The 144,179-nt window shown below is 38.3% G+C and overlaps 1 protein-coding gene across 12 annotated transcripts; it reads right to left on the bottom strand.

Moving 5' to 3' along the window:
* Window positions 1-48,425: 48,425 nt before the first annotated feature.
* Window positions 48,426-141,012, bottom strand: LOC149200408 (nudix hydrolase 16, mitochondrial-like). 12 transcript variants are annotated; one of them, XM_089402713.1, is made up of 6 exons: window positions 140,280-140,992; window positions 140,029-140,137; window positions 108,574-108,693; window positions 49,566-49,712; window positions 49,096-49,185; window positions 48,543-48,985 (listed from the first exon to the last, which is right to left on the bottom strand). In XM_089402713.1, exons 1-6 carry the CDS (start codon window positions 140,351-140,353, stop codon window positions 48,905-48,907), a joined length of 621 nt encoding a protein of 206 aa, XP_089258839.1. In that variant the 5' UTR covers window positions 140,354-140,992; the 3' UTR covers window positions 48,543-48,904. The 12 variants fall into 12 exon arrangements, with proteins under 12 accessions (XP_089258850.1, XP_089258849.1, XP_089258845.1 ...); XM_089402716.1 differs by having other exon boundaries at window positions 48,543-48,971; window positions 140,280-140,990; XM_089402715.1 differs by having other exon boundaries at window positions 108,610-108,693; window positions 140,280-140,983.
* Window positions 141,013-144,179: the final 3,167 nt, after the last annotated feature.

Raw genomic sequence — 144,179 nt, 5'->3', positions numbered from 1 at the left:
ATCGAAGAGTGCTAAGGTGGCCTAGAGAGTGCCAATGCATGCTGAGGAGTGTTAGGGAGTACTACGAAAACACAAGGGAGCACTAGGTCAAAATGCATGGAATTGAATGAATATGAGGGTGTGTCAGATATGAGTGCTAGTTGTCATGCCAAGGAGGGAGTGACAAGGTATGCTAAGCACAAGTAAGGCATGCCAAGGAATATCAGGGCATGTCAAGAAGTGCTAGAGTGTGCTAGATAGTTCCGGGGTGTGCTAACATGTGCTAAAAAGTGCCAAGGCATGCCAGGTGCTAAGACATGCTAGGATGTGTAGGGTGCCAGAGTATGTCAATATGCGTCAAGGAGTTTCAAGGCAACAAAAGGAATAACCAAGCTAAAATGTAAGGAAATGAACACATAAGAGGGTTAATAAGTCAAGACTTTATCTTTTTCAAAAGGGGCATGCTAGGCACACTAATAATATGTTCCAATACATTCCAAGTGCGAATGTGTGCCAAGTGCTAATTTTGTCAATGAAATGTTATGCCAACGTGTTCCAAGGCATGCTAAGCACACTAATAAATGTTCCAATACATTCCAAGTGTGAATGTGTGCCAAGTGCTAATGTTTGTCAATGAAATGTTATGCCAAGGTGTTCCAAGGCATGCCAAGGACTACAGGGCATTCCAACATGTGAATGGGTGTGCTACTCATGGCAAGATGTTCTAGGTACAAAGATGTTCCAAGACATGCGAGGTGCCAAGGAATGTTAGTGTATTGTTCCAAAGCATGTTAAGGTGTGCCATGAGTGTTGAAGAGTGCTAGGTCTCTCTCATTAATAGAATTGATAGAGATTGATTATGTATTAAATACTATAGTTCCTACACACACTAGTGGAACTTTATTTAAAGGAAATTTGCTAGATAATAAACCTAATAGAGATGAATCATGTGTTGACTCATAAGAAAACTATATTCCTATGACTTGACGGAAATGATACACACTAATTACTTCTTAACAAATTGATTGACAATAACCACTATGACCTTCGACACATGAAAAATACTCCACAAAAATGGTCTTGAATTGTTATCTTTAGACAAAAAATATAGTAACAAGTACATAGCGTCATAAAAAAACTCATTGGAATGATCAATGATGACGAACATTTTTTAACCGTCACCAAAAGTAACCAAAAATATCATTGGTGAGGGTCAATAAAAGATTGTCACTAGAAGTGTCACCAAAGAGAGAATTAGTGATGGGCTTTAACGACCCTCACCAAAAGTGTCACCAAAGAGAGAATTAGTGATGGGCCTTTAATGACCCTCACCAAAAGTGTCACCAAAGAGAGAATTAGTGACGAGTCTTTAACGACCCTCACCAAAAGTGTCATTGAAAATGGCTTTGGTGACAAACCTTAAAGGACCATCACTATATACACTTACAACAACGCTTTTTTAAATACCGTCACCATATACGACATTGGTGACGGACCTTAAAGGTTCGTCACAAGCATGACCCTTACCAATGACATTTTTTCTTGCAGTGATACCATGGTATTAGCCCACAATATTGAGCAGAGTAATGACTATTTGATCCCGCCCAAGAATACCACGGGTCCTAAGTGGTTTTGGTCTGAGGTATTGAGAAAGGCCTAAAACTATATAAGGAGGAGAAGATCATAAGGCCAATGTGTGCAAGTGAAAAGGGTTTCTAAGGAATACTTCTATCTGAAGTATATTTTATGTTGCAGGGGCTATGTTGGTGATTTGATCTGAAATATTTTGTGCACCTTGAATTCAATGTTGGATCAGGATCATGAGACCTGAAATGACTTATCATTGAATGATCTGATATTGGTTGGGCTAGATCTAATTGTGTACACCTGTTTTATTCTTTGAATGTCATGATCTGGGTTTGTCTGAAGTCCGGAATAGCAACGAAGTTATGAGTTAATATTTGCATATATGTATGTTGGTTTCACTTGGTGAAGTTGTGTATACATATTGGTTCATCTCTTCCATGTATTGTATGCAAAAGAAAAGTATGTTGTTCAAAGATGACAGATCTATTTGATCAATACTGTTGTTTTATTGTTGTCTGTCAATGAAGTCTTCTTAGATCTAAATGTAAAATTGAATGCATAAGGAGTTTGATATCTGATTGATTGATTGTATAAGTGAGAAGGGTGATCTTTGCTACTGCCTATGTAAGGCTCTGTAAATTGACAGTAGATGTTCAGTATATTGTTGGTTGGTACAAACTTGATTCAAAAGTTTTATGTTTCAGTAGTTTTGAAGGTATACGCAGGTTTGATTAAAGGAAGTAGCGTATACACGTAGGTTGGGTTCAGTAAAGTAGCATATACATTCTGATGCATGATTTTTGAGGTTGCAGCTAGTTCTGAATGATGATGCAGGTTTCTGGGTTCAGCACAGTGTTCTGGTGATAGTGATCTGATTGTTCAAATTAACTGATTGTTGGTTGATGCAGTTTGAGTTTCAAAGTTTCTGATGGGTCCAGTATGAAAATTTGATGAAACGAGGCCTTCATGTGTATTATTGTGTACCGGGAGCATCCAGTCTAAAAATTTATGAAATGTGGTCCTTGGAGGAAGAGAGAAGGTTGTAGCCTTCTGTAGGCCAGCGCCTATGTACTAGTAAACACATTGGCTAGTACAAGAGCTAGGGGGTTCTAGTTCCCTTCCAGTAGAAAATGGAAAATGAGAGAAGGTTGTAGCCTTCTGCAGGTTGGTGCCTGCATACTGGTATGAGTCTGCACTAGTACAAGATTATAAATAGATTTTCTTATTATTAAAAGAAGACAGAGATGACAGCAGCAGGTGGTTTTCACCCACATTGGGTTTCCACCTTAAATCTTGGTGTTCATGTGTGTTGCTTATGTGTGATGGTTTATTATGTTTTTACTGCACTTTTTAATAAGTTACTAATGCATTGGTTATTGATCAACACATGATAAATTAACTAAATCACAAGTTCTCTTGGTATATGATGGTTTCACTAATCACAGTAGCATGTACATGCTAGTTCACTTCACAAAAGTAGCGTATATAAATCTGTTTGGGAAATGAAAAAAAATTATCTGATAATGCTGATTCACCCCCCCTCTTAGTATTATTTCCAACAATTGGGATCAGAGTAGGTCCTTCAGAAGAAGCTTGATTACTTGAAGGAAGATTGTTCAAGATGAATAATCACGAAGGCATGGGATCCATCAGACCACCAATCTTCAATGGGAGCAACTTAGTATATTGGAAAATAAGAACCAGAGCCTATCTACAATTGCTTGGAGCCGATGTTTGGGAAATTGTGGAAGGAGGATATCAATTTCCAGTAGCAATTCCTACGGACTCTACAGGTAAGAAGTTATATGAAACCAATGCCAAAGCTATCAATACGTTATTGGGAAGTCTGTCAGAATCAGAATTTGTCAAAGTCATGTAGCTCAAGACAACCAAAGAGATATGGGACAAAATCATTCAGAGCTATGAAGGAGACTCTCAGGTAAAACGTGTTAAGCTTCAAACTCTCAGAATTCAATATGAAACTCTTAAGATGCATAGTGATGAGAGTGTTGCTAGTTACTTTTTACATATAGATGAGATTGTTAATTGTATGAATAATCTAGGTGAAGAGATAAAGGAAGCTACTTTAGTTGAGAAAATTTTGAGATCTTTGTCTTCTAAATTTGAGTCAAAAGTGTCTACCATAGAAGAAAAATAGGATCTTCAAACTATTACTGTGACTCAACTCCATGGAATCCTAACTGCCTTTGAAATGAGAAAAGGAGGTCCATTAGATATGAGAGAAGCCGCTTTTAAAGCGTCAGGAAAGGGAAAAGAAAAGGAAGAGCACAATGAATCAGAACACATTTCAGAAGAAGAAGATGAGGTAAATTTGTCAAGAAGCTTCAACGAGGTTCCGAAGGTTCAGAGGTAAGCTACCTTTAAAATGCTTTGCTTGTGGTAGAGTCGGCCAGTATGCTGCCAAATGTCCTCATAAAGATAAATATGAAAAAGGAAAGGAATATGCAAAAGGAAATAGGAAACAGGTTGTGAATAGAAGGAGTTACTATTCGCATGAAGATAGTGATGGCTTATCCAATAGTGATGAAGATGAAACTGACCAAGATTATAGACTACTCATGGCTTATGACAATGATGATTTTTTGGATGCTTTAGAAGAGGAAGACTTTCTTGAAGAAATTACTAAACTCAATCTGTTTAGAAGAAAAGAATATGATCATCGATATGTTGACACACCAACTCACTGAAAGAGAAAAACACAATGAAAATCTAAAATGTGAAATTGTGGGTCTAAGAAAAGAACTTGAGAAGACAAAATCTCTTAATCTTAGATTTTCTAAAGGATCTGAAAATTTAAATGAAATCATCAAAGTTCAGTGTTCTCCTCTGATAAAGACAGGTCTTGGATATACTGAAGAATCATCTCAATCATAGAAGCCGTCAGCCTCCACCAGAAGCTATCTTGATGCAGCAAAGACCAATGAACAATATGTCAATCATCAACAAAGGCCTAAAATTACTCATCAGGTAAATCATACCCAATTTACTCCAAGGATGAATATCAGTAGAAGCTTCAACCAACATGTAAACAATGCCAAAAGATTATATGATCATAGAAACTTCTTTAATGAACAATGTTTTTCATGTCTTAACTTTGGGCATAAGGTTGCTCAATGTGTTGCTTACAAAAACATCATGAATAGAGAAGCACGAAATCAAACGAGTGTAATAGGAATCAAGAAAAGTTCCTATAATAACTTTTCTCCTCTTGAAAATGAAGTAGAATGTTCGATTTGTAACAACTTTGGTCATGAAGAATTTGAATTCAGGAGCAAATTTCGGCCATCGCTTCAAAAAGAGAAAACATCATTAAATCCCAATATATGGAGAAAGAAGGAATCTCAATCAGAAAGATGCGGCATAGCTCTATATGCATAAGGACAAGAAAATCAGTGGTACAGCGGCAACACTTGCTCCAAACACATGACAGGCGATAAAGAGAAACTTCATTCATATAATTCTCTAGAAATTGAAAGAATGATACTTGGGAGTTAGTTCATAGACCTCATGATAAAAATGTTATAGGAACAAAATGGATATTTAAGAACAAGCTAAATGAAAATGGAGAAGTTATTAGAAACAAGGCCAGACTTGTTTGTAAAGGGTATGCTCAACAACAAGGTATATATTTTGAAGAAACTTTTGCACCTGTTGCCAAACTTGAAGCCATAAGGATGTTTCTTGCTCTTTCTTTTTTTCAAAAATTCAAAGTATATCAAATGGATGTAAAATCAGCCTTCCTTAATGGAGATTTAGAAGAAGAAGTTTATATTGAACAACCAGAAGGATTCATTCTTAGAAATGATGCAAAACTCATATGCAAGCTTAAAAAAGCTCTCTATGGTCTGAAACAAGTTCCAAGGGCTTGGTATTACCGCCTTGACAAATATCTACAAAAAAAAGGTTTCACAAAAGGTTTTGTAGATAGCAATTTATACACAAAGGTTGAAAATGATAAATTGCTAATTATTGTTGTTTATGTTGATGATATCATCTTTGGTAGAAATGAAGAATCCATGAGTCAAAATTTTTCTTCAGTAATGCAGCAAGAATTTGAAATGTCCTTACTTGGTGAACTTACTTATTTTCTTGGTCTACAAGTACAACAAAAAAAACATGATATCTTTCTTTCCCAAACCAAATATCTCAAGCAGATCTTGAAGAAGTACAAAATGGAAGATTCTAAACCAGTATGTACTCCAATGGTAATAGGATGCAGTCTCAGTTCTAATGATGAATCACCAGCAGTAAACCAACCAACTTACAGATCTATGATTGGAAGTTTTCTTTATCTAACAAGTACCAGACCTGATATCATGCATGCAGTAGGAATTGTTGGAAGGTTCCAAGCAAATCCAAAGGAATCACATCTCCAAGCAGTTAAAAGAATTTTGAAATATCTTCAAGGAACTCAGGAATTTGGACTATAGTATCCTAAAGATACAGACCTTACTCTTCATGCATATATAGATGCAGATTAGGTAGGAAATGTTGATGATCGAAAGAGCACTAGTGGAGGTGCATTCTATATGGGTTCTTAGTTAGTGTCATGGTTCAACAAGAAACAAAGTTCGATTGCCTTATCTATAGCTGAAGAAGAATATGTGGCTGTTGCATCTTGCTGCACACAACTACTTTGGATGATGCAAACATTGCAAGACATTCAGATCACATGTACTCCACCCATCTCCATTTTATGTGATAATACAAGTGCCATCAGTATTTCAAAAAATCTTGTCATGCACTCTAAGACCAAGCACATACCCATTAAGTACCATTTTCTACGAGAACAAGTGCTTGAACAAAAGGTTAAATTGTAGCATGTTCCATCCAAAGAACAAGTTGCTGATATGTTCACTGAACCGCTTCCCATAGAAACATTTAAATATCTTAGACAAAAGTTGGGAGTAGTTGCTACATCATCCTGCCGTTAAATCCAATTTTCAGAGGAAGGTTATTATATGCGGGTTTCATGAAGTGTAGTCACGTACACACGGGTTTCTGTGGCTGAAAGAGCGTATATGTTTTTCCGACAGAAAAACAATGGGTAAGACTCTAATATGGGTGCTCTGTTTGATATTGATGATTACAGTTTGATGATATTCTTTGCTCATTGATTTTTATCTGACTGACAAAGATGACTTGATGAATGACTTGTTGACAATGCACAGGTAGCACAGGTTCAGGGGGGGCATTAGCCTTCACACACATTCAGCATTGTTGGCATCATGGTTGTTTAGTTCATCTACAGCTTCAGATACTTATATCATTTGTTGCATAAGTCATGTAAATATCTAGGGTGTGATATGACTTCTTCTGTCATGGTCTATAGTTCAATGAGTCCTATTGGACATATGATATAATTTGTATCCCAACTTTGCATGGGATGGATGATGTAATAATTGTTGTATTTTTGTCATGTATAAACAATTGGTATCATGGGTGGATGAGTCAAATTTGGTGTATCCCCACTTGGTTGGGTGATTGACGTATGTATGAGTCATTGGTTATAGGGAGGTCATACTCACTTAGTTGAGTTATAGAGTCATGTTATTCTTTTGAAACATATCTCTACAGAATATGCATGTACTTAGGGGGAGAATAACTTGGTCCGCCCTTTTCCCATAATGTCAAAGGGGGAGAGTATTTTGGTGTTGCTTGTTATCTCTAACAGCTTCTATAGCTTGCAGTAATCAACACCAGCATGGTTTCCATCAAGTCCAAAGGGGGAAATTGTTGGCACTATGATACAAGTGTTGTCCTTGATGGCAACTCACTCACAAGTTAGTTCAGTTTTGATGAAAGGCAACCCAAAGGGTAACAGATCCATTCAGATGTAACAAGGCATTGGTACATAAGAACAGGAAGATGGAACTAAAGTCCACTAATCAGAATGAAGAAGTTGAAGGTAAAGGATGGCGAAAAGCAGTTTAAGATGTATATGCAATTCCACTTAGTCAAAACAGTGTATACACGTAGGTCCACAGAATAAAAAGTGTGTATATGTATACACGCACTCCCGCAAGAGGAAAAGCGCATGCAGGTTGGAAAATCAAGGAATTTCAAGAGTAGAGAATACCAAGGGTCAATACCATGGTATTAGCCCACAATATTGAGTGGAGTAATGAATATTTGATCCCGCCCAAGAATACCATGGGTCCTAAGTGGTTTTGGTCTGAGGTATTGAGAAAGGCCTAAAACTATATAAGGAGGAGAAGATCATAAGGCCAATGTGTGCAAGTGAAAAGGGTTTCTAAGGAATACTTCTATCTGAAGTATATTTTATGTCACAGGGTCTATGTTGGTGATTTGATCTGAAATATTTTGTGCACCTTGAATTCAATGTTGGATCAGGATCATGAGACCTGAAATGACTTATCATTGAATGATATGATATTGGTTGGGCTAGATATAATTGTGTGCACCTATTTTATTCTTTGAATGTCTGATTTGGGTTTGTCTGAAGTTCGGAATAACAATGAAGTTATGAGTTAATATTTCCAGATCTGTACACTGGTTCAATTTGGTGAAGTTGTGTATACACGTCAGTTCGTCTCTTCCAAGTAGCATATACAAAATAAAATTATGTTGTTCAAAGATGACTGATCTATTTGATCATTACTGTTGTTTTACTATTGTCTTTCAATGAAATCTTCTTAGATCTGAATGTAAAATTGAATGCATAAGGAGTTTGATATCTGATTGATTAATTGTATAAGTGAGAAGGGCGATCTTTGCTACTGCATGTGTAAGACTTTTGAAATTGATAGTAGATGTTCAGTATATTGCTGGTTGGTACAGACTTGATTCAGAAGTTTTATGTTTCACTAGTTTTGAAGGTTTATGCAGGTTTGATTAAAGGAAGTAGTGTATACATGCATGTTGGGTTCAGTATAGTAGCGTATACATTTCGATGCATGATTTTTGAGGTTGCAGCTGGTTCTGAATGATGATGCAAGTTTCTGGGTTCAACACAGTATTCTGGTGACAGTGATCTGATTGTTCAGATTAACTGATTGTTGGTTGATGCAGTTTGAGTTTCAAAGTTTCTGATGGGTCTAGTATGAAAATTTGATGAAACGAGGCCTTCATGTGTATTTTTGTGTACCAGGAGCATCCAGTCTGAAAATTTATGAAACGTGGTCCTTGGAGGAAGAGAGAAGGTCGTAGCCTTCTGTAGGCTGGTGCCTACATACTAGTAAACACATTGGCTAGTACAAGAGCTAGGGTTTGTAGCTCCCTTCCAGTAGAAGCTGGAAAATGAGAGAAGGTTGTAGCCTTCTGCAGGTGGGTGCCTGCATACTGGTATGAGTCTGCACTAGTACAAGATTGTAAACAGATTTTCTTATTATTAAAAGAAGACAGAGACGACAGCAGTAGGTGGTTTTCACCCACATTGGGTTTCCACCTTAAATCTTGGTGTTCATGTGTGTTGCTTATGTGTGATGGTTTATTTTGTTTTTACTGCACTGTTTAATAAGTTACTGATGCACTGGTTATAGATCAACACATGATAAATTAACTAAATCACAAGTTCTCTAGGTATACGTTGGTTTCACTAATCACAGTAGCGTGTACACGCTAGTTCACTTCACAGAAGTAACGTATATAAATCTATTTAGGAAATGAAAAATTATTGATCTGATAATACTAATTCACCCTCCCTCTCAATATTATTTCCAACAATCTACTGCAGGTTATGGCTTCACTCTTGGTTTTGGACCTATTACATGGGCTTGCAAGAAACAAAGTGCCATTTCTCTTTCTTCAGCAGAACTAGAGTATCGTGGCGCCATAGAAGCTAGTAAGGAATCCATGTGGCTTCGTCAGAGCTTGTTAGAGTTTGGCTTTCAGCAGCAACATCCGACTACACTTTGGTGTGATAATCAAAGTGCCATTCAACTATGCAAAGATTCAGTCCAACATCAGTGCAACAAACACATTGAACTACATATTCACTTCATCAGAAAGCTCATTCATGACCATGTTCTTGAAGTGCAATATTGTTCAACCAATGATCAAGTTGTAGACATCTTTACAAAGCCTCTCGTAGAGGTGAAGTTTACTAAACTTCGACTTATGGTTGGAGTTCAGGAAGTTGTGACTAAGGGGGGATAGGTTCTAATGCCTCCTTCTTTCTCCTTCCTACAAGCTCCTCTCGATTGTACCCTGTACCTACCCAATCCTTTGGCTCCCGATCTGCAACTCCTGCCTCTATTAATGCTCCAAGTCCATCTGACCAATGAATCTTGGCTATCCAATATGCTCACTAGTTGATCGTTCATCCATAAACGCATCAACACATTGAGACTCCTGTCGAGTTGTTCACAACTCCACTTGTGAACAACTCTCAACCGTCCATTGTTTCTCCTCAACTACTGAGGTACTTCAACCCACTATGGTCTTCCTGTGTTCCATCGATGAAGACAAACATAGGGCAAGAAGGGCTGCCACCTATCACTGCAAGGTGTCCATCTCCCACAATGAACACAGGCTAGGATGATTTCCCATCTTCTATTGTAGAATTCCTTCTCCACACACAAGTCTCGGGCTTCACAAACTTCTCCTAGTTGATCAAACCCTTAAGCTCATCAACTTCCTCTCTTGCAACCACCTTTGTCCATCAAGGTGTTGCTCACCGGGCTCCAACTTGGAAACTATCACATTGTCCTCCAGCAGACCATAAGTGCCCAATCACATCCACACTTGGTCTTCTCTCATGCTTCCCTCCAACAATCCATGAGAGACCAATTCCATGTTGTAGCATCTTCACCTAGTTAGGCCATCCCCACACCTAGGATACCTTTACACACAGATGCCTACATAATTCACCAATCTGCCCTTTGCTTCTGTAATAGTGGAGCTATTACACAAATCTAGGCACCAATCATGTCCTCACCTAGGAAATCTATCCAACTTTCATACAAGGTTCCATCCGCAACTCTCCTTGTTGTTGTCCTCTTGTCTTCCAATCTGATGTGTCTGCTATCACCTTGGCTGCTTGGTAGGCTTCCCAACAATCCATGTGGGCTCCTCCAACCAACTCCTAAGGTTTCCTCAAGCTTCCAACTAATCCAAGCATTGGTAAAACTATTTGACCCAACATCCCTCCAAAAACACAGTTGTACTGATGTTTGCACATGTTGTTTGCAACTGTCCTAGTTAGGGCACATACTGCAACCCTAAATCCACTTGGCAGTCCCCAAACAAGTTGTTAAAGGGTTGCATCATACCTTAAGAAGGCTCCTCCTTTGCCACACTGCCTCCTTAGGGCATAGTCCTTTTCAACCCTTATGTAGCTCCTGGCTGTGTGCTATGGCATGCGGCCTAGCACAACAACCCTCTTGTAGCACCAACCCCTCCAAACAATGCCCAAACACCCTCCACCAACAACATCCTTGTCTCTCATGAACTCAGTCTCACAACAACCCTACTCTGCCCTCAAAAAATCAACCTGGATAGCCCAAATACATTCCACACCAGCCTCCTTACTCTGCCTTCCCTACAGACTTCGAACCCTCTCCTCCACGTTGTCTAGGCCTGTTCTTTTACTGCAGCTAGGGCTAGATAGTCGCCTCTCTCCACTGAGTCCTTATGTTGAGAAGATGTTGCACAATGAATGAGTCTAAAGTGACTCTGTCACCTCTATTTTATACACAAAAGAAAGGGCTCCACGAATTAGTGAAGAGACACATCTATTGGCCAAGTTTTACTTCAAGCCTACATGACTTGAAAACCAACAATTACTTGTCAACTTCAAAAATTCAATTCTCCACTTCTACAACTCAGAATTCAATGATTCTTGAAGTGTTGGATTCTCCTTTCTGCCCTCTATTGTCTCATGCCATCACATCTAGAAATGTGCTTCCAAAATTTCCCCAAAAACGATTAGGTGCAAAACCCCAGGCTTGGGTTCTAAGCCCACAAGCCTACTTGTGGCACTTTGACCTCCAACCCTTGAACATTAGGCTTGGAGTACCTCCCAATCTACACAAAAATCAACAGCGAGCGACTTTAACTATGATCATGCAACTGTGGAGAAGAAATATCCAAACCCTCGATCGCTCCCTTTACTTTTTCCTTTGAGTGACTATGATGCCCTAGTCGCTCCCTTAGCCTCTTTATGCATGCAACTATGGTCAGATCTACCTAGATCTGATCTCAGACCCCAGTCGCACCCTTCAGGAAGTCATGCAAGTGAATGTGCCTTCCCAGTTTCACTTTGAAACGTGGCGAGCGAGTGGATGCAGTCAAATCTTTCCATAGTTGTGCATGCAACCGGAAAATAGAAACCCTAGACATGTGTGAGCCTCAGACCAGATACTTCGAATCTTGAGTGAACTTCTTTTGACGAACTTGAGCGAGCCAAACTAACATACGAGTAGAGAACAAGAATCTTGATGATGGTGTTCAAATTAGCTTGAGGTATCTTCTATTTATAGGCTTTCATGAGGGTCCACTTGATATTGATGCCAACCTGTCCAATTGTACATGTGTATAGGGTTGACCTAGTCCAATGTACATGGGTGGGTTCAAAAGATTCCAAAACCAAATTTTTCTTGTCCAAATGAGGTGATCTTTAAGTCGATTTTGGTCCTCTCGAAAATAGGAATTCAATGCAATCATCATCTCTATCATCTGAGTTGTCTAAGATGTAATTTGACCTTGGTTTCATAAATTAACACTCCATCTCAATTAGGAAGAATTCCACCTACCAATATTTTTCTGTTGATCATCACATCATTCTATCATGATGTCTTCATGTCATGACCATCTCTTCTCAACTCTACCTACTGAAACATTCTCTAATCTAAAAGAAGAAGAATCGGGGAGCATTAGAATCCACCCATACTAAGGAAAAGGATATCCAAACATACAGGGGAGCATATCTTCAACCTTTGAATCATATCGGGGAGCTCATTCTCAACCTAGAACCATAAAGGGGAGAAAAAATCAACCCAATCCTATTGCCTACTGATATTCCCATCAATAACCCTCAAGAGTCTTGAGGTAGAACACTTGCATCATAATCAACTTGGGTTGTACAACCCAAGTACACTCTCAACCCGTTAGCCAAACAAGGAGCAGTATTCCCAACACACTTAACTTGTGGGTATGATACCAACTGAGGTATAATCTGCATAGACCAAATAGGGGAATAGCATCTCCAACCCTATGAAGATAGGGGAGTAGCATATCCAACCTTATGGGTAATAGATAGGGTGATACCCTATTGTCCATAAATCCCTCAACTCCAAGAGCCCTCTAGCTCAATTCCTCACCCTAGGAGCTCAAACAAGGTGGTAAGAGTTGGATCAGTGTCCTTGATCAGCGATGCCCCTTATCTGGAGGGGTCACATCAATCAGTCTAAGATGATCTCTGAAGACCAAGAAATTTCCTTTCGGTAAAGCCTTGGTGAGAATATTTGTCATCACTCATTTTTTGATATATGATGGAGTCGAACGGGTCCTCTTTGCACCATGTCTCAAATATAATGATATTGAATCTCTATGTGCTTGGAATTTTCATGAAACAAGGGATTCTCTGCCAGATGGATCCCACTCTTTTTGTCGCAATATATCACTATAGTTTCTAGAACCTACTCAAATAGCTCTCCAAAGAGCTTCCTTAACCAAACTACTTCGCATCTATCCATGCTAGCAGCAATATACCATGCCCTGGCAGTACTTAATGCTATGGAATTCTATTTCCGGCTCATCCAAGATATCACAGCATATCCAAGACTGAAAAAAAATCCATACGTACTTTTTATGTCCATAAAATTTCTTGCCCGTCTGCATCGATGTATCCATGAAGTCGAACATCTTTGGTTAAATATCTCAGACCAAGTGTGATTGACCGATGCAAATATCTCAAAATGTGTTTGGCAGTGGTCCAATGTGCTTGGAGGGGCTCGGTCATGAATTGACTCAATGTATTCACTGCGTAGCATATGTCTGGATGGGTGTTAACTAAGAACATCAGAGCCCCAATCAACTATTTATACTAGGATGGATTCACCAAATTAGGTCCTGCAGCTTCTCTACATAACTTCTTGAAGTTTATTTTCATCAGAGTAGCCATGGATTTGCATTCTATCATTCCAAATCTTTCCATTGGCTTTACAACATATTTTCCTTGAGAAAGGAAAATTTACCGGGCCTTTGCCATACCTCAAGGCCTAGAAAGTAGTGCATGAGTCCAAGGTCCTTCATCTCGAATTAAGAGGCTAGCTCCCTCTTACACTCGATCATCATAGACTCACTACCTGTCAAGAATAGATCGTCAACATATAAAAACAAAATCAATGGCATAACTTGGACTACCTTGAAGTAGAGGTTGGATCAACATTGCTTCTTGTGAATCCCAGCTTCATCAAATAAATATCAATGCGAGCATACCAAAATTGGGGAGATTGTTTCAAACCATACAATACCTTCTTCAACTTGAAAACATGTGTTCTTTAATCTTCCACTTCAAATCCCTATAGATGTTCAACATACACTTCTTCTTGTAATATTCCATGAAGGAATGTGGTCTTTACGTCCATCTAATGAAGGGTCCATCCTTGACTTGCAACAAGGGCCACTATCGAACGTATAGTTCTATATCAAGCCACAAGTGCAAATATGTCAACATAATGTTCTCCCTCTTTCTGTAAGAATCCTCGACCCACGAACCTTGCCTTGTATTTCTCAATGTTACCATCAACACCATGTTTGATCTTGAATAGCCACTTTGAACTTGTTAACACCCAGGTTGTTCCCTATGACTCCCTAGGGAATATGGCCGGGGTAACCACTAACCAATCTTTGGATCACAGCTTCTAGCCAAACTGTGATCAGAGAGGGCTCTCTCTTTATGATTTGTCTCTGTTATGATGGTGTTTTAGGCTAGCTATTGTGCTCAGGTTTTGGTTTATGTTTTTGGTTGAAGGATTTCTTTTAGGTCTTATGATATAGTATTTAGATAGTATAATACCATTGGGCAATGGAGTCTGGAGTTGTGAAATGATCTGATACGTTGTATTGGTGGTGTCCAAACTGCAGGGCCTATTGTGTATTTTAGACAGACAAAATTGGATCAAATGGTGATGTATGTCAACCAACAGAAAGCAATTAAGAATTTTCTATTAAGTTGCTGGGATGAAGGTGAGCACAGTGCACAGGAGCAAAACTTGAATCCCTGTGACAAAGGCCACTATGAAAGATGTATTCTGAAAGTGCAGCAATTAAGAATTACACTTATCTAGATTACAGCTGAAGAAAACATTCATAAACAACACAGATTGAACTCAGGGTACTCAGCGAATAAATCCTGAAAGCTATTCTTTTTCCTTGTTGCTTAGTATTGAAATTAGATAACGTATATGGATTTTAACAAAACGACTGATTAACAGAGAGAGATACGGATACTTATTGTATGGTGAAATACACAGGAATCCAGCAGTTATCAACAGACACCAGAACGCATCCAACACCTCAGAAATCCGAGAAATTCCATTGCTTTCTCTATTAACTTCTGAAAAGATTACAGCATAAGAACTTCTTCAGGAGAAATCAACAACAACCCTCATCTCTAGTGCGAGGGCTCTATAAATATAAAACATCTTTACAAAATATCAAGGCGTTGAGTCATCTGAGAAATAACTCTTTCACCAACTTTGTCATTACAGCGGAGTAAAAGTTAATGCTTCCTTTAATACAACATAAATGCTCTTGCATTTGTCAGAAGATATTTTAACTTTGGGAATCCAACGAGTCGGTTGGAGTGATCCGCATCAATGCTGAAGAAGGCATTGTGGAGCTGTTCCGCTGTCTTTTCTCGGCTTGGACACCTGTAGATTTTCCTTTTGCTGTGCTGGCTATGGGCCTTGCTGAGTTGGCTCAGCTTTCGTCTTAAATGCCTGCTGACCGAAATAAACTGTCCTGTGCATGACAGTTCAGTTTTTCTGTAACCGAAATTTAGTGGATGGCCTGCTGTTCATAAAATCATTTGAATTGCCTTGACCCACCAGTCCTGTGGAGGCAATTGATGCCTGAGAATGGCCTCCATTGTTTCCTCTGCCTCTGTATATTTGAAAAAATTTGGGGCCACATCAAACAAGTGATTAATTTCATTCATTATAAAAAATAGATTTTCTATCTTACTATAGAAATCCTGCCCTGTAATAGGTCCTGTGTCTTCTGAAGTGCTGGCCTTCTCATTGATCTGTGCTGAGGCAAAAACATTTACTCTTTTAGCATACTGTTCATGGGTGAATAATTTCCCTCCGCTGTTCAGTAAGCTAGGGAGTCCTCTGTTCTGCAATACCTGAAATCTCTCCATGAACATGTTTACCTCAGTGTGCATATCCTGAGTTCTTCTGTCCAGTGTTTGCACCAAATTTCTCAAAGTAAGCACCCTCTTGATCATTTGAATAGTCTCAGTTCTGTTTGTGATTCCAATGGTAGCTAACTGAGAGCTTGTCCTATTATTGAGTACATTGATCATTCTGGTGGCCACTTCAGGCATATTGCTCAATGCAGCTCTTGCTCTATGGACCTCCTTTTGTGCTTTTGGGATGAGATCTAATTGCTCATGGATTGTCTCAATGTATTGCCATTGATTTGTAATAGATTGGCCAATATTGGCCCATATCATTGCTCTGACTTCAGATACAATCTTATCCAATCTGAGCTCTTTTTCCAGCTCTTTGATTCTGTCACTAAGGGCCTTGATCTCCCTGCCCTTTTCTGCCACTTCTCTTTTTGTCTTATCATGCCTTTCATTGACCTTGGCCAGCTTTTCTCTGGTTTCATGCAGCTCTGTCATCTGAGCTTCCAAGACTTGTATTTCATTCTTTAATTTCTGCATGTCTAGGCTATGTGCCTGTTCTGTACTTGTAGGTGCTGCTGAAGTGGATGTAGCTGTTTGTTCAGTTTGTTGAGGTGGAGGCACAGTGGTAGGAGTAGTGTTCTCAAGATTGATGACCGGGGGAGGCTGAGAGGTCTGGCCCTCTTCCCTTTGCTTTAGTGCTGCTTGCAGTGCCGCTTGTGCGGCCTCAGACTCTCCTAATTTTTCTTGTGTCTGCAGGAGCTGCTTATATATAGATATTAGCAGATCTGTGGCATCCTTTTCCATCCTTTGTTGGGCTACCTCATCTGTTTGGGGGTGAATGGTAGCTGGGAGTTTGACTTTCTTCCTTAATGCAGCCATGTCAGCATCCCTTAGTTTCAAGATCTCCTGTATCCCTTTGATGTCATTGGGGTTATGCCCAATTTCCACGATGATGTCCTCTAGGGATCTTATCCTGTTGTCTTTGGCCTGAGATGAAGCCCTCTCCAATTCTAGTTGGGAGGCTGTAGCATTGAGGCTGCTTGTTAATTTGTAATTCTCCAACGTTTTGTCTGCCAAGGAGGCATACACCATTTCACCAGTTTGCTTGTGCAGCTCAATTTTATCCATTGGGTGGATGTCCTTGGCCAGGACCTCTAGATTAGTCCTGAGATAATATGCAGTAGATTGTGGCTGGAGTGCGGTGGGTATGAAGTGACTCATAGTCAACTTGCCTTCGTCCACATCAAAGGCAGCCATTAATCTTTGTTCGTTGGAGGGAGCCATTTTCAACAAATGGTTATATAATTTGACTTTCATGGGTTCACTCCTTCTTTTGATGTCTATAAACTGTTGTTTGATGCCTACCTCTCCTTCCCTCTGCTGGCTGGAGGAAGTGACCTCCCCTCCCATGGTTCTGTCTTGTTCTTGGTGGAAGGAACTGACCGAGGCTTCCCTGCTGGGTGGGCCCATACCCATTGCTTGTCTAATTGCTGCATCATCCTCTGAGAAGTCATTTAACCTCTGTCTCTTCTCCTCTTGGTTGATGGATGAAGTCATGGGTGTTTCTCTGTCCCTTTTTCTACTTAGGTCCTCCTTCTGTGGAGTTTGAAGGACCGAGGCATCAGTAATGTTTTCAGGCCTTGAGTGTTCTACATTTTGGGCCTGCTGCTCAGTGGTAATTGGGGTATCTACCACTCTTTCTTGGTGTAAGGGCTGCTGTGTTTCAGGTTGCCCTTCTCCTTGCTGTTGTTGCTGTTTTTGTTGTTGCTGCTGCTGCTGCTCTGCCTGTTCTTTCTCTCGCTGCTCTGGCTCTATCTCCATCACCTTTTCTTTTCCCTTCTCTGATATATTTCCAGCAACTCTTGTAGCTTGCTGTTGGGCGGTTGAAGAGGATGCTGCTGCTCCAATTTGTATGCTTGGTAGTGAGCTGACCTGTGAATAAAACTCAAGATCAGCCATTTTCTTTATGTTTCTTTGAGCTCTTTGATTAAGCTCTTCTTGAGTAACAGCTTCTTCTAAAGTCCCTCTCCTCCATTTACTTTGATTGGCATGTTTTTCTATGTGAGGAAGGCTGCAATGATCATAAGCAGACAACTTGTATTTAAGCCTCCTCATGGTAATGAAGTTGTTAGGGTCATAAGGTTTCCATAGGAAGCTGTATTTGAGACCAAGGCCCCCAAGTATTCTATCTGCTTCCTTCGACCCTTCCTCCCTTTCGTTATAGAGGAAATGGCCAAGTTGACTTTTGACCTTTAGCTGTGCCTTCTTACCTTTGCCTGAAAAGTGGAACATATCCACAAAGCCAAACTGCCTGAAGTATTCTAAGGCAAGTAGTCTCATAGGCACAAATCTGGGTAGTCTAAATGGGGGCAACTCACACCCATATATTCTGATAACGGTGTGGTGTTGGTAGAAGTACCAATCCCCAATGCTGTATGCTTTTGATAAATGCAGGAGTCTTTGCATCTCATCTGTCAATCTGGGAGGAGGTGAGCCCAACAGTAGAGTCATGGCTGGATGAATGAAGTGATCAATGAACTCACAGTAGGTGTATGGAGAATAGAAATTGAGGTGGAAAGCAGATGTCCAGTACACCACCGATCTCAAATTTCCCTGTGCATCTTCTCTTTTTATTGGGAAGGAGAACTTCTCATGCTGGAAGTATAGAAGCAAATGATATATGTAAGAAGTGTATTTAAATACCCTATCTCTTGATAGGTTCATCAACTGCTCATGCATCTTGTCTGAGATGTATGTGGCATAGTCATAGCAGACTGGTTTTCTTCCTGGAGAAAACATGAGCATTATGTGCATAACCGTTTCATCCACATACTCCACTGAATCATATCCCAGGATGGGACTGATCATGTCAACAAGGTCCAGGCCCAATTGGTTGAGGTAGACATAGTTGATGGGAGGGATTTGTACAGTGTCAGCTTTGATGAATAACTGGTTAAGCTTTGTAATCTGGGCCTCTGTCATTTTGGCTCCCTCCATTATCAAATCAGCTAGTGATAGAGGGACCAACTTCTTATCTGTTTTGAACTGCAGCATCTCCCTGATGGCTTCAGGGGTAATAAGAAACAAAATTGCGCCTGAAGAATCAAGCACTGCCCTCTGGGATGCATCATAATACTCAGCACATAAGTGGATGAGTTCTGGGAATTGGTTGACCTGTGGTAGCTTGAAGATTGGGAGAGAGGAATCCCAAATTCCCAAGATGTCTGTCCCATTCTGATGTTGGATTTTGATTTCATTTAGTATTTGGAGATGAAACCTGCTCCTGCTTAGCATTTCTTCTGATATCTTATAGTCTAAGTCAGCTAATGCTTTCCAGCCCAATGCTCTGTGAGGGGCATTCAGAGGAGCTACATTGAGGGCTATAGGAGCCACAGGGGGATCCATGGTTCTTCTTAGGATTCTGTTTTTCGAGGACTGGTGTTACTATGCAAAGTAACACAAACAGCGCTTTTTCTGAGGAAAATGAGAATTTCTGAGGACCAAGAGTGAATGGGAAAGGTTGTAGCGATTTGAAATGCTGCTTTTGAGTTAATAGGTGAGTTGCAGACCTGAGCAGAGTTTGTTTTTAGGCAAATTAGCTTCTTGCAGGTGACTGGTTCACGATTGCGCGAACCAGTAACAAGTTTACGTTCAACTTGCCCAATGTGGCCCTATAAACGTGTAGTGGCAGCTCTGGATTGGTCTGAATGCTATTTCAGTGGTCCTTTAATGGTGAATTTTGAGTTTGGAGGTCTGTTACTAATTATACCCGAAATTCAGTGAAAATGGAGCTTTAGAGTGCAAATGAGAAGTACCTGTAGAATCTGGTCAGTTAGAACTTGCTAGCACTTTGAGGGATGAACGTTCTAGCAGTCCGGAAGTCTTTTCCACGGCTGGTGCAGGTTTGGACGTGAGTTTACATGCAGAACAAATAACAAAGCTTGCGCCCAAAAATAGCAAAAAACACGATTTTTGGCATAAATATATCTTTTGGTGATTTTGGCGCGTTTTCGCGCTGACGTCAGCATGACGTCACCGGTGGGTCAGGGTCGGATGACGTCAGCAGGACGTCATCCGGCCAGGTGGCGGCCTCTGGTTGGTCCACGGGGACAGTGAGATGGCAGGACAAGTGGAGCAGTGGTGAGCGGAGAAATGACGCGACGGCGTACCTGGGGGTGACGTGGGTTGACGGAGCAGTGACGTGGCGGTGAGGTAATACAAGCGGGAATGATAAAACCGGAAACCGAGGCGGTTTCATATCGCACCGCCTACGGTACGGTGGCGGTATGCGTCAGTGGTACCTCCGATGGGCTGTGGAGTGAACGCGTGGCTGCCGCATGACGTAGCCAAAATACGGCCGTCGGGAGATATCGTTCGGGCAGCGGATCGGCTCCGATGCTGTAGTGGCCGTCGGATATGGAGGAGCCAGATCTAACGGTTGTCGGGAGTTTGACGTGACAGGAGGATAGTACAGTTAATGATCGGGCGTCGGAAGGGGTCCGATGTGATAAGGGCCGTCGGATCTGGATTTGCTTGATCGGACGGTCATCGGGAAGGTGAAGCGATAACCAAGTACGGGGAAAGGCAGAGGCCTATTTTAATATTGTCCTGGGGATCTGTGCACTGGCGGAGGCTTTGGAACAGTGGATTTTCATGATTTTTGTTTGAAAATAGACCCGCCCTTTAGACTTAGGATAAGAGAAAAATGTTGGTTTTTTGATGTTTTTAGCCATTTTGAAGCGGATAAGGGTAGAAATTGGGCTTTTAGGGGGTTTTTATGTGCAAATGGGGTTTTAAGGTGAGAAAATGGATTTGTGAAGGGGAAAGGGGTTTTGGGCTTAGGTTTATCAAGATGACCAGGTGTCATTTGATCCCTGACACGGGACTATATGGCTATAATGCCAAGGGGGAGGGATATTTATACAAAATTTGGGGTTTATACACCATGGTGTTAGTAATATTAGGGAAAAGGTGATATAAGGGATCTATATAATAGAGTTAGTGTTAGCATGGATGGTGGAAGTGAATGGGAACAAACACTAAGTTCATTTGAAACTTACTTTGTTTAGGGAGTAGATCAAAATGAAAAGATCTTTAGACAAGAAATGTGGCTTTGGATAAACAAGAATCATTATGAAACCATGATCTTCCTCCCTGAATCTCAGCTCATAGAGGGATGTTAGCAAATGAAAATGAAAGGGGGAAAGAGGGAGGTTAGTTATGGTCCTTGCTGCAACTTGATGAATATGCACACCTTGTCACTTGATAGACTTTGCCTTGGTAATCATAGTCACCATGCCTGCAATGGTGAAGGTAGCCTTTTTCTGCAACCACCACTACCTACCCAACTATTTTGCCTAGCATTTTTTATTTCTTCTTGGAGGGTGCACTTAGACTTGCAGACCCTTACTTGCCTTTTCTTTTCTTTGGCTTTTTCTTTTTGTTTTTGCTATCTACTTCTACCCTTATTTCTTCCAAGGTCCCAGATTAAGCTGTTGGGAGCCTTTCCTTCTCTACCTGAACTAGTTGTCTGCCAAGATTAAGCAGTTTGGACAGACTCCTTTCTCTATTCTATAACTGAAAATTGAAAACATGGCATGATCCAGGTTAAACTGTTGGATCATCCATCAAAATTGAAACAAGGTGATCAACCTTGAAACACTTTACACACCTTTTGTTCTCTAGGAAATATGGGATCTTTGTTACATCAAAGCAGAGCATATTTGGACTTTCCCTTGCCAATCATGAAATATGAAACCTATTGGTATAGGTATCTAACAGAAGTCACCACATATTTCCACTTTGGTCTAGGCACAACATCCCATACATCATTCTTCATAATAGATTTGTATTCTTCATCCATAGCATATTTCCAAAATTTTTCTTTTATGGCTTCTTCGAAAGTGGAAGGTTCGGTTTGAATCATAGTGCTCATGGCTGCAACATATGCCAGGTACCTACATGGTTGTTTCATTTCTCTAAATGATCTTTGAATGGGAACATGTCTCTTAGCATCCTGTAGAGTGTCGCGGAGCCAAAGTGGTCTCTTCCTAGTAGGAGGGTCACTTGGAGGAGGATCTAAGGGATCCATGGGCTCCATGGGATCATCAATAATAACAGTCTCAGACTCAGGTATGGAAGGACCATCTAGTATATCCTTGTCATCATTCCTCTTCTTGGGAGGAGGAGGTGGAGGAAGGTCTCTTGCTTTCCCAAGAGCTATATATTCATTGAATGTTACATCCCAGCTGATTTCAACCTTCCTTTGACTAGAAATATATATTCTATATGCTTTAGCATTTTCACAATAACCAACAAGCGTACCTTTCTTTCTAGTAGCATCAAACTTGTTCCTTTTGTCCTTTGGTACATGAAAATATATGTGGCATCCAAAGATAAGAAGGTGGCTAATGTCGGGCTTGACACCTGTGAATGCTTCTTCGGGGGTCTTATTTTCTAAGGCTTGATGACGCACCCTGTTTTGAACATATACAGCAGCATGTGGAGCTTCGGCCCAAAGGAACTTTGGCAGCTTTTGATTATGGAGCATTGCTCAGGCAGCTTCTACTATAGACCTGTTCTTTCTTTCAGCTAATCCATTTTGTTCGGGAGTATATGGAATGATTGTTTCCTTCTTGATTCCTTCTTTCTGGAAAAAGTCAGTGAACTCTTTTGACATGCATTCTCCACCATTATCAGACTCAAATATTTTGATCTTCTTCCTTGTTAGATTTTGAGCCAATTCTTTGAACTCTTTGAATGTTTCGAAGACTTCATCTTTATGCTTCAAATAGTATATCCATGTTTTTCTTGAAAAGTAATCAATTAAAGTGATGTAGTAGAGATATCCACTAATAGAATGAAAAGGCATCAGACCACATATATCGGAATGAATGAGATGATGTCATATGACACATTCTCACTAGATGGTAATGGTCCCCTAGTCGTCTTCCCATTAGCACATCCTGGACATACTCCATCATGTTGAGCTTGAACATCGGGAATTCCAAAAACCAATTTCTTTAGTTTTGGAAGAGCATCATAATGTATATGAGCCAACCTATAGTGCTATAATTCACTTAGATGATTAGTATTATGAACCAGTGCTAGTAGGGGTCTTCCAGTGACTCTATAGAGTCCTTCAAATCTTGACCCCATTGTGAATGAATCTCTCATGGGAGACCCTGCGGACCAAGTCAGAACTTTTTCCTTTATGAAGGAATCCCTCATCCCTTTATCTTCCAAAGCGGATATGGATGCCAAATTCTTCTTTAATCTTGGCACATACATAACATCATGTAGCTAAACTAATTCCCCATAATTCAAATGAAATTTGACATATCCAAAACCTTTTACAGGATGAGTGGAGTTGTGTCCAAGAATAATTTTCATCTTAGTCTCCCCCTCTACCATATTAGAGAGGACTTCCTTATATCCATAGAAATGATGAGTGGCCCCACTATCAACCAACCAACTATCCCAAGAATCCTGAGGAGAAGAAGAAGTAAGGGCAAAAATAAGAATGTATTCAGAGTTATTTACAGCATTACTTTCATACCTGGGAAATCTTGACTTATTTTGAGGAGCATGATATTCTTCATGGTCACTTGAAGGTACCTCTTCTTCTTCTCTCATATTTTCTATTGCGTTTATTTCTTCGATCATCTTTCCTTCTTTGATTATTGTATTTGTTGTTGTTTCTTCTAGTGTTGTAGTGTAATCCTTTGTTCTTCTCGGGACAATCTCGAGCATAATGACCCTTCTTGTGACAATTATAACATTCAATATGAGATGATGATCTATAATTCCTTCCTTTTGAAATTTGAGAAGGAGGCTTCCTTGGAGCTCCTTTTCCTTTCTTCTTATTTTTGTCATGAGTGATATATGTAGCGAGCTCTCCCTCTTCATGATTTTGAATTCTTCCTCTTGCTACCATTCTTGATTCTTCTTGAGTAAGCTTTCCAACAATTTCATCAAATGACGGAAGGACATTGTTGTTGCTTATCATAGTAATGAAGGTTTCCCAAATGGGAGGGATACCTCTAAGGGTCACAATCACTAATTCCCTGCCAGAAACATTTCCCCAACTCTTTGCAATTGCTCTCTAAGATGAGATATCCTCATGATATATGATTGTACAACTTATCCTTTGTTCATATTGGTGTCTTTGAGTTGATCTTTCAAAGTGATGATCTCATTTAGATTGTTGATTTCATACATGTCATCTATCTTATCATACATTTATTTAGACTTCCTTAAATTCCCAACATATGCAAGTAAATGATCTTATAAACCATCAGCTATAATTTTCTTTGCTTTGGACTCACCTTTCTTGTACCTATTTTTTAGGGAAGCAAAAGCATTCTCTGGAGGCTCAAGCATTCTTCCTTGAATGTACTCCAACAAATCATTTTTGTCAGCTATGATCTCTAACTCGACTTTCCATGCAGCAAATTTTGATGCATCACCCAACTTTTCATGCTCCTTGAAGGTAGAGGAAAAAATCTTGACTTTGACTAGATAAGCTCCTTCAACTTTCCAAGGAAGATGGCTTCAATGATTGTCTCCTTTTGGGCTTGTCCTTCACCTTAGCTCTAATACCATGTTAATTTTTTCAGATTGTTCTATGTTGTTTCAATTACTTCAGCCCAATTCAAATCTTCATCAAGCAATGTTTCCAATCATAAGCATGAACTAAAGATAGAACAATATATATCCAATGATAAAGGAGACAATAGCACAACCATAAGAGACACTAGATTAGTCAAATACCATGGAAAAACCCCACTAGGGGGAAAACCCTTTCAAATATTCTTCTTATTTGATTGTCATAAAATGTTTTAGCGGAGAGTACAATGAACCCAATACATAATCTTTCAACAGATATTAACCCAATACAAATCAAAGACAAACTTCCAGAATTACTGTACAACAGAGAAAAACCTTCCAGCCATCAGACAATTGTAGTCAACTACGATCAACTGTCAAACCCTAGCTCAGAACCCTGGTCGCACTCATCAATATATTCTGTGAGCCACTGTTACCTCATGGTCGCTCTCTAAGGCACTATGAGTGAGTGACTTTAACTATGATCGTGTGACTATGGAGAAAAACATATCCAAACCCTCGATCACTCCCTTAAATTTGTCCTATGAGCGACTATGATTCCCTAGTCACTCCCTTATCCTCTCTGTGAGTGTGACTATAGTCGAATCTGCCCAGATCTGATCTCAGACCCCAGTCGCACCCTTCTGGCAGTCATGCGAGCGACTGTGCCTTCCCAATCACACTCTAAAACATGGTGAGCGACTGTAGTGGAATATGTCCAGAGCTGTGTGTGTGATTGGAAAACAGAAACCCTAGACACGTGTGAGCCTCAAACCATATACTTCGGGCCCTGAGTGAACTTCTTTCGATGAACATGAGCGAGCCAAACAAACAGATGAGTAGAGAAGAAGTTTCTTGATGATGATGTTCAAATGAGCTTGAGGTATCTTCTATTTATAGGCTTTCATGAGGGTCCGCTTGATGTTGAGGTCGATGTGTCTAATTGTGCATGTGTACAGGATCGACCTAGTCCCATGTACATGAGTGAGTTCAAAAATTCAAAAACCAAATTCTGCTTTTCCAAATGAGGTGATCTTTAGGTCGATTTTGGTCCTCTCAAAAACAGGAATTCAATGCAATCATAATCTTTATCGTTTGAGCTATCAAAGGTGGAATTTGACCCTGGTTGCATAAATTAAAAAATCCACCATTATTCTCTTTGATTTATGAGTATACTACTTACGTATCTAACTAGTTTTCATCGGATAGCTCATATATGTTTCCAAGATTATTGTCAAATATTATGTGATGGTAGATCTCTCTACCTTAACCATACCCTCCTTGGAAATTTATAACTCGTGAGCATTTAATCATTTCATATCATTAAAGGTACAAATTAACCCTAAATAAACACTTACCCATTCCTTCAAATTACTTGTTGTTGTAGTATGGCTAATAGTCCATATTTACATAGTTTCCATTGTTTTACATACCCAATTGATGATTCTTCAAGAGGTCCATCTAGATCTATCTTTAGCCTTGCATCCCCTTATCATTTTCTTAAAGACTCTTTCAATTGTTGAAGCTACTTCCTTGCCTCAAATCCCACTTCAAACAAGTGGCCCTTTTTAATAACATCATGAGAATAGTCAGCATCTTCTTCCTAATGCCAATGTCATTCACATATCAACTATAGTTAAATTAGTATTAAACATGTGCTTCAATAGTTCTAATAAACAACTGGTTTACTTTATTTACATGTTCAAATATTTATTTTTAATATTTCAACTATATATTCATATATCAACATTTTTTCAACATGTTTAATAATAAATCAACAAGGCTCTATGAAGCATCCTCATAAGCTTCTATATCCATATGGTCATCAATAATCTATGGTTAGTCATCATAATCATGTTATGACAACAGACTACTCTGAGTCTTGATAAGCATATTACAAGTATGCTCAATCATTATTTACATGCACAATGGCAATATCTATATGCATTTAACAATTAATTATCCTCATGCCTAGCAGTGCATATCCATTATTGGCAATGCATTCTCTTGCAATATCATTATGCATATTCCCTTTATTTATCAACATATAAAAACTTTTCAAAATTTATTAAAGCCTCAAAATAGCAAGAAATAAGTTGAGAGATGCCTCCTCATAATCATGGTTGCTTCACTTGGTCATGTTTTTATGCAATTATCATGTAATTGAGCTTTAATAGTTATATCCCAATATCTCAACAAGTATCTATCATATGGGTCATAAAGAAGGTGACCTTTCTTGCTAGAAATCTTGCGTCTATATAGTCATTTTGTTGTACTCAATGGTCCAATATCTCATGCTATACAATCTTACTATTGTACTTCCTTGCTCTGTAACATTTGCTCTTATACTTTTGCAATTTTTTTCCTATAGTCTATCCTTGGAACTTCAATCTTCTTTTTGGATCTATTTGTTGGTCCATCCAAATCCATGTTGAACATTCATTTTAATCAATCCATCTCTATGGCGTATTTATGGCCTCCCAGTCCTACTATTTGATCCACAACTCTAATATTTTTACTCTTTTTCCTAAGCCTATTTAGTCCAACTATTGAACCATTATTTGTGATGTAATCTATAATGCACCCAACCCTGTAATGTTTGATTAGGGTTGCATGGTGTCTAGACCTAACCTATAATATCAAATTACAGAGATGGAGTTAGCAAAATTTCCCCTTTGTAACCACCTCATTAATAATTTCTAATATTCTACTCATCAAGAGATTTCCAACACAATATAAATTTCATCTCAAACTAAGCTCTAGTCACAAATTTATGCCTAGTTAAATATCTTCCCCCTTGAGGGTCTCATCAACATCTGGTTGAACTATTTTTATGTCATCACTATGTATTTTCTATCCTTACCTCAAATTTTATACTTAGCTTTTTTCTAAAACATATTGATGTAGAAGTCTTTCATTTTCCTGCACTCTACACATCTCCTCAATACACACCTTTTCCTTTCTTTGCACTTGTCCATACTTTAGTCATTTTCTATGTGTGCATACCGACATGCCCATCTTTCCATACACCCATCTTTCTATGTACCCATCCTTCTACATACTCGTCCTTCCACGCATCCATTTCCCCACACATTCCCAGTCATGCACACTCCATACTCCCGCAAATCCATTGTTCTACACATTTGACTTTTTGTACATATAAAATCTCTGCACACATTATATCGTTAAAGTCATGCCTTTTATTATACTCCATACATAGTGAAAATAAAGATTTTTCTCCTTTCAAGGTTGATTGAAATCTCATTTAAGAAAGTACAATCTCCAAGCTGAAAAGGTGTTGATATTGCACTACATGAATTATTTTCCAGCACACCTTTTTAAAAGACTTTCCATAAGTTATCAACTTCCCATTATCATTCTCACTTGACTCGATGAAGGTGGCACATGATGAAGTGATATACTACTAAATGCTACCATAATTTGACATTTTAGCAACTAATAGCTTCATTTAGGCCTCATTGATCGATCACATATATCTAAGTACATTGAAGAACTAAACAATATGGTTATTAAATGTAAGAAGGAACCTATTGTGGGGATATAGCTAATTCATTTGCATGTTAGGATAAAAACTTCCATTGGTTAGTCGTGTATCAATGGTATTTGAACTTGCATCTAGAAAATAAACAAGGCAATAAGATTTGGAGTACAAGATTAGATAATGCCGCATGTTTTCCAAAATTCTTTGCTTTTAAATAAATCATTTATTGATGTCTAGTCGTTTTGATCCAAAGATCGAGAATATCAAGCTTGGTCTAAAGAAGAAATCAATTTTGTTAACCCTAAAGGCTTTCAAAAATATATTGAGGTTTCTAGAACCAAACTTAAATTATCTGAGTCCAATGCAGCCCTTTCTCAACGCTCAAGGTGACAAGATGAATATGATACAGGACTTCATGTTGCATTCTACACAAATTTCGTCCAACCTATCTTACATTGATATCTCTTTATTGGAAGAACCATATAGATATTTCTCTTGGTTATTCACATGCATTACAGGGTAGGAATCATCTTCTAATGCCCTTGGGTTAGTGTTGTAAATACTCTACTTCTCTTTCAAGAAGGATGTTATCTTTGGTTGGGTAGAGGTTTTTTCAAATGGGATTTCCTTTTAATTGGTTAATTTTCACAACATCCAAAGAATTTTATGATGACCTATCTAGTGATGACTATTGTTTTCTACAATATGTTCCACAACTTGCCCCACAAAATCAATATGGATCATGAGATATAACCAATACAGTTATGGTATCTTGCTCTGTGGAAACACAAGGCTCTTTTGCATTTTTTCTTTATTCAAGATAAATATGTCTGAGATTTCAAGCATATGCTAGTAGGACATGAACACAAAAGAATATCTCCAAAAGATCAAAATTTTCTGTATAGAAAAAGAATGTATGAAGAAAAGAAGAACCATACATATATCAGATTGTATGGATATGAAGATAAACCATTGTTGTTGCATATGTTTGTTTTTGGATAAATACTTTCTTGTAGAAGTCTGCATATAATATCATTCTTGGTTAATTATTTTTAATAAGAAAAGGAAAAAGAAATGTATTCCACTACCATTCATAGTAGGAGAGGTCACAATGAGGAATTCTACACATATGCCAAAAAAAATTGAATTATTGAAATCAAGTTTAATATCACTAAAGCTAATCCTATACAAGAATTCGGTCCTGAAAGAATCTGCTCAAATCATTTTGCATCTGTAAGGTATGGAAATTCATTCACAAGTATTTCATAATAAAGTGGAAAAAATCAAGCCAACACATCAAAAGAAAATGATATGGTGATACTAGTTGATGATGTAACAAAAGTGAGTATGAAATCTAAATAAAATACGAAACAATTAGGGGTGAAAAGTAAAAAAGGGTAAAACAAAAAATAGGTCATGGGGTCCGCAAGTAAAATGACCAACCCCAAGAAGATTCACCATGATGATTTATATGTCGAATCCAATCCATATAGAGATGAAGTCAATGGTTTGAAATATTGTCTCAACAACATGGAAAAAGTGCAAACAAAATTCGAGGAAGGAAAAAAGTTGTTGATTGAGAAGATGAAGCAACTAATAGAGAGAGGAAATTAAATTGATAATCAAAATGAAAAATACAAATATCGATGGAAATCTCTTCTGAGAATGAGAAATGACAGCAAGGATAAATCTACCATGATACTTAACTACCATGGCGAACAAATTAATCAACTAATTGAGAATGTAGATGTGTTAACAACACAGCCCTTAGTCTATCAAAGGCCAATACCTAGTCCATAAAATACAAGTAAACAGGATCATCAAGAATAATATGAAATATTTTTTTTGAAGCAGTCAATATCACACAAGAATTCTAGATATAAATCATCAATGAATTAAGGAATTATCACAGTTTGGTGATAACTACCATAGAGGAGAAATCGTCTAGGTCAACAAAATGGAAGGGATTTTTTAATCAAACTCTCATTAGGTGAAATAGAAAAGATAATGACGACTTCCAACAATTTAGAAGGGAAGCTTATGACTAGTTCCTATGATGTGAAAAAAATATGATGTTCGTTTTTTCAATGGAGAAGTTTTACAACTACCATTATTAAAAATGTCTCATGACAAAGAAGAGAATGATTTTTACAACAAATTTGTACATATTAAATCGAAGGGAAATACATACAACTATACACACAAATGGGAAGTTTTGGAAACTAGACAAAATAGATTAACGAACGTACAATTGCCAAAAATGTGCATTTATGGACTAAAATATTATATCCATAGTGAAATAAGGCTATGGAATCCTAAAACAATTGATAATGCTAGGCATACAACAAAATCGCAAAAAAAAATAACAAGCTCATCAAACCATCTCTTATAGGTCCAAAAACATCAAACAAATACTTGAATGAAAGGCCAAAATAGTACCCCACGTGCCTAACAAATATATTCCTCCTCCCTTAAGATAAGAAGAGAATCAGCACTAGGGCTTAGACAAGAAATGGGTCAACACATGTAGGTATTGCGGGGAAAATTGGACACAAGCACATATGCAAAACCACAAAACTATATACGTGTGAAGCATAGGAACAATTTGACACATCCAACAGTGACTCAAAAGAAGAATATAAGGGAAATAATGATATTCCAAATACGAAAGATGAGGAGGTTGTGCCCAAGATATTTCTTACTGCAATAACAGGAATGGAACAACCCCAAACATCGAAACTAAAAGGGCACAATAAAAAGGAAAATTTCATCGTACTCATGGACATAGGAAGTACCCATAACTTCATAGATATAAATGTCACAAAAAGACTAAATCTATTTGTATTTCCAATCGTAGACATAATATTTATGGTAGTACATGGAAAACAAATTAATGGAGTTGGAAAATGTCATAATGTCAAGCTGAAATTAGAAGAATATGAATTGGAATCCTAGCTCTACACCATGCCATTGGGAGTAGTAGACAGTGTATTGGGAATTCAATGGCTGCAAACCCTAGGGACCTATTATGCAAATCACCAGAAACAATTTATTAAATCCAAATGGGAAGAAAGAAAATATAAATTGTTTGGATTCTAGCCTAGATGAACTCAAATTGTATCTTCTCAACAAATGACGAGACTAATTAGAAAGGGGGAACAACCTACATCACACAATGCCATCAAATAGAGATAGTAGCACCAAAAATAATACATTCTCAACATCCAAAGATTGAAGCATTAATCCAAAATACGACAAGGTATTTCAAGACTTATCTTTGAAGTTGCCTCCAAAGAGAAGGATAGAACATATAATTGAAGTTAAACTAGATCCAACACCAGTGAATGGAAAACCATATTGACATCGTCACCACCATAAAACCGAAATAGAAAGATCAATTCAATACCTAGTAATATGTGGAGTTATTACAACGAGCAGGAACCCATATGCAGCCGTAGTGGCATTAGTTCGAAAAAAATATGGATAATTTACACTATGCATAGATTATCGAAGCCTAAACAAGATAACTATAAAAAAAGTTTCCTATACTATTTATAGATACAATGTTGGATGAGCTCCATGGAGAAAAATATTTCATAAAGTTAGATCTAAGGTAAAGGTATTATCAAATCTGAGTACGTCTAGAAGATGTGCCAAACACTGCTTCACGAACTCTTGAAAGTCATTACAAATTCAAGGTGATGTTGTTTGGGTTAACCAATGCTTTTGCCACCTTCCAAGGAACCATGAATGAACTCTTTAAACCATACCTACGAAGGTTTGTACGAGTCCCTTTTTATGATATCCTTATCTATGGGAAGACATGGAAGGAACATCTTAAGAATTTGGAGCAAATACTTTCCCTCCTAGCCTAGGAAATTGATTCTATGCAAAAATATCAAAATGCACTTTTGGTAAGGAAGAAGTCGAATATCTTGGCCATATCATATCCAAGGAAGGAGTTAAGGCGGATTCTAGTAAAATCAAGGAAATCATAGAATGGCCAAGACCAAATAATGTATCAAAACTAAGAGGATTCCTAGGATTAACGAGTTATTACAAAAGGTTTATCAAGAACTATGCTTAATTAATAACACCACTATCAAACTTGTTGAAGAAAAATTCCTTCCAACGGAGTAACCAAGCCAATGAGTATTTTGAGAGATTGAAAAGAGTTGTATTCTACACATGTGTTAGCAACACCATATTTCACAAAACCCTTTGTGGTACAATTTGATGCTTCTGGAGTTGGGATAGGCATAGTATTAATGCTAAATGAACACTCCATAATTTTTTAAAGTTGGAAAATCAACATAACAGAAAGATTAAATTATTCATATGATAAACAGATTCTCACCATTATCCATGCACTTGCCAAGTGGTGACAATACCTCTTAGGAAGTAAATTATCAATAATTATAGATCACAGCAATCTTCAATTCTTGTTATAATAAAAGACATTGTCTATTGAACAACAAAAACGTATGGAAAAACATTCCACCTTTGATATGGACATATTGCATAAAAAATAGAATCACAATGTACTTGTGGATCCATTGCCATGAAAGGATGTAAAATAATAGCATGTGCGACAATAGTGGTATTTCATCCAATTACTAATTTTTCTAGTTAAAAACTGTTACAATTATGAAACATAAACAATGCCAAGACACGAGAATTTAAAAATGAAAAATCGCTTGTATATTTTTCGCTCAAATTACAATGATGAGGACACCAATCCTTTTGTACAAGCCCAGGCACTAACCTCGCAATATATTGAGGATACCAATCCTCTTAAGAAATATCAGGCTCCAACCTGGCAATACAATGAGGAAACCAATCCTCTTTAGGCACCAATTTTTCAACAATCCCTTGATATTTTGTACATACCTATCTTTAATTATTGTCAATCCATCATTTTTACTAGATCAGAGATGTTTCTATAAAACACTCCAAAAGAACCTTTAAGCAAGACTGAGTTCTACTCCAAAAATTCTCCAAATAGGCTTCATATCATCTCCAAAATACGTCGAGACTAGGGTTGCAAAGGTTGACACTGAGGCTACCATAAGGCCAAAATAGAGGTTGTCATAGTGTCAGAATATGAAGTAAATTATCAATAAGTATAGATCAAAACAATCTTCAATTATTGTTATAATAAAAGACATTGTCCATTGAACAACAAAAATGTATGGAAAAACATTCCACCTTTGATATGGAAATATTGCACAAAAAATGGAATCACAATGTAGTTGTGGATCCATTGTCATGAAAGGATGTAAAAGAATAGCATGTGTGACAATAGTAGTATTTCATCCAATTATTAATTTTTCTAGTTAAAATCTGTTACAATTACGAAACATAAACAATGCCAAGACACGAGAATTTAAAAATGAAAAATCGCTTGTATATTTTTAGCTAAAATTACAATGATGAGGACACCAATCCTTTTGTACAAGCCCAAGCACTAACCTCGCAATAGATTGAGGACACCAATCCTCTTAAGAAATATCAGGCTCCAACCTGGAAATACAATGAGGAAACCAATCCTCTTTAGGCACCAACTTGTCAACAATCCCTTGATATTTTGTACTTACCTATCTTTAATTATTGTCAATTCATAATTTTACTAGATCGGAGATGTGTCTATAAAACACTCCAAAAGAACCTTCAAGCAAGACTGAGTTTTACTCCAAAAATTACCCAAATAGGCTTCATATCAACTCCCAAAATAGACTCCAAAATACGTCGAGACTAGGGTTGCAAAGGTTGACACTGAGGCTACCATAAGGCCAAAATAGAGGTTGTCATAGTGTCGGAATAGAGGCTATCACAAGGCCAAATTTTGAGGTTGTCACAGGGCCAAAGTTTGAGGCAACTATAGGGCTGAAGTATGAGCTTGTTATGGGGTTGAAAGATGAGGTAGCTACAGGGCCAAAAACTGAGGTAGTTGCAAGGATAAAAACTAAGGTTGTCTGCAGCTGCAACAAGGCTGAAAATGAGGCTAAATTACACTGAAAAATCATGTTGCAACAAGGCTGAATCAAGTCTCATATTTGGCCTGAATTTTATTCATAGTTGCTCCAAAAATGTGTTTCAAAGACAGATAAAAAAAAGGCTTCAAGAATGCCTTAACTGGAACCATAAAAGCATTAGAAAATTATCCATTCAATGTTTTCTTAATTCATTGGTTCATGGGGTATAATCCTCTCTAAATTGCTCTTCAATAGGTCCCAATTATTCTTCTTTCTTCGTTGAATTGCTTTTCGAATTGAGTGAGGATACATCCTATTTATAGGCCTTTTTGACCCCAAAGAGGGTGTACTTCACATCTAGCATTAGAGAAATCTTGAGGTCTAAAATGGGCCTCAAAACAAAAATGTTCAACCAAAATAAACTTTATAAGAACCAATAGGATTCAAGATGATGATGTCAACCATGGGGGGTGATTCACCATTTTTGGAGTAAAATGTAAAAAAGATTAAAAAATAGAAAAAAGTTAAAAAAAAAGCTAATTTTTCAACTAGTATTTTCAACTTATCTCCCTACGGTCTTACCCAAACTTTGAGAAGGAGCACTCGTTGGATGCTGAATTTAATTCCTAGTCCAAGGAGTACCCACGTAGCATACTTTTCAATGGACCCTGCTACACGAAAAATGATAAATACATGAAAAAACATGATTCCAAACACGTTTTTTTTCATGTATTTATCATTTTTCATGTAGAAAGGTCCATTGAAAGTATGCTACATGGGTACTTCTTGGATGAGGAATTAATTTTTGCATCCAATGAGTGCTCCAACTCGAAATTTGAGTAAAACCGTAGGGAGATAAGTTGAAAATACGAGTTGAAAAAGTGGTTTTTTTATTTTTTCCCTCTAAATGTTGATGATGTAATCTAATCTTATTTTATTATTTCCACTATTATTTTATAATATTCCTTAGGAGGCCCATTTTAGACCTCAAAATTTCTCCAATGGTAGGGTTGGCCTCTTTCTTAAGAGGGTTGACTTCACTGGGGTTCAAATTCCACCTTTTGACTTCAAAAATTCATATCTTATCAACCAAGAGGAGTTAGAGGGTGAGTCATGCCTCTTTGGAAATGTCTTAAGATTTTGTTTAAGCCTATATAATTTTCTCCTTCATCTTGATAACCTTTGAAATCAATAACAACCATTTTCTCAACAATCTTCCCCTTTGTTAATGATGGAAATATTCTAATGATTGTTTCCTCATGATACAATTTGCTTCCCCTGGCTATATGCTACAACCCCTAACTTATTGTTTCTCCCCCTGACTTCCTACTACTCTCCCCCTCTAAAACAAATAGAAAATGGGTGCTCTACTGAGATGCAAGGGAGATGATGTCCAACTTTTCTCGAAGATATTCAAATGTTTCTCAAGGAAAAGGTTTAGTGAAGATGTCCACAATCTGTTCCTTAGTGTTGATATATTCCATTTTGATATTCTAATCAACAACCCATTCTCTAAGATATTGATACTTGATCATAATATGAATTTTTTTAGTGCATGATTGGGTTCTTTGAGAGATTTATTGCACTTGTCACAAAATATAATGATTAGCTAATTTATTTCGATTTTGATATCCTTTAAGGTTCCCTTCATCCATAGAATCTGTGTACAACAATATGTTGATACTATATACTTTCCCTTAGCTATGGAGAGAAATATAGATGAGTGTTTCTTTCTTAACCATGAAACAAGAAAATTCCCTAAGAACAATGCATTTCCTCTGGTGCTCTTTCAGTCGTCAATGCTTCCTACCCAATCAACATTAGTGTATGTTGTTAAAGTAATATTTGTGCTCTTTGGATACCATAGTCCAAAATCAAGGGTGCCTTTTAGATATTTGAATATCCTTTTTATAGCTTGCATGTGAGATTCCTTGGGAGTTGACTGAAATCTTGCCACCATACCAACTGCTTGCATGATATCTAGCCTTGAAGCTCTCAGGTATAAGAGACTTCCAATCATTGGGAGATTCATCATCCTTACTTAGCTTACATCATGTAATCATAGGTGTACTTACAACAACACATTCTTCCATTCCAAACTGTTTAAGCATTTCCTTTAGGTATTTTGTTTGTGTGATAAAAACTTCAGCACTAGTTTGAGTTACATGAAGTCCAAGGAAGGAGGACATCTCTCCAATCTTTGACATTTGAAATTCTTTAAACATTTATTGGGAAAATGTGTGGATCATTTCATCATTTTTGTTGTTTAAAATCATATCATCCACATACACGAGCATGATCAGCAAGTTGTCTTTGTCCATTTTCATGTATAAGTTGCTTCCTGCAACTCCTCTCTTGAACCCTTGTTGTTGAAGGTAGTGGTCTAGTTTGGCATACCAAGCTCTTGGAGCTTGTTTTAATCCATATAGGGCCTTCTTCAATCTGCACACACCTTCGTTATTCTCTAACAAATAAAATCCTTCAACTTGTTTGATGTATACTTCCTCCTTTAAGCCACCATTTAGAAAGGTTGATTTTACATCCATCTGATAGGATTTGAAGCCTTTCAAATATGCAAATTCTAGAAACATTTGTATAGCCTCTATTCTGGCAACTGGAGCAAAGGTTTCTTTGAATTCAATTCCTTCAATTTGAGCATACCCTTTGGACACCAATATTTCCTTGTTTTTTATAACATGCCCTTCTTCATTCATTTTATTTTTGAATACCCACTTGGTTCCGATTATATTTTTATCCTTTAGACAAGGTACAAGTTCCTAGGTTCCACTTTTCTCAATCTGGTTCATCCCTTCTACCATTGTATTTATTTAGTGTGGATCCTTGCTTGAGTAAAACCCTTTGGTTTTACTTGGGATAACAAAGTGATATTGCTTTCTTTGGTGGAATAGTCATTCTTCTTCATGTTTGTATTCCTATATCCATATCTCCAATAATCCAGTGTTTCGGATGATGCTTTTGTACAAACTTGAATGTTTTCTTAGTTGGAGTTTCTGTTTGTCTTTCTTTTTGGCCTTATGATTCATGCTCTTCTTTTGCAACCATTTCTTCTTGATATGTAAAAATAAGGTCTTCTTCATTGTTAGATCAAATTCTTTCTTGGGTAGAGCCACATCTGTTTTTACATCAATGTTTTCTACTACCTTGTGAAATCAATTGTTGTACCATTTGTAGGCCTTACTTCTTAATGAGTATCCAAGAAAAATTGCATCATCTATTCGCAAATAAAACTTGTCGAGTGAATTTTCATTTATTTTCTTGAAGCATTTGCTTCCAAATATTCTGAAGTGTTTCATAGAAGCGGACCTTCCTTTCCATAGTTCATATGGAGTCTTATCATTGTTTATCTAGAATTGTGACATGTTTATGATGTATATTGTTGCCCCAACTACCTCCTAGAATTTAACAAGTAACTTGGCTTCCAACAACATTGTTCTTGCTATATATTGTACTAATATGTCCTAGAGAGTTGCCTTTTGATTCCATTTTTTTCATAGAACTCATTGAATTCTCCTAAAGTAAACTCTCCTCCTCTGTAAACTCATTGAAGCTTCAAGTAGGCCTAAAGGAGGGAATTAAACCCCTTGGAAAGGCTATATAAAGGAGCAATTTTACCTCATTTGGTACTCACTCACTCATCAAATTCAATATCCTAAGAAAAGTTTGATCTAAATATAGAAACGAAAGGAAGGAGGAGCGAACTTCGGGAAAGCAAGAAGATTCCAAGAAGTGAAGGAAAAACTTGCTTTTGGGCTAAATATCTATCATATGTGCAAAAACATAGGGTTTTTGCAGCTATAAAGAGGACTGAAACTGCAAGTCTGAATTACAAGAGAGTAGAGTGCAGGATCTAGTTGTTGGAGGACAGAATACTCTATCCTGACCTCATTGACCTTGCGATGATCTATCTCACTCAAGTAATGACTCTTAAAGAAGTTGGATTAGGGTTTCTACAGCAACTCTAAGGCCGAAATTGCAAGACAAAGTTGCAAGGCGAAATTGTAGGGTAGAAGTTGTGGTCGAGGTTGCAGCTAGAAGTTGGTTCTATTGGAATTTTTGACTTGGTACTTGGACGAGTACTTTTTTTTAGGGTTTGAGTCTTTGTTGTCTCATTTGAAGAAGATTATATAAGAAGAGAAGAGTTTCTAGGTTTTCCCCTTGGAGGGGTTTTTCCCTGGGTTGGAGCCTAATTTTTATGTCCATTGTCTTTATTTTTCTCTTGATATTTGTATTGATGAAGAAAATATAATAAACACAAGAACAAGAATAAAGTTCACAAGGAAGTATTAAGGTTAAGGAAAATTTAATTAATAAGCTACCACTTTGCATTTTCCAACATGGTATATTTTCCAACATGGTATCAGAGCTAAGGTGAAAAACAAGGTAGCTGGAAGGATCATCGTGTGGACACAGGAAGGGTTTGTTAAGGGGAAAAGGAGACCTGTTGATCTTGAAGAAGGGTCTCATCAGAAGAAATCATGAAAAAGAAGACTACGAGAAGATTGTTGTTCTCTCTTGAAAAAAGGATCTAGAGAACACTCGTTAGAAGACCCCCTTGAGGGAAGCATAAAAGGATTTTGGTGTCTTCACTTTTGAAATCCATTATTGAAGTCAATTTGAATTGGAGACATCATCAGAAAAGGGAAGACTCTTTATCTTCAAGTAAGTATCATAGTGTTACTCTATGTCTGAATCTAAAAGTAATATGGGTTATTTCCGCAAGAAAAGAAATAAGCTCATTGGCTCGTCAAATTTCCTAGCATGGAAGAAAAGGATTGACTTGGAACTTACATAAACTAAAGTAATGGAATATGTTACTGGTGAAATTATTGAACCTAACAAAGACAAGAATAAAGAACTAGAAAAGTATAAGAAAGGAGAAGTAAGGGAACGAAGGATCATCGTTGAATCCATTAAGGATACTCTTGTTCCATTTGTTTCAAATTGGAAAACTTCTAATGCCATGTATGACAAGCTATCGAATATGTACTATGTAAGTACATAAGGAAATAATATGTCTTTGAGGATTAAGCTAAATATAATTAAGAAATCAAAGGATGATGACATGGCATCATTTCTAATGAAGACCTCTCAATTAAGAGATCACTTGCAGGGGCTTGGAGAGACGATTTCTTATTCGGAAATGACCATCTGTGTACTGAATGCATTGCCAGCAGAATGGAGCAGATTTGCAACAACCATCTACTCTAAGAAAGACTCAACTCCTTTTGATGAGTTGTGGGCTCAATGCATCTTGGAAGAAACTAGGATCAAGGCACAAAGGATGGCATTGGATCAAATGAATAGTCTCAAGCCTTTATAGCTTGAGTCAAGAAGTTGAAGGGAAAGTTTGGGAAGTCCAAGAAGAAAGATATGTCCAAGGTTCAATGCTTTAAATGAAATGAGTATGGACACTTTAAGAGGGATTTACCAAACCAACAAAACAACAAAAGAAAGGAAAGAAGTGAGGTTCGTGTTGCTGAGGAAATGGGAGAACTTAAGAAGAAGTCGAAGAAAGAAGATGTGAAATATATTTGTTATTGAAGAAGGCACCCTGTCTGTCAAGGTCTTCATGAAGATTGGTATTTCCTTTAGAATAGTATGCATTGTTGTTTACTCTAGAAGAGTCTTGATTTTGTATAGCATCGTAGAGAGAAGCATGTGATAGTAGCATATTTAGAGTATACTTGAGTTTCTCTATAGAAATCATCTATTCTTCAAAGATAGATAAATAGACCATTTTGCATATTGTTCATCCAGACATTATCTAACATTATGTTAGAAGCAGTGATCTTGCTAAGGTGGATCATCATGATCCTGTAAGAACCATCATCTTGGAAAGTTCTTGGGAGAAGCATTATGACAAGGTTGGTATACATTCCATATAGTATGGAAACAATACTTTTGAGGGGATGAAGGAATGCAATGGGTCGGGTTGCAGGCTCATAGCTAGATGATGGAATAAGAAGCATAGGAATGCATATTGAAAGTAATTCTTGGATAAGATTCATGTGTGTAGAATCTTGTAACATGATTTATATGATTATGTGATGTTTAAAAGGGAAGGATTTGACTTACTCAAGGATAAATAAAGAATTAAGACTTTCTCTAGATTGTGTAAGAATAGTGATTAACACCCAGTATAGTCTTTGGAAGAAAGTTGTAACTTGGTAATCAAGTTCAATCCTTGGGCACTCTGATGCATGAAGGAAGATTCGAGTGGAGATAGACCATGAGGATTTTGATTCTTGGATGAGAAGGTCATCATGGTGAGGTAAGTCTAATTTTAATTATTGTTGGTTATTTGGTTAACATATTGTTTTGCTACCTCGAAGGATATTGTAGGGTATATATGTAGGATGTTGATACAAGCTCAACATATTATATATGGCAATTATGAAGTCAAGATGGATTTCATCTTGGGATTAAGAGGTAGAAAGTGCAAGAAGATAACCTAAAGGTCAAGTTCATACAATAAAAAGGAGATCACTTTCATGAGGAAGTTATGATCAGCTTGAAATATAGAAAGGCTCAATGTGATGCCTTCACTGATGATGACAAGAAGAAAGTGATGTGAAAAATAGATGACCTGGATCTATCACAAGATTGAAGAGTGAATATGGCTCCATCATACCTAGAAAGAAAGCAAGTTCGATACGATGAGATGTGGAGGAAAGAGGGAGCCATGCAGAACAAGTAGTTGATACTCTTATGGAGACAAACTATAAGGATTGTGGTGTTGACTTTCTAAATTAAAAGGAATTTTGAAATCTCCTCTGGATTTGAGAAGGGGTAAAGGAATCTGCTTGAATAGGAGCAAGGATCTATTCCCTAATCAAAAGGAATAGGGATATCCTCTATGGTTGAGAGGGAGTGATGTTGGACATCACATGTACATTCTCTTCTTCATGTGTCAAGCAGTTGAACAAGACAAACAGTTGTAAGTCTAAGTGAAGGCCTTGAAGAAAGAGTAGTGGAGGATTGGATAAGTATTTGTGGTTTTCTTGAGGATAGAGCATCTAATAAAGGAAAGGGACTAACACTCTTTGAGGATATGACAGGTGTCCAAGATAAGAGTGATCGAAGAGGACCAATAGTCTTCGAGGATTCAAGTTTGGGAAGAAGGCATAGGTAGCAAGATTCATGTATGAGTTGTGAATCAACTAAAGAATTTTTGGACAAATATTCTTTTGTACATACCATATTAGAGATGTGTCTATAAAAACACTCCAAAAGAACCTTCAAGCAAGACTGAGTTATGCTCCAAAAATTCTCCAAATAGGCTTCAGATCAGCTCCCAAAACAAACTCCAAAATACGTCGAGACTAGGGTTGCAAAGGTTGACACTGATGCTACCATAAGGCCAAAATAGAGTTGTCATAGCGCCGAAATAGAGGTTGTCACAGGGCTAAAGTTTGAGGCTATCACAAGGCCAAAGTCTGAGGCAACTACATAACTCTCTTTAATTGCTATCAATTCATCATTTTTACCAAATCAGGGATGTGTCTATAAAAAACTCCAAAATAACCTTCAAACAAGATTGAGTTATGCTCCAAAAATTCTCCAAGATAGGCTTCAAAACAGGTCTCAGATCAGCTCCCAAAATAGACTCCAAAATAAACCGAGACTAGGCCCTACAAAGATCAAGACTGAGGCTACCACGAGGCCAAAATAGAGGTTGTCGTAGTGCCAAAACAAAGGTTGTCACAGGGCCAAAGTTTGAAGTTATCATAGGGCTAAAGTTTGAGGTAGCTACAGGGTCGAAGTCTAAAATAGCTACAAGGTCAAAATATGAGGTTGTCAACTGTTGCAACAAGGTCGAAAATGAGGTTAAATCAAACTGAAAAATAATGTTGCAACAGGGTTGAATTAGGTCTCAGATTTGGGCTGAATTTTTTTCACAACTATCCCAAAAATGTGCTTCAAACACTGATCAAAACGCAGCTTCAAGGATGCCTTAACCAGAACCAGAAAAGCCTTGAAAATTTATCCCTTCAAATTTGCTTAACTCCTTAGTTCATGAGTTGTGAACCTCTCTAAAATGCTCCTCAATAGGTCTGAATTGTTCTTATTTCTTTATCAAATTTCTTTCCGAATTGAGTGAGGAGACAGCCTATTCATAGGCCTTTTTGACCCCCAAACAGGGCCAACTCCACTAGGGCCCAAATTCCACCTTTTGACTTCAAAAATTTTATCTCCTCAACTGAGAGGAGTTAGAAGGTGATTCATACCTCGTTGGAAAGGTATGGGGACATTCTTAAAGCCTAAGTCATTATCTCCTTCATTTGGATAACCTTTGACATCAATAGCAACCATTTTCTTGACATGTTACATCTTAGAACCATCAAAGAATACCTTATCAAATGGAAAAACCTTCCAAAAGAAGATTCATCATGGGAAACAAAACATTTTCACCAACAATGCCCTTCATTACCCTTGCTTTGAGGAAAACGCAATTCTAAACAGGGTGGAAATGTTAGAAATAAAATAATATTAATAATTAATAAACTATTGATTAGTAAAGGATGCATATTCGTACCTCCTCACTCGTGACCAGTCAATGTTATATAGCACATCGTCTGAGTCATATTGTAAAACATATATTCAATAATAATTATTTATTCGTATCAAGAAATATTTGTTACATGCTCTAATTCATTCTTTCCTAATCACATATGAAAACAACCCTTATAGTTTATTCCTTTGTATCCACTTTCCCTATCATCCTGTTTGGAACACTTAAAAAAAATGTGTTTTGTTAAACTTAAACTATCCATTTCACCTTGAGTTTCATTGCTTAAGCTTTAGAAATCCTATCTTGATTCTTAGTAATGTCACCTAGTCTCGAAGGAAAGTCATCATAAAGAGAGAAAAAAGTTGTGGTGACAATGGGAAACCCTCGAGTTCCACCAAGGATTTTGGGGCAACACCTATGACCTATTTTGGTATTTATTGGGCCTTTATATAAATTTCAATGGTCAATCTATTTCTCAATAACAAGGATTGTTCCCTCTCAAATAAAAACAATAATTCAAGGAGGATATGTCTAGCTAAGTAATAACCATGTGATGGAAATGATGGTATGTTATTATCAACCTAACATGTATATTCAATCCAAAAGTGTGATAAAAATGCATAGGGATGTATTGATCCGTAAACTATTATGGATATTCCACTAGAAAGTTCTTCACAACATATCTAATAAATTATCACTGAAAATCCAAAATCTATACTATGAGGTATATTTTCCTTAGACTTCTAGATCTATTAAGTTATTGTTTTTATGCATGTAATATAGAAAATCCAAAAAATAGAGAATATGGAAAAAAACAATCACTCAACCATAATAACACAAGATATGATCTGAGAAACCCTTTCGAGAGAAAACCAAGCTGGAAGGCAAGGTTGTTTTGCTCTCTCTTTCTCTGAATGAAAATGGATGCAAATACAAAGAAGTGAGACCTCTAGTCTTTGGGCTACACAAGTGCACAAACCCTCTTTGTTTTCTCTCCCTATCCACTCGCAGTTGTCCAGCTCATCTATGGAACAAAATGCGCTCAACTAGAATGGAACCCCTTTTCCTCCTAATGCCCAATTATAACATAGTCTAATAGCCTACTAGTGTTTAAGTAGAGTTACAATGTCAACTCTTCTAGAGTCTTCTTCATCATGATCATGTGGCTAGCCTTTTTTCCATGAATTAAGGGGGCTAACGTGGCATCCTCTCGAATCATGGTGGTCAAAACAGGAAATTCAACTTTTAGGTAGCACAATTATTGAATACGAACTTTGATTGAGGCAATTATTGCATCATTAGAAAGTTATCTCTGTGTAGAATAGCACTATGGTGGGATGTGCTTAAGAAGCAATTTTTACTACCCCCGCTCCCCTCAAAAAAAAGACATTGTTTGATGCCTAAAATTGCTTATGAAAGGTTTCAAACCCTAAGCCTCTCTAAAGTATGACAGAAAACAGGTCTCTTCAAAAGTATGGCAAAAAAATTTGGCATGTTGTATAAAAGCATGAGCCTTTGATTATGGTGGCTTCAAATCCTTATACCTTATGTATCTCAATATAGCATGTTGCTTTGTTTATGTTAAGTAAAAAGGATATTTTCTCTAGTGGTTATGCAATAATTTCCATGACTACTTGGATAAAAGTCTTGTTTATGGTTACTATCACTGTAAAATCTAACATGCATGCTGCAAAGCCTCACTAAGCAAATCCAAACCTTGTGGCATAAAGAGATCGGCCACCATTGTCACCTTACTAGCCTTTATCTATCCATTTAGTGGTAAATAAAGTGCAAGGAAGGTTTCCCTATATACAGATCACCTAAAGGATATTCAATATGAAGGGTTTAAAGTGTTGAAGAGGTTTAATGATTAGGATAGGGTGTTGGCGGAGCCATGAGGGCTAAGATGTTTCACCAAAGTTCTAACACTCTATCCTTAAACCAGTTAATTAAATTAAAGAGCATTTCAATGATTTTCAATGATAAATCAATAAAGGATCAAAGACTATCATTTAAATATGCAAGGTTTAGGGTTTGAAGTGGAGCTTTTATAGTTGAAACATGCATTAAAAAACCAATACAAATGATGACATTAGCCCTAGAATTAAGGTTTTATGATGCAATAAATGCTATATTTTGCTTTGATCAAGTGCTTAATATTATCGCTAATAAAAGGGAAATAACACGTCAACTAGAATTACTTTTTAGCAATATTTCAAGAAATCCTAACCCTAACCTAAGATATCTAGAATTTTAAAGAGGAGAGAAACTATTTATAAAAGAGATATTAATTACCACCACCTAAGATATCTAGAATTTTAAAGAGGAGAGACTATTTATAGAAGAGAGATTAATTACCACCACCTAGACTAGTGCCTTCATCTAAATGGGCAATGGAGTTACCTAGGGCAAATATAATGGAGACATTGTTGATGAAGACGTCTCTTCTTACAAACTCTAGTAGCTTCCTTAAGAGGGAGATTAAAATTCAAGAGTTCTCTTAAAGTACTTACCGAAAATAATTTCACATGGAATAAGGAATCAATATGTCAAGATAAATTTAGCAATTTCATACATGGCACATAAAGAAACCCTATTTCACATAAGATGGCATGCAAAATATAGAAGATATGCAACAAACTTATAAAATGTTCACAAGAATCTCTTAAACCAATCCCAAGAAACCATCCTCAAGCAAAAATCATTCCCCAAGTCCAATTCGCACCATAGAGTCACACTATGACCATGTAGAATATAATACAAGAGCTAGTACGCACTTCTAAAGAGAGTTGTGATGATAAATGATGATGAAAATGAAAAGTGACTCCCCTCTATTTATATGAAGGTACCAAGTCACTTTTAACGATTTTACAAACAAAACCCCTAAACAAGTGTACTTGAGCGTTCAACTAGGTCAAAGGTCACAAGTTGACCTTGAAATAGCTTAAAACATAACAAAATGCCAAAAAATAACCCACACATATGGGAGATAAATGGTCTCCACCATGACATCATCCTCTAAAGAAGGAAACAATGCATCAAAAAACTAAGGCAAGGACCCAAGAATGCTCCTCAATCTAAGAAAGTCCCAAAGTGCATGTGTACATCTCCAAAAGGTGTCTTCTCCACTATTACGTCATCCAAAAAAAGTCTTGTATCACTCTTTTCATCAGTGTGGGAGTGATGTGACACTTCGAAGGGCAAGTGTTATCACCAAAGTGGGATGTGTTAGCCCTCCCAAGTCTTATCAATCATAACCATGCTCATCTAGGCTTTGGAACAAAGTATCGTCCATCAAGGCCAACCTAAGGTCGTCTTAGGTCCATCTAGGCACATCATCAAATAGTCCAAAGCCCAAGCTTTCAATCTCAATGTTTCAGCACCTGAAGGCTCATCAAGAGGTGTAGTACCATGTGGAAGTTGCTCAAAGCCCAATCATCATCTCTGGAGGGTCAACATTAGGGAACACAAAATCATGTTTTCTCTTAGAACTATGTGTAGGCACCTAAACAAAACCTTTCAAGATCAAGTAGGATCACCTTTATTAGGAACACGAAACCATTAACGCATCATAGTGAACCATATATAATGATAGGGGCACAAAAATACTTCACATAAAACAACCCTTCAAATGTCTAACTAGATCAAGATTTGTAAACAAGTTACCTCACTTATGTGAGGATGATTAAGTCAACAAACCTATTAGGTGCTTGAAGCCCCCAAGTGAGTGACATGTCCCACATTAATCTATCAATCCGTAAGTGTGTGATATGGTGGTCATGGAGTGGGAGAAACTTCAAAGAGAGTGTCACAACTATGAGACCAACTAATGGGGTTCCAACATCCTTATTGTAATGATGTAAGGCGGGAGAAATCATGGTGGCATGAGTTACCCCTTTCCTTGACCAAGTTTTCCACCCCTCTAGTGCACCTTTTACTTTAATGATTTGTCTTTATTTGTTGCATAACTTTGGAGCCCGAGCTTGCTTTATGATTTTCCAATACCCCCTTGAGATGTAGCAATTTTTCACTCATCTAGGTTGGGACATTAAAGAAGTTCTTTATTTAGATAAAGCCTAAATGCTTTGAGAAATTGGATGATGGATAATGAGAGAGGTAGAGCTCATGCTAGGGTTTTTCCCACACTCTAAATATTGCCCCAACCATCTTTTGTGCTTTACATTTTCTATCATTGTCGTTTTATATGTTTTTAACATTCTTTTAGTAGCATCACCTCCACGGCTAAGTTTATGTGTCTTGATTCAAGGATGTGGATATAAGGAGCTAACGCTAATTACCAATGACTACCAACTTGAAGAATGGAGATGGATAATTAAGAGAAACAGAAACTAGTATGGATTACCTTGGACACACCATATCAATCAGTGCCTCCCTAGTAGTGCCATTCTTAAATCCTAAGGCCTTAAAGGAGGTCCCACTGGACTAGAGTCAAAAACTAACCTTCCAAGTGAAGTGTGTGAACGAGGACACAATCGAGATCGGTCAATCATCTAGTTTTCTTCATGAACCATATTAACATGCTCATAACATTAAATGAAAGCACATGATTGCAAGAATAGTAAGAGTATTTTCCGAGAGATGACCAGTGTTGCAAGCATCCTGATTTTGATAGCGAAATCGCAATTTTTTGGCCTAACCAACGATTGTCAATTTTTATCGATATTTTGGTGGTATCTTAATTTTGCCGATGTTTGTCAATTTCTACCAATATTTTCTCGATTTTTACAATTTTTTGGCTTTCCGTACCCTTGCCAATTTTATCCCAATGCCGATATTTGCAACATTGGAGATGACCCACCTTCCTTCAACAAACATGCCAGATGGATGAGAGATTTGACCAGAGAAATGCGTGGAGAACTCCCGACATAATGCTATGTGTTGACCATCATGGGGCTGCTGGTTGGCTGACTTTCAAATGTGGAGAAAATATTTTCTCCTATGGGATACTCACATTTTGTGGGTAACAGTTACCCTCTATTCTTACACCATAAAAAATTGTGTTAAGAGGTTTTTCTATAACAAGAGATAATTGTGTTACAGTGAAAAACGTACACTTTGCTTGATTGATTGCATAATAATATAGCATAATCAGATTATCAGTGTTATATTCTTACACGTGCAGCAATGGCTGAAGTTGTGACTTACAATTTAGCATACAGATGAGAGTCCATCAAAGAATCAATGAGATACAAGAAGCATAAAAATGATTTACAGTTAACACTCTTGCTTTGATTGATTGCATAATAATATGGCGAGAGTAATGAGATTCGTATGTTGATCGATCTTTGCAAAAATGTCACCATGTATAGCAATAGACAATGATACTTGGGTAAGAGAGAAGTATCTCCCTAAATCCATTCTCCCTGTTATTTATACATGTTCAATATGCATTGGTAGTATGAGATGGTTTTCTATTTTCAAAGAGAGCTTAAGCAGAATGTGAAAACTGTTACTGTGGAATTGTCCTAAATCCAACAGTACTTCTACAATTGTTTTGAAGAGTTATGTCCAAATATGAAGAACATTTTCAACCTCCAAGTAAATTTATAAAATCTCGATCTAAGGGCTTGTAACTTAAATCCATCTTTTCCCAGATCTTATGTTGAAAAGTTCACACCAGATCTTATTAGTAAGAACTCTGCTCAACAAAACATAGGAAAATTTCGTCCTTGCAATTTCTGAAATATAAGCTTGAGTATTTGTGTCTAACAAAAAACCAACATTAAATTAAAAATTATCCAAGAAAAAGAAAGAAGCAAGATTCTGCACAGTGGCTCACACTGAGCTCTTGCAGCTGAAAATAACTTGAGATGATCAATTTGCATGAGCATCCTCCAGCCAATACAGTTCTCAGTGATTCATTTTGTCAAAAACTTCATATTCTGTATCCTGAGAGAAGATCATTTTATTAATTTCCAACAGATGACCACAAATAGGTCAAATAGACTACTAAGTACAACAGTGTCAGATACAAAGTGAGAGCGCAAAGGCTGCTCCTATAAAATCATGATATAATCAGATTTATTCTATGTTGAATAAGATCTAAAGTCCATGCAGGAAAACAAAGCAGTAAGGCAGATACATAGAAGCACTGAAACAACAAAACTCCAGTTGGGGATGTTTTGCCTAAGAGGGATCAACACCTCTAACATCTGAGGCCATAGGAAAGGACCTCCTGATAGATGACTCATCTGGTCTAAGATATGTCTAACTGTCTGCGTGCTGTAACCTGCAGCCAAAATTGGGAGGAGGTATCCTGTCTATTGGTGCTGCGTGAACTGTCCTGAGGTCTGAAGTGACATGTTCATTAGGGTCTCGCTAGCTGAGCATGGATGGTCTCCCACGGTATCCCACAATTATCAATCCATAAGCTGATCTGATGGCTGGTCATAAGCAGAATCAAATGTAAGAAGCAACATTTTCCATCTGCAAAAATCTCTCTCCAGAGATTGATAAATGAGAGTCACAACTGTTCTTAGTCCAATATTTGAGATGTGTGATTAGGAGATTCAGAACCCTCAACCAATTCTGGGAGCGAAGACGAGAATACCTGTCTGCTGGAAAGATAAGTCACACAACTATGAAGAGCTTGCCGCATCCAGTCATGCTTACATTTTCCATCTGCCTCTGTAATAGTAACCTGGCACCAGACATAAATAAGGTCAGTTAGGAATCTAAATAACTATAAACCTTACTTAACATCATATCATCCATACAATAGAGACCTAGAAAAGTAATTGCAGTCGCAGGTTCTGGACTTGTTTAACACCAACTAGGACTAAACCACCAACAATTCACCAGAATAACTGGTAAAATAGATGTTTAAGTGATCATCTACAGAAATTAACAGCAAAGTAAATGTTTTCAACTCATTTTGAAGGGTTTTCAACTCTAAATATCATGAATTAAAAGCAGGTCCTTACTAGAAAGAGAGGCATGTGCCACCTTTCACTCTAATTTGGTCATAAGGTTCGAAATATTGAATAGAGTAGCATAACTACTCTTATGCAGTGAACTAACCCATTTCCGTTGGCGTTCATTTTGTTCAGGCCATGAATCCAGTTGTTCAGTAACAAGCAATGCAAACATGTGGGCTCTGTGAAAACCTTCTAGACTACTGTCATCTTGGTACCTTTTGCTCCTGAAATCCCAGCATCCCAAATCCTTCTGTATATATGAAATAAAACCATCACCATGCTATTCAACAAAAGTTAAAACCTGAAAACTGTATTGAAAGGCAAAAAGAGGAAAACATACTTTAAACAAAAGCCAGATAGTTCTTCATTTGAATTTAAAACAAGATATCTGATATAATATTAGAGCTTTAATTACAGTCAGTAACAAATGTAATGCAGTTATTCGAATGAGGTATCATGCAACCACATGGAGGGAACCTATAAGCTTGATCGCTTCAAAGGGAAGGGGAGTTGCCACCTGGTTTACAAGAAAAACTAGGAAAATGAGAGATGATGAGAGGCCATTAAGTTAATTAGGATATTAATTTTCCATAATGACCTATGGCTATGTTATAACAAACTCTAGCATCCCATATGATGTAACGTCCCAAGCATCAAGGAGCTAGTCTTGTGCAACTCAAGAAGGCTACCCTTTGTCACCTAGGTAGCTCTTCCTCTCTCTTTTAGTTGGCTACTCTCCAACTCAAGGGAGGTTATCCCTAAATAAGACTGCTAAGGCTATGAAGTGGGGGCCCGAGTGATATAGGACGAGGAAATGGGGTGGTTGTCGTAATATATGAAATGGGATGGAAATGGAATAAGTACTAGATAGGAAAGTGAAAGAAGCTAGTGCCTACCAATCATGGGCTAATAGAGTCATAAAGTACAACACAGATGGAAGGACTTGATCTGTCAAAATTCACAGCTATTTTAATGAAGGCCTCTAGTGATGAAAGGGTTGTTTTCCACCTCCAACCACTTCATGCTGAAAAAAATCTATTTGATACATTCACCCTTTAAAATTATATGAACTCAAGGCAAAGGAACCAATATTTGGTACATTTATGTTGATTTGGGGTAGCATCGGATGTGCTCTAGCCATGAAAATTGGTGGAGAGGCTAAAGCATATGATATCTCCAAGACCCAGAAATGGTTTGGGGAAATTCCACCCGGTTAGAGAGATATTAAAATAATTAATATTTTTAATGGAGTTCCCAAGTCTAAACTTGAGAAAATTAAAATATTAATGGATATTAATATAAAACTATGTGAGAATGTTCTAAAAGACATGGATCAAGTCAAATCTAATCTTAGTCGTTGATTAGAGATTTAATCTCAGTCGTTGAAGACTCAACAGGAAAAGTATAAGAGGAGGCTTGAGGGTCAGTTGGAGATACACCAAGATTGATCGGTCAGTTCGATTTTCTGGAGCAGGGTTTGCTGAGAAAATTCGAACAAGTGATCTGAGTTGCAGCGAGGGGCAATGAGTACATAGCAAAGAGGCAGAGATAGGGCCAACGCAGTGACTAAGGAGGCTACGCAGAGGTGGTAGGAGCCACGCAGAGGCAGCTAGAGAATGTGCAGACGCTGAGGGGCCTGCGTGGGTGACGTAGAAGGCTAGAGAGCTGACGCAGAAGGCTAGAGAGTTGACGCAAAGAGGCAGAGGGCTGACACAGAGGATTCCAGAGCTACGCAGAGGCCAGTAGGGCTGACGCAAAGCCTTAGAGAAGCGTTGGAAGGATTTTCGTGGAGCAGACTTGCTAAATATCTACTTCCGAAGAGAGGTATTACTGCCAGATAGAAATCTTTGTTGGGTGAGCCATTTTGGCACCCTAGTTGTACTCAAGAAAGTTGCTTAATAATAAAACCCTCAAAACTACTACATCGGTTTTCCCAAGTTGGGTTTTTCCGAGGACAATTGTCCAAAAATAACGGTATCCCTTGTGTGTTTGTCTATTATTTCAGTTGATGATCTACAGATGAGTTGAGACTGCATTTGTGTTTATTTTCAGTATTTATATGGTTAAATAACTTGTTAAGAAATGAACAAGTAGGTGAAATAAAGCCGATAATGCAGGAAGAATTTCTGACGTGTTAGACTTAGAAATTTCAACATGGTATCAGAGTGTTGCAAATCACAGGAGAACTGAAGGCACCAACGAAATCAAAAAATTTGCAACAGAAACAGTTGTCCCGAGAGACAGAGTTGTTCCTAAGCAGAAGGCAGTAGAGAAGGAGTGACGCAGAGGGCCTGCATCATCATTTCGAGCCAGAGAGAGGGCCAGCGCAGAGGCAGAGAGAGGCAGAAGAGGCTCACGAAGAGCCACGTCATCCTACTCAGTTAGGTAGGCTTGACGCAGTTGGCCAGAGGAGCGATTCAGCCTTGTCGGGATTGCGCAGAGCTAAGAGGCTTAGTTTCTTCAGCTACTGGGGCCTAGGGAGCTGTGGGCAGATTGTGGATTGGGAAGCTGGTGGGGTGTTGTTGTTGTCGAAGCAGAACAATACCTAACGGGACAAAGCCAACATAGAAGGGAGTCGTTGCCTTGAGGGGTTTCTAGCCAAGAAATCCAGATCCAAGTTGCAGTTGCAAAGAGGGTTAGAGAGGAGCGGATCGACAGTTAGCAGGAAGATTTCCAACAGGGAAATCGAGACTCAGAGGGAGTCTAGGAGAGAACTTCCAGGAGGGAAGTCAAGACTCAAAGGGAGTCCAGTAGAAGAGCAGAGATGGCAATGAATGGACTAAGGGATCCAAACAAGTTGGACGGAGCCTCCAATTTTTTCATTTGGAAGGCCAAGATCTTGTATGTTCTGGATAGACATCGCATCAAGGGCTTCGCCTTGAGAACCGTGGCTATCCTAGTCAACCCAGTTGATAATGAAAGGTATGAGGATGCAATGGCCAAGGCAAAGTGCATAATCCTTGATGGGCTCAAGGATCATGTAGTACAACATATTTCAGATAAGAACATGGCAAAGGAGATGTGGGATACCTGGATGACATTGTATCAAGGCACTTCTGTGTAGAGGAAGATGCTACTGGAGAATCAGCTGCAGTCGTATCAGATGCAGAAGGGGGAGAAGATAGATCTATACCTCAGCAAGTTACAAAAGATTCGAGACAAACTTACTTCCATAGGGGCCACGTCGGATCACGAGTTCATGGTGAGGACCGCCCTGAATGCAGTCTCCAAGGATTGGGAGAAATTTGTCCAAAGCATTTTGGTCAGAGCTACTCTTCCAAGATGGGAATGGATGTGGGCAGCTCTTCACCAAGAAGAGATCAGACGGCTAACCAAGACGGGAAGTAGCAGCAAAGGAGGTCGAATCAAGAAAGAGGAGGAGGAGGATGCAGCTCTGGCATTTGCGGGACAACAGGGGAAGAGCAAGAAGAAGGACATCTCCAAGGTGAAGTGCTTCCATTGTGGGGAGTCGGGTCATTATGCAACCCAGTGTTCCAAGAAGAAGAATAAAGGAGAGGCTTCTGACTCTAAGGCAACGCCGGCTAAGGCAAAGAAAGAAGTTGAGACGGATGACGACTGTGCCATGAGTGCTCGTGCACCTCTAGAGAAGAGGTGGGGAGACATCGAGTTGTAGTCAGGAGAACTACTATAGATGTAGGGGCAGGATCCTTGAGGTACCCAAACTCTTGGATCATATCCGGCTACAAGAGCCCCGAGAGATAGTAGCAGGATGACAGATGTCAGTAGAAGCAAGATGCGGATGGAGCGACAAGGCAGTGCTAGAGTGCAGTGGTCTGTGGCAGTGTAGTGGGGGTTGCAGCAGTGAGAGAGCCACATAGATAGTTGCAGCAGTGCAGTAAGGCACAGAGGTGGCTGCAGCAGTGCGAGAGGCACAGAGGTGTTGCAGCAACGCAGAGGCAACAGAGGGAGCACAGGATAGCAGCAAAGGGAGCTTCAGCATCAGGAGGCTTCCAGCCTGACAAGGATGTCAGTGGTTGGGTAGATCAGTTACTTACTTCTCAGTAACTAAGTTGCAGTGCAGCAATTAGTAGTGGTAGTGCTATGGGCAACACAATGCAGAATGATGAGAGAGAGAGCTGCAGTGTAGATGCAGTGTTGGGAGGAAGGACCAACAGCAGCACGGATGCAGAGGGAGCTACAGTACAGATGTAGCAGTGGCAGTGGCAGAGCCATGGGTAGAAGTACAGGATAGCAGCAAAGGGAGCTTCAGCATCAAGAGGCTTCCAGCCTGACAAGGATGTCAGTGGTTGGGTAGATCAGTTACTTACTTCTCAGTAACTAAGTTGCAGTGCAGCAATTAGTAGTGGTAGTGCTATGGGCAACACAATGCAGAATGATGAGAGAGAGAGCTGCAGTGTAGATGCAGTGTTGGGAGGAAGGACCAACAGCAACACGGATGCAGAGGGAGCTACAGTACAGATGTAGCAGTGGCAGTGGCAGAGCCATGGGTAGAAGTACAGGAGACAACAGTGCAGAGGATGTTAGGCAGCAGGCCAAGCATCAGCACAGGTACCGGTGCCGGATGATCAGGGTGATGTTCAGTATTGGAACATTACTAGAGCACATTCCTCGCTAAGAGAGAGTATTGATTTTGGGTAGCATCGGATGTGCTCTAGCCATGAAAATTGGTGGAGAGGCTAAAGCACATGAAATCTCGAAGACCCAGAAATGGTTTGGGGAAATTCCGACCGATTGGAGAGATATTAAAATAATTAATATTTTTAATGGAGTTCCTAAGTCTAAACTTAAGAAAATTAAACTATTAATGGGTATTAATATAAAACTGGGTGAGAATGTTCTAAAAGACATGGATCAAGCCAAATCTAATCTTAGTCGTTGATTAGAGATTTAATCTCGACCGTTGAAGACTCAACAAGAAAAGTATAAGAGGAGGCTTGAGGGTCAGTTGGAGATACACCAAGATTGATCAATCAGTTCAATTTTCTAGAGCAAGGTTTGATGAGAAAATTCGAACAAGAGATCTGAGTTGCAGCGAAGGGCAGTGAGTACATAGCAGAGAGGCAGAGATAGTGTTAGAGGGTCAGCACAGTGACTGAGGAAGCTATGCAGAGGCAGCAGGAACCATGCAGAGGCAGCTAGAGACTACGCAGAGGCTGAGGGGCCTGCGTGGGTGACGCAGAAGGCCAGAGAGCTGACGCAGAGAGGCAGAGGGCTGACGCAGGGGGTTCCAGAGCTACGCAGAGGCCAGCAGGGCTGACGCAAAGCCTCAGAGAAGCGTTGGAAGGATTTTCGTGGAGCAGACTCGCTGAATATCTGCTTCCAAAAAGAGGTATTACTGCCAAATAGAAATCTCTGTTCAGTGAGCTATTTTGGCACCCTAGTTGTACTCAAGAAAGCTGCTTAATAATAAAACCCTCAAAACTGTTGCACCGGTTTTCCCAAGTTGGCTTTTTCCGGGGACGATTGTCCAAAAATAACGGTGTCCCTTGTGTGTTTGTTTGTTATTTCAGTTGATGATCTGTAGATGAGTTGAGACTGCATTTGTGTCTATTTTCAGTATTTATATGGTTAAATAACTTGTTAAGAAATGAACAAGTAGGTGAAATAAACCAAATAATGCAGGAAGAATTTATGACGTGTTAGACTTAGAAATTTCAACAATTTACCCTTAGAGTGCTTGCTGGAAAATAAATTGTAAATGAATCTTAGAGGGCCCTAGAAGGTACCACTTCTCAATAAACTATAGAAGTGTTGTATTATTTCTGAATTATTATTCCAAATCTGCAATTAGTTTATTAGAAGAATGGCAATAGACAAATAAAACAGCAAGTAAATGAAAAGGGAAAAACACCCTCACATTGATTTACTCCTAAATAAAATACGTTGGCTTTTATGTTAGATTGAAACAAGAAAACTTCTATATAATTTCACAACAATGAAATCTTTAAACCTTACACCAAATAGAATGCTATACTCATGTCTTCATTAGTTATCAATCTTAACAGTACAAGGGATCTCTATCAAGCTTCAATTCCTAGGCTCCAATACTTCATCACTTCTCTAACTCCTAACTCCCAACTCACAAACCCGCTCATGAAATGGAGAGAAAGCTCCTTTATATAGAGTGAGTTGAATCTCTTATATTTAAATACAGTATTTCCCTAACTAACTCCATGACAAGTCAGACAATAATATAATAATGCAGTTATATCTTGTTGACCATTTCAAATGGATAGTGCAGCCACTAATCTCTCCAAGAGGTCGCCCCATCTAAAAAAATATGTAGTGTGTTAAATATCCACCAAACGAGAGAGTGAACATCATCAAAATAAGCCTTTTACCATGTCAAAATGGTACAGATCTGCAGACAATGCACCCTCCAAGGTGCTCACTCAACAATACATAAACAATCCTTGGCATGGGATGATGTGCTTCAAGGTCCACTTAGAAGAACTCACTAACTGCACCCTCCAAGTTGCATGCATGCAAATACAAGAAAAATAATCACCCTCAAGTAACCAATAAGCAAAATAGCAAGTGTGAACCAAATCTGGCTCAAAAATTAAGTATCCAAAATATTTGGAAAATAGTGCTATCCATTTAGGATAAATAACTAATATATAAAGATATGAGTAAAAATGATATAATATGATTAACAAATGAGGGCCCCATTATATATACCCACGTGGGAGTGCCCTTTCATTAATAGTTGGGTCTTTTTGATAATACATCTTTTCATTTTAATCTCTTTTCATTAATTAATTAATTATTAATTATTAATTAGCCCACAGGGCTTTGGATTGACGGTGAATGGGTGCGCTGTTAAGGCACTCCTTGCGATAGGTCACCGGTTCAAATCCCCGTGAGTACGTAGGTTAGTCTTAACAAGCTAAAAAAAAAAAAATATATATATATATATATATATATATATATATTATTAATTATTAATGATATTATCTTATATATATTTATGTTATTTGCCCCCCTGGGGACAGCTCAATTGGCAATGGCCATGAAACTTAAGTATTATGTTCCAAGCGATTCTAGGTTCAAATCCCCCGAGTTTACCCGTAGACTGCGCGCTGGGGGTGGCATGGTTCACCTAGGGGTTATAGTGGTAGCAATTGAAATCAACCTTGTGTCGCGCGAGTACGAGACCGGCCCAATTGTCGATTCCTCTATTCACATATATATAACAACAGAACCTTCTTCGAAAAGGTCTAAGGGGTAAGCTACATAGGCAATAAATTGAGTCTCCTCTCCAGGAACGGGCTCGATGTCATAGCATCGCCCCTTGTAACGATCGAGACTAGTAAGTCCATCGGTCCAAACAGTGGTCCATGTACCGGTGGAAGATTCAGCAGCTACTGCTGCTCCCGCTTCTTCAGGTGGCACCCCGGGTTGAGGAGTTACTCGGAATGCTGCCAAGATATCTGTATCTTTGGTCTGATATTCAGGAGTATAATAAGTTAATCTGTAATCTTTAACACCAGCTTTGAATCCGACACTAGCTTTAGTCTCTGTTTTTGGTGACATAAGTCCCTCCTTTATTAATAATTATTTCTCGCAAGGACGAGGTCTGCTCGACATGGACCGAACGTAAACAATCAATTTTTATAGAAATATCCTACAAAAAGTCGTCCGTTATTGGGGTGCTAGATACACTCTCATTGTATAGTGTTCTTTATGTATGACGCAACCCAATCTTTGCTCTTGAAGTTCTTCCTCCATGGATTGACCCGAGAACCTTTCAGTGGTTAAACTAGTTCATGAATGAAATCAAGGAACCGAATGGACCTTTGACCATAATGGTGCGAATTGTCCGAAAATACATATACAGATGTGCGTATGAAGAGAAGAGATAATGATCAATGAGAGAAAGGTCATGAATATCAAGTTTCATATTTCACAGATGATCTGGACATAATTTTGAAGTATTTTCGGTTTTAGTTATGGATAAATTGGTTCTAGTTATAGATAAATCGAAGACTTCCTCATGATCCTTATTCATATCCATCTACCTACTTCATATTCCAAATATGGATGAATTTAAACTTTTCAATAAAGTTGGATTTTACCCAGGTGGTAACTTCCATTTATTATTTACTGGTCTGATCGACCCAATATGGAACATTTTTTTTTTTTTTATTGATGATATTGGCAAAATCATATTTATATATTCTTCATGGAAATGTTGCTAATCTCCACATGTGCACCCTCCAAGAAGAAGATCCAAAAATAAAAAAGAAGACCAAGTACATGCATGCAAAAGCCATAGATGCAGCTCTCAAAGAGCAACACGGCTTCCAAGAAAAATCTTCCACAACAACCTCCAAATAAAATAATATTAATGCCAAGTCAAAGAGGTGAGGGCACTCTTCAACAAATGTCAAATTATGCCAAGTTTAGCTGAAATATCCATGCAAAAAAAGGCTATGCCATAGCACCACTTCATCCCACCAACAAGTAATAAATTGTCCTCCAAATGAAGTGTGCTCTAGGAGTATGTGCCAATGGTGTTTACACTTATCAAAACATGTGCCAAAACCATGTGTCACTTTGCAAATCCATCCACTAGTTCCTCCATCGATGTACGCAAGGGAAGAGTGCTCTAAAGAAGTGTGCACAAGCAGTTATCAACAAACAATAAAATATTGCTCCATAACTACCTCCTTAATGATGCTCAATCAACCCAAAGGGAGTGCACCCTAGAGATATGTGCCATGCTCTCCAACAACAATAAAATATCAATGCATGGCACATGTCTTGAAAAGTGTGCCAAAGAGAGGATCACTCCATCAAAGCCCGTAAATGTTATCCAAACAAACCCCTCCAAGTGTGAAAAGATGCCAAGTGAAGTAGAGCGCCCAAGCAATTAACCTTGATTTGAATAAAATGGATTAAATTAACCATTGAATGGTTGAATCAACATCAACATGCATGCACAAAGGTTAATACTCTAATAAAACCATAGTCCAACCTCCCAATAGTCACCAACTAGATAAATCAACAAGCACTGTTGAAATTTGATGACTAAAATGTTTCCTGCAATCCCAACCTGGTTTTAATTTCACCTTATCACTCCCATTTAGTTAAATGTCCTTTCCCATAAACATACATTCAACATATAGAATTCTGGAAATGAAATTTTCAGATTAAAACACATGGAACTGTCAACACATGCTGAAAATAAATATGGACATAAATAGACCAGCGACACACATAAAAATACACAGATTTTTCGTCAACTTAGACCCAGGCAAAACCCCTTCAATCTTCTCTAGGGAAAACTTGTTAGAGAGCTCTTCAAATTTATTTATCTTTCAATTTCAGGAAAAATACATTTGTAGACAAAACAAAACAGCAAAATACAACTTATCTCCTTGAAAACGGTGCCAACTTTTCCTCGATTTCTGTGCCCACTTGAAGCTGTAAATATCTATTGTATGGATACGATTGCACAAACTGTACTGTACAGATTCCATACAAATTGTACGTACTTTTTTCAAAAAAAAATCTCAAAAACTTCTCTCGAACGACGTGCAGATCACAACAGCATTGAATGATGTTCGTACTTTACCTTCTAATGTCCTCTATGCCTCGATTTCCATGCCCATCTTTGCCCAAAAATTACTCCTTCAGCTTGCTGCAACTAATTTCTCCTTTAGAACTTTTCTCCAACTCTCAACGTCTTTTCTCTAATCTGCTCATGAAGAATGAATGCAGTCTCTCTTTTCTTTCCCCCTTTTGTTTCCCTAAATGACTTTTGGGCAACCCTAAGATCTAATGGCTCAAATTCATTTAAATCAAGGAATGAGAATAAATGTGCATTTAATTTTCACTTTCTATTTTTTAACTCACCCACTAAATAAAGTACCCACATTGTACTTTATGTCTAAACTCACTTTTCACTTTATAATTTAACATTGACTTTCACTTTATAAAGTCACACTTAACAAAAGAATTATTTTGGACACTTTTCCCTAGGTAGAGACTAACCCATGGGAAGCCACCTGTCCAAGGTACATTAAAAATCAACATGAACATGTGTTCCAATAGGAGGGTGAGATCCAACAAGTATTGTACCATGTAATTAAGTTACTCTCCCAGCAATACTCTCACCATGATCATTGTTATCCCTCATTTTTGGATTGCACATGTGATTTCCATCACATGATTCAGAGATTAGCAAGGTGGCATGATGATTCTAGCCTTCCAAAGGTTAGAACTTTGGTAGAATTGCTACAACCGTACATCATATTCTTCATGGAGGTAGTACTTTCCCTTGATTGGATGGTGCCCTAGTAGAGGAGACTCGTCTTTTTCCTTGATTGATTGTCATGTATTGGTTTTCTCTTCATGGTTGCACATGATTTGGTTGATGATGATGAGATGATGGATGATGATGTTTTACCCCATGGGGAGAACACCTTAGTACTAGACATGCTTATGACGATCCTATCGTGAAACTTGACACATAGAGCACTTTTTGATGACATGGACTATCACACCTAGTGGAGTGCCCCTCTTGCACACAATTATGTTGGTGTAATCCTAGCCCTCACAATTGCTAGTGGATCCATTTTGACCTATTTGAAGACTTATAATATAAGCACCCTTGTTTATGTCACTTGGTTTGTCACTTGGAGTGGTTGACTAGCGTTTTTCATGCTAAATGATTTCATTTGATCTTCTAATGGAGCATCCTAGTGTTGAGCAAATGACTTGGCGTGATTTATCTTCACAGAAGGTCTACCACTTAGGCACCCTTGATTGTTTGGTGAATTTTGGCACTTAGACTTGTGATGAGGTTTACCATTATTTTTGGTCGAACACTCTCACATTGTTCACTCAATGGCACATATTTAGCAGTTGACCAGTACACATTGCAGTTTTTGAGGAGCAGTCTATCTTAGGCTTTCCGACATTGCATTGGAAGTTGTGACACTACCTTAGGTGTTGTGACATTGCATTGAAAGTTATGACATTGCCTTGTGCATTATGACATAACATTGTGTATTGTGACAAGTTGTTAGCATGCAGATGTCCACCTTTAAGGAGTGTTGAGACAAAATCTCACACCCAGAGCAAAATTCCTCACACCTAGATGGAGACGTGCAACTAGGAGGATGGGCATTATCATCTCGACAGACAAAGATAACCCTAAGTCAAGGGAACTTTCCTATAGTTGCTAAGCTCAATTCTTATGGTATCAAATGAAGGTAAAGAGAGCTCTAGTAACAAATGTTACAAAGGAAATGGAAAATTTTAAGCTTGGGGAAGATGTGTTAATTCTTTTGTACTAGATCTGATTTATTTTACTTGAACAATTCCATTAAATGCCCAAAAGATATTCATCTCAAATAAATTATGAAATTGTTGATCAAACAAACACACTAGTATATTAACTCAGAAAATAAACTATAGTGGAAAATATCATGAGAAATTAGACATGATAGCAGAAAATTCACCAAATAACAATCTTCCTTCAATTTATTAAACTCTGGAAAATTTTGGGGTAGACCAATAGAGAAAATATAGAGAGATTTTCAACTATATGAGAACCTATAACTCGTCCCCCAAGGAAATCGGCCTCTTGAAATTCACCCTGTTAGATGGAAATCGACCCCAAGAAATTCTAAGCTTCTTATGGAGTTGCTCGACCTCCTCACCTTGCTCGTGGCCTCCTCAACCTATTGTATGCCCTATGCACTTGTGCAATTCGACCTCTCTAGATAACTCAGCCTCCTCCAAAATCGACATCTTGGCTATTGTACTTGGCCTCTCTTTTTTCCAAGCCGGTTCCTTGAATTTCTTCTTGAAATCCTCTTAGCAATCTCTCCTTATTCTCCTCAGTGAAATCGAGCCCTTGACTCTTGAAAAAATCACTTCCTCAACATAATGTATCTTCACCTCTCCCTTAGCCTTAATTTATAATTTCATTAAGCCAAAATCCCTAACCCTAATCTCCTAAGTGATTAATGGCTAGGATTAAATCCTAAGCTTCACTTGAGACTAATGGTTGAAATTATATCTAATTCACTTAAATAATATAATTATTTATCCTTAAAATTTCGGACTAATAGTCCACAATAATTAATTATTGTACTTTTCCTAAGTTAACCTTAGGAAAGAAATCATAAAATCACTTACTCCACCAAATAAGCATCTAAAGAGGTAATAAAATATATTCTACATGCTAAGATACCAAGCCAATGTAGAAGACCTTCTGAGGCTACAAAATCAAGACTCCCTCCTAGCAAGGAAGGGATTTTCCACCGCCCCCAGCTCGTCTTTATAAAAAACACAAACTTCCACTTCACTAGAGGCTTGGTGAGAATATCTGCTACTTGTTCCTTTGTGGAGATGTACTGCAATCTCACAACACCTCTTTGGACCCTGTCTCTGATGAAATGCTATATGATCTCTATATTCTTGGACCTATCATGAAACATTGGATTCTCAGAGAGCTTAAAGCAACTCTGATTGTCACAGTGAATCATAGTGGGCCCCATTTCAAGACCAAATAATCCCATGAGCATCTTGTTTAGCCATATGCACTCGCAACTCGCCAAATTCGTTGCCATGTACTCAGCCTCAACTGAGCTAAGCACCACTGAGTGTTGCTTCCTACTATACCACGAGACTATAGTTGATCCCAAGCTGAAACAACCTAAAGTACTCTTCCTATTCACTGCACTCTTTGCCCAATCTGAATCTGTGTAGCCCTGCAACTCCACTCCACCAACTATGACATACCTCAATCCATACTCCACTGTACCACAAAGATACCTAAGTACGTGCTTCACTGCCATCCAATGAACCCTCCATGACTCCACCATGAACTGGCTAAGTGTGTGCACAACAAAACAAATATCCAGCCTAGTGTTGATTAGATACATCAAGGACTTGATCAACTATCTATACAATGTGAGATCCACCAACTCACCCTCAAAATCACTTAGCCTCTACAAGTTGGTGATCATAGGTTAGACATCGACTTGCAATCCTCCATCCTGAATCTTCTAAGAATCTCAATTGCATACTTGCCCTGCTTAAGAAGAGCTCTCCTAGCTACCACCACATCTCTAATCCCATGAAGCAATACATCAAACCAATATCCTTCATCTCAAACTCCAGTGCAAGGTCCTCCTTGCACATCCCTATGAGCCTCTCCAAACCCATGAGAAAAATATCATCAACATATAGCACCAAGATAAGCGGCTCCCCATCAACAAGTAAATAGTACAAGTTACATCCCATCTCGCGCTCCCCCTAGTAGAAGCTCGAAAGAACATCTAGCTCCTCCTCTCAATCTGAAGGTTATGCCCCTGTTGTTGGTCCTTGCTCAACCTTCGGAGCCTCTCACTCTTGATCCTTTGCCGCTGTTGGAATTGTCCCATGTGACCTCCTAAAGGTCCTACTCACCTCAAATCTAACATCCCCTTGACCATTATCTTCGTTTGTCCTAGAATGTAAACCTGGAATGTGCCATTGGCTTGCTAGAATACATTGTTGGAAACCTTTTCTTGGTACCTCGACCTTAGGCCATTCCACTTTACACACTATTACTCAAGCCCTAGGTCTGGCCTGCTCTAATTAGGCCTTTTTAAGGAATGTGAATTGCCTATTCATAATTGTTTAAATCTTGTACTTATGTTAAGTCATCCTTTGGAAGCCTATTGCGCCACCTTAAACCTTTAATCCTATAACATCTATTGTAGGTGACCTATATATTGGGACTCCTCCCATTGGTGAAAATCCATAACGAGCAGGGGGTAGTGGTTGTGGTGACAGTGGGCCACTACCTTATTGTTGTCACTTGGTCTAGTGCTTGCCTTGTAGGGTACCCCTCTACAAGGCCTGCTAGATTTTGCAGCAACATTTTTAGCACCATTGCCAAGGAGGAAGCGATTCTACATCCCTGTAATCTGAAGCTTAAGCTTCATTCCATTTAAGGGGAAAAGCTCAAACGACAAGATAGATCTTATTCTGGCGACCCCTAATTTAGACATACCCAATCCTCTAGTAGTTCTTCAAACAAGACCATAGTTCCAAGAAAGATAAAGGCTACTAAGAAGACTACCGAAGTTGGTACTTCTCCCATTAATCCAACTACACCTGTAGTTAGGCAACTCAACCCTAATAATCCTACTCCTACCATATACATGGATAGACCTTGGATTATTGTTGCTTTCAGGGCATTGGATTTGAGTGGCCACCCTAATGCTCCTCATCCTTTACCTAATAGATATCATGAGTGGATCCCTAAATTCAATGGTATTGATGTTACCACTTCTGAAAAACAGATTGACAGTTTCTATTGGGCAGTGACTACCAAACTCATTGTCCAAGAAGATGTTGTTAGGATGATATTTTTCCTCTCATTTGATGGGGATGCTAGAGATTGGTATCTTAGCTTACCACAAGGGAGTATTCCTAACTAGGATACCTTTATCGATGCATTCAAGAAAAGATTTGACAACCTCCTTAGGGAAGTCCCTGATAGATTTAGACCCTCTGGCGCTACTATCCTCAATAGATAAATTAGGGCTCTTCATGGACATCTAACCTATGCACTTAGAGATAAGAACCCCAATAACTTGGCAGAGACTAAAAAGATTGTTGCTGAGATTGAGAAAATTTTGAATGCTACAAAAATTGATCTATTCAACTACCCTAGGGTCAAAGTCAAATCTAAGGCAAGACCTAGTTCTCAGGTTGACCCCGTTATGCAAGCCTTTGCTCAAAAATTTGATAAGTTCACCACTAAAATCATGCAAGGTCCAAAGACTTTGATGAATAGAATCCATGGTAGAGAGGGAGAGAGTATCTAGGCCTAATTTTCCTCCTAAAAACCAATTCAATAAGGAAAAAATCCTTCACTAGAAAGGCCACTGAGGGAGACCATGCCATTGAACAAAATGTTCCAAACACTCTTGCCCCAACCAACTTGGTTGGACAAGGAGGGTCACCTTGGTATCAATCTTCTGAGGATCCTCACTCCCAAGAGGATAATCCTTACAACCAAGAAGAAGAGGAGGAGAATCATGAGCACTTGAATATAGTAAATGAGAGAGCTCCTTTTAACACCTTACTTGGGGGTACCTATTTCCATCCAAAGCCTTGCCAAATTCAAAATGTTACTAATAGTGACCAAGTTGAACTTGTGCTAACTGTTGAAAATGGTGGAAGATTTAAGTGCCTTCAATATTCTATGAGAAATAATGAACAAACCCAAGCAAGCTCTAGTTTTGGGAATCCATCTCAAGGGAAGGACAATCCCCGAGTGCAACCTCAAAGTAAACCAAAGCCAAAACCCAAGAGTGATGATATTGCACTAGAAGTTGATATGAGTAATGTTTTGGCCAAGGTTAATGTACAAGTCCTCCTTATAGAGATGGCTAAGCTTCCTCCCCAAAGGAGGCAAATTAAGAAGGCATTAGGTTTTGAAGATGACCCTAATGATCCCCCTGTTAAATTGCAAAAAATGAGCTTTGACAAGAGAAATGGGGGTCTTAAGTCCTTGTTGTCCTTGGTGATTAATAATCTTATACTTCATAATTGCATGCTTGACTCAGGAGCATCCGCCAATGTCAAGCCATTAAAAGTCGTGCATTCATTAGAATTAGATATCACTAAGCCATATAAGAACATGTGTGGCTTTGATTCTAGGTCTATTCCTATCCATGGTCTTATTAAAGATCTTAAGGTGTCTCTGGCAGCCAACAAAGACATTTAGGTATTGATGGACATTGTTGTCATCGATGTGCCTAATGCCTGGGGCATGTTGTTATCAAGGAAGTGGTGTGCTTCAATAGGTGGAAAATTGCAAATGGATCTATCATATGCCACCATTCCCAAGCCTAATGGGACCCCATTCGTCCTTTATAGAGAACATGCGTTGCCTAATCATGTGGAAGACATTGAGCCCTTCCCGTACCCTACCCAAAATAACCATGAGACCATAATCAAAGGCCTAAAGGCTATGAGTCAACACCTCCTAGTGGACCTTTGAAATCAATCAAGCCTCGTGCTTCTCAAGAGGTCTGCCATATCAAGAATTCAAACTCAAGGTCGACCATCCCTAAGAAGCAATGGGTCCAAAAACCAAAGAGGGAATACCAAGTAGGTGATCTCATTTTGGTTGATAAAGACCTCGTCCTTGTTAGAATCCATGGGAAAATAGTTGTAGGATACTTCATTGCTAAACTTGATGGTGAACTTTGCCTTCACCGACGAAAGGGAGTCGCCTTACTTTCTTTGATGGAAACTGACATATTTATAATGCATAGTAGTTTAGTTGCATTGGATATTGTGTGAGCATTCTAACATCATTCATATCATGTTTCATGCTAGAGTAGATTGCATTTAGAATAGATTTTATTTATGTACGGATTTATACTTTCATGTAAAACATGGGTGATACCTTACAAACGGTGCACATGCTCCCAGACAACTTGATTGCAATGTGCATGTTATTGGTCTGTGAGCCCAAGGATTGCTAGAGTTCTCATGAACTCCCCATTCGAGCATATGGATCATGTGCCCTATGGTGAGCTCATGTCCCTAAGTTGGAACCTGATCTTACCCACCAAAATGGGTGACCCTATAGGGGAAAACTTTTTTCCTATTCTTGACATCCAGCCGATTAGTCATGTAGCTAGCAGCGCTTGACAACCACCACTAGCTAATAATGTGCCATTATATCTCCACCACTTGCATCAGCCATATGCTTCTCACTCATCCGACATGAGCACATGGACGAAGGTGGGCTTCCAATCAAAATGTACTTTAATCATTTTGCAATCGGGTGCTTATGCTTGTTATATTTGGGCATTTCAAATGGATTATGGGGTGACCTAGAAGAAGGAGGGGTTTTAACCATGATCTTGTTCTCTCACCTTGAATGGGGGGTTAATCTTCGATCCTAGTCCAGTGGGACCTCCCCTAATGGCCCAATGGGTATAAGAGGGGCACTACTTGGGAAGCCTTGATTGAGATAGTGTAGTTCCATCTATCCCTATGTCATACTTAACACTTTCCATCATACATTACAAGCCCTTATCTCACATCCATTCTTCGGTTTCAACTGACCATTGGCTCTCTGGGATTTGGCACCCGTACATCCACATCCCTAGGTAGGGCCAAGAACTTTGCCCTAGGAGGTTGATGCCGCTAAAAGAAATGAAAAAAACATATCATGGTTAAAACAAAATCAATAGAAAGAATGTCAAAATGCAAAAGATGGCCAAGGACATACACATTAACACGTGGGCAAAATCCTAACATAAGCTCTACCTCACTCCTTATGGCCATGACCCGGTTCCTGAGCACATGTTGCTCCATTTCATCATCAAAAAGGAACCCTTACATGTCCCAACCCCGATGAGCGATAAACTGAATCATCATTAAGGGGTAATATAATTGTTATATCATTCAAAGCAAGCTCTAACCCTTGAGCTATGAGTAGTAATACAAAGAAAAATCAAGAAAAAATAAAAGGCGCACAAGAAGGGTGGAAAAACTAAGGCTGAGTTGGTAACACATGCATCCACAATTGCTCCCTCATCACATCTATACACTCATGATGTGGATTCCCCATCAGCCAGTCCGAACTTGTGTTAATTTTCCACTGCTCTGTGCTATGTCAATTACTTTAGCCCAATTCAATCCTTCATTAAGCAATCTTTTCAGAAACAATTAATTCTTCCAACAATCAACAATGATTGAAGATAGAACAGTAAATGCAATGACAATAGGAGACAATCAACAACATCAACAAGAGACGTTGATTTGGTCAAAGACCAGGGAAAAACCCCACAAGGGGGAAAACCCTTTGAAAATTCTTCTATTAGATTGTCATAAAATGTTCAGCAGAGAGTACAATGAGCCCAAATCCATAAGCGTCAAAGTCAAACTTTGACTATTCAAATAGACAAACCAATATCCAATTAATATGAGCTTCAAAAGTCAACTTTAGTCAAACTGTCAAATTTGTTATTCTGTCAAAGTCAATAGCAGGGAAATCTGTGCTAACTAGTACACCAGTCAACGTTCAAAGTGCCTTCCAACAGCTCAACCAAAGGTCAAACAACTTGGCCTTGAATGCAGGTCAAAGATCAGTCAAAACAATCTTGAAATCCACCGTCAAACTTAGTCAACAGAGAGAGGAGGGCAACTATCAATGCATGTCTAAAATCTGCAGTCAAAGATGGTCAAACTGCCCAGATTACCTCCGTTCCTATGCCAATCAATGTGCCTACCCAAATAGAATATTTCCAAGTCAAATCGCAATCAAATAGTCCCTCAAACACCTCGATCAACACTGGTCAAAGTCATTGTTTCAAAAAGTCAACGTAAAAGTCAAAGATGCCAAGAAACCCTTTGCACATGTGGAGAGAGAAAGTTTCCCTAAACTTGTACGAACCATCAAGTTGAGAGAGAGAAGATAAGTTGATGTGATGTGATCTCCAAATGAGCATGAGGTCACCTTGTATTTATATGCATTGGAGGAGGGGCAATTCGTCCTTAAGCCGACCTTGACAGTTTGTATACCTATGGGCTTAACTTCAAAAATACATTTTTCCTTATCCAAATTCAGTGCTTAAAAGGTCAATTTTGGTCCTCTTGGAAATAGGAATCTAGTCCAATGATTGGAATTTGTCACTAAGCTACCAAATTAACACTCCCTCTCAGCTAGGGAGAACTTCCAACTACATCATGTGATCATCGAAGTGTCTTGTCATCAAATCATGTCTCATCTCTGTTCGACTCTATTTGTTGAATCATTCTCGAATCTAAAGAAGAAGAATCATAGGGGAGCTTTAGTTACCACCCTCTATCCATCAGGAAGCCACTGCTACCACCCAGAATAACTGCAAGCAGGGATCCAATGCTACCACCTGGGAATCTTTGCCAGCGGGGAGCCAACGCTACTACCCGGGAATCTCTGCCAACAGGGAGCCAATGCTACAACCTAGGAATCTTTGCCACCGGGAGCCAATGCTACAACCCGGGAATCTTTGCCATTAGGTAGCCAATGCTACAACCCGAGAAACCTAAAGACAATAGGAGGGATGCCACTTACCTTATGAGGTAAGAATCGTGCCTATCCCACTGCCTGGCGATAATAGGAGGGATACCATTTACCATAAATGGTAAGGATCATGCCTATCCTATTATCTGTTGATCTTCCCAACTTGACCCTCAAGAGTCAGTGGTAGAACACCTGCATCTCTAGCTTGAGCAGGATGCCACTTACCATAAGTGGTAAGGATCGCGCCTAACTCAAGCAACCAACACCCATTGGCTAGATGGGTGGGAAAGACAGATGCCAACTAGGGTATACTCTATCAAATCTAGAGGTCCCTCAACCCCAAGAGCTCTAAGGCTCAATTCCTCACCCTAGGAGCGCAGACAAGGGGGGAAGAGGATAACTCAGTGTCTTCGATCAATCAGGACCCTTACCTGAGAGGGTCACATCCATTAGTCCAAATTGCTCTATATCTACAATCTACTCATCAGTCTAAGTATGACGAGGTCTCACAGTTCCTTTCTGCACCATATCACATATGTGATGATATCTAATCTCAATGTGCTTGGATTTGTCATAGCACAAGGGTTTATGTGCCAGACGGATTCCACTCTCGTTGTCGCAATATATCACTGCTGTATCTAGGACCTGGTCAAATAGCTCTTCCAAGCTAACAATGTATCCTTCCTCAGTCGTGTTTAAAGCAACAGAGTTTTGTTTCCTTCTTATACATGATATCATCATAGATCCCGAGCAGCACCCAAATGTGCTCTTCCTGTCACTAATGTTTCATGCAGTTTCATATCTTTGGAAGTGCATCTTAGACCAAGATCTTTCAACTCGAACTCAGAAGCCAGCTCCTTATTACGCTCAATCATCAGAGGCACACTCCCTGTCAAGAATAGTTCGTCAATATATAAAACCAAAATCAAAGTCATACCTTGGATCAGTTTGAAGTAGGGGTTCATATTAGCAGTACTCCCTGTGAATCCAAGCTTTACCAGGTAACTATCAATTCGGGCATACCAAGCTCGAGGAGCTTGCTTCAAACCACATAATGCTTTCTTCAATCTGCAAATGTGAGTCTTCATATCCTATACATCAGATCCCTGAGGTTGCTCAACACATACTTCTTCCTTGTGCTTTTCAATGCTTCCATCTACTTCATGCTTCATCTTGTATAGCCATTTTGAAGTTGCATCAGACTTTCCTTGAGGTCTCAGAACAACATCCCATACATCATTCTTCATAATCGACTCTTCGACCATAGCATCCTTCCAAACCTGTTCTCTCACAGCTACTTCATTCTGTTTGGGATTATCATCAGTGTTGATCCTGTTAGAGGGGAATGGTCCCCCTGACTTCTCTTTATTTCAATGCCATAACTCACTTTGATGGTTAGTGTCGTGGACCGATGCTAGAAGAGGTTTTCCATTGACTCTATAGAGTCCTTCAACTATAGATCCCAGTGTAAAAGCATTTCTCATCCGAGATTCCTTCAACCAAGAGAGGACCTTTCCATTGATGAAGGCTACTCTCATTCCTTTGTCTTCCAAGGCAGAAATAGATATCAAGTTCTTCTTTAGTTCCAGAACATACATCACTTCATGAAGAATAACAAATTCTCCATAGTCTAAATCAAATTTGACAGTACCAAAGCCCTTCATTGGATATGTAGTGTTGTCCCCAAGAATAATCTTCAAACTCGTCTCCCTCTCAACTAGATTTGAGAGGACTTCCTTATACCCGAAGAGGTGTCTAAAAGCCCCACTATCTACCAACCAACTATTATATGAATCCGAAGGAGAAGAACTAGAAAGGGTTGAAATAAGAATGTATTCAGATTGACTAGTAGCTATGTTACTTTCATACCTGGAGTTTCTTGACTTCTTTTGAGGACAAGGGCTTTCTTCACGATCATCCGGAGTATCTCTTCTCCTTCGATCGTCTCTCCCCCTTCTATCATCTCACCTTCTTCTATCATCACTTCTTCTTCTATATTCGCTTCTTCTTTTATCATTGTACCTGTTGTTGTTGTAGCTTCGGTCGGATCTTGGAGCATCTCTCTTTCTCGGATAGTCTCGGGCATAGTGACCACACTTATGACAATTGTAACATTCAATATCCCTTGATCTTTATTAGAGTCCTTTGACTCAGGAGAGGGCCTATTCAAACTAGATGGTCTTCCTTTTCCCTTTATCTTATTGTCTTGAGTAACAAATGCAGTGGGCTCTCCTTCTTTGTGATTTTGAATTCTCCCTCTTGAAATCATCCTAGATTCTTCTTGAGTGAGTTTTCCAACAAGCTCATCAAATGACGGAAAACTATTGTTATTGCTTATGGTGGTAATGAAGGTTTCCCAAATAGGAGGGAGACCTCTCAGGGTTACCAACACCAACTCCCTGTCAGGTACAGTTTCCCCAATTCTCTACAATTGATCTTTAAGACGAGATATCCTCATGATATAGGATTGCACAGATTCTCCTTTATTCATCTTCATATATTTGAGTTGATCTTTCAAGGAGATGATTTCATTCAAATTATTGACATCATACATGTTGGCCAGCTTATTATACATATCCTTGGACTTCTTCAAATTCCCAAGATATGCAAGTGATTCTCCTTTATTCATCTTCATATATTTGAGTTGATCTTTCAAGGAGATGATTTCATTCATATTATTGACATCATACATGTTGGCCAGCTTATTATACATATCCTTGGACTTCTTCAAATTCCCAAGATATGCAAGTGATCTTGTAAACCATCAACAATAATTTTCTTTGCTTTTAACTCACCTTTCTTGTACTTGTTCTTGGCAGCAGTGGGAGCATTTTCTAGAGGCTCGGGAACTTTTCCTTGAATGTACTCCAAGACATCATTGTCATCTGATATGATTTCCAACCTAATCTTCCAAGCAGCAAAATTTGATGAGTCTCCCAGCTTCTCAACTTCCTTGAAGTATGAGGTAGACATCTTGACTTGTTCAAATAGATTCCTTCAACTTTGCCAAAGATGATTGCTCTAGCTCTTGTCTCCTTTGGGCTTTTCCTTCACCTTAGCTTTGATACCATGTTAATTTTCCATTGTTCTATGTTATGTCAATTACTTTAGCCCAATTCAATCCTTCATTAAGCAATCTTTTCAGTAACAATTAATTCTTCCAATAATCAACAATAATTGAAGATAGAACAGTAAATGCAATGACAATAGGAGACAATCAACAACATCAACAAGAGACACCGATTTGGTCAAAGACCAGGGAAAAACCCCACAAGGGGGAAAACCCTTTGAAAATTCTTCTTCTATTAGATTGTCATAAAATGTTTAGCAGAGAGTACAATGAGCCCAAATTCATAAGAATTAAAGTCAAACTTTGACTATTCAAATAAAAGAAGCTTCAAAAGTCAACTTTAGTCAAACTATCAAATCTGTTATTCTATCAAAGTCAACAATAGTCAAATCTTCCCTAAATAGTCCACTAGTCAACACTCTAAGTGCCTTCCAACAACTCGGTCAAAGGTCATACAACTCGGCCTTGAATGCGGGTCAAACATCAGCCAAAACAATCTCGAAATCCACTGCCAAACTTGGTCAACGGAGAGAGGAGGATTGCGTTCAATGCACGTCTGAAATTTGTAGTCAAACCCTACAATCAACAATGGTCAAATTGCCAGATTACCTCAGTTCCTATGCCAATCAATGTGGCTTGCCCAAACAGAATATTTCCAAGTCAAATCACAGTCAAACAGTCCCTCAAACACCTCAGTCAACGTTGGTCAAAGTCATTGTTTCAAAAAGTCAACGCAAAAGTCAAAGATGCTAAGAAACCCTTCGCAAGTGGAGAGAGAGAGTTGCCTTGTACTTCTACAAACCAATCAGATTGAGAGAGAGAAGATAAGTTGATGTGATGTGATCTCCAAATGAGCTTGAGGTCACTTGTATTTATATGCATTGGAGGAGGGGTAATTTGCCCTTAGGCCAATCTTGACAATTTGTGTACCTGTGGGCTTGACTTCAAAAATACATTTTTCCTTATCCAAATTCAGTGCTTCAAAGGTCAATTTTGGTCCTCTTGGAAAGAGGAATCTAGTCCAATGATTGGAATTTGTCACTGAACTGCCAAATTACCAACTTGACCATGAAGTCTTCTCCCCTTTGTACCATCATTATTATTCACTAACACCCATCAATGGAAGGTTGGACTGAGGAAATGTTACTTCCCCTTAGGGGCTAGAAACACCTAATAGGGTTGTCCTTTAGCCACGAGGAAACACCATTGAGAGATCTAGGCCCTAATTTTGGAAGGGAATCCTTATTTGAGGTATTAAATAGCCCATGGCACTCAAGCTTGGTTCACTTAGATGCAATAATGATTTTTGTCCCTAATGACTGGTTGCTTTCACTAGAATCTGCTTTGTGATTGTCAAGTGGTTCAGCAACCCATGCCTTGGGCACCTTACCCACAGGTACCTAGGCCATCAAAGGAGTATATTGGCACCATCAAGTAAAACGTTGAGACTCTTGGGCCTCCCAGTAGCACCACAGGTCACAAACATACCAGAGCACTCCTTACACCTAGGACATTCTACCACTTTGCACTAGATGTGACGATTCTTCAGGATAACACACCTAGGCCAGCGTGCCCCCAGGCCTGCCTTAACACCTTATGAGGGATGGCAATTAATTCAAGGCCCAAATGAGGATGGTCTCACTTTCAGAGACTTGGAAGTTGGGAGGGCTAATAGCACCTGGAAAGCCCTCAATGTTGGAGCAGAGATGGAAACTTTTCACAATTGGATACCCATAGAGACCACTTTTTGGTGCCCCAACTGGGTTTCATAACCATGGGGAAGTACTAAGGTGGATTTAAGAGCCAACCCTCAAATCATGACTTTTACATGCTTCTGCATCACATTTGGCACCTCCTAGGACTTGGACATCGCATTTGGAGGCCATTTCATCCATGATGTCAACCCGAGAAGGCTAGCAGCTCACACGTGTGGGCTTAGTTTTCAATTATGATCAAAAGCTAGTGGGTTGGCTTGTAACCAAAGGGATTCTTGTGATTTAACTTGTTAGTAGGGGCTTTCACACTAATATTAGGACTCATCCTCCTCATATAAATAGAGGAGAGGAACATTTCATTTCACCATCATCACTTGTGTTGATTTGGGGTAGCATTGGATGCGCTCTAGCCATGAAAATTGGTGGAGAGGCTAAAGCACATGAGATCTCCAAGACCCAGAAATAGTTTGGGGAAATTCCACTCAGTTAGAGAGATATTAAAATAATTAATATTTTTAATGGAGTTCCTAAGTCTAAACTTAGGAAAATTAAAATATTAATGGGTATTAATACAAAACTGGGTGAGACTTTCACGCTAATATTAGGACTCATCCTCCTCATATAAATAGAGGAGAGGAACATTTCATTTCACCATCATCACTTGTGTTGATTTGGGGTAGCATCGGATGCGCTCTAGCCATGAAAATTGGTGGAGAAGCTAAAGCACATGAAATCTCCAAGACCCAGAAATAGTTTGGGGAAATTCCACTCAGTTAGAGAGATATTAAAATAATTAATATTTTTAATGGAGTTCCTAAGTCTAAACTTAGGAAAATTAAAATATTAATGGGTATTAATACAAAACTGGGTGAGAATGTTCTAAAAGACATAGATAAGCCAAATTTAATCTTAGCCGTTGATTAGAGATTTAATCTCGACTGTTGAAGACTCAACAGGAAAAGTATAAGAGGAGGCTTAAGGGTCAGTTGGAGATACACCAAGATTGATCAGTCAATTCGTTTTTCTGGAGCAGGGTTTGCTAAGAAAATTCAAACAAGTGATTTGAGTTGCAATGAGGGGCAATGAGTACATAGCAGAGAGGCAAAGATAGTGTCAGAGGGTCAGCGCAGTCATTGAAGAGGCTACGCAGAGGCAGCTAGAGACTGCGCAGAGGCTGAGGGGCCTGTGTGGGTGACGCAGAAGGCCAAAGAGCTGATGCAGAGAGGCAGAAGGCTAACGCAGAGGGTTCTAGAGCTACGTTGAGGCTAGCAGAGCCTTGGAGAAGCGCTGGAAGGATTCTCGTGGGGCAGACTTACCGAATATCTATCTCCGAGAAGAGGTATTACTGCTGTGTAAAAATCTCTGTTGGGTGACCTAGTTCAGCGCCCTAGTTGTACTCAAGAAATCTGCATAATAATAAAACCCTCAGAACTGTTACACCAGTTTTCCCGCATTGGGTTTTTCGGGGGACGATTGTCCAAAAATAATAGTGTCCCTTGTGTGTTTGTCTCAGTATTTTTCAGTTGATGATCCATATATAAGTTAAGGCTGCATTTGTGTTTATTTTCAGTATTTATATGTATAAATAACTTGTTAATGGAATAAACAAGTGAGTGAAATAAAACAGATAATGCAGTAGGGATTTCTAATGTGTCAGACTTAGAAATTTCAACATGGTATCAGAGCATTGCAAATCACAGGAGAACTGAAGGCACCAGCAGATATCGGAAATTTGCAACAGTAGCAGCTGTGCCAAGAGACAGAGTTGCTCCTAAGCAAAAGGCAACAGAGAAAGAGTGACGCAGAGGGCATGTGTCATCATTTAGAGCCAAAGAGAGGGCCAGCGCAGAGGCAGAAGAGGCTCACGAAGAGCCATGTCATCCTACTCAATCAGGTAGGCTTGACACAGTTGGCCAGAGGAGTGATTCAGCCTTTGCTCGGATTGTGCAGAGCTGGAAGGCTCAGTTTCTTTAGTTGCTGGGGCATAGGGAGTTGTCGGAAGATTGTGGATTAGAAAGCTGGTGGGGTGTTGTTATTGTTGAAGCAGAACAGTACCTAACAGGACAGAAACAAAGTAGAGGGAGTCGCTGCCTTGACGGATTTCTAGCTAAGAAATCCAAATCCGAGTTGCAGTTGCAAAGAGGATCGAAGAGGAGCGGATTGAAAGTTAGCGGCAAGATTTCCAACAAGGAAATCAGGACTTAGAGGGAGATTTCTAGGAGGGAAGTAGAATCTCAGAGGGAGTCCAAAAGGAGGAGCGAAGATGGCAATGAACGGACCAAGGGATCATGACAGGTTGGACGGGGCCTCCAACTTTGTCATCTAGAAGGCCAAGATCCTGTCTGTTCTAGATAGACATCAGATCAAGGGCTTCGCCTTGAGAACTGTGGTTATCCCAGTCGACCCAGCTGATAATGAAAGGTATGAGGATGCAATGGCCAAGGCAAAGTGCATAATCCTTGATGGGGTCAAGGATCATGTAGTACTGCATATTGCCAAGAAGAACACGGCAAAGGAGATGTGGGATACCTTGACGACATTGTATCAGGGCACTTCCGTGTTGGAATTTCTAAGTCTATCCGTTAGAAATTCTTCCTGTACTATCTGATTTATTTCTTCCTACTTGTTCAGTTACTTAACAATACAAATACAGTATCAACACATATAGATCATCAACTGAAAGAAACAAGCACACAAGTGACACCGTTGTTTGTGAGTAAGAAGAGTCACACATTTGAATACTTTAAGCAGTTCAGAAATATGATTGAAAAGCAAACAAGGAAGTAGATAAAAATTCTCCGCTCCGATCAGGGGGGAGAATATAGGAAGGATGAGCTTATCAAGTATTGTAAAGATAATGGAATATTACAGCAATTCACAGTACCCCATACTCCTCAGCAAAATGGAGTAACAGAAAGAAAGAACATAACACTGGTGGAATGCGCTAGAAGCATGTTGAAAGGTAAGAATCTATCAAATGGTTTTTGGGCTGAAGCATTGAACATTGCAGTTTATTTGAAAAATAGGAGTCTTACAAAGAGTCTTGAGTTTAAAACTCCTTATGAAGCACTATATGGATTTAAACCTGCAGTAAAACATTTAATATTATTTGGGTCTAAAGAATTTGCCCATATTCCAAAGACAGAAGAAAACTAGATTCAAAAGCCATCAGATGTACCTTTATAGGGTACTGTTCATAATATAAAGATTATAGATTATTTAATCCCTCTACTCACAAAATTTTTGTTAGTAGAGATCATATTCCATGAACATGATTGTGAAGAATTTGATAAGCACAATGAGGTATGGGATATTCCGTACTTGGTGGAAGAAGAAAGTGAAGAAATAGGAAACAATCAAGATCAGCAGCAGACAAAGGTAGAAGATGAACAGCAACAGCAACAGATACAACAGCAGCAGCAGCAGCAACGGGAAGAAAAAGAGAATGATGATCAGACAAGGTTTGAGGCTACCCCACCACTTAGGAGATCAGGTAGGAAAGCTCAATTGCCTGCAAGATATAGGGAAAATGCTTTTATAACTAGTATGATGAATATTGTTGAACCTTCTAGTTATAAGGAAGCAAATGAATGTAGCGAATGGAAAACAACTATGGAACAGGAATATGAATCTATAATCAGAAACAACACTTGGGAACTGGTTGAACTTCCTAGAGGGAAACAAACCATAGGTTGTAAATGGTTGTATAAACCAAAGATTAATGCAAATGGAACTATAGATAAATTAAAAGCTAGATTGGTAGCAAAGGGTTATTCACAAAAAGAAGGCATTGACTATGAAGAAACTTTTGCCTCTGTAGCTAAACTTAATACCATCAGAATGTTGATTACTTTAGCTACTAAAAAACATTGGATGATTCACCAACTAGATGTAAAGTCTACATTTTTAAATGGAGAATTGAAAGAGGAGGTTTATTTAGAGCAACCTAAAGGGTCTGTCCAGAAAGGGAAAGAACATTTAGTCTGTAGATTAAATAAAGCACTTTATGGACTAAAGCAAGCACCCAGGTCTTGGTATGAAAAGATTGATTCATTTTTTCTACAATTTGGCTACAACAGAAGCAAAAACGACCCTAATCTTTATACCATGCAAGATGAACAAGGGCACATAGTGTTGATTTCTTTGTATGTAGATGATTTGATTATCACAGGTGATGCTACATATCTGATCAAAGAAATCAAGCAACAGATGTCACAGGTGTTTGAAATGAAACACCTTGGTGAATTAAGATACTGTTTGGGTCTTGAGATCTGGAGAGATTCAGGAAAAACATTTTTGTCCCAGGGAAAGTATGTCAAAGGACTACTAGAAAGATTTAGGATGGATTAGTGTAAGCCTGCAGCAATACCATTATAGCAGAACATCAAACTGCGGAGTGAGGATGGCTCTAAAGAGGTAGATGCGACACTTTACAGACAGTTGGTTGGAAGCATAATCTACCTTACCACTACTAGACCAGATTTGGCTTATGTAGTCAGTGTGCTAAGTCAATATATGTCCAAGCCACTTGAAAGTCATTGGAATGCAGCGAAAAGTGTTTTGAGGTATCTACAAGGTACTGTAGATTATGGTATTATTTATACTGATTCCTCTGATGTTAGATTGACAAGATTTATAGATTCAAACTGGGCTGGAAATGTAGACGATCGCAGATCCATAACAGGCTATGCATTCAGCATTGGATCCGGGATGATTACATAGAGCAGTAAGAAATAGAACACAGTTTCCTTGTCTTCAGCGAAAGTAGAATATCAAGCTATGTGTGTAGCAACATGTGAGGCAGTTTGGTTGCGGAGACTTCTCCAGGATGTTGGGGAAGAACAAAAAGATGCAACAATGATCAAATGAGACAATCAGAGTTCAATCAAACTTGCCAATAATCCGGTGTTTCACAAAAGCACTAAACACATTGATACACAGTTCCACTTTGTCAGGGAGAAAGTGCAATCAAAAGAAATCCATTTGGTATATCGTAATACATGTGATAATGTTGCAGACATTTTCACTAAGCCTCTTGGCAAAATCAAGTTTGAAATGTTTAGGGAGATGTTAGGCATATTTGTGAATCCCTTCTCTATTAAGGGGGAGTGTTAGAGATAATGGAGAATATCTTAAAATAGTGAGTTGGTTCACGAGACCTCAGGATAGGAATTAGTTTTTATTTTTTAGGTTATGGTTCTAACTTCCCTAAATCTGTGATTACTAGTTCCACTTTGTCAGGGAGAGAGTGCAATCAAAAGAAATCCATTTGGTATATCATAATACATGTGATAATGTTGCAGACATTTTCACTAAGCCTCTTGGCAAAATCAAGTTTGAAATGTTTAGGGAGATGTTAGGCATATTTGTGAACCCCTTCTCCATTAAGGGGGGGTGTTAGAGATAATGGAGAATATCTTAGAATAGTGAGTTGGTTCACGAGACCTCAGGATAGGAATTGGTTTTTATTTTTTAAGTTATGGTTCTAACTTCCCTAAATTTGTGATTACTATATAATGTGTGATGTACATGAACAATGTAGAGCGTTCTGCAGAGCTAGACTCTCCTGGTTCAGACTCTCTTTTGTAGCGCTGACCAGTGGGTTTCATTTCATTTAATACACAACATTGCATTTTTATCAAAAATCTCCTCGCTCAATGTTGATCAAACAGTCTGAAATTCGGCCAGTAATTTCTACCCATAAATTCTATCCTCCTAGCCACACGTGTGAGAGAGAGAGAGGATGCCCCAAGTTGTACGAACCAATTTGATGAAGAGTGAGAGAAGAATGTGTGAGTGACGGATGTACAAATGAGGTGTGAGGTCTCTTCTATTTATACACTTTGTTTTGGGTGAAGAGACACATCCATTGGGCTTCTTGAACCTACATTTCGCTGAGGCCGACCTGAACAGTTTGCACATGAGAGGGAATAAATTCAAAATCACACTTTTGCTTGTTTGAATGAGATGATCTTTATATCAGTCTTGGACCTCTCGAAAAGAGGAATCCAATGCAATCATCATCTCCATCAAATGAGTTGTCCCAAGGTGGAACAATGTAGAGCGTTCTGCAGAGCTAGACTCTCCTGGTTCAGACTCTCTTTTGTAGAGCTGACCAGTGGGTTTCATTTCATTTAATACACAACATTGCATTTTTATCAAAAATCTCCTCGCTCAATGTTGATCAAACAGTCTGAAATTCGGCCAGTAATTTCTACCCATAAATTCTATCCTCCTAGCCACACGTGTGAGAGAGAGAGAGGATGCCCCAAGTTGTACGAACCAATTTGATGAAGAGTGAGAGAAGAATGTGTGAGTGACGGATGTACAAATGAGGTGTGAGGTCTCTTCTATTTATACACTTTGTTTTGGGTGAAGAGACACATCCATTGGGCTTCTTGAACCTACATTTCGCTGAGGCCGACCTGAACAGTTTGCACAGGAGAGGGAATAAATTCAAAATCACACTTTTGCTTGTTTGAATGAGATGATCTTTATATCAGTCTTGGACCTCTCGAAAAGAGGAATCCAATGCAATCATCATCTCCATCAAATGAGTTGTCCCAAGGTGGAATTTGGCCCTATTTGCCAATTTTTACACTACCTCTTAACTAGGGAGAATTCCACCTATCAATCCATCTATCTTCATCGTCCCATCTGTTAATTTTCTAGCATCGGATGTGTTCTAGCCACAAAATTCTGTGGAGAGGCTAGAATACATGAGGTCTCCAAAACCCAGAAATCGTTTCTAGAGATTCCTCCTAGAAGTGTTTCAATTAGATTGTTAACTGATTTTTAAATATTTCGTAAGTCTAAACTTAGGGAATATGGTTAATTAATCAATATTATTTGAGATAAGGCGTGAATCATCTACAAACTCACACAGATCGGCCCAGAAATGATCCTAGCCATTGATTAAGTTTTAATCTTGGTGGTTGGTGCTCCAACAGTGGATTATACAAGAAATTTGATGTGGTGACAGAGATCATCCAGTGCAGATACTCAGTTGCCCAGGCAGTTCGATTTTCTCAGTAGCAACAGCTCAAAAGAAAAGATAGAGCCAGAGGGTGAGTAGCAGGTGGAAGAGGAGAGTAGTAGCATTCCAAGAAGAAATTTTTCAATTCCCAAAAGAGTCAAAGGAAGAAAGGCCGAAATCTTCAGAGGGCCAGTGTAGGCTTTGTGCAAAGGGTGACGGAGGCAGCTCAACGCAAAGGTTGGGGAAGCTATTTCAGAGGCAGAAAATCGCTGTAGGGTGAGAGAAATTTCTCACAATATTTTTGCCAGTATTTTCTTCAGATTAGATTGCCAGCTGGCATCTAAATTATTGTAATCAAAATTGTTGTTGGATATTACTATTGCACCAGTTTTCCCAAGTTGGGTTTTTCTGGGGACAATGATCCAAAAAAAATTGTATCGAAATTTATTGTGCCCTAAAATTTCTCAGTTTCCAGTATTTTATTTTCCACAGTATTTTTATGGTGAAAATTGGAGTTGTGATTTTATTCGTTATTTGTCATAGCAAATAAACTGCATAATTAATTTTTGAGTTAGAAGAATAATTTCCAATAGCTGCAATAGATAAAATTTCACATGGTATCAGAGCTTAATTGATCAGTCGAGAAGCTCAGAAGCAAAGAAAGGAATTTCATTATTCAGAGGGAGCAGCAGATCGAAATTCCCAGAGAAACTACGCAGAACCCAGAACAGGCAGTTCGAGTTGCTAGGGCAATAGTTCGATTTTTCAAATAAAAGGAGGCAAGAAAATTGAATTGCCCAAATTAGTGATTCCAACGGTCAAAGGAAGCAGTTGCAGCTCAGATTTTCGCTAAGCAGTGTCCTGATTGGATTCAGAGAGCTTTTGCTACAGGCTATAGAGCAGAATCAGCGTCAGGAGGAAAAGAGGAATAGCACATTTTTCAATTAATAGCCATGGACAGAAGTAACAATCAGGAGACTTCAGATTTGTCTTCTAGATTGGAAGATGAATTTGCTTGCTTAGCAGGATCAGTTTCACAAAGAGTATGGTATATAGACAGTGGAGCATCAGCTCACATGACAGGGATTAGAGAATATTTATCTAGCTACAAAAAAGAACAGATGGATTTCCAGATTACTATGGGAAAGAAAATGAAATGTACTCCAGTAGGGAGAGGTACCATAGATTTTCAAGGGGAGTTAGGAATAAGCACCAGCGCTTCAGATTTATTGCATGTGCCAGGATTGGGTATGAACCTGATTTCAGTAGCCCAGATACAGGATAAGGGATATGATATTCACTTTGTAGGGAAGAAAGTGTATGTCAAACACCTAAGCTGGAAAAAGGTAAGACACATTAGAGTTCGAAGTAATAGGTTGTACCAGTTACAAATTGATTCTCCAATGGCACTGATAAGCAGTAATAGTCGCAGTGGAAAGGAGTTGAATGAATTATGGCACAGGAAAATGGGACATCTACACCATGGAGCACTTAGGATGCTCAAAGAAATCATAAGAGGGGTTCCTAAACTTGGAACTGAACACGATGATGTGTGTAGAGGATGCGTACATGGGAGGTATGCTAAGGCGACATTTCCAAGAAGTGACAGCAGAGATGATCGCGTGTTAGGACTTATACACTCCTCCAATATTTGTGGTCGATGTCCACTAGAGCTCTCAGCAGTGCCGAATATTTCGTCACCTTTATTGATGATCATTCCAGGAAAACCTGGATTTACTTCTTGAAGACCAAGAATGAGGTCTTTGATCATTTTAGAGAGTTTGCTCTGGTGGATCATTTTAAGATCAAGGTGCTTCGCTTAGATAATGATGGAGAATATATTGATAAAGACTTCACATATTTCTGTGCAAAGGAAGGCATCAAGAGAGAATGGATAGCTCCATATAATCCACAGCAGAATGGTGTATCGGAGCGGAAAAAAGAACTATTGTTGGAGCCGCAAAAGCTATGTTGACCAGGATTTACCCAGATTTATGTGGGCAGAAGCATGTAACAAGGCAATGTGTATTCAGAACAGGACTCCTCATGGACCATTGGGGAAGAAAACACCAGAAGGAGTCTTCATGGCGAAGAAGCCAAAAGTCAACCACCTCAGAATTTTTGGCAGCGTTGCTTATCGTCACGTGCCAGATGATAAAAGGACCAAACTGGATTAGACTGCAGAGAAGGAGTTTTTCGTTGGGTACAGCGAAACCTCAATGGCATTCAAAATCTACATTCCTAGCAATAGGAAGATAGTAGTAAGGCAAAATGTGAAGTTCATGGAGGACCGTGTTTTCAAGAGGTCTCATGAGATGCCTACAAGTGATCAGAATTAGTCAGCAGAAGCTCCTTTAGTCCACCAGCAAGGGCAGCCACAGGGGCAACCAGTGGGACAAGCAGGGGGATAGCCACAAGAGTCAAGTACTGTGACTAGAACCAGTATTTCCTCAGGTGCAGGAAATCCGGGGAGTTCTCAGCAAATGGAGCAATAGAGATAGGATGAGGAGGAGTTGGCAAAACCTCCCACGACTAGTGGTCGAGCCAGCAGAGAGGTTCGTCAGACATTAAGGGATGCAGAGGAGTTTATTGGGACTCCTAAGACGAGCAAGAGACAATGTAAACAGCCTAATAGATACCAAGCATTGGTAGCTCAAGTTACAGAACCTTCCATCTTTTAAGAGGCCGCACAACATCAGGGGTGGATAGATGCCATGGTAGAAGAGTATAGCTCTATCATGACGAATGATGTTTGGGAGGTTGTGTCAAGGCCAAAAGACAGATCAGTTGTAGGTTCGAGGTGAATCTATAAGATCAAATATGCGACAGACGACAATGTGGAAAAATACAATGCTAGGTTCATGGCAAAGGGGTATGCACAAAAGGAAGGTATAGATTATGAGGAAACCTTAGCCCCAGTTGCCAGATACACTTATATCCGGTCAATTATATCTCTAGCAGCTCAGATTGGATGGCAGATTCACCAGATGGACGTCAAGACGCTTTCTTGAACGGAGTGATAGAGGAAGAAGTGTATATAGAACAGCGAGAGGACTTTGAGACTCAGGAGAGGCGCATGCATGTGTGCAAATTGAAGAAGGCTCTATACGGGCTCAAGCAGGCTCACAAGGCATGGTATTATAGAATTGACACCTACTTGCAGCAGATGGGGTTCGTCAAGAGTGACATAGATCCCAACCTCTACTATTTGATGGTAGAGGATGAGCCCCTCATTCTCGTTTTGTATGTGAATGATTTATTCTTGACAGGATCATCAGGGCTCATAGAGGATTGCAAGAGGAACCTAGCAGTAGAATTTGACATGAAGGATTTGGGGTTGATGCCTTATTTCCTAGGATTGGAAGTGTGGCAGAAGCATGGGGAGATCTTCCTTAGGCAAGGAAGTTACGCTACAGATATTCTAAAGAGGTTCAGAATGCAGAATTGCAGACCCATGTCTACACCCATGATTACCAACTGGAAGAAGATAGACGCATCAGATGACAAGGATGTTGACCCCACCTTGTATAGACATCTCATTAGGTTTCTCATGTATCTGGTCAACACTAGGCCAGATATTTGCTTCGCAATCAATATCCCTAGTCAGTTCATGGTGAAACCGAAAAGGGTACATCGAGCAGTAACGAGACATATTCTGAGCTACATTCATTGCACAGTCGAGTATGGGTGAAAATATACTCGAGAGGATAACATCAAACTTTGTGGGTACACAGATGCAGATTGGGCAGGCAGTTCAGTGGACAGAGAAAGTACCTCCAAGTACTGCTTCAATGTTGGATCAGGGATGGTTTCTTGGTGTAGCAGAAAGCAGAAGTCAATAGCACTGAGCTCTGTAGAAGCAAAGTATATGGCAGCCAGCAAAGCTACATGTGAAGCTATTTGGCTTCGGACGCTGCTAGTAAGCTTGTTCAGGAAGAGGATGGAGGCAACCAGTGTCTATTGTGATAATCAGAGTTGCATAAAGCTATCTAAGAATCTAGTGTTTCATGACAAGTTGAAGCACATCGATATTCGGTGTCACTTCATCAGAGATTATGTACAACGAGGGGTAGTCCAGCTCCCACAGAAGAGAAGGTTGCAGATATACTCACGAAATCTCTAGGGAGAGCTAAGTTCGTATATTTCAAAGAACAAATGGGTATGGTGGAGAACCCGTTTTAGTAGTAGGGATAGGCTATTTTTAATGTTGTAGATGTTGCAGTTGCAGAAGCAACAGATGAGAGAGAGTTGCAGTGCAGATGTAGTGTTGGCAGTAGTATGGCAGGGTTGGCAGCAGCACATATGCAGCGTATATCAGAGTTGCGCAACGGTTGATGGGAAGTATGGTCAGACATCAGCAGCGTGACAGAAGATGAGGCAAAAACATGGCGCTGCTACAGGGTGTGTAGTAGCACTAGAACACATTCTTCACTAAGAGGGGGTGTTAGTTTTTGTAGCAATGGATGTGTTCTAGCCACGAAAGTTTGTGGAGAGGCTAGAATACATGAGATCTCCAAAACCAAGTAATCGTTTCCGGAAATTCTGCCTAGAAGTATCTTAATTAGATTATTAACCGATTTTTAAATATTTCCTAAGTCTAAACTTAGGGAATATGGTTAATTAATCAATATTAATTGAGATAAGGTGTGAATCATTTAGAAACTAGAAACTCACACAGATCGACCCAGAAATAATCCTAGCCATTGATTAAGTTTTAATCTTGGTCGTTAGTGCTCCAACAATGGATTATAAAAGAAAGTCGATGTGGTGATGGAGATCATCCCATGCAGATACTCAGTTGCCCAGGAGGTTTGATTTTCTCAGTAGCAACAGCTCAGTAGAGAGGATAGAGCTAGAGGGTGAGTAGCAAGTTGAAGAGGAGAGCAGTAGCATTCCGGGAAGAAGTTTTTCAGTTCTAAGAAGAGTCGAAGCAAGGAAGGCCGAAATCTTCAAAGGGTCAGTGTAGGCTCTGCACAGAGGGTGATGCAGGTAACTCAGCGCAAAGGCTAAGGAAGCTATTTCGAAGGCAAAAAATAGTTGTGGGGTGAGAGAAAATTCTCACAATATTTTTGCCAGTATTTTCTTCAGATTATATTGCTTACTAGGCATCTAAATTATTATATTCAGAATTGTTGTTGAATATTAATAATAAAACCCTCATCTGCTGCACCGGTTTTCCCAAGTTGGGTTTTTCCGAGGACAATTATCCAAAAATAATTGTGTCAAAATTTATTGTGTGCTAGAATTTCTCAGTTTCCAGTATTTTATTTTCCGCAGTGTTTTTATGGTGAAAATTACAGCTGTGATTTTATTCGTTATTTGTCGTATATCAAAGAAACTACATAATTAATTTTTGAGTTAGAAGAATAATTTCCAATAGCTGCAATAGATAAAATTTCACACCATCCTATCATCGTGTACCATCTCTGCTCTGCTGAACCATGAAGTAATAATGAAGAAGAATTGATCGAGAGTGATTCACAAGACCTCACCACTCTCCACTGACAAAGGTCAATCCTCAGTGGATCCCAAATCAAGTTGTTGAACACTATACATCCTAGACATAGGGAGTACAGCAGTATACGATGCGTCCATGGGTAGTGCTATGGTCCCTATCCACGTTTCTAAACTCATTGGCCATATGAGAAAGGTACTTCCCATGAGTCCCGAACTACATGGGTAGGATGTATGTTGGGGCATCAGCAGGAGAAGGTGAACCACTCATCCTGCTCATATGCCATAGGAGAATGTGAACCACTCATCCTGCTCATATGCCATAGGAGAATGTGAACCACTCATCCTATGCACATGTTAATCATAGGGGAAGGTGAACCACTCACCCTACATACATGTATCTGCAATCATAGGGGAAGGTGAACAATTCACCCTACACACATGTCAACCATCTTGGGGTATCATAGCAGAAGGTGAACCACTCACCCTGTACATAGTACACCATTAGGGGAAAGTGAACCACTCACCCTATGATCGCTCATAGCTCCAAGAAGTACCCCAAGCCCCCAAGAGCTCCTAGAGCTCAATGTCTAACTCATGTGGGACCCTCATAGGAGGGTCTTTCCACAACTCCAAGTCTCTCACGGAAGGCTAAGAATTTGACCTTCCCTAAGGGCTTCGTGAGAATGTCTGTGACCTCCTCATCTGTCCTGACATGTTGGAGCTTTATTGCTCCTTGTTGTACCATATCCCTGATAAAGTGGTACCTAATATCAATGTGCTTGGAACAGTTGTGGAACATGGGATTATCTGAAAGGTGAATCCCAATCTGGTTGTCGCAGAAGATCACAGTGGTATCCAACACGTGCTTGTAAAGACCAACACAATTTGAACCATTAAATTCTAGAGAATATACAATTACAGTTTATGCATAATTCATCAATTTAATTTACATTTTCATACCTAGTTCCCGAGTTTGATGTCGATTCCTTGCTGATGTAGCTCCAATTACTTCCAATACCAAACGACTAAATCCTCCCAGCCAAGTTGAGAACATACTTCCAAATTAGAATATTTTGGTCCCCCGTGCCCAAAAGCCTCAAGAATAATTGCTCAATCCTGAAATTTCAATTCGAATATCCATCTCAAAATTCAATCTCCCACTCTCATTCTTCTTTTCCTCCAAAAAAATTCCTCCCTTCTGCCTCGGCATGCTTGGGATAAGTACTCTTCCCAGGCGGTCATAGCCTTCTTCCACTGCCCTCATTAGATTTTATTTGATTTTATTTCACAGGTAAGGCTTTTTATGTGTAATGGGAGATGAGGGTACATTTTTAGCTTGATATGATTTACGTGATTAAATTTAAATGATTTTTAACTTTCATAAAGTTTGATTTATAATAATAAAATCAATAATTATATATATATCAAAATTTGTTATATTAATTTAAAATTTTAATATATATATATATATATTAAAAAAATATAACTTATAATTCAACTCTATAAAGATTAATATTTACATTAGAAGGATTGGAATTGTACATTTTATTTACCCTGATAAGTACAAAGTATTTAATATGTATATTTGTGTCGAATCTCTTTTCTCAATAATTTAGGTATTTAGTCTATTTTCATTTATTTAGATATTTTTCCTAATAAGTATACTAGTGCAAGGCATGCGATGTGTGCATATGTAGCTATCATATGCATATATCGTATTGTAATGACCCACCTATAACTATAAATAAAATACAAGTATTAACATACATACGTGACCTCCATACAATAGCTACGTATGCATGGACCTGCATGTATCGCACTATATATATGATAAATCCTTAAACTAACAGAAATTGTTAATTTTAATTTACAAATTAAGATTTAAAATTTAAAATTAATAAAATTATAAAATAAATTAATTAAAACCATAAATTAAATTAATTGAATTAATTCATTAAAATAATAAATAAACTTTATCAAATCAAAGCTCCATATTCAAATAAAATCAATAAAAATCAAATAAGATTTCGTTTTATAAAAATTACACATATCAAAATTATGACACAAAGATGGGAGGAAGGCAATGGACGGGGAGTTAAAAGGAGGAAGGCAATGGACGGGGAGTTAAAAGGAGGAAGGAAATCTTGAGAAGGGGGAGGAGGAAAAACAGAGAAAAATTTCAATTTTAACACAGAGATACAGACACTCTGGAGTTTTGAGTTTTGATTGTACTGGAGTTTTTGGGCACGGGGGATCAGATTGCTTCGACTGGAAAGCATTCTGAAACTGTGTACCCAAGTTGTACTCAGTTCGGCAGGGTGGTTTTTGGCCGTTTTGGTAACACAGCGGGACATGAATTGCAGCAGAGCAAACAAATATTCAACAAAGCAGATAGCCGGACAAGAATTGCAGCAGAGTAGACAGATTTTCAGCAAAGCAAAAAGGTTGGTATTCATTAGATTAATTTATTTTAAATTCTGTATTTAAAATCTCATGTTCTGCTATTTTGAAATTAGCTTGAGATTAAGGGTCTTACATTCTGGTATCAGAGCTTAGTTCAAACTCTCGGACCTGTTAAGTCTGTTAAGATTTACAGATTTAAATCTGTTAAGATAAGGTTACAGTTGAATTCAAAAAAAAAATTACTGAACTCTTGAGTGATGAACAGACAAATAGAAAGGTCTTACACTAGCTGAAGCAAAGGTACATCCAAGCTCAGAAAATAAGAGAGTCACTAATGAATAAGCCACAGTATTATATCGAATAAGCCATAGTATTATATCAAGTCTTCTGTATGCAACTATTTTTTTTTTTATAAATATAATACATTGATGAGGATTTTAAAGATGATTTCCTCAGAGAACAAGCCAACTTTGGCACGATGATTTACATCTGCAATGATATATTTGCACCTGCTTTACGGTCATTATGGGAAGTGACCAGAGTGTGTACGTTTGTACAATTGAGCGCTAGCCGAAGTAGTAAACCCTTACGCACTTGTCTTAATTCCTTTCTTTTGGGTAAATTTGTTTAAACCCTTGCTGAACTGGTTTATGCCCACGGCTGCCATACCTGGTGTCAATGGCAATAAGTTACAAGTCGAAATTGCAGATAGTCAATAAAATATATATACATATATAAATAAATGCTGTGAAATTTTTATAAATTCATACTTTCTATTCAAGGAAATTTGCATTAGCTGTCTTCATTATTCTGTCTTTCCCATGCCTCTTTACTCATCCGTAGTTGTTCCGCTATCAAATTCGAACTCGATGTATCAAGCCGCAAATGTATAAGCAACGTGATTCGATACCTTGACCTCTGCCAGCAGAAAAATGGACTGAGCAGAGAGAATGGTCTGTAGCCACACAATATATATCAGCCACAAAGCTACAGACCTCCATGCGCTAAGAATGCCACGGTCCTTACTCACCCTTTCTCAATAGTTTGACGCGTGAGAACCCATTTCGTGAGTGGCACTTGGTGTCATATGATATTGTTTGACGTATGTCAACCACCAGCGGAATTCGAACATATAACCTCTTGGTTATAAGACGGACGCTCCACCACCACGTAAATTAATATATGCACAGTTAAATGTATCGATATATTATTATTTGCTTAATTTTAAATTTTAAATTTTAAATTTAAATTTATATTTCGGAAATATAGCTATGATAATATATTCTGTTAATTCAAAAGTTCTGGAAACGACGCAATGGAATTCAAAACTTGCACCACCGCATAACCAAATGACTACCGTCACACCATGAATGTGGAAATTATTCATTTCAATTTAGAAAAATTTGTTTATAAGTCTGTAGGGAAAATAACCAATTTAGGGGGCTTGCAGAGTTTGAACCCGTGACCCTCGCCAACCAAATACCAACGATTGGGAATCCTGGTTGGCACACGTGAAGTTCGAACTGCAGACCTACCGCAATATAGCTCAAAACTCCACCTCAACGCCACCGCTTAGACGAAACATTTATAATATATTTATTAAATATTGCTTTTCTTTAACATATATAAAGGGTTAATGTAAGAATCATCGGGTTCAGATTTTCAAGTTTTTTTTTGGGTATTCTCCCCCTTGTTTCGAACGCATGACGTATGTTAGGTTAGTGCCCAAATCATCAGGAGATACCTTTAATCTTTAACATATATAAAGGGTTATATAAGTAATATGATGATAGCTTCTCGGCAGAGGCAGAGAACGTATCAACCAATAACTTATCGTTATATAAGTTTTCCGCAAATATTAAATGATCAAGTATATAAATTAACATAGCCATAGTTCCAGTTATATGATCGATGCATTATAGCATTCGGTAGGGACCACTGTTTATTTACGCATTATATATACTATTATATATATATATATATACAAATGATAGGTCTATCACTCATCACTACAGTAATATTAATTTTATAATCGTAGCCGGAATGGAATTATAATCTGGAATGAAGCAAATCCGTGTCTAAAGGCTTTTAAAATTTATTAACCTATGCTAAAGTTAAAACACCTAGTCGATGGCTCTCGTAAATTCCTATGACATAATTAGCATAGGTGATAAATCATATACTCCACGAATTTAATTGGAAATTCTCTTATTACATCAAACACAACCGTGAAAATATATTATAAATACGTAATGTATAAGAATATTAAAACCATTACATGTCCTCATATGAAAGATTAGTATTTCGGGGTTAGGATCGAACCCATTACAACTGAAGTAATTTGCGAGTTTATAATATTATTGTTGAAATTAGTCTTTCCCCACACTGTTTGGAAAGGTCTCAAGAATATGTTCATAGTGAAATAATAAGATAGATGCCTAGAGGAGAACCAACATTTTAGGTTTCGTACCATAACTTTATAAAATCAATAAATGATAATTAATGTAATATATGATTTTATAATAATTATTGAGACTTTATATTTTAATAGACCTTACTATATATATTATAGAAGTCCTCCAAACAATCAAACCTGCTCAATTTAACATATCAAGTCAAGGAAGGAGCATTATGTCCCAGCTATGAGGAAAAAGGAAAATTATATGCAACTCATTTATATTTGTAAATATTTTATAGCATAATTAGGTAAATTGCGAAATAAATATTATGATTTATAAAGACCCATGCATCTTACTAAGAATTATTAGGCATTAGGATAGAATACCCTGCATTAGGACAAGGAGGTCGCGAGACCACCCTCCTTGACCTCGGTACCAGTAAGACCTGCCTAGCAGGTAAAAATAGCAAAAATAACTATACCCGTTTGTAAACTTAAAATTGCAAAATTATATGTTAAATATGAAAGTATACCTCAAAATTTTTACAATTTTATTATGTATACAGGAAACACTACGATGGTAAGGACATATTAGCGACGACGACGTGATCGGGCAGCAACCCCGTCATTAACACCACCACCGTCGTCATCACCATCTTCATTACCACCACCATCACCGTCTCCATCGAGACCATCATCAACACCAATCGCTCCAGCACAGGAGTTGACCGTGATAATGCACTCATTAGAAGCCTTATTGGAAACATTAAAAGGGTCAACAATGGTTAAGACCAAAGAAGAGCAACCTCAACCCATAGAAACCAATTCAGCGGAACCAAAAAATTCTAAGTATAAAATATCAAAGAAAGATATTTCTAGGGAGTTACAGAAAATTAAACTCCCAGAATTTTTTGGACGATGAGCTGGAGAACATGCTGAAGCATGGTTAGAAGGAATGAACAGATGTTTTAAACTAAGAGAGTATTCTTCTTCTTCAAAAACAAAAATTGTCGTATTTCAATTAAAGGAAAGTGCCTTGATTTGGTGGGGAAATCTGGAAAAACAACTACACCTCACAACGGATAATGTCCCTTGGGAATTGTTCGAGGAAAGATTCCGCGCTAAGTATTTAACTTCTTATTTTCAAGAACAACAAGCCAGGGCCTTTCATACATTAATTCAAGGTAATAAAACAGTGGAAGAATATGAAATAAGGTTTATGGAGCTTGTGAAATACATTCACTACCTAGATTCTGATGAACATCAAGTTGAACGCTTCATATTTGGGTTAAACCCTCGCATCAGGGCCTTGGTTAGGATGTGGAAGCCATCATCAGTAGCCGAGGCAGTAGAATGTGGTCGTTATGCAGAAGAACATCTAGGAATCAAAAAGGATGTCGGACCAGCGGAACCTCTGCAATCAAGGTTTTCAGGAAAGACTCCCCGAAATTTCATCAAGGGAAGTACCTCAAGACCACCTTATGTAATAGATTTACCCCAGGAAGTGTAGGAGCAAGAGCTCCCATGGAAGTTAATACTATAGCCGCTGAATCATCAAACTCAAGTCCATGGAAATCTCATGGAACTGCTAATAGAGGAAGAAATTCGAGAGGAAGCAGCATGAGAGGGCGAAGCTTTTCATCTAGAAATTCACATTATGGTTCAAGAGGACCGACCCAAGTTAATTGTTGGGGATGTGGAGGACCGCATTTTCAACATGATTGTCCAGAAGCTTCATCAAGTATATTGCATAGGACAGAAAAAAAACCAATACCAAATACCCAAGGCAATCATAAAATCCATGCATTAGTCAACAACAATCAAGAAACACATCAATCCACTGTAGTGGAATCTTCAGGTATTATTAATGATATAAAATTCAAAATCTTATTTGATATTGGTGCCACAGATAGTTTCATTTCGTCATATGCATTAAATAAATGTGGGTTGGCAGTTTGCAAACAAAATTATTTCAGATAGGTAGAAATGGCCTCAGGAGAACTCCAATCCGTAGACTTAAGTGTGGATCAATACAAAATTGATCTAGGAGTCTGTTCGACTAAATTGAAAGTTTATGTCACAACCCTAGGAACTTAGGATCTTGTCATAAGTATGGATTGGTTAGAAGCTCATCAAGCTTGGGTAAACTATTATGGGAAAAGAATTCTCGGTATAAATGATGAAGGAGAGGCGATCCAAATTCAAGGTATCAAGAAAAAAGTATCTTTACGCTACATATCAGCAATGAAAATGAAGCGTTGCTTAAGGAAAGGTTGTCAGGCATATGTAATTCAAGAAGTAAGTAAAGAAAAATGACCATCTTTAGAAGAATATCCAGTGTTAGCCGAATTTCCAAATGTATTTCCAAAGGAACTACCCGGATTACCCCCCGAAAGAGAGCTAGATCTCACAGTAGAATTGAAACCTGGTACTCAACCAATCTCTAAAACACCTTATAGAATGACAGCACCAGAACTTCAAGAATTGCAAATTCAATTGAAGGAACTATTGGATATAGGACACATTCGACCCAGTATATCACCTTGGGGTGCTCCTGTAATTTTTGTCAAGAAGAAAGACGGTTCTTTAAGATTATGCATAGATTACCGAGACTTGAATCGAGCTACAGTAAAGAATCGGTATCCAATGCCTCGAATTGATGACCTCTTTGACCAAATGAAAGGAGCTGCTGTCTTTTCAAAAATTGATCTACGATCAGGCTATCATCAGCTAAGGATTTCGGAAAGCGATATTTCTAAGACAGCATTCCGAACACGCTTTGGACATTATGAATTCATAGTGGTACCATTTGGGTTGACTAATGCACCAGCAGTATTCATGAACCTTATGAACAACGTTTTTCGCAAATATCTTGATCAATTTGTACAAGTTTTCTTAGATGATATTCTTATCTATTCCAAGAACGAGAAAGAGCATGAAGACCATTTACGGATAGTATTATCTTGCCTCAGAAAACACCAATTATATGGAAAGTTATCCAAGTGTTCTTTCTTTCAAAAAAAAATCATTACTTAGGTCATATCATATCAGGTGAAGGAATCTCAGTAGATCCTAAGAAGGTGAAGGCAATCATGGAATGGCCAATACCGAAAAATGCACATGAAGTGCGAAGCTTTATGGGTTTAGCCAGTTACTACCGAAGATTTGTGGAAGGGTTCTCCAAAATCGCAAAGCCAATTACAACTCTTCAACGTAAAGGTGTTAAGTATGAATGGACTGAGGAATGTAATAAAGCATTCTCTGTACTCAAAAGACTGCTGACCAGTGCACCAATCTTAAGAGTCCTGGATATGGACAAAGATTTTACTGTATGTACTGATGCATCCAAGCAAGGATTAGGTGCAGTATTAATGCAGGATAGAGGAGTAATAGCGTATGCCTCAAGGAAATTAAAGCTTCATGAAGAACTCTACGCCACTCATGATTTAGAGTTAGCCGTTGTAGTACTAACTTTAAAGAAATGGAGGCACTATCTAGTAGGGCGAAGCTTTATGCTTAAAAGCAACCATCAAAATCTACAGTATTTGTTCACCTAAAGAGACTTGAATGCTAGACAAAAACGATGGAGTGAATTCCTAAGTGAATATGACTTTAGAATATCATACATTAAAGGAAAAGAGAATGTAGTGGCAGATGCTTTAAGCAAAAGACCCCAAATATTTTCTCTCATACCTATCAAAGTAGACTTAAGGCAACAAGTACTAGAACATCTCATAAGAGATAGCTGGTATTTAAAGGTAACATCTAGTCTCGATAGTAAAAAGCCAAAAGAACCCAAGTTTGAAGGATATGAACTAGAAGATGATGGAATCTTGCGATTTTATGAAAGGATATATATTCCTAATAATAAGGATCTCTGAGACACCATCCTTAAAGAAGCCCACAGAGCAGTATATTGTGCACATCCCGGAGTAAAGAAAATGTATATTTATAACAAGAAACTTTTCTTCTGGATGGGCATGAAACGCGATATCATTCAATTCGTTGCAAAATGTTTCGAATGTTAACAAGTAAAAGTTGATCATTGTCATCCAACAGATCTCTTACAACCTCATGACATTCCTATGATCAAATGGGAGATCATTTCTATGGATTTTAGCACTAGGGTACCTCTTACTTCTCAAAGACACAATGCTATTCTGGTGATAGTGGATAAATTAACAAAAAGCGTCCATTTCATTCCCGTAAGAGATACTTACGAAGTTGCTGACGTAGCTTGAATATTCATAAATGAAATTATCAGATTTCATGGAGTACCTAAGAAGATCATATCAAATAGAGACTCACGATTCACTTCAAGATTCTGGACTTGCATGCAGTCAGCCTTAGGAACTCAACTAAATTTGAGTACAACTTATCATCCTGAGACTAATGGGCAAACAGAAAGGGTAAATCAAGTACTAGAAGATATGTTGAGGATGTACGTTATGGATCAGTAATCACACTGGGAAAAGTACTTATCCTTAGTCGAATTTGCATACAATAACAGTTACCACAGTTCAATCGGAATGCCTCCATTTGAAGCATTATACGGCAGACCTTGCAGAACACCGTTAAGTTGGGACAGGTTAGAAGATCAGGTGATAGTAGGGCCAGAATTAATCCAAGAGATGGAGGAACAGGTAAAACAAATTAGACAGTAGTTAAAAGAAGCACAAGATAGACAAAAGAGTTATGTTGATGCCCACAGAACTGATAGAAAGTATGAAGTAGGGGATCAGGTTTTCGTACGCATCAAACCAAATAAAAGCACTATCCGATTCGGAAAAGGGACAAAGTTGTCACCCCGATTTATCGGACCATTTAAAGTCATGGAAAGAGTTGGACCTGTCGCCTATCGTCTTGCACTGCCACCTCACTTGCATAAAGTTCATAATGTATTTCATGTATCTGTATTAATGCATTACATAGCTGACAAATCTCATAACTTTCAATGGAAAGAACTACAGGTATCGGACGAAGCAATCATATCGGTCGAATCATTACATATACTAGAACGTAGGGTTCAACAGCTCAGGAATCATCTGGTAGACCAAGTTAAGGTCCAGTGGGACAAGTATAGTCCTGGATCGGCTACTTGGGAAGATACGAAAATTATATGTCAAAAATACCCCAACTTGTGTCAATTTTGAAGAACTTTAAGCCATATTTTGTATATATTTACTTTACTTTAAATCAGATACTCAAAACCATTTTTGGAAGAAATTTTTATGTTACTAAAATATGATATATGTTACCTGCTTAATTCTACTGGTACGTGGATACCAAGATGAAATATGTTATTTAAATTTACCTTACTGAGTTATGGATACCAAGATGAAGTTCAATATTTGATTAACTTTGTTATAAAATCTAAATCCTGAATTATGCTATGAATTAAGATATTATAAATTTTGCTTCATTTATGCATATTGATATGATTAATGAGATAGAAATGAAAGAATGATTACAATTTCAATATGAAAGCCAATAACATAAGGACATGACCAAGTATGTTATACTGTAGATAACAATATGTATGAGCTATACATAAACTGTTTATTTTATAAATATTGATGCATATGTTATAATATATGGACAAGTGTTTACATTGCAGATTACCAAAATGGCCACGTGATGACAAAAACTTCAGTACAATTAAAGCTCAATGCGGTTCCATGAAAGAGTATTGACTCAGGTCCCACTAGGAGGGGTGGAGGTATTGCCCACCATTTATCCTCCAAAACCTGGAGTCATGGGAGGACTGTGCGAATCACGCTCCCCTAAACGTGTGATGATGACTACCAGATGCCTATTGGGCAATCAGGTTGATATAATCAACGCTAATACCCTTGAGAGCCTATGAATGGTTAGTCAGTATCGTTGATACCATGGCACACTCTAGTAGAAGACGGATAGGATGGAAGCGGAAGAGATTAGGAAGGATGGAATGATTCTAGAGTAGCTAGGGAACCAACTGGGGCAAAACATGAATATTATAGTTGTAAAATTTTAAAATATTGAAGAAAACAAATTTTAAGTACCCATATAAAATGAATTCAATCCTGAAATATAAAGGCTTATATACTCACATTAATCATTAATATATTTTAGAAACCCTAACTTCGGGACAAAGTTTTTGGAAGGAGGGATGTATGTAATGACCCACCTATAACTATAAATAAAATACAAGTACTAGCATACATACGAGACCTCCATACGATAGCTACGTATGCATAGACCCACATGTATCGCACTATATATATGATAAATCCTTAAACTAATAGAAAATGTTAATTTTAATTTACAAATTAAAATTTAAAATTTAAAATTAATTAAATAATAAAATTAATTAATTAAAATTATAAAATAAATTAATTAAATTAATTCATTAAAATAATAAGTAAACTTTACAAAATCAAAACTCCATATTCGAATAAAATCAATAAAAATCAAATAAGATTTGGTTTTATAAAAATTACACGTATCAAAATAATGACACGGAGATGGGAGGAAGGCGGTGGATGGGGAGTTAAAAGGAGGAAGGAAATCTTGAGAAGGGGGAGGAGGAAAAACAAAGAAAAATTTCAATTTTAACACAGAGATACAGACACTCTGGAGTTTTGGGTTTTGATTGTACTGAAGTTTTTGGGCACGGAGGATCAGGTTGCTTCGACTGGAAAGCATTCTGAAACTGTGTACCCAGGTTGTACTCAGTTCGGCAGAGTGGTCTTTGGCCGTTTTGGTAACACAGCCGGACAAGAATTGCAGCAGAGCAGACAGATTTTCAGCAAAGCAGACAGTCGGACAAGAATTGCAACAGAGTAGACAGATTTTCAGCAAAGCAGAGAGGTTGGTATTCATTAGATTAATTTATTTTAAATTCTGTATTTAAAATCTCATGTTCTGCTATTTTGAAATTAGCTTGAGATCAAAGGGCTTACACGTATGCATGCTAATACTCTTTTGCTTATAGATCGAAATGGGTCATTACATGCTTCCTTCCTTCAGAAAACTTCGTCCTAAAATTAGGGTTTATATGATATATCAATAATTGCTTTAGTGATTAGTGCGATCAAGTAATGGTTGCATTTCAAGATTGAAATTTCTATTTGAACATTTAAAGTTTTTATAAACTTAATAGTCAATCCTTACTCCAACTAAATTCCCAAGCTATTCTAAAATCACTCTATCCTTCATAATCGCTTTCGCTCCCTTCCTATTTGTCCTTTACTAGAGTGTGCCATGGCATCAGCTATACTGACTAACCATTCATAGGCTCTCAAAGGTGTCAACGTCGATTATATCGACCTAATTGTCCAGTAGGCATCTGGCAGTCAGCATCACACGTCTAAGGGAACGTGATTAGCACAGTCTTCCCATGATTCCAAGTTTTGGAGGATAAACGGTGGGCAATATCTCCACTCCTCCTAGTGGGACCAGAGTTAACACCCTATCATGGAATCTCATTGAGTCTCAATTATTTTTTAGGCTTTTGTCATCACGTAGTCGTTTAGTAACGATGTTATCTGCAATGTAAACACTTGTCCATATATTATAACATATGCCTCAATATATTCAAAACAATTCTTATTTAAATAACAGTTTATGTATAATTCTTATATGTTACTATTTATGGTATAACATACTTGGTCATATCCAACTCATATATCAGTAAGTTAAATGTAGTCATTCTTTTATTTCTATTTCATCAATCATGTTGATATGCAGAAATGAAACAAATTATAAATATCTTCATTCATAACATAATTCATGATTTGGATTTCATAGCAAGGTTATTCAAATACTAAACTTCATATTGGTATTTATATTCTAGCAATGTTAATCAAATAACATATTTTATGTTGATATCCATGTACTAGTAGAATTAAGCAATAACATATATCATGTTCCAGTGACATATATCATCTCAAAATAGTTGATGTATCTGATTTAAAGTAAAATAAATATATACAAAATATGGTTTTAAGTTCTTCAAAATTAACATAAGTTGGGGTATTTTTGGCATATGATATTTGTATCTTCCCAAGTTGTCGATCCAGAGCTATACTTGTCCCACTGGACCTTAACTTGGTCTATCAGACGATTCCTGCGTTGTCGAACCCTATGTTCCAGTATACGTAATGGTTCAACCGAAATGATTCCCTCGTCTAAAACCTGCAATTCTTTCTATCGAAGGTTATGGGATTTGTTACCTATGTAATGTCTTACTACATATACACGAAATACATTATGAACTTTATGCAAGTGAGGTGGCAGTGCAAGACGATAGGTGACAGGTCCAACTTTTTCCAAGACATTAAATGGTCCGATAAATCAGGGAGACAACTTTGTCCCTTTTCCGAACCAGATAGTGCTTTTATTTGGTTTGATGCAGATGAAAACTTGATCCTCTACTTCATACTTCCTATTTGCCCTGTGAGCATCAGCATAACTCTTTTGTCTATCATGTACCTCCTTTAATTGTTGTTTAATTTATTTTACCTGTTCCTCCATCTCTTGAATTAATTCTGGCCCTACTATCACCCGATCTTCTAACCTGTCCCAACTTAATGGTGTTCTGCAAGATCTGCCATATAATGCTTCAAATGGAGGCATTCCAATTAAACTGTGGTAACTGTTATTGTATGCAAATTCGACTAAGGGTAAGTACTTATCCCGATGTGATTGTTGATCCATAACCTACATCCTCAGCATATCTTCTAGTACTTGGTTCACCCCTTCTGTTTGCCCATCAGTCTCAAGATGATAAGTTGTACTTAAATTTAATTGAGTTCCTAAGGCTAATTGCATACAAATCCAGAATCTTGAAGTACACAGTGAATCTCTATCTGATATGATCTTCGTAGGTACTCCATGAAATCTGAAAATTTCATTTATGAATACTCAAGCTACGTCAGCAACTTCGTAAGTATCTCTTACGGGAATGAAATGGGCACTTTTCGTTAATTTGTCCACCACAACCAGAATGGCATTGTGCATTTGTGGAGTGAGAGGTAGTCCGACAATAAAATCCATAGAAATTACCTCCCATTTGGTCATAGGAATGTCGGGAGATTGTAGGAGACCTACTGGGTGACAATAATCAGCTTTCACTTGTTGACATCCAAGACATTTTGCAACGAATTCACTGATATCGTGTTTCATGCCTGCCCAAAAGAAGAGTTTTTTTGTATCAACATACATTTTTTTTACACCGAAATGTGCACAATACAGTGGTCTGTGGACTTCTTTAAAGATGGTGTCTCGGAGGTCCTCATTATCAAGAATGTACATCCTTCTATGAAATCGCAAAATTCCATCCTCCTCTAGTTCATATCCCTCAAACTTAGGTTCTTTTGGCTTTTTACTCTCAAGTTTGGATCTCACTTTTAAATACCAACTATCTCTCAAGAGATGTTCTAGTACTTGCTGCCTTAAATCTACCTTGATACGTATGAAGGAGAATATTCGAGATCTTTTGCTTAAAGCATCTGCCACTGCGTTCTCTTTTCCTTTAATATATGAAATTCCAAAGTCGTACTCACTTAGGAATTCACTCCATCGTCTTTGTCTAGCATTCAAGTCTCTTTGAGTAAACAAATATTGTAGACTTTGATGGTCGCTTTTGAGCATAAAGCTTCTCCCCACTAGATAGTGTCTCCATATCTTTAAAACTAACACTACAACAGCTAACTCTAAATCGTGCATGGCGTAAAGTTCTTCATGAAGCTTTAACTTTCTTGAGACATATGCTATTACGCCTCTATCCTGCACTAATATTACACCTAATCCTTGTTTGGATGCATCAATACACAGAGTAAAACCTTTGTCCATATCAAGTACTCGCAAGATTGGTGCACTGGTCAATAGTCGATTAATTTCAGAGAATGCTTTATGACATTCTTCAGTCCATTCATACCTAACTTCTTTACGCTGGAGGGTTGTGATAGGTTTTGCAATTTTGGAAAATCCTTCTACAAATCTTCAGTAGTAACCAGCTAAACCCATAAAGCTTCGCACTTCATGTGAATTTTTCGGTATTGGTCGTTCCATGATTACCTTTACCTTCTCAGGATCTACTGAGATCCCGTCCCCAAATATAATATGACCCAAGTAATGAATCTTTTTCTGAAAGAAAGAACACTTTGATAACTTTCCATATAACTAATGTTCCCTGAGGCGAGATAATACTATCCGTAAATGTTCTTCCTATTCTTTCTCATTTTTTGAGTAGATGAGAATATCATCTAAGAAGACTTGTACAAATTGATCGAGATATTTGCGAAAAGCGTTGTTAATAAGGTTCATGAATATTGTTGGTGCATTGGTCAACCCAAATGGTACCACAGTGAACTCATAATGCCCAAAGCGTGTTCGGAATTTAGTCTTAGAGATATTGTTTTCTTTAATCCTTCGCTGATGATAGCCTGATCGTAGATCGATTTTTCAAAAGAGAGCAACTCCTTTCATTTGGGCGAAGAGGTCATCAATTCGAGGCATTGGATATCGATTCTTTACTGTAGCTCAATTGAAGTCTCGGTAGTCTATGCATAATCATAAGGAACCATCTTTCTTCTTAACAAAAATTACAGGAGCACCCCAAGGTGAAATACTGGGTCGAATTTGTCCTATATCCAATAGTTCTTTTAACTGAATTTGTAATTCTTGAAGTTTTGGAGCTGTCATTCTGTAAGGTGTTTTGAAAATTGGTTCTGTACCAGGTTTCAAGGCTATTGTGAGATCCAACTCTCTTTCGAGAGGTAATCTTGGTAATTCCTTTGGAAAAACATCTGGAAATTCGGATAATACTGGATATTGTTCTAAGGACGGTCCTTTCTCTTTACTTACTTCTTGAACTGCATATACCTGACAACTTTTTCTTAAACAACGTTTCATTTGCATTGCTGAGATGAAGTGTAAAAATACTTTTCTCTTAATGCCTTGGATTTGGATTGTCTCCCCTTCATCATTTATGCAAAGAATTGTTTTCCCATAACAGTCTACCCAAGCTTGATGAGCTTCTAACCAATCCATACCTATGATAAGGTCATAAGTTCCTAGGGCTGTGACATAAACTTTTAACTTAGTCGAACAAATCCTCCAATCAATTTTTCATTCCTCCACACTTAAGTCTATGGATTGAAGTTCTCTTGAAGCCATTTCTACCTATCTAGAATCGTTTTGCTTGCAGGTTGTCAATCCACATTTATTTAATGCATATGATGAAATAAAACTATCAGTGTCACCAGTATCAAATAAGGTTTTGAGTTTTATGCCATTAATAATACTTGAGTATTCCACTATAATGGACTAATGTGCTGCCTAGTTGTTGTTGACTACAGCATGGATTCTATAATTGCCTTGGGTATTTGATGATGGTTCTTTTTCTGCTTTATGCATTATACTCGATGAAGTTTCTGGACAATCACGTTGAAAATGCGATCCTCCACATCCCCAACAATTAACCTGAGGTGATCCCCTTGGATCAAATTGTGAGTTTCTAGACAAGGAACTCTGTCCTCTTGTGTCACTTCCTCTCACGTTTCTTCCTCTATTAGCAGTTCCTCGAGATTTCCATGGACTTGTATTTGATGATTTAGCAGTCATAGTATTAACTGCCATGGGAGCTCTTGCTCCTACTCCTCTTGGGGTAAATCTATTACCATAAGGAGGTGGTCTCGAGCTACTTCCCCTGAAGAAGTTTTGGGGAGTCTTTCCTAGAAATCCTGGCTGTAGAGGTTCTGTTGGCCTGACATCCCTTTTTATCCCTAGATGCTCCTCTGCATAATGGCCACATTCCACTGCCTCGACTACTGATGATGGTTTCCACATCCTAACCATGGCCCTGATGCGAGGATTTAATCCATATACAAAGCGCTCAGCTTGACGTTCATCAGAATCTAAATAATGAATATATTTCACAAGCTCCATAAACTTTATCTCATATTCCTCCATTGTTTTATTACCTTGGATTAGCATATGAAAGGACTAAAGAATGTCATAAAGCATTCTCTGAACTTAAAGAATGTCACATGCATACACCGTATGCATGCTAATACTCTTTTGCTTATAGATTGAAATGGGTCATTACAGTGCTCAAATAGCTCACTGAAGAGCTTCCTCAACCAAACAGCGTCACAACAGGCCATACTAGCTGCGATGCATTCGGCCTCAGCGGTGCTTCGTGCAGCCAATTTGTGCTTCCTTCTCATCCAAGAAATTGAAGCAAACCCCAATGAGAAGCAACATCCAGACGTGCTCTTACGATCCACCACACTGACAACCCAGCCAGCATCGGTATATCCATGCAGCATCAAATTCCCGGCAGTGTATCTTAGTCCATAATGGATTGTGCCCCAGAGATATCTCAAGAGATTCTTACTTGCAATCCAATGTGTGTGATGAGACTCGACCATAAATTGACTCAACGTGTTCACAGTGAAGCATACCTCAGGACGGGAATTAACCAAGAACATAAGGTCCCCCACAAGTTGTCTACATTTGGAAGGGTTCACCAATTCGGGCCCATCAACAGTTCCACATAGCTTCTTGAAGTTGAGTTCCATTAGAGTAGACACAGACTTGCAATCCACCATCCTACATCTCTCAAGCAGCTTCACAATGTATTTTCCTTGAGAAAGGAAAATTTCACTTGGCTTCTCCTTACCTCCAAGCCTAGAAAGTAGTGCATCAAACCTAGGTCCTTCATCTCGAATTCGCAAGCCAACTTCCTCTTGCATCAGATAAATGAGGGGCCTGTCCTTTTCAACCTTGAAGTATAGGTTCGGGTCAGCTTCACTCCTTGTAAAACCCAACTTCATAAGATAGTTATCAATCCTCTCATACCAAGCCCTAGGGGCTTGCTTCAACCCATAGAGGGCTTTCTTCAACCTGCATACATGTGTCTTTTGATCTTGAACTTTGAACCCCTCAGGTTGCTCTACATAGACTTCCTCCTTAAGCGAGCCATGCAAGAAAGCAGTTTTGACATCCATTTGGTGTAAGCTCCATTCTTGAGAGGTAGCAAGAGCAATGATGGATCGGATAGTGGTGTATCAGGCAACTGGTGCAAATATCTCGTCATAGTCCACTCCTTCCTTTAGAGAGAAGCCTCGAACAACAAACCTGGCCTTGAACTTTTCAACACTCCCATTAGCTCCATCTTTGATTTTGTAAAGCTATTTTGAAGTGACCACTGACTTGTCTTTGGGTTTAGGAACCACATCCCAAAGATCATTCTTCATGATCAATTCATATTCCTCATTCATTGCATCCTTCCATACTTGGTGCTTTACGGATTCTTAGAACGTACATGGCTCAGATTGAACAATGGTACTCATATAGCAACTAAGTACCCTTAGTACCTGTTCGGCTTCTTGCTTTCACAAAATGTCCCCCTTGGTGCAACATGTCTTACAACATCTTCGAGAGTATCTTTGAGCCACAAAGGTCTTTTCCTTGAGGTAGACGGTTCACCAAGAGGTGGATCAATGGGATCCATTGGGCATTAGATCATCTGTCGGAGATCCATCCTTCTTTCCTACATCATCATCATCATCGTCCTTCCTAGGGATAGGAAGATCTCTGACTTTCCCAAGGGCATAATCTTCATCGAAGGTGACATCACGACTTATTTTCACTTCTCTTTGACCCATAGACTCTATATGCCTTTGAAGTTTCATTGTAACCCCCAAAAGTTACTTTCTTCCCAGATGCATCTAGCTTGTTTCTTTTCTCTTTTAGCACATGAAAATATATTGGACAACCGAAAATTCTAAAATGAGAAACATCAAGTTTCTTACCGAAGAAGACTTCTTCGGGTGTCTTGAAGTCCAATGCCTGATGCGGGCACCTATTTTGAACATATACAGCAGTGTTGGCAGCTTCTCCCCATAAGAACTTCAGTAGGCCTTGGTCATGAAGCATAGCACAAACAGCTTCTAGGGTTGTTCAATTCTTTCTTTCAGCAACTCCATTTTGCTCAAGAGTATATGCAGTAGTGGTCTCCCTCTTAATGTTAGCTTCTCTACAATAATCATTGAATTCATTTGACTCATATTCAATTCCATTATCAGTCCTCAATATTTTGATCTTCTCCCCTATTTGATTTTCGACCAAGGCTTTGAAAGAGCGGAACCATTTGAACACTTCGTCCTTTTTCTTCAAGAAATAGATCCATGTTTTTCGAGAGAAGTCATCCACAAAAATTGCATAGTACAAGTATCCTCCAAAAAATGTTACGGGCAACATACTAGATAGATCAAAATGGACTAATTGAAAATGTCGGTAGTTTGACTTCATCCGCCATTAGTGAATTATAACAACCCTGATTAGGCCATTAATCTTTAATTCACCTATCTTCAATTTACACCCCTCGTTAGCATACTTGTCTGCGTCTCTGTTGAAGTTTCTTAGGACATGGAAATATGCTTTGGATAGGACATCTTCTGCATTTTTCCTGATTCTTTTCATGATATTTTCCATAGATTTCTCCTTTGGAAGGGAGCCTTTGACCAACTGACGCAAGATTAGGATAGAATCTCCCGTAACTATAAGCGTGTCCACCTGATGTTTTTTGGCTAACAAAAGTCCATGTTTAAGACCATATATCTCTGCTGATTATTTGTCATATGACCAAGACCATCATATTCTAAGACTTTTAAACTGTATCACAACACTCCAATATCACCACCATGGCTAATATGAATAGCAACCCATTTTAGCTTGAGAATCTGCTAATAATAGCAACATCCCCGAAAAATCATTATAATTGAACCTTTGTTTTCCCCCCTAAAGCATCTACTATAAGGAATGCATATGAATACTGCAGAGTGTCCATAAAAGGCTATATAGTTTCTCAGTTTGGTTCGTTATTGAATGATTTCAATCGTAGATAAGCTAAGCTAAGATAATTTTATTAATTCCACAGATGACCATGTAATACGTCAATGGGACTAGAGACTATAATCAGTGGAACTAAACATGTGCTGCATGCATATCCTTATTGTATGTTCCTTTGTATCCATATTCTACAAATTTGGGTGCGTTTATTATTTTCAAATGTGTCAATCAATAACAAGAAGAAAGCTGTTTTTGAATATGCTAGCGTACAGTATATTGTATTGAAGGTATACTAATTTCTTCCCAAAGCCCTCACATTTCTATGGTAGTGACATTCTATTGACTATGGTATACACCCAGGGATGCACAATGCTCTCAAGTTGTTTAAAGTCAATGTGTGACCATATGGATGTAATCAATGTTTTAAAACATGGACTTGGCCTCAGAATCGGTTAAGGGTCAACTTGTACTAAAAATGACTTAGACCAATCTAATTTCAAAGACTCAGTTTACCAAAATTACAGAAAATATTAAAGATTTAATGAAAAATATATATTTTAACAATTCCAAACCAGTAAAAGACAAAATGTGCAAAGTCTGCTCATGTATATACCATGTAAGGCTGAACATATTAAAATCAGTGTTGCAAACATCTCGATAACATCCCAATTTTATCTTGAAATCACGATTTTTTGGCCTAGCCAATATTTGCCGATTTTTATCGATATTTTGATGGTATCTTGATTTTGCCGATTTTTTACCGATATTTCCCCCATTTTTTGGTTTCCCGTACCCTTGTCGATTTTATCCCGATGCCGATGTTCGCAACATTGATCAAAATGACACTAAGTGCAATACATATCAACAACAAAATACATAATCAATGAGGCTCTAAAAGGCCTCTAGAGTGTGAGGGACCCTTAAAAGGGATTAAAAAAATATTATTGTTGGATGACAAAAGGTGCCCTCCATAGAAAATTTACCTTTGAAGTATATACAGAATATAAACCTAGAGATACTCCACTCAAATTACACTGGGAAGAAGTACTAATTTGTTGTGGGAACCAACCACATGTGACAAATCATTGCACACAGAAATTTCAATCCTGGAGGCTGGAACAACCCACAAATTTGATACATGCCCTAAATTAGTAGGCTTACCAACAGCCAAACTTATGCTTACCCAAGATAACAGCCAAGAATACCTCCAACCAGCAACAAATTTGATGACATGTAATTGATATATCTGTACCAGCAATGCAGTGAAAGAGAAAACTGCCAAAATACCTCAGAATAATCATGCCATATGCACAATAAATAGATCTTCTCAAACCCCAGGTTTGTGGGGCATATTTATGGCATGCTGGCTGAAACAGGAAAAAATCTGCCGAGGGGCTGTGGAGAGGCTGAGACAAGGCCAAAATTACGCCAAAATTCTGCTCTAAAATATCAGCCAAAAGGCCAAAAACATGGGCCAAAGAATGACCTCTGCGTACAGAAATCCAAAACAGGCCTTGTAGTAGCATAGTGATGCAAAAATTCTGCGGAGAACCAACTTGACCAAGTTGGGCTGGTTTGGTACTGAACCAACCGAGTCATTCTCCGGCTCACCAACATGTTGGCTGAGTCAATACAATCAGTGGTCAAGTTGACCAAGTCCAAGTCAGCTCAGTCTGAGTTTTAACACACTGGATGTCATTGGTGTTTAATAGCTACAAAGATTTCTCATTATCACTTAGTAAGTATAGATGAAACATTTTGCTCTTATGATATATCCTTGTGACATTGCTCATGATACATAAATGCTGCAATAGTTCCTGAATAAGCTGTGTTGCAGAAGCCAGTAGTATAGTAACATATTGCTAGCCTAATATGGGCTTAAGCAGAACTGCTACAATATGCTGGATGAGATCCCAATGATACAGTTAACATATGTATGTGGCATGCTACAATCTGTAACCTGAGCCATTTCTTTATGATATTGGATTGCATTATTGCACAGAAAAGACACCAAGGTGTACAAATCAAAATGCCACTGAGGTTATACAAGCCACGCCTCCCAACTAGGTGAGATTGCCAGCATATCCACCTTACTTAGTCCCAATCTCAAGAGAGTCTACATCCTTAAGGAAAATTCCAACTCTCATTGAAACATGAACTGCCAATTCTGCTCTGATAATTATAGCCTGACCCAACTGAGAAGAGGATGCCCTTTCCTCTTCCATTAAAAGGAGATTCTTGTCAACCTTATGGTGCTCTTTATTCCTTTGCTATGCTGCCTAATCATCCACATACATCCCAGAATGAGCCCTTACTAATCAAGAAGGATGATAAAAAGAATGATGTACCCAGAGACAATCAATTCCCAAAACACTTGTGCAGCTCTGCACTCCCAAATGACATGCTTGACAGTTTTTGCTTTGACACAAATCACAACATCCATGCATTAGATGCAAGTGTCGTTAGCCTCTAGGCTTTGATTCAGCACTAACAATCCAAGCAGCCTGGTCTGGGGGACAAGTGGGTTTTTAGACATTTTGGCACCTCCTAGTCCATTCTGGCTTCAACATCCAGCATCTGTAACCCTAAGTTCAATTTTTATCTTAATCTGGAGTTTCTTAACACAACTGAAGGATATTCTCAACATATTTAAATGGTCCTGACAAGGAATAAAAGTAGTGCAATTTTATTTTGACGTATATTATATTTTAATGGAAGATGTAATTTCTGTAGGGTAACTGGTTCATGTTAGAAACAGGACAATGGGGTTATGCAAAGACTAATCAACAATAAAAATTGAAATTAATGGCAGAAGCAGGACTAGTAGTCGTATTTTCAGGTGCAAAAGCATCCTTACATACACTTGTTATTCCCTCGAGGTCATATAAAGACAAACCAACAAGAAAATTTGAATTTCGTGATGGGCATGATTAGAGACCTTATTGTCTTCACGCACAGAACCGTCCTTACATACACTGAATAATCTCTTGCAATGAATACAATAGGAATGATGTTATAGAGAGAAATTGATAGGATACTAGTAAAGCTATTGACAAGGACTGGAAATCTACCATCTTTAATACAAGAAACTTCATTTGGGAGTGTATAACCCAAAAATTGTTAAAGCACACTTGATAAACTTTCAAAACAAGATAATGTTAGAGTAGAAACCGAATAGAAAATAGAACCGAAACAATATCCAAGATGGAAGCCACAGTGACATGCACCCTGCCATTTATGAAAGACGTGAAATTGAAACTGACTTTGATTATCCCTCGAACCCCCGCTTCTTCAAAAGTTTCTCTACATGCTGCCTCCTGTACTGATTCATCATTCTCCCAACCACCCTGGAATATTAGAAGCACAAGTCAATGTATACGTATATCAAGTTTCTTTTATAAATTATCAGTACCCAAATCATCAAAGATAAAGAAAAAAACAGGTAGCTTTTATCTTATGGACTACATCCAATCACAAACAGATGACCACCCAAGTGACTTAATAAGAAGAAAGTAACAAATATCTCCAACCAAATATATGTCCTAACTTACAACCTCACAAAGAAACAAATCATGATTACAGATCACAAAAGAAACAGATTGTGCACGAATGCACTGCCCTGGAAAACCATTATACCCATGTAACTACTATAAAAATAATAGACCTAAAAATATTCTGTTCTTCGAAGGCAAGCAAATTATTACAATGGTTAAATTCAAGCTATGTTGCATGGAAACAGATATGGATCCATCAGAGTACTAAAAAGTTAGTATCCAGATATAGGGAAATAATGTTTATGTGGAGTTGAAAATGAACTATTATCCGCCAAAAAATGGGTAGCCTGTTGAAATATGGTTGCCATTGATGTCAACTCAAGCAGCACCAGTGGATGCCCTGACTTTGTTGACCAAAACGACATGGAAAATCTTGGTTTCTCGAGTTAAGACCACCTTTGTTGGATTCTCCTCATCATGCGGATTCCGACGGTATGTGGCAACCACGAAAGCCCTCACGGTTTGAGAGATATGCTTGTTCAAGAATGATGCACCCACCTTGTGGTCAAAAACCCCAAACAAGTTGATGATGTGGCAGCTCTTCTTTGGCTAAGACAATGTTCAAGTCGTAAGGCTCTTCACTAAGAATTAAATTATTTTTTCTTATGGCAAAGGTTGTTTATGGAAATTGATTTTTAAAATTAAAAACAGTAAGGGTTTTTGCTCTAAAGGGATTTGAATATTAAATTCAAATTAGCCCTCCAAAATTCATGTCGACCTTAAGATTGGGTCAAATATTCAAACTAGTTTCCCTCCTTTCTGGATTTTGGTTAGCCCTCTCTTGCAGTATAAAAGGAGAATCATCTTCTCTTCAAAGACATATCTAATGCACATGAAATCAAAGTGACCTAGCTCTGAAATTTGTTTTTGGCCCTGTGGAGAAGTGACAAATCATAAGATAGGCCTGAATCGTTTGATCTGAGGAACAGCGAATGTTTTGTGGGCTATTGGCTTATGTTTCTGGGTTTAAGGGCTTCGCTGGCTTGACTAATCTTTGCAGAGAATTCGCATTAAAACTTGCTCCAAACATATTCCAAAATATCATTGTGTCTGCAGTCATCAAACAGCCCTAACCACTTTTCTTTGTCTCACTACTACAGCATCTCCGGGCTCGTGCATCTATAGTTGTCTGTGGTATGTTTCGGCCCTTGGCTAGGGCAGTCTTCTCTGCAATATCTAGAGAGAGAAAGCATGAATTATAGTGACTCCTGCAGCCTTGTTGCTTAATCTTCTGCGTCCATGTCTACCTCTTCTTGAAGGCATAATCTCTGAGCATTTGTAACCAGACAGCACAGTTCAAGAGTACCGTTGGTTCTTTTTTATTAAGTCTTTGCAGGAGGAATACGCACTAAATTGATCTACAATCCCATTACAAATTCCAGTTCAGAAATCGGAAATTACTCCATCCAAGTGTGGTTGTCATCCGAATCTCTGAGGCTCAGTTGAGATGATTGAAAACATCCTGTTTGAAACTCTGTTCCAAGAAGATTACTCCATGCAAGTATGGAAGCAGTGATTGGTTGCCATCCGAATCTCTGAGGCTAGTTTCAAAGTGAGCTGACTGAGAACAGAGGTGAAACCTTCGGCCTGTAGGTCTGAATTTATTTGAAACATCTCTTGCTTGTCTGAAGGTCTAACCCAATTGAGTTTCGGCCTCCATAGTTTGGTTCAAGGGTTATATTCTTATCATTTCCTGAGGGACGTTTGATTATTTCCAAAACAAAACAAAACAAAAAACCAGTGTCTTACAGTGCTAATTCAAGAGCAGAGGTTAAGGAGTATTCGTGGAGGTATGCCCTATCTTAATATATAACCCTGAAGCTTATCACTGTAATCTTTGAGAGGAGTCGTTCTATTGAAATTTGAACTTGGGCAGGGATTTTATTGACAGCAGCCTAGTCTTGCAAAAGGGGTTAATTGTCAGCAGTAAGGGTTTCACAGTTAGTTGTCTCATCATCATGCAGCAGTAAGGGTTTCATCCACATATCATCTTACAGCAGTCTAGCAGTAAGGAGTACATTGTCTTATCATTGAAGTTCTGCAGTAAATGGTTTCTTCATTTGCTGTAAGGGCTTTATTTGCAGCAATGGTTTACTGTAAGGGTTTTGTTGAAAAATTTGTAAGTGGGTCATTGTCCCTGGTACAGGAGCCCACAGTGGTTGGTTTAATTTCTTATTATTTTCAGGGTGGTTGGGTGGTACAAGGCAGGTGATTGAAGTCACCTTCAGGTTGTAGCCTGAAAACACTTCAGGGAGGCAGGGTGGTGCTCAGGCAAGTCAGAACTTGCAAGGCTGTTGGAGCATCCTATCCATAGTAGCTGATAAAACCAGGGCGTTGGAGCATCCTTCCAGTTCGAGCTGGAAAATTGAATGTTTTTCTAGAGTACTAGGGAGTCGGTGCTTCCCTTTTCAGTTGGAGCTGAAGCATTTAATGTACTCATAAAATTATTAGAGAAGCGTTCAGTGGTTTTTCTCTCGGAAGGGTTTCCACCTAAAAATATGGTGTCTACTGTCTTTTGATACTATGTATTGTTGAATTATGTTTTGATCTATTGTTGAAGTTAGTTAATGCTCTGTAAAAATAAAAATTAACTAATTGTAAGTGAAACACTGATTCACCCCCCTCTCAATATTTACAACATAGCTCATAGGAGAAAACTTTTCTCCTCCTTGGACGACAAGTGAGCAAGCACCCCTATATGATCAGCACAAAACATGATGCCAAGATCCTCCACTTCTTGCTCTGGTCAGATTTCTCTCTCCCATCTGGCATTCCTTTTTGAAGAAAGGTGGTTGTCTATCAACTGACACTTTAACCATTTTGCAATCATGTGCTTTCACTTAATGTTATGGGCATACTAATATGGATCAAGGGGCAAACTGGATGATTGACCGATCTTGATTGTATTCTTGTTCCCTCACTTAACCTAGGAGGTTAGTCTTTGACTCTAGTCCAATGGGACTTCCTTTGAGCTCTTAGGGTTTTAGGAAGGTGAACCACTCACCCTATGGTCACTCATAGCTCCAAGAAGTACCCCAAGCCCCCACGAGCTCCTAGAGCTCAATGTCAAACTCAAGCAGGAACCTCATGGGAGGGTCCTTCCACGACTCCAAGTCTCTCTCAGAAGGCTAAGAATTTGACCTTCCCCAAGGGCTTCGTGAGGATATCGGCAACCTGCTCAATAGTCCTAATGTGTTGGAGCCTTATTGCTCTCGTTGTACCATATCCCGGATAAAGTGGTACCCGATATCAATGTGCTTGGAGCGATCGTGGAACAAAAGATTCTCTAAAAGGCGAATCCCAGTCTGGTTATCGCAATAGATAATGGTGGTATCTAGCACGTGCTCAAACAACTCACTGAAGAGCTTCCTCAACCAAATAACTTCACAATAGGCCATACTAGCTGCAATGTATTTGGCCTCGGCGATGCTTAGAGCAACCGATTTTTGCTTCCTGCTCATCCAAGAAACCGAAGCAGATCCCAATAAGAAGCAACATCCTAATGTGTTCTTTCTATCCACTACACTGCCAGCCCAGTCAGCATCAGAATATCCATGTAGCCTCAAATTCTCAACAGTGTATTTTAGCCCATAGTTGATTGTGCCACGAAGATATCTCAAGAAATTCTTACCAGCAATCCAATGTATGTGATAAGGCTCAACCATAAATTGATTCAAAGTATTTACAGCGAAGCATATGTCCAGTCTGGAGTTTACCAAGAACATCAAGGTGCCCACAAGTTGTCTATATTCAAAAGGGTTTGCCAATTCGGGCCCAACGGCACTTCCACATAGCTTCTTGAAATTGAGTTCCATCGGAGTAGACACAGACTTGCATTCCACCATCCCACATCTCTCTAGTAGCTTCACAATGTATTTTCTTTGAGAAAGAAAAATCTTGCCTGGCTTTTGCCAGACCTCCAGACCTAGGGAGTAATGCATCATTCCTAGGTCCTTCATCTCGAACTCGGAAGACAACTCCCTCTTACATTAATAAATGAAAGGGTTTGCACCTGTCAGAAAGAGATCATCAACATAAAGGACCAAAATAAGAGATCATTCAACCTTGAAGTATAGGTTAGGATCAGCATATCTCTTTGTAAATCACAACTTCATAAGATAATTGTCAATCCTTTCATACCAAGCCCTAGGGGCTTGCTTCAACCCATCGAGGGGCTTTCTTCAGCCGGCAAACATGTGTCCTCCTATCTTGTACTTCAAACCCCTGCAGTTGTTCCAAGTAGACTTCCTCCTTAAGCGAGCCATGCAAGAAAGTAGCCTTAACGTCCATTTGATGTAGGCTCCATCCTTGATTGGAACCAAGAGAAATAATAGATCGGATAGTGGTATATCTGGCAACCGGTGCAAATATTTCGTCATAGTCCACTCCTTCCTTTTGAGAGAAACCATGAGCAACGAACCTGGTCTTGAATTTTTTAGCACTTCCATCAACTCCATGTTTAATTTTGTAAAGCCATTTTGAGGTGACCACGGACTTGTCCTTAGGTCTAGGCACCACATCCCAGACATCATTCTTTATGATAGATTGATAATCCTCATTCATCGCATCCTTCCATACTTGGTGTTTTACGGCTTGTTCGAACATGCATGGTTCAACTTGAACAATGGTACTCATAGCCTAAGTCATCAGGTTTGGCGAATTTAATCCTAGAGATTCGAAATTCGTCGAACTTCAACCAAATTAGAATTTGTTCGATCAGGTTCACCAAACAAAATGCCGAACTCGAACCCCAAACTTAATCCCGAACAAAATGCTGAACTTCATGAATTTCAAATTAAATTCGCCATTAAATTCATTGAGGTTCGTTTTTCCTGGTTTTAAAAAAGTGAAATTTTATGCGGGCCCGTCTTAGGGTTTCGTTTTTTCGCTGTTTAAAAATTAAATATTTAAAAAGAAAAACAAAACAAAAAATCGTTGTTTATGTATACCATGGCCCGTGGGTTTGGTTTTGTTTTATTTCACAAATCAAAACACAGTCCACCGGTTCTGCTTTGTTTTATTTCATAAAACCAAAACACAGTGACCACTAACAAGCACAGCGGCGTCGCTCTCTGCGGGTTTTGACATTTGTTACACAGCTCGACGCATACACAGGTGACAGCACGACGCATACACAGCTCGGCCTCGTGCACACATACACAGCTCGTCCCTCTCTTGCACGCATACACAACTGTGTATTTGTTTTGTTTTTGTGTATACATAGCTCAGCCCTCTCCTGTACCGTGCACGCATACACAGCTCAGCCCTCTTGTGACCACTGACAAAGACGCTGCAGCCTGCATGCATACACAGTAACACAGCCTCGGCCCTCTCGTGACCACTGATAGAGCAGTGAGTCGCCTTCAAGCAGCCTTCAAGCAGCCTCCGGCAAGCACCACTGTCCAGACTCCAACCTCCAGGTAAGTCAATAATTAAATATACATTTTATTTTTATCAGTTAAATACAATTTATCAGTGAAATACAATTTATCAGTAAGTAACAAATTATAATTTACTAGTTTTTTTAATATAGTGTCTAGACTCTCAGAATTCAGCTTGAGAGATCTAGACTCTTTAAATTTATTTTATAAATTATAGTTTCATAATTTCATTCTGCAAAAAAAATATAAAACTAATTAAAATGTAAATTAAAAAAAAATTGCAGACATTTCAGGCTTCAAGCCTTCACCTCAGTCTGCAACAATCAGAAGTTCAGAACCTTCAAATTTCAATAGCACCCCCAAAATCAACTATTGTAGCATGGAATTTTGTCAAAAAAGAGGGGAAAAATCTTTTGTGTCAGTTGTGTGGACATCAATTCACTAGCTCTTTAACTAGAGCAATGGATCACCTTCTCAATATTAGTAATGGAAATGGACGTGGTGTTGAAGGTTGCACTAAGATCTCTGATGAACAAAAAACCACAGTGGAGAAATTATTTCACTTCAAAGATGGAAAAGGAGAAAAGGGAAAATAAGAGGTAGCAAATTGAGAGGGAGATTGCCATGTCTTCCTCCAACACCATTAATTCAATCTCAACCATTGGTGGATCAAGTTCTACTCAAGTAAAAACAGGTGGAACCAAAACATTAAATCAATTCTGGAAACCTATTGAGAAACAAGAAGTTGATGATGTTGTTGCATAATTCTTTTATGCATGTGCAATTCCCTTTAATGTGGCGAGGAGTCCATATTTTAAAAATGTAATTAAAAAGGCCATTGATTTTGGGAAGGGCTATGTTCCTCTCGAATCTGAAGCTTTAAGGACAACTTTGCTAAAGAAAACAAAAGACAGAGTGACAGGAAATTTGGTTCAGATTAAAGAGTCTTGGAAGCTTACAGGATGCACAATTTTGAGTGATAGTTGGTCAGATTTGTGTCATCGCCCATTGATCAATGTGCTTGTTTATAGTCCTCAAGGGATACTTTTCTTGAAGGCAGTAAATGCAATGGATCGAGTGAAGACATTGGAATTTATTTTTGGAATTTTGGATGAAGCAATTCAAAAGGTTGGGGAGGAAAATGTGGTCCATGTTATTACAGATAATGCATCAAATTGTGTTGATGCAGGGAAGCTGATTATGGAAAAGAATAATCACATTTATTGGACCCCTTGTGCAGCTCACTGCTCAGATTTAATGTTGCATGACTTAGCCAAATTTCCTTGGGTCAATGAGACAATCCGAAGAGCCAAAACAATTGCAAACTTCATCATCAACCATCGTCTCACTTTGAGCATATATAGGAAGAATGCATCAAAAGAGTTGTTGAGGCCTTGTGATACAAGGTTTGCCACTTTTTATATTACTCTGAAAAGAGTTGTTGAGGAAAAAGCAAGCCTAAGAGCTGTTTTTTGCAATACTGAGTGGGAGAGATCTACCCTTTCAAAAGAAACTAAGGGGAAAAATGTTGAACAAATAGTGCTCAATAATGGCTTTTGGGAAAATGCAAACAAGGTTTTAAAAATATGTGGCCCAATTGTTAATGTGCTCCACATGGTTGATGGTGACAAACCTTGTATGGGTTTTGTTTATGAAAACATTGATCGTTGCAAAAAGACCATTGCAAGTGCTTTTAATAATGTGGAAGTTGATTACCAGGAGATATGGAATTTAATTGATCAAAGATGGAAGATGATGCATAGTCCATTACATGCAGCAACATGCTATTTGGACCCTAGATTGTTTGGGTTATCAAGACATAGGGATGAAGAAGTCATGAATGGACTTATCTATGCTATTGAGAAGCTAAATCCAAATCCATAAATTGCAGGTTTGGTCAGAAGTCAGTTGACGGCATACAGGTTGGAAGAAGGGTTATTTGGAACACAATCAACAAAGTATGATAGGAGCAGAAGTGATTCAGCAGTACGGCGGGGATTTTATGCTTCAGGGGCACTAGAATTGCAAAATTTTGCAATTCGTATCATAAGCCAGGGATCAAGTGCATCAGCATGTGAAAGGAATTGGAGTTCCTTTGACCACATTCATTCCAAGAAAAGAAATAGATTGTTATCTGGAAGATTAGAAGAACTTGTTTATATTCGTAGTAACCTGCAATTGACTTTGAAAAATGTGGCTAAAGAGTCATCCAATTCCTCTACTCCATGGATCGATCCTGTTCCAAATGCATCAATGGATGAAGCTGATTTTTACATTGATAGTGACATTGATGGGGAATTGAATGATGAATCTGATGCTGAAGCATCTAGCGGATTCACAGCTCCTACTGCGCTTGATGATATAGAGCTTTTTGATATAATAAGTGGGCCACAGGGACATCAAGAATAAAACTTGTGTTCCTGTTTTAGATTTCTAGTTTACTTTTTGCATGAACACTTTTTTAAAACTGCCAAGCTACTTTAAACTTTCAAGTTTATATATTTTGAATATTTTTTTATCAGATTGTTTTTCAATATATGAAATCTGATATGGCCCATGGTTTTGTTGAATTTGATATGGGTTCCAATGTCTATGATGAATTTCTCACCCTGTTTACTATGCATGGAAGTTGGTTCTTTATTGGCACTCGCTTTTATGGTTTATAAAATTATGTGGAAATGATTTAAATGTTTGAGCAATAATCTTGCGTGTTTGCAATGTGCATTATGGATTTTGAATTTGACTTTAAATTGATATATATATATATATATATATATATATATATATACATATATTTTTTTTCAAATTTCTATATGTCGAACTTTATCGACAAAATTTTAGGTGCCAAACTTTATTCGAATTTCAAGGTCGCCGAACTCTGTAATGACCCACCTATAACTATAAATAAAATACAAGAATTAGCATACATACGAGACCTCCATACGATAGCTACGTATGCATGGACCTGCGTGTATCGCACTATATATAAGCTAGTTACGACATGAAGAGATATAAATTAAGGTGATGAATTAATACCTCAACAGAATATCATATATGTAAGAGCCCTAAATTCAAATATCAGAATATGTAATTTAAACACAGAATTTAAATAATTTATCTAATGAATACCAACCTATCTGCTCTGCTGCAAAGCTCTACTACAATTGTTCTGCTGCAATTATTGTTCTGGCTACAATTGTTGTTCCGGCCGCGTTACCAAAACGGCCAAAACCACCCTGCCAAACTGAGTACAACCTGGGTACTCAGTGTCAGAATGCTTTCCAATCGAAGCAATCTGATCCCCCGTGCCCAAAAACTCCAGTACAATCAAGACTCAAGAGTGTTTGTATCTCTGTGTTAAAATTGTTCTCTGTTTTTCCTCCTCCCCCTTCTCAAGATTTCCTTCCTCTTAATTCCTCGTCCACTGCCTTCCTCCCATCTCCGTGTCATTGTTTTGTTATGTGTAATTTTATAAAATCAAATCTTATTTGATTTTGTTGATTTTATTCGGATATGGAGATTTGATTTGATAAAGTTTATTTATTATTTTAATGAATTAATTTGATTTATTTAATTTATAATTTTAATTAATTTATATTATTATTTTATTAATTTTAAATTTTAATTTGTAAATTAAAATTAACATTTTCTGTTAGTTTAAGGATTTATCATATATATATGATATTCTAGTGAGGTATTAATTCATTACCTTAATTTATATCTCCTCCTGTAGTAACTAGCTTATATATAGTGCGATACATGCGGGTCCATGCATACGTAGCTATCGTATGGAGGTCTCGTATGTATGCTAATACTCGTATTTTATTTATAGTTATAGGTGGGTCATTACATACATCCCTCCTTCCAAAAACTTCATCCCGAAGTTAGGGTTTCTAAAATATATTAGTGATTAATGTGAGTATATAAGTCTTTATATTTCAAGATTGAATTCATTTTATATGGGTACTTAAAATTTGTTTTCTTCAATATTTTAAAATTTTACAACTATAATATTCATGTTCTGCCCCAGTTGGTTCCCTAGCTACTCTAGAATCATCCTATCCTTCCTAATCTCTTTCGCTTCCATCCTATCCGTCCTCTACTAGAGTGTGCCATGGCGTCAGCTATACTGACTAACCATTCATAGGCTCTCAAGGGTATCAGCGTTGATTATATTAACCTGATTTCCCAGTAGGCATCTGACAGTCATCATCACACGTCCAAGGGAGCGTGATTTGCACAGTCCTCCCATAACTCCAGGTTTTGGAGGATAAACGGTGGGCAATACCTCCACCCCTCCTAGTGGGACCTGAGTCAATGCTCTTTCATGGAACCTCATTGAGCCTTAATTGTACTGAAGTTTTTGTCATCACGTGGTCATTTTGGTAACCTGCAATGTAAACACTTGTCCATATATTATAACATATGCATCAATATTTATAAAATAAACAGTTTCTGTATAGCTCATACATGTCGTTATATGCAGTATAACATACTTGGTCATATCCTACTCATGTTATTGGCTTTCATATTGAAATTGTAATCATCCTTTTATTTCTATCTCATTAATCATATCGATACGCATAAATGAAGCAAAATTTATAATATCTTAATTCCTATCATAATTCATGATTTAGATTTTATAGCAAGGTTAATCAAATATTGAACTTCATCTTGGTATCCATAACTCAGTAAGGTTAATTTAAATAACATATTTCATCTTGGTATCCACATACCAGTAGAATTAAGTAGATAACATATATCATATTTCAGTAACATAAAAATTCACGTTTATATGTGATCCTTCCAAAAATGGTTTTGAGTATCTGATTTAAAGTAAAGTAAATATATACAAAATATGGCTTAAAGTTCTTCAAAATTGACACAAGTTGGGGTATTTTTGACATATGATTTTCGTATCTTCCCAAGTAGCCGATCCAGGGCTATACTTGTCCCATTGGACCTTAACTTGGTCTATTAGACGATTCCTGAGCTGTCGAACCCTATGTTCCAGTATACGTAATGGTTCGACCGAAATTATTCCCTCGTCCGATACTTGCAGTTCCTGAGGATTCCACTACAGTGGATTGATGTGTTCCCTGATTGTTGTCGACTATTGCATGGATTCTATGATTGCCTTGGGTATTTGGTGTTGGTTCTTATCCTGTTCTATGCAATATACTTGATGAAGCTTTTGGACAATCACGTTGAAAATGCGGTCCTCCACATCCCCAACAATTAACCTGGGTCGGTCCTCTTGAATCATATTGTGAATTTCTAGATAAAGAGCTTTGTCCTCTTATGCCACTTCCTCTCGCATTTCTTTCTCTATTAGCAGTTCCACGAGATTCGCATGGACTTGTGTTTGATGATTCAGCGGCTATAGTATTAACTGCCATGGGAGATCTTGCTCCTACTCCTCTTGGGGTAAATCTATTACCATAAGGCGGTGGTCTTGAGCTACCTCCCCTGAAGAAGTTTCAGGGAGTCTTTCCTGGAAACCCTGGTTGTAGAGATTTTGTTGGCCCGACATCTTTTTTTATTCCTAGATGCTCTTCTGCATAACGGCCACATTCTACTGCCTCGGCTACTGATGATGGCTTCCACATCCTAACCAAGGCCCTGATGCGAGGGTTTAACCCATATATGAAGCGTTCAGCTTGACGTTCATCAGAATCTAAGTAATGAATGTATTTCACAAGCTCCATAAACCTTATTTCATATTCTTCCACTATTTTATTACCTTGGATTAATGTATGAAAGGCCCCGGCTTGTTGTTCTTGAAAATATGGAGGTAAATACTTAGCGCAGAATCTTTCCTCGAACAATTCCCAAGGGACATTATCCATTGTGAGGTGTAGTTGTTTTTCCAGATTTCCCCACCAAATCAAGGCGCTTTCCTTTCAATTGAAATACGGTAATTTTTGTTTTTGAAGAAGAAGAGTACTCTCTTAGTGTGAAACATCTGTTCATTCCTTCTAACCATGTCTCAGCACGTTCTCCAGCTCGTCCTCCTGAAAATTCTGGGAGTTTAATTTTCTGCAGCTCCCTAGAAATATCTTCTTTTGATTGTCTATACTCAAAATTTTTTGGTTCTGCTAGATTTGTTTCTTTGGGTTGGGGTTGCTCTTCTTTGGTTTAGCCATTGTTGACCCTTTTAATGTTTCCAATATGGCTTCCAATGAGTGCATTATTACAGTCAACTCCAGTGTTGATGATGGTCTCAATGGTGGCAGTGATGGTGGTGGCGATGGAAATGGTGATGACGATGGTGTGGCATTAATGACGGGGTTGTTGCCCAGTCACGTCGTCGTCGCTGATATGTCCTTACCATTGTAGTGTTTCCTGTATACATAATAAAATTGTAAAAATTTTGAGGTATACTTTCAGATTTAACATATAATTTTGCAATTTTAAGTTTACAAACGGGTATAGTTTTTTTGCTATTTTTCCCTGCTAGGCAGGTCTTACTAGTACCGAGGTCAAAGAGAGTGGTCTCGCGACCTCCTTGTCCTAATGCATGGTATTCTATCCTAATGCCTCATAATTCTTAATAAAATGCATGGGTCGTCATAAACCATAATATTACTTCATAATTTTATATATTATAATTTATTTTTTTTAATACCCTCTTATATTATATATTTTCAATATAATTTCTTATATAATATAAATTTTTAATATAAATATCATGGAGATGATAAATCACATAAAACATATAATTCATATATATATAGAAGATATAAATAATATAAAACCATTATAACAATGTCCTATAATTATGTGTTTATAACATGATACTAAATTATTTATTAAAATTTAAAGATTTAAAAGTTTCTAAAGATTGTAATACTTTGTCATATACTTTATAAAATTGAACTTTAGCATGTACATGAAATATGCATAAAATCTTTAAAATTTTAAATTAACTATTAAAATCTTAAACTAAACTTTTTGATACAGATTTGTTTAATCATAAATTTCAAAATCGTATTATACCTTTACACACTAAGTTTCCAATTAATATAAATTGACGTTGTAATATCTATATCATATATACTCCTTGCACGATTTATATCAAGAAATGTCGATAGTATATGAAAAACTTTTAACATTTAACAATATATATATATATTAAAATCAATAAACAATGTTCAAATAATGATTTATAAGTTACAATAAAACACAGTAACGATTCGCATATTGCAGCCGTGATTTCAGCATGAAAAAGAGGTTTCAAGTTCCCTCTAAAACTCGGTTAACTCGGTTCGATATTAACGTTGAGACTGTTAGACAGTATTGTATATTTACAAAAAGTATAGGCCCCACGCAGAAACGCCTCTGTGTGAAAATGAAGATAATGTTAATGTTTTCTTCCATCTTCAGTGTTTTTGCTCAGAAGAAAGGCCATAACTGAGAACTAAAACTATATTGTTATTGACTGTCCATGGATGATGTTTAGATATAGGTGGAATTTATATTATTTTTAACAGATTCACTTTCATGTGGACATGGTCTCAATCCAGCACATTCATCTTATTGTATTTTATCCCGCCATCAATTGTAGAAACCTGTCCGTCGCATAATAATAAGATTTATATGTAATCATTATATGTATCCATCTCACTCAGAGTCTTGCTATATGACATCTTGACAACATGATCCAGCTTTATCTGACTATATATGTCTTTCTCATATGTTTTACATTGTAGCTCTTTATATTGACTTAATATAATCTATATCGCTTTTTTTTGGAAAAAAACTATCATGACATCTAAAAACTTTATTTATGAAATAAGGTTGGCTTTGAGGATATTCTACATATTAAAATGAATTTTCAAATGTCTTTAATAGCTGATCAGTTTTTACGTGTTGTTGTTGAATATTTCATGAAAATGGTGATTTTGGACGGATACTAAGTAAATTAAACGATTTTTTTTATAAACATGTGTATTATTAAAAATCTGTTTTTTTAGATGCAGTAATTAGCAATTGTTATTGTTAATTTAACATCGTCTCTGTAGTTTCGAAATTAAACATATAGTTCCATGCTAGAATTAAATATAATCCCTGTCGTGGCTCATTCTTTCTCTAATAAATAATGTTAAATTTATAAAATATAATTTTTCTACTTTGATATTGGCTGGATGAACTATTCTATGTATCAATGTTTTGCCAAATGTAAAGAAATGGTTCTACCACGAAAAAAGCTTAATTGACGCACGTTAATCTTTGGACTTGGTCTGGTTTCACTTGACACCGTGTGACAGTACCCAGCTTTAAAGCCGAGTATTTTCACTATGCGGCTAGTCGACTCACGGCATCCTTTCAGGGAGTTACCAAAGTTTGAGTGGGTCAGGCCACTATGAGGGCGGGCATCAGCTTCACTGTGTTCGGTTTCTTTCTGTGCTCAGGAATTAGACCGAAGAGTCCACGGTCCTCTCAAACCTGATATTTCTAGTATTTCGTTTGTCGGTTCCAATTACATGCGCGCACACATCTGCACATGCACGCACACTTGCCCTAGCACTCAACATTACCAGAGGGACTCAGAGCTGACATACAGAGTCTAGAGTCTGACGGATATAATTCAATTTAAATGAGTGCATATTGTAATGATTCGTGTTTGTGAAGATGAAAACGGTTGTCAGAAGACTAGAAATTAGGTCGACTCCAAGTCAACAGCAGAAATGAATGCAGTCGTCAATTCCTGTAATGCACTGGTGAATTCTTTTTCTTTTAATTTTCTCTTTTACACAATTTTATTGTTGTTAAATTTATTTTTAGTTTCATTCACACAATTTCGTTGTTAAATTTATTTTTCATGTAAAAGGAAGTGGGTTAAGCCCAATCGCTGAGAACTGAACTGTCATATTACATATTTATATTTATGAGTTAACAATTTTTTATTTTTTATTTTAATAAAAAGCTTATCCGCATAATCAAGAAAACCACTTTCTCTGAGCAGAAAAAATTGGAATATTGGAATATTGCTTTGACTAATGCATTATGGGCTAGCCATGTAACTCCCAAGCCTTCCCTTAAAACCTCGTCGTAGTTTCTACTTTATGGTAAAGGAGTTATCCTACCTCCGAACTTGTATCTTCCAGCCTTGCAACTCTTGGGAGAGTTGCAAGGTGGACTTTGTCTTTTGGTTCAGAGCAGGATAGACACTTTACTCAAACTCGAGGAAGAAAGGCTCAAAGCCAAGGACAGATTTGTTATGCATCAAAATTGTGTAAAGCGCTAGTACTAAAGAGCTTCGATGTGGATGACCTAGTACTAAAGTGGGATAAACCCCACGAAGACAAAGGTAAACACATGAAGTTCCAGCCTTTGTGGATTAGATCATTCACTGTCGAAGAAAAGCACAGCCATAACACCTTCAAGCTGAAATCCTAAGATGGGAGGATTGACCCCCTTCCCGTAAATGACCAAAATTTGAAACATTTTCCAGTAGCAGCTACAAGTTGCACTTCCTATACAGTTGTTTTGTTTCCTTTCCTTTTGTTTGTGTCAGTCATACATGTCTTATGTATGACTGACACAACTAGGATCAAAGATGCTTAGCCCTCTTCACCTGAGAGATCTGCCACAAACTCAGCTCATGCATGCCATGTCCTATTGTGGAATGACTAGACCAGTCACCTCATACTTCCCTATTGATCTGTCAGATTGGAACAGAATGCACCATACAACAGAATGCTGAGACCTCATGTTTCTCCTCAGCTTCCTCATCTGGGAGGAAAACCAATATTATTGAGACTGGCTCGACGGTATTAGTCCATACATCAGGCCACACATTCTCAAAGCGCTAAAGAGATAAGATCCACACAAATTCAATGCACCAGACAGCAGAATGTTGAGACTCTGGGTTTCTCCTCAACCTCCCCATCTGGAAGGCAAGTCGGTATTAGTGAGACTGGCTCAACGGTATTGGTCCATACATTAGGCCACACATTCTCAAAGTGCTAGAGACATAGCCCCAAACAAATTCAGAGTAGAGCACCTCCTGCCCCATCAAACTACCTACTAGACCCACGAGAGTAGCTAGACATCCATTCAAAGCTTCCTTCTTTTGACCTTCGATGCTAAGAGTATCCCTCGCTCATGCATTCCCCCTAGATCATATAGTTGGACCCCCCAATGGTTTCATAAGATTCCAACAGCAAGCCAATGCCCTATTTTCCCCATATCCTTCAACCATAAAACATAGGGGACCTTGACATGATCAGCCTTATCGTCTAATCTCTCTATCTCACTCTCTTGACAGATTATTGAGCTATCCAAAATCACTTACTGTTTTGTAACACTATACCCTTGCCATGGTTTTATACTTATGTTCTAGTATTATGCTAATGTAGGTTTCTTTCATTATATTATTTTCGGCATCTCTAGGAGTTGCACTTGCACTCCCACATTGTATTCATTATAGTTGTACTCTTCAGTCCCATTGACCTACTATTTTGGTCATTCATCAAACATTAATATAATTATCTTATATTATATTATCAGCAACTCACTCAGACCAAAAATATGGTGCCCTTACTTGTTAATAATCATATTGCTAAAAATAGTAGACTAACTCCTAAACAATAAGAAAGACGAAAAGTGAAGGTCATTGCTAGGAGATCACTCCAAATATTTCAAGCCTAAAAATAGGTACTACTACCCACCAAAAGGTGGGTAACCCATAGGAGAAAAATTTTCTTCTCCTTAAACAACCAGTGAGCAAGCAACTTTATTTGATCAACACATAACATAATGTTAATGTCATCCACTTCTTGCTCCGATCAAATTTCTCTCTCCCATCTGGCATTCCTTCTTAAAGGAAGGTGTGTCATCCACCGACAAGTACTTTAACCATTTTTGAAATCATGTGCTTTCACTTAATGTTATGGGCATACTAATATGGATCACAGGGAAAACGAGATGATTCACCAATCTTGATTGTATTCTTGTTCCCCCATTTCACCTAGGAGGTTAGTCTTTGACTGTAGTCCAGTGTGACCTCCTCTGAGGCCTTAGTGTTTTAGGAAGGGAACTACTAGGGAGACTTTAATTATAGTAGCGCATCCAAGATATTCTATAGTTACCATTTTCCATTTTTCCCCGTATTCATCTCCATTCCTCGAGCTAGTGGTCATTGGTCATTGGGATTGGCACCCTTTCATCCTCATCCTTGAGTTTGACCCTAGAAAAATTAGCCTGGGAGCTTGATGCGACGAAAAAAAAGATAAAAGCATAATAAAACCACAATGGAAGAAAAAAGACAAAATGCAAAAGATGGTCGGGGTATTTGATTAGTGCGTGTGGGAAAAAGCCCAACATGAGCTCTACCACCTCATTAGACATCACCCAATTCCTTAAGCACATGATGCTTCATTTATCAAAGGAAATCTTGTATTTTCGCAACCCTGATGAGCAGTAAATTGACTCATCCTTAAGGAGTAATGGAAAATTTCAAAAGCAAACTTGGGATCCTAAGTTATGCACCCAAATCAAAGAAGTAAAGGCACACTAGAGGGGTGGAAAAAGCAAGCCAAGGAAAGGGGTAACTCATGCCTCCATGATTGCTCCCTCATTACAGCTATACACTCAGGATGTTGGACCTCTTTCCCACTTTGCAACCACCATTCGCACACACACCTATGGATTGATGGGCTAACTTGGGACATGTCACTTCCCCTTGGGGGTTGGAAACACCTAATAGAGTTATCCAGCTAACCATCCCTTAGACATGATCTAGTCAGATGGGAATTGATCTAGTTAGACATTTGAGGGTGAGCTTCATGTGAAGTATTACTATGCCCCCAAAATTAGGTATTGTCCACTATGATGCATTTATGGTTATTGTCCCTAATGATAGATGATTTCATTTGATCTTGAGAGGGTTTTTTCAAGTGGCATTGTCACAATAGTAGAGGCCTTTGGAGACATGATTATCAATCTATTCAGCAATTCTAGAGGTAGTTTTACCCATTCCCAAGCGCAGATATGACTCATTTGATGCAAAATTGCCCACCTAGAGTAGAGCATTCGGCCATATGGTACCTGACACTCTGAGGTACCCCTAGATGTTGAAATGCTAAGCCAATGAAGGTTGGGGTTGGATTTATGGATTATGTGCCTAATGGACTCAAGATGCCCCTAGGCTAGCCTTGACATTATTTGATGGGTGTTACTTATTCCAAAGCTCATATGATGATGGTTATCCTTGTGATAACAAGGAAGGGCTTACACATCACTATTTGGCCTGAATGCTTGAGTGGATAGGTGCCACGTCACCCCTCTTGTCCTTTAGAGTGTGACATAGGGCACTTTGGTGATGATGTCTTGGTGTGGAGGCACTTTGGAGGCATACCCATGGACATAGAGCTACTTTTTGGAGTATGGAGCACTCATTATCCCCTTTGACACTTGTGGCATTTAAAGCTCTTTTCGAGGATGATATCCAATGTTCCACCAAGACTCCGGGACGGGGAGACGCAGGCGCGGGGAGACGCACAAGGGGGACGTGTGGGAGTACCCTCAAATTTTAGGGAAATTTAGGGGGGACAGAGGGATGTTGGGGTATATATATATATATATATATATATATTTCAAATTCATAATCAATAATGAAAGAATAAATACAATGATACATACATAATTGAATTAAATAATGAAATACATTGATCCATACTCATCATCCTTACTAATACATACATGATTCATCCATAGACCACAAGATTCAATAATGAAATACTCCAATCCATATTCATTATTCATTATTCACCATTCTAGAATCTACACTGATTTAAAAATTAAATTCATCATTCATCATTCTAGATTCTAAATTGATTTAAAATTAGAATTCATCATTCATCATTCTAGAATCTTATTAGTACTAAAAAAAATAGACTATAATAGATACTGAAATCTGAACACTGGAATAATAAATTGATATAACTAAAACTCAAAAACAGTGGAGTGATGAGTCTAAAAGTCACTCTAAAGTACAAAGAGGGCTTGGTGCTCTTGATTAAATACTAAATCCATACCCTTGTACATAACAAAATGTAATGGAAACATTGCAATCCATTGAATCCTGAATTCCTGAAAACTGTTAAGTCCACTGGATTTTGAGTGAGATCTAAAATTCTACTTTCTCCATATGAAATCCAATGAGGTCGGAACCCCTCTCAAACATCCTGAGTCATTTTATGGTAATGTTAAAAATTTAAGTAAAAGGATGAAAATGAAAAATAAAGGAGAATGTCACTTTTACTTTAAAAATTTAACATTACCATGAATTGCATAGCATTAGTAGGGAAATATGGTCAAATACTAGGTTTTCCCTGTCATAAATCATTGTTTACAAGTAAATTTAACAGGGGACACATAACCCATATTGAGGAGGGACGCCCAGGCGTCCCCCTTTTGGGGAATCGCGTCCCCCACACTGGAGAAACGTCGCGGGCCTTTTGGGGAATCGCGTCCCCCACACTGGAGAAACGTCCCCACCCGCGTCTCCCCAAAAAGGGGGACGTGGGGAAACATTTTCCTAGACATCACCCCATCACGGGTGCATGGGGTGCGAAGGGTGCACGCACCCGACCCTGGGGGATGCGTCCCCGTGGAACAATGATGATATCATAGTGGAGGCTTTTCTCCCTCATGTGTGGGAATTGGCATTTAGAGCTCTTTTGGAGGATAGCGTCATAGTGGAGGCTTTTCTCCCACATGTGTGGGTATTTTTTGCATTATTTGTTATGTTTTTGAGTTATGAGATTGCCATGTCACATCAAACAGTGAAAGTAAACTTGTAATTAGGGCTTTTGCTTGTATTGTTATAAAAAAGAGGGTGTTAAGCCTCATATAAATAGAGGCTCCCCCTCATTTCATTTGATCGTCACACATTCTTCACTCTTATCTACAAAAAGAGTGCAAATTAGTCCTTACTTCGCTACTTGGGCAAGATGTGATTTTCTATGGTGAAAATTTCTTGTGGATATAGTATTTTGCATGGAGATGTTTTTCTTGGATTGAAAGCACTGCTTCTTTGGAGAATTTTGTAAGTTTCATGCTTTATCTTTGATATTTTGCATATTGTATGCGTGAAGTAGGGCTTCTATTTATGCCATGACTAAATGCTAAAATCTATGTTAAAATCTTTGCTCCATTATTGCAAGCAAAATTGTTCTCTTTGAAGTTTATAAGGAAACTCTGATGGTGCATTCCTTATATTTAATTTCTCCCCTCAAAAGAAAAATAGTTAGTGTTTTAAAAGTGGGTGCCCTAGTCATCCTCCATCAAATTCTTTACATGGAAATTTAGACCTAGAAGACTCCATTTAACCCTTGTAGAAAAGGCAGTAATCATTATTGTTTGATCATCCATAGAAATTATTAAATTTCTTCCTCTTTTTATTGTTCCTAGACATCTAGGGTTAGCCTCTTGGGTTTTAGGGCAAAATTATACATAAAAATGGAATTTGTTTTGATGTTTATGGTTCATAAATTACGAATTGCATCAATCAAAGACATAAAAGCAAAATCTAACATTCTTGCATGGTTAACCCTTCTTCTTTAAGGATGATGTCATACTCATTTGTTGTTTATGCATACCTTTCAGCCATAAAATCAATTTCCTAACCCTAATCCTAGTGTCTATTGGAAGGCATGTGTTCCTTCCTGTTGATTATCCTTGGAAGTCCTTTTCTTTGGCTACTATATGGCATTATGCACCTTATTATTGCATATAATCAAACCTTAAGCTATAGCAGCCATATCTTTGGTCTAGGAATATAGTATTTGTACTATGAAATTGAATATCTAGGCCTTTCTAGGCTCTATCAGTACTCTATGCCATATTAAAGACCTCTTATTTATCACCTTGATCCATAGCATTAGAATATTGTTTAGGTGATCTAGGGTATCCACCCTTGTGGTCAAATACCATTAAAGAGTAGGAGAAAGATTGTTGAGGTGATAGTAGCAACCCTTTCTCTGTTGCCATAAGATTTGGCCCTACCTAATGAGGGCTTTGCATTAGGCCTGCTAGATTTTGAGGTAACAAGCATTACTAATAAAATAGCAACATCTCGCAGTTCATGAAATTAGTGTCATCGAACTTGATTTTCTATAACGAATCCAAACATATGCTCATAATCATGATGTGAGACATGAAACCTTAACTTCTAAAAATAGCAATATCTAGCATATTGCCCAAAAAAAACTCATTTGCACTATGAGATCCCTAGGATCCCAAATACGTGATCACCTCTAACCAGTGGACCCACGATCTCTGGTTCCTAGAAAATAGGAAGATTACTAAAAAAAATTGATGAGCATCCCTCTGCCTCTACCTCTGCCTCGAAAATGGACTCTAACTATTATGAAAATTGGCACACCTGTCACTAAATACCAACCCAATAATCTAGTTGGATCTTAAACCACCAATTGCATAGGCAAATCTAGGGGTTAGCAATGATGACTTAGGGGGACGAGATCTCCCTATGGAATGTCAAAAATCATATAATATTTGTCCTCTACACCTTTAAATAATTGAGCTCTGAAAAATTAGGCCTATCAACCATTATTCCTATCAACTAGGAAATGGATTCAAATACATGGTGCCTCGGCTGATATACTATGATGGGGAAACAACCATATATGCTAATCCATAACTACAACCTACAATCACCCTATCTTGTATGCTTTGCCTACTGGAAAATGAGTTCAAGTTGACAAATAAAAGAAAACCACCTACTTAGATGCCAATAAGGAAAATACCTTGTAAGAAGAAACCCACAAATTAGGCTAATGGACCTTGTCACCGATCTTTTTAGCATGGTCGCTAAGGTCTTGGCAACATTGCTAGATAGGTACACACATGCAGTGACCCATTATCACCTCAACCCAGGCCCCCACTACTTAGGCCCGACACCTCCTAAACAACCAAGGTAGGTGTCCCTAAGTCGCCTACTTAGATGCCAATAAGGAAAATACCTTGTAAGAAGGAACCCACAAATTAGGCTAATGGACCCTGTCACCGATCTTTTTAGCAAGGTCACTAAGGTCTTGGCAACCTTGCTAGATAGGCACACACAAGCAGTGACCCGTTATCACCTCAACTCAGGCCCCCGCTACTTAGGCCCAACACCTCCTAAACAACCAAGGTAGGAGTCCCTAAATATCCCCCAGCAACTCTGGTTTATGTCAAGCACCTTGTATTGAATCAATGGGGTGGAGGTGTTCTTGACTTGTCTTCTATCTTGCAAAAGAACAGTGCTAAAAACATGGCAGATTTCTAACAGGAGATATTAGTAACCAAAACAATTCAAAGATATAGCATGTAACCTATGGATTTTGGTCCATTGAGGTTACCCTCACCAAATATGGGATTAGTTATCAATTCTGAAGTCTAGTTAAGGAGTTATAAGTCAGAATGGCTTGTTGTCCTGTATGACAGCCCATAAAAACGCAATGACAGTGACCTATTTGTTTGATGAGCCAACCCACTATGTGAGAAACACCTCTAGAGAGTTAACCTTGAGTGTAGCTAGAGGGTGATTGTAGAGACTTTGGGTCCTCCCCTCTACTAAACATAGTTGGAAAAAACAATTTCCAACTAGTTACTGATTTCCAAATTTTTAGGCTATGTTTATTAACCCATAAATTTTCCAAAAAATTATTTTATAATTTAAATGGCTGGAAAATAAAATTAATTCAACTCTAACATGAAAATTTTGCTTATAAATTAATATAGAGCTAAAAAATCACAAATTCTAGTAATAGATACTTATTTGTAGGTCTGTAGAAATCTTTTTTGGTGGCTGAAAACACAGGTCCAACAAAGCAAAAAGCCCTCTTAACTTCATAAACTGTAACCAAAAGGCTAGATACAAGTGTAAATTGCAAGAAATAATAACTTGTATCTAAGTGGGGTTTAGATCTAACAATTTAATTAGTTTTTCCCAAAGAATAGCTTGTTGTAAATTAATATGACAAAGAAACCAACAAGTAAAAATCATACTCTAACTGCAAAAAATAATAAGGAATTTGAAGAATTCTATATTGTTGGTTGTTGGTTTTTTTACCTATGCCTTAGAGGCTTGCCTTTTAATGGAATGTGAAGTAGATACACCTCTAAGTTGCCATGCTTGGTTCCTATCTAGGGAGTGGGTTTGGTCCTTCCAAAAAACACCCTCACTTAACTTAATCCACCCTACAACATTAAATTTCCCTTAGGAGCAGCCATCTTTTTGTGACGTCTCCAACCTTTGTCCTCTATCTATAGCAAAATACAAAGCCCTTGAGATAATAAAGCCCCCTTTCGATGTAGTTTAAAAGCCTCATATTGATTTACCCGCAAAACCAAAACAAACAAGTGGGAAGACCCTAGTTGCTTTGCTTCCACGTATGTATTAGCTCCTCAATGGCAGAGAACATTAGTTTTAGGATAAATTTAATTGTTAGCAAATTGAGATTAGATTGAAATTTGGAGAAGTTGGGGCACATGAGATCTCCAACACCCAGAAAGGGTTTGGGCAGATTCTAAACAGATCAGGAGATATTAACATAATTAATATTTTTAATGGAGTCCCTAAGTCTAAACTTAGGGAAAATAAAATATTAATGTGTATGAATATGAATCTGTGTTAGAATGGTCCAAAAGACATGGATCAAGCCAGATCTAATCTTAGTCGTTGATTAGGGACTTAATCTCGACCGTTGAGATGTCAACAGGAAAAGTATAAGAGGAGGCTTGAGGGTTATTTGGAGAAGACACCAGAGTGATCAGTCATTCTATTCTCCATAGCGAGGTTTGCTAAGAGAGGTAGAATCAGTGATTGGGAGAGCAACGGAGGGGCATTGAGTACAGTGAAACAGAGAAAGCAGAGATTGTGTCGGGAGAGCAGCGCAGCAGCCAAGGAGAATGACGCAGAGCCAGCAAGGGCTCACACAGGGCCACGCAGAGGTAGCCAAGTGTTGCGCAGAGCACCAAAGAGGACAGCGTGTCTGACGCAGAGGCCCAGAAAGTTGACGCAAAGCCTCCTAGGGCTGACACAGGCCAAGAAAGGCTGGCGCAGGACCAGCGTGAGACAAAGAGGGGCTGACGCAGTCCAGATTGGGCAGATGCTGGGGTTGCAGAGCTGTTTTGTGCTGAGGAGCTGCCGGAAGGATTTTTCTAGGGTTTCAGCCAGGAGATTTCTCTCAAACTATGAGGTATAGCTGCTAAGGAAATTCTCTATTGGGTAGATCAGTTTCGGCACCCAGATTGTACTCTGATATTGCTTAATAAGAAAACCCTCAAGTAGCTGCATCAGTTTTCTTGCATTGCGTTTTTTCGGGGACATTGGTCCAAAAATAATGGTGTCATGTGGTGTGTTTGTTATTGTTTCTTTTAGTTGTTGATCTATAATATGTTGAGCATGCACCGGTGTTTATTTTTAGTATTTACTTTGTAAATAACTTGTTAAAGAAAAATAACAAGTAGGTAGGAATAAATCAGAAAAAGTGCATGAAGTGTTTCTAACTAAGGAAAACTAGAAACTTCAACATGGTATCAGAGCGTGATTGCAAATCACAGGAGGACTAAAAGACATCAGCCGAGCAGAGCAATAGCAGCAGAAAACAGTTGTCCCAAGGTGACAGAAGTTGTTTCTAGCAGCGCAGAAGCCAAGCAGTGTGACGCAGAGCCAACCAGACCCACGCAGAAGAACCCGAGAGTTGTGCAGAGGGCCAGAGGGTTGATGCAGGGCATCCCAGGGCTGACACAGAGCCAATGTGAGGCAAAGAGGGGCTGACGCAGTTCACAGAAAGGCAATTGTTAGAGTCTAGAAGGCTGCGGAAATATTGCAAAGTGGAGCTGGTGAGGTACTGCAGTCAGAACAGTACCTGACAGAGCAGGGCCGGAGGAGTTGTTACCGAGGGTTTCTAGCCGAGAAACCTAGATCAGTAATGCAGTTGCACAAGACGATCAGAGTAGGGGGCATCTCGACAAGCGGCAGAAGGATTTCCAGGTGGAAAATCAAGACTCAGAGGAGTCAAACAGAGAACTTCCAAGAGGGAAGTAGAGGAGTGTCATGGCACTACACGGGGTAAGAGACTAGGATAGACTGGACAGAGCATCGAACTTCGCAGTCTAGAAGGCCAGAATCTTATTAGTGCTTGACCGGAATCATGTCAAGAACTTCGCCTTGAAGGTTATAGCTATCCCAGTCGACCCCAATGATAATGACAAGTATGAAGAGGCGATGGTGAGGGCCAAGTGTATTATCCTTGACGGGGTCAAGGATCATGTGGTACCACATATAGCCGAGAAGGAAACAGCAAATGAGATGTGAGAGGCTCTCAAGAACTTGTACCAGCATACTTCTATGCAGAGAAGAATGTTGCTCGAGAACCAGATGAGGTCGTATCAGATGAAGAAGGGTCAATCAATTGACACCTTCCTCGAAGGACTGAATGAGATCCGAGACCAATTGACTGCTATAGGAGCGACACCAAATCAAGAGCTTATGGTGAGGACAGCCCTGAATGTTGTCTCAGAAGATTGGGAAGTGTTTGTCCAGAGTATCCTAGGCAGAGGGACTCTCCCACCTTGGGACGAGATGTGGGCAGCTCTTCGCCAGGAAGAGATCAAACGGCAGTCGAAGACAGGTAGCAGCAGCAAAGGGATCAAGGTCAAGGAGGAGGAGGAGGATGTGGCCCCTGCATCTAAGGGAAAGCAGGAGAAGCGGAAGAAGAAAGATCTCTCCAAGATCAAGTGCTTCCACTATGGGGAGATGGGTCATTATGCGACCCAGTGCCCAAGGAAGAAGAGTAAGGGAGAGTCTTCCGGAACTGAGGCAGCGCCAGCACGGGCAGAGAAGGAAGTTTTGACAGACGATGATTCTGCCATAAGTGCACATGCACCACTTGAGAAGAAGTGGGGAGACATCGAGCTGTAGTCAGGCGGACTACAAGCGATGAGGGGCAGGATCCTTGAGGTACCCAGCCTCTTGGATTAGACCTTGCTACGAGAGCCCTGTCGAGGAGTAGCAGGACTAGCTGAGTGGGTAGAGACGGATGCGGATGGAGCGGCAGAGAGAACTACAGTGCAGGAGTCCTAGCACAGCGCGAGGCTAGCAAGCTACAGCAGTGCGAGAGGCACGGGAGTGTTGCACCAGTGCAGGATGGCACAGAGAGGTATGCAACGGTGCGAGATGCAGGGAGTTGTTGCAGCAGCGCAGAGGTCAGAGAGGGAGCACTTGTTAGCAACAAAGGGAGCTTTAGCATCAAGAGGGTCTCTAGCCCAACAGAGAGATCAAAGTTGGGAAATCAGTTACTTACTTCTCAGTAACTGAGTTGCATTGCAGCAGTGGCAAGCACGATGCAGCATGATGAGAGGAGATGCAGTGCGGATGCGGTGTTGGGAGAAAGGACCAGCAACAGCATGAATGCAGAGGGAGTTTTCATACAGATGCAGCAGTGGTAGTGGCAGAACCATGGGCAGCAGTACAAGATGCAGTAGTGCAGAGGATGGTGGGCAGCAGACCTAGTGAACAGATGCCGGATGATCAGAATAATACTCAGTGAAGAGTATTGCTAAAGCACAGTCCTCGCTAAGGAGTGTTGATTTGGGGTAACATCAGATGTGCTCTAGCCACGAAATTTGGTGGAGAGGTTGGGACACATGAGATCCCAATACCGAGAAAGGGTTTGGGCAGATTCTAAACAGATCAAGAGATATTAAAATAATTAATATTTTTAATGGAGTCCCTAAGTCTAAACTTAGGGAAAATAAAATATTAATGTGTATTAATATGAATCTGTGTTAGAATGGTCCAAAAGACATGGATCAAGCCAGATCTAATCTAGCCGTTGATTAAGGACTTAATCTCAGTTGTTGAGATGTCAACAGGAAAAATATAAGAGGAGGCTTGAGGGTCACTTGGAGAAGACACCAGAGTGATCAGTCATTCTATTCTCTAGAGCGGGGTTTGCTAAGAGAGGTAGAATCAGTGATTGGGAGAGCAGCTGAGGGGCATTGAGTACAGAGAATCAGAGAAGGCAGAGATTGTGTCGGGAGAGCAACGCAGCAACCAAAGAGAGTGACGCAGAGCCAACAAGGGCTCACGCAGGACCACGCAGAGGTAGCCAAGTGTTGCGCAGAGCACCAGAGAGGCAAGCGTGTCTGATGCAAAGGCCCAAAAAGCTGACGCAGGGCCTCCTGGGGCTGACACGGGGCCAACGTGAGACAAAGAGGGGATGACGCAGTCCAGATTGGGCAGACATTGGGGTTGCAGAGCAGTTTTGTGTTGAGGAGCTGCCGAGAGGATTTTTCCAGGGTTTCAGCCAAGAGATTTCTCTCAAACTGTGAGGTATAGCTGCCAAGGAAATTCTCTATTGGGTAGGCCAAATTTGGCAGCCAGATTGTACTCTGATATTGCTTAATAAGAAAACCCTCAGATAGCTGCACCGGTTTTCCCGCATTAGGTTTTTCCAGGGACATTGATCCAAAAATAATGGTGCCATGTGGTGTGTTTGTTCTTGTTTCTTTTAGTTGTTGATCTATAATATGTTGAGCATGCACTGATGTTTATTTTCAGTATTTACTTTGTAAATAACTTGTTAAAGAAAAATAACAAGTAGATAGGAATAAATCAGAAAAAGTGCATGAAGGGTTTCTAACTAAGGAAAATTAGAAACTTCAACATTTACAAATGAGAGCATAGCCTTTATAGAAATATTATAATGTCTAATTTAACTTTTCCTCAATAAAATATTTAATAAGCATCCACAAGTTGGAGACTTAGTAAATTAATTCATAAAATATTACAACATAATTTTCAATTCACCCACTAGGGGGTCAACTTGGACAAATTTCCACAATTTACTTCAAGATTCTCTTTGTTCATGGTCCATTGCTCAACTAATTGGTCCACCAAGTCTCCAACGGCTAGTTGACTTCACCAACGGCTATTTTTGACGTGACTTTTCCCTTTGGTAACTAGACTTAGCCACATGCAAGTTGGCTCTCCAATGCCCTTGATTTTTTGACAATTCCGACACTTGGGTATGCTAAGACTGGCCTAGATCTGAATTGGGTATCTCTTGGAATCTTCATTTCTTGCCCAGCATTGCCACATCATCACCTACATGCCACGTCATCATGCTCGCAGCTTTGCTATAGCTCTAATGCCCTTGGGAATTTAGAGAAACCGAGACATGTGTGTTGTTCCTCTTGTTTTGTGGATCAATCTTGACATGACAATGTTGTCAAGTTTTGCCCCTATGAAGCCTCTTAGAAACTTGTTTTGCCACATCATCATGCCCAAGTGGATGAACTCTAATGCCCCTAAGGATTTGCAAGATCTAAAACGTGGGTTTTATTCCTTTCATTGAGTAGATTTATTTTGACGTCATGCATGTCACAAACAACCCAACGCTCTAATGCAAAATCCCCCTTTAAGTTTTACCTATATTGTTGACCAAGTTTGAACAAGTAGTAACAAACCATCATATGCTCAAATAAAAAATATTCCAACTGGCATGGAATCCTCTCATCATGCTCTATACTATGTACTATGAGACTAAGGTGACTTTTTAACCACCTTAACCATTTTACATTGGGAATTGTGAACTGCTTTGGGAAATGTGAAAGTTGTCACAAGAAACTGTTATGTTGTGAGAGACGTCATGAGTAATTCTGCACCAAAGCCAAGGTCACCTACATACTCTATAGACACTAACGTGAATGGCATAGGTACACCTTGACATGAGCTGGAGTAGCCCATACAGTAGTGATCACTCCTACAAATGCAGGCTCCCAAAATACCACGAATCCTCATGAGAACCCTATCTAGGTCCTCTAATCACCTAGATGAAGCTTTCAAGGGACAAGGCATGGTCTGACCAAACAAAATAGATACATACTCAATTTGACAAGACATGGGTCTAAGAGACCTAACACAAGGCCTCACATGGATTTTACATGGCTTTGACTTGTGACCTTGGGCTTACAATGGTGGTAAATGATGGCACTGGAAAATTCTATGTTACCCCCAATGGTACATGGGTAACAGACCGCAAGGAACAAGCACTACCTATTAGCGTGAATAATGATCTTAAATCAAACACTAACCAAAATGTCCAATCAAGACCCAATGATGATCAATCTTGTTGGATGCGAGATGACTTCTGATGACGCTAACGACCATCAAGATGCTCTAGCCTCTAGATCACCCCTCAAATCATGTGTCAAAGTCGATGAGGAATAATCTCTAAGAGAAAGAAAATGATGTAAACATTTCCCTCTACGAGAAGGAGAAACCATAATACACATCAAAATGGCCTAGAGGAGCTTACATTATTATTTTAAAAGTTTCTCCTTCCCAAAATTAGCCTAGCTCGTATACTATTTGATTCTCGTTTATGGTGTAACTTAAAGCTAAATTTTAGGGTATTCTCCCCTTGAGAAATTCATAGGGTCTATTCTAGGCATGAAAAAAGATGTATTAAAAGAAAAAATTAGCCTTATGGATGTGCAATTTCTCTTATGGGTGGTTATTATGGAAGGAAGGTGATCTTTCAGAGAGGTAGTTTCTTCATACATGTGCTATTTTGACTCAAAAAAATGAATGCTATATTTGGAAACTACTATTTTTATATCCTTTCTATTTATATCTTACCTATTCTTATTCTCTTATTCGTCTATATTTTGTACTAAGGAAAAGAAGGGTGAACCTTCTTTTGTGAGATCTTGAGGGCTTGCGCTCATCCTTTCTTCTTCCCCTCCTCATTCTATTCCCCCTAGAGAGATTGAGATTAACTACTCACATGGAGTACATGTGGTGGTGGATTGGTTTTGCCAAATTATAACTAGTATTATCCCATTCAGCAAAAATGATTTGTACCTTGAAGTGTGTTGTCAAAACTTGATAGAACTCTAATCTACCTACAACTTTATTAATAGAGAAAAAATATCATTGCAACTAATGCAAGTTCTTTATGCGTGAAACTTATATTTTTTTAGGCTTTGACTGGTGTTTAATCTTGATTTTACTAAGGATTGAGTGTTAGGGTTGGATCGTCTTCTACCCTGACTCGCTTTCTCTTCTCTCTATTTCATTTGACTCCATTAGAAAGCACTTATTTACTGAATCTTAGCTCTTGATTTCTCACTTAAAAAGAGCTTCCACATCAAAACATTGACTAACGTGAATGATAGGCATATTTAGGTAGGCATTTAAGCCATTTATCGTTCTATTTTAGCCAGATTACAACAAGATTAGCTTGCTGTTATTTTAATTTTATCACAAAAAGAAAGAAAAACTCATGTTTTTCTCAATTTCCATGCATTTAAAAAACCTGATAAAAATTAAAAATCGAAAAATACTGTAAAATATATATATATATTCACTAAAACAGCTATAACTCTTGGCTGTAATTTCTGTTTTCTGCAATTAGATAAGTGTGTTTTTGCCATACAGCTGCACTGAGTTTCGTTGCCAGCTTCGTATTAATTTTCTGCATAGATTTTCATCCCTTTTTAGCTTCAGAAAGTCAATTTACAGCTTGCAGTAAATTCTAATCCACACTTTTACTAGAACATTTTTTATGGTGTAATCGTTTTAGATTTCGTCCTCAAAATCATTGATAAGTATTGCATCATTTTGTGTTAAATTTCAGTCATTTAATCACTTATTGCTCGTTATTTTTTTCATTATTACAGCTAAAACAGCTGTAATAAGTGTGTTTTTTGCCATACAGCTGCACTGAGTTTCGTTGCCAGCTTCGTATTAATTTTCTGCATAGATTTTCATCCCTTTTTAGCTTCAGAAAGTCAATTTACAGCTTGCAGTAAATTCTAATCCACACTTTTACTAGAACATTTTTTATGGTGTAATCGTTTTAGATTTCGTCCTCAAAATCATTGATAAGTATTGCATCATTTTGTGTTAAATTTCAGTCATTTAATCACTTATTGCTCGTTATTTTTTTCATTATTACACATTGATTTCTTCAGTACAGCAAGTTGGCAGCTTGATTTAAGTATCACTGATTATTTATTGCATCGTAGTTTGACTCCTAAAATCATCTAGTGATCCCCCTATGGTTAGGAAGCGCTAAGCCGAAGTACAGAAAAAGAGTCCGTGACAGTGCTATTTCTGTACTATTTCTAGTCACCTTGGAACCGGACTGTTTCAAGCCATATAACATTCCCAATTGGCAGTTTTAATAGGTACTATGCTGCTGAGTTGTTTTGTCAGCTAACCATGCCTTAGCCTAATCTATTCTGGCTTATGGTGGCTACTTTGTGGCTCCCATATGTGCACTACCGTTTATATCAATAGTTAAAGGAAGCATTTTATACAAAACCTTTGCCACTTCCAAGACAACCAGGCCTTCTAAACCTAGCAATGGTGGCTGGGATTATATTGCTGTTGAGAATGAATTGACTGGTACAGGTTGGGTACCAACCCCAAACCACAGAGACAAACCTCTGCTGGACTCTTGCCTGCTGCTGCATAATTATCTTTGTTTATGCCCGAGTCCTAGACCTCACGTTCTTTGGGGTCATGTTTAGTTATGATACTTTGGTTCAGTCACGGGTGTTATTGTTTTCAATTGGGTGTTTTGGCAAAAGGCTAGAGCACTTAGTTATTGTAATTTTTGAAATCCAATGGTGCTAGGATTGAAAAAGCAAACAACATACAGTGTCTTATTTAAGAATGAAAGGAAGATTTGATGTCAATTTATTTTTCAATACAAACCTTTGGAAATAGAAGTGCCATTCCATCATGTGAAAAAACCATCAGCACCTCCAATTCCTGGGTACCGTTGCAAGCCTCACCGGACTCCTTGTACCTGTATGGAATGCACCTGTACAACGCAACTCACATAAAAACCTAAAGAAAAGCAAAAACCTAGCACGCCCAGCACCTGATTTTACAGCCATAAAAAAACTGCATGTCTTGACATTAAATTCACAGGAGAGGGTTTTTTATAAGGCGAATTTCGTTACCCTGCAACGAGGCGGTACTCTTTATCATAGCGCTGGTGTTGGCGTCCCGTACGGGCAGTCAACTCGTCTGCCATTTTAATACACAGCCTCTCTTTCTCTCTCAGTCTTTCAAAAGCCTGTTAAAGACTTTGATATGTTAAAGATTTTGATATGAGAATTTGAATTGCCAGTAGCAGAGGAAAACAGAATCCTTCTCACTGCCATAGCATGGACAACTCCACAAGCATAATTATAATAATAATAATAACAGTAGAGGAGCCCCATACGCGTCGCCCTAATTTCGTACTGAACTTGAAGAAGAAGAAGACCATAAGAAACGAGTACGTTGGCAAGTTCTACGAACATTTCTGTGAAGTGAGGACAATTCCTCACCGACAGTAATAATAATGAATTCCCATGTGAGGGTCTGGTCTTTTAGGAAATTTGCAGAAGAAGAAGAAGATAACAGGGGATTGAGTGTGCTGGGAACGTTCCGGGAAGATGTGTGCAGTTAATTGGCCGATTTGTTTGCAGTTAAGTGGCTGGGAAGAATTTGAATCTTTCTTACCATATTCAGATACTTCTGCGAAGTGAGGGAGAGGCAGATGTGAAGTGACAGGTGCGAGACTTTACGCGGTCAGTGTCCATAAATGCTGCTGCAGCATACCAAACCCCACCCGGAACCAATAGAATGTTTCTTTCTTCCACTGTTCACATCATCAGCATTTTTTGTTTGTACTTGCAAATTCGTACTTTTTCGGTGATGTCTTCGTCACATTAAGAGATGTTAAATGTTAAAGAGGTTTAAATAAACTTTACAAACTCAATTTTGGTGAGCTGGTGAAATATGTAATGTGTAGTAACGTAACGTAATTTAATTGATTCCGCTAATAATAATTATTATCATTAATAGATAAGTGTAACGGATATTTTTTATTAAATGTAAATATTGGAAAGATTGTATTTATTAAATATATTTATTGATTTATTTATATATTTTAATTTACCCTTTTGTGATTCATATTATGAAAATTTTAAGAAACTTTTTGGTAAATATTTATTTATGTTTTGTAATTAGGTTTAATTATAATTGATGTTATGAATTATAAGTAAGAAACCACTTCGGCCTGGAGTATGCCGTAAAACTGTTTCTGCTTGGCTAAGAGCTCGTCTTCCTCGGACGTAAGGAAACAAGTTAACGGCCCAAGACCCAAAGGCATCTGGCAAGAGTGAAAGCCTGCTCCCTTACGTCCCACCAGCGGGTTATTACAGGTGGCGTGGTTTTCCTTGATAACAGTGATGAGTCAAACCGACATTCGCGGATAGCAGCCAGAGATGGATGTCCTCACTGTTGGTTTGAGACCTGAGTTTGATAGGTTTTGCCACCTTCAAAAAAAAAAAAAAAAAAGTAAGAAACCACTTATTAAGTTTTTAGAAAGTTTGGTTTTTTTCCGGATATTTTTGGACTTCACTCAATGTTTATATTACTTGAAGTTGTCCAAATTGCAATCAATTGATTTACTTTCTTTGGATTGTTATTTTCAAAATGAGGAGAAATATTCAAAAAAATTCTCTCAAATGTATTGAAAAAAATGGTAAATGTTATATGCCCAATAAATATTTATGGAAATTGATTTTATGTTTTACTCATAACTTTTATCATAATTTTGGGTGAAAGGATCTTAGCTTGAGTGGTTTGGTAAACCAAATGATCTTAGATTAATGATTTGGTGAAAATTCATTTCCCTAGCTACATGGGTTCAAGTCTCTAAATATGTGGTGTAATAATGGCAATGAAGTTATCGATTCTCCAAACCTTTGGTTTTTAAAATTTACCTTAATTCTTAATTCATGATTTCAATAATGTATGTGTACAATTTGAGTGGACCTAATGGTTAAGATGATGTGTTTCTTTCTAATACGTCACATAATTTGTTTCAGTGCTCTTCAGTCAATCTCGGATTTTAGGAGAGATGGGTCTGATCCTCTTCGTCAGGGCATTCCATTGTATCTTTTATGTTCCTGCATTGTACCTTTTATATTCATGCATTGCATTTTTTATAGGAGACGGTTCGGTTCTCCCGCATTTTATGGACATCATTGTACTCAACCATCCCTTTGACCTACTCTGTGGTCATTAGTTGGACATAAATATAATTATCTTATCATATCTTATTTTAAGTCATGGTTTTAAGATTGTAATGTATGGGTATAATTTGAGTTGGCCTAATGGTTAAGATGATGTGTTTCTTTTTAATAAGTCACATAAATTTCTCTTAATTCTTAAGCCATGATTTAAAGAATGTATAGATAAAATTTGAGTGGTCTTAATTATCAAAATATGTGCTTTCTCACATGTTCAAATATGAAAGAAATAGAGTATATACACTTTCATATACTTTAATATTCAAATCATTATTTTAAAGAGAATCTCTTGTACCAATTTAGAGTTTGAGAGAAATAGAATAAGTACACTTCCATATATTTTAATAGTCAAATCATTACTCTAAAAAGAATCTCTTATACTAATTGAAGTTTGAAGTTTGAATTCACATTAATCTTAAAATTAAATTTATATTATTTATTATTAAAATATTAAAAATAAATAAAATATATATATATATATATATAAAATAAATGATAATCTTTAATATATTGTTTTCTCTTCCCATTATAATAAAATGTGTATTACAATCATTTTACAAAACAAAATCTGTAAATTCAATTATATTTAAAATAAAACATTTACTTATAAACATTACAAAAAAATCATTCAATATATACTAAATTGGTTCACAATAAATGTTAGAAAATTATATATTACAAAGCAATGGAACACGTTAAATATTTCAGAAACACAAATACAGAAATGCATAAAATAAGAGAGGCATAGATATACATGGTTCACTCAATTTGGGCTACGTCCACAGAGAAATAACCAGTCCTTCCTTTTATATTATCCAACAAAATGAAGCGATACAACCTACAGCAAATCCTTTGTAATTTCTTCTTCGCTCTCACACATCCTTCTCTCTCTCTCAAAATAATCATCCACAATTGCAATACAATTCCCTCATATAAATTGAGGGTTGTCTTCTAGGGCAAAAAAACCCTAAATTAACATAACTTCTATCGTCAAATCATTCGCCTAATGAACGACTTAAATTGACTACGAAATTACAATATTTTACAAGTCAAATTTTCATCTATTTTAGCTTCGGGGGTGTTGCCCCCAAATCGCCTTTAGGGAAAGGGCTCTTTAAAAGTATTTTTCGCCCCACACCCCCCCCCTTGGCAACTATCATACGGGCGGCGTTGCCACCTCGTTTAGGAACTGGGGTCCAACGCGGCTGAGACCTCTAAATCAAGAAGATAATCAGGCTCCACACCCAACAATCTCCCACTTAAAGATTGATTATAGCAACTTTGTCGTTGTTTCATTTGCTAGACAATGCTTCCACCTTGGACCTGGTTGTTTCTCATCTTTATCATCATACCTGTCGACCAATTGAAACTACGCCGGATCTTAATTCTCCCTACAACTTTTGTTAACATATCTGCAGGATTCTGGCTAGTGTGTATCTTTTCTAGCTTCAATTGTCCACCTTCCAACACTCGCCGTATAAAATGGTACTTGAGTTGTATATGTTTAGTCTTGGAATAAAATGTTGAGTTATTTGCAAGATGAATGGCACTCTGGCTATCACTATATAACTTTCCCATCTCCTGCTTATTTCCCAACTCATCCATAAATTTTTGTAACCAAATCAGTTATTTACTAGCCTCTGTAGCAGCAACATACTCTACTTCCATTGTTAAAAGTGCAACAATGTTTTACAATTTTGAAACTCAACTGACAGTTGTTCCACCTACAGTAAACACATACCCTGTGGTCCTCCTCATATTACCTCTATCACCTGC

Source organism: Pinus tabuliformis, chromosome 2_1, assembly GCF_031772625.1.
Source record: "Pinus tabuliformis cultivar Carrire ecotype Pingquan chromosome 2_1, CPIR1, whole genome shotgun sequence".
NCBI classification, from domain to species: Eukaryota; Viridiplantae; Streptophyta; class Pinopsida; order Pinales; family Pinaceae; genus Pinus; species Pinus tabuliformis.
Note: the sequence above shows the minus strand (reverse complement) of the source record. Positions and strands in the feature narration are given on the sequence as shown.

What these genes read in the sequence shown, in the direction of transcription:
- LOC149200408 (XM_089402713.1), bottom strand. Translation starts at nt 140,353, where the DNA reads ATGGCAGACGAGTTGACTGCCCGTACGGGACGCCAACACCAGCGCTAT. An exon ending in GAGTACCGCCTCGTTGCAGG is followed by an intron (nt 140,138 to 140,279) that starts GTAACGAAATTC and finishes TGCGTTGTACAG; the next exon opens with GTGCATTCCATACAGGTACA. An exon ending in ATGAACGCCAACGGAAATGG is followed by an intron (nt 49,186 to 49,565) that starts GTTAGTTCACTG and finishes GTCTGGTGCCAG; the next exon opens with GTTACTATTACAGAGGCAGA.